The following is a 144179-nucleotide window of genomic DNA, read 5'->3' as shown; positions in this document are numbered from 1 at the left end:
ATTTTTTGATAACAGAGACTGAGAGTCCATTGCTTTTATTGTTTTTGGTTGTTTTGTTCATTTATCGCGGATATTTAAAATGTTTTCCGTTTTTAGTGTTAAATAGTCTTTAGAAATAAAATTTTATTGATCTTTGAAAAGGTGTACAGGTCTGCATTATTATGCCAAAATAAAAGAAAATAATAAGTGGTTTATATGATATATAACCTCTTTTTTTGTGACTTATTGCTCTTAAATGGTCAAACACTCAAAATGATGTCAGAATGCCAGTATTGGTGAGTATTCCGGTGAACACAGTCAGTTTTGAAATGTAGTTGAAAAACAAATCGCATGTGGTGTAACAGTATATAGGATCTGTTCATAAGCTCTTAAAGTGACAGCAGCCTAATAAACTTTGACTCATGCTAATCAAAGAACAAAATCACTCACTGCTCTTGAATTAATAACTTTTGTAACTTTAATTGTAAGCATTATTCTTTTTTTACAACAAAGACTATCCAGTGTAATTTTATATTTGATTAACTGATTAATTTCTGTACTATTTCTTACTTGAATACTGCTGTTAGACCCACCTTAAAAAAATTAAGCCATGTTTATTTCATTTGTTTCGTATATTTTATCTCTTTATTCTAAAAATTATTTATTTGTGCTATCATTTGCAATTTGTTCATTTATTTTATTTTATTTTATTATGGTTTACTTTAGTTCAAAGTTTCAAATAAATCCTTCCTGTTGTTAGCTATTGCAACAAAATTACCCAAAATATCAAATAATTATTAGATAATAATGAAAATATCCAAATGTTAGTTTCCCCTGTGGTATTGAATATAATTTTTTTCAAGGTATCATATCGAAGTTGGAAATTCCAGTATCGTGACAACACATCAAGTTTAACTGAAGAATTTTGTTTATGAAAATTGCATAAAACTACTATAGACACAATTTTTTTTTCACCATTCTTGAAAATGTAATTTGGAGTGATTTATTATTTTTTATAAATGCGCCATTATCAGTTAAGGTTTCTTTATCAGTAATTTTGGGAGCTAAATCTGTCAATACTGAACATGAAAAAAGTGGTTGATATCAATGTCAAAAGAGCAGAGTTGCAGATGGCTGATATAATGTAATAAACCGACGAAGTGAAACAAACTCTTATTTTACACAATAAATGAAATGTTTATTCAAACAAGTGGACATGGTTACCAGCCAGTGCTAATAATTTGTAAATGGCCAAATAATGGCCAAGTTAATTATGTGGCCAGTCAGTGACATTGATTTCATTTCTTTTGGAGCTGTAAATCCATGTGCAAATGCATGTGTAAATATGATATTACTTCGTCAGGTTAGTCAAAGTCTGTCAATTCTGTTTGAAAAAGAAGTGCATGCATTGTCATTGACTCATTCTTTATATATCTGATGATTTTTCTGCTTTAGCACACATTGTACTGTAGGTGGCAGTAATGGTCATGTGATGTTAAACGTCTCTCGCAAAAGCGCAGTACAAGAAAGCCTTTTCCTGCGCTTTCCGGAAATGGACTGAGAAATATGGCGTCGCACAGGGGTGACAGAACGAGAAACCCTACATCAAATGCTGGAGATGTTTCCAAAATCGACCTTCTGCTTCACCCAGAGCTCCTTTCTCAAGAGTTCATTCAGCTCATGCTACATGAGGTGAGACTCGGAGCCACATGAAACCAGTCGGGTTACTGTAGGCCATAACCTGCTTGTTCCTTATATGACAATAATAGTAATTAATATAATAATTAGAGATTGGTTATTTTTGTTCCTTGCGTCTTTTCTTTATAGAATACATTTATCAGACAGTAAATATACCTGAAATCTGCCGAATGAATACATCAACAGTCATTGAACGGCAGCAAACGAGTCATGCCTGCGTTGTGTTTTAGAGGAAGATAGCAGTGGGTGATCATGGGGACCGCGACCGGCTGACAGGTCTGTACCTGCGACATGTGCTTCCTCTCCCGCAGAGAGATCTGCCCAGCAGCCGCTGGGGGAGAAGGATGGAGAGGAGCAGAGCGCACAGGTACTGTAGCCTACTCTCTCTCAAGCACACAGGTTATGATGCGTTCACTTTGAAGAGTGCCACTCCAGTGTGTGCGCGCTTCAGATGATCAATACAATCAACCACAGTTCTAATCGCAAAGCGTGTCATAATGACGATTCCCAAAATTTAAAGGGTTAGTTCATAGAAAAATTTAAATTCTGTCTCCATTTACTCACTCTCATGTTTGCCTGCGTCACGCACGCATTTTAACGTCCGTGTTTAAACTTTATGCAGTATGTATACAGTAGTGGTGTATCGTAAACCATCGTGTCTCTTCAGAAGATTTGGATTTGACCAGTTGATTATTTTTTACAATATCTTTGACAATTTGTGTCTTTTAAGTTTTATAGGAATCGACTTTAAATGGAGCAACAGAAATGTCCTAGGTTTCATAAATATCTTCATTTGTGTGTTGAAGATTAACGACAATCTTATTGGTTTGTAACGACTAGAGAGGGAGTATGATGACCTAATTTACATTTTTGTGTGAACTGTACCTTTTAAATTATACAGTTACCTGAGCCTTGGTTAAAACTAACTCTATATCCTGACTAATATCGTTTACACCACCGATAGCCTAGGCTACATATCGTCACATTTTGATATCACTTTATAACAATTTATCGTTACACGGTTCCTCCCGGAAATTAGTTTTTGCAGGGTGGGATGTCTGTTATTATGTAGTATTGTTATCAGCATCATCACTGATTATCATGTTAGTTGTACAGAAGGAACACAAGCAGTTTCACAGATGATTGATACAGTGTTGCCCTAGACAACAATTATTATTCCAAAAATATTTGACTGAAGTTTCACAGAGCGCTTTGTAATAATTACTTGTACTCTTCCCCTTTGCTTAAATTCTCCATGAAATCAAAATGGTCAATTCTTTTTTTTTAATTGAAGTTTGCAGTATTTATTATAAGCAATTTAGCCATCTACATCGTTATTGATTTATTTGTTTTTATTCTTGTGCCCTCGTAATCTTTAATCAAAGATTTAATAATTTTCTGATGATGTGTTTATTGGCGTGAGGGCGGGATCAACCTGTCACTCTCATGACATCACAGCAATTGCAAACCACAACCATTCAATCAATTCCCCATGAACGAAATTAAAGTCCCGCCCTAAAGTTTTTGTTGCTCGAGAAGCCGTTTCAAACGGATATACGTTACAAAAAGGAAGAAAAGACTCACAACTTCGGTTTCATGTTGACTTTAAACTTGCTTCACATCTGTTTTGATGACCTTTGATGGCAAAACTCATTTACATGTATTTTAACTAATCTTAATACAAACTATAATGAAAATGTACACTAAAGGAAAAAATTATTTGAGAGGACCAGCAGCGAAAGTTTCTTTTTTTGTGTGAATACTAAACAACGTGTTTTTTTTGTTTTTTTTTCACAGAAAGTAGAAATACGGCTGTTACGTGTATGTTACTGCATGAATATGTCCAACGTGTTTTCTCTTATATTATAACTGTTTTGTTTCAGTTCAAGCACTGATAGTGGCAGGAAGAGGCCGTTGATTGTGTTTGACGGCAGCTCTACTAACACTGGCGTTGTGAAGCTGAAGAAAGCTGATACTTCAGCAGCACCTGTCACCACAGACCGAATAAAGCCCCCGGTTTCCAGCATCAGTCTCACAAACCCCATACGCAAGCTCACTGGGACCTCTACAAACTGCTCTTCCTCAAATTCCTCTAACAGGACGCCAGTGTCATCGCCGGGGGCCAGTCCCAAAAGCCCCGTTAACCACTCAAACACTGCCAACCTCTCGCTACATTCAAACAACACCACGTCTAAACTAAAGCGCTCGTCCCCCAGCGACGGAGAACATGACACTGCTGTGAGTATGACACTAACACCATGGAAATCTGTGATATAGGTGTAAGAGTGAGATTTAGTTGTGAATTGTCCTAACAGTAAGTGTGAATTTAAGTTTTCTGATTTATTTTTTATTTTTATTTGCTTGTGGCAGAAGGACATCAAGTCACCCGATGCAAAGAAAAAGATACAACATGTCACATGGCCTTAATCTCTGGTGTCATCAAGGACAGATGGTTCGTCTGACATCGACTGACATCGTCTGCTGGGTCTCTTTGTTGGCCAAGAGAGACACTCATGATGGGACACATGAATTTGAAAGATGGGTTCTTGTCACACACCTCACGTTGTCGCTCTTTACTTATCAGCCTCAGGAAAAGTGACTTGTGCAATGTGACCCTCCGTTTCATTTCACACCAGGAAATGCTTTGGCTTTCGACTGTATGTAGTGGTGAAGGACCTGACACATTCCCAGCAGTTTTATGTTGGACTGCTCAGATTTTCCCTTTAGAAATCTTTCTTGCAATTAATAAACTTTTCATTGCACGTGAATCATGTTGACAAATCAAACCCACCTAGAGGAAATAGATGGACATGCTCTGTGTTTTAGAGATGTCTGCTGTGTTTTACTGACATAGGAATATAATGAGTAACTTTGAAGAAATCGCTCTTTTCTCCAATAAGATGTTTTACAAGTTGATCTGTGATTCAGTTCGGAATAGGCCCATCCAAGTTTGACCAATATCAAATAAATCCCTTGATAGTATTTATAGCCTCCATAGGGTCAAAATGCAGTTGTGATGCGTGTTGCATCATGCATTGATGTATTTAAGTGAGGAAGCGAAATGAAGTGTGTTTCACATGTCAGTGTTTCAGTGAAGGTTTTCCTAGGCATTATGAATTGAGTTTTTTATTGAACTGCATGGAAAGTTCCTCACTGACAACAAGGCTGATGAAATAAACGGCTGAGAGTGTTGATCATTGTGTTAGTGTGTTTTTTTGTTTTTGTTTTACTAACACTTCAGTTAATCCTAAGTGCACTGCCAAAGTCCATATAATAAAAGTTCATTAAACATTAATGGTGTTTGAATTCCATTACATTCATAGTTCTGCTTTGTTACAGGGACAGTACTATTGAAAAGTTTATATATATATATTTATCAATTTAAAGAACTTTATATTTTTGTGGAAACCATGATACATTTTTTTCAGGATTTTTTGTATGAAGAGAAAGTTTAAAATAACAGCCTTTATTTAAAATTTAAATCTTTTGTAATATTATAAATGTCTGTACTGTCACTTTGATCAATGTAATGCATCCTTGCTAAATGTTTTAATTTCTTTAAAATACTACTATAAACTATTAATATAAAAAGTCTTAATTACTATTAATATAAAAATATTACCAAACTTTTGAACCATAGTGTAAATTCAAATGACATATATATATATTTTATTAAATTTTTTTGCATTTTTTAAATAAAATGTGACCTATTATGCAATATTGACTTTAACATGGTTTTTAAACAAATATGTCAGCAGTGTGTGTACAAATCCACCCACTCCTTTTTTAATCCCCATAAATGATTTAGTTTTTGGCAGAGTATCCGAGGCACCGGCTGTAAAGGCTCAGCCCTCTTCTGGAAAGCCAGCAGCTCATTTGCATGGAAAGATACATGCACAAACACAGCATGCTTTTCCTTCCACTCAAAAATGGGCATTTACAACATGGTATAATACATATTTTGAGGGGTATTTTGAGCTGAAACTTCACAGACATATTCTGGGAACACCTTAGTCTAATATTATATCTTGTAAGTGTAAGTGGCATAATAGGTCCCCTTTAATATAAACGTGAACAATGATGGAGACAGCAATGGTTATAATTAGGTTAATGACCTTTTCACCATTGTCTCGTTCTTTGTAGTTTATATCCAGTTAGAGATCAGAGAACTTCTTTCGCTCTTGTCAGCTCACACTCTCTCACTCTTACCTCTTCTATTAAACTTTCAAACACCCCACTGCCTCTTATTTGAGATGCTAATTTTCCACGCAGTTGCATCTCAGGTTTTTGTCCCATTGGAGTCATTGAAATCCCAGAGCTTATAGCTTCCTCTCCTTCCCCACTGTTTGATAGTTTTCCCGAATTCATATAAACAAATCCCACCATTACAAAATGCACTATACCTGTCAAAAATTTGGACACGTCTACTTATATTTTTACTTTTATTCTAAAATATTGAAAATAGTAGTCATCTGGACTATAAAATAATACAAATGTGTGAATTAATAGTTCCCTTTCGTTGCCACTCCGAGTTACGTCGGATGACGACGAATGGGGTTTCACTTAGAACACCTATCGACTTCGAGTATTACAAAACGAGCCAAAGGCAAAGAAATGCCATGGGTCTGCGGAATTTGCATAGCGTATCTCCGCCTTACCTCGTGGGTATAAAAGGAGGACGCCGGCAACATGGAGATATGTTTAGCGCTTCGGAGCCAAGAGTATTTCTTCACTCCACAGTCATCTCTGACTTCGCTCTACGAGACGAGATTCTGTCTCCGGTGTTGGTGTGACGGCGATCTGCAGCGAGCTCACAGTGCCTGCTGATCTGTGCAGTGATCTGCCAGTGTGTGTGTGTCTCCCTGTGCGCTTCAACATCGCTGAGTTTTTTCTCCTCTAATAAAAGATCTCGCATGCGGCACATCTTTTTAAAGACGGCTCGCCCGTGCATTTCTGGTTGCAGCGGACTGGTATCGGACTCTGATGGGCACGAGCGCTGTCTAGAGTGTTTGGGCTTTGATCATGCTTGAACAGCGCTCGTGGATGACTCATGTTCTCTCTGGTCATCGCGTCATATATAGGTCGAGACTCGGTGAACTCGCAAGAGTGAGAGTCCCCTCATCCACCACCCAATCTTCGGCTGGTGGCCAGGGTGACCTGAGGGTGTTGGTCTGGAACAAGGCGCCGACTCTGTGTCCACGCCCCAGCCCCCCTCTTTAATGACGGTGCCCGCTAGCGAACTGATGATTCCACGAGTCTACCCTCGGGTGGCCCGTGTGTTTTCATTTGAAGCTACAGAGGATGATGCTGTGTCTGTAGCAGCATCACTAGGTGGGCTTGATTCTTTTGGAAATGATGACTCGTCAGAGCTGCCACCTTCTGGTGTGCATACGGCTGTGCCTGAGTCTGATCCGGAGATGACGGCCATGCTTTCCCAGGACGATTGGTTTTTGGGTGAGGCCGCCGACCCGCGTCCACGGCAAACCCCAATATCTTTCCTCCCGGACGTGCATGATAAGATCACGGGTCCGCTCGTTGGTCTCATCCGCCTTTCCTCCCCTCAGGGGCCGCTGCCCATGGGTACACTGGGGTCCCCCCGGTTGAACGCTCTGTTGCCACGCTACTGTGTCCTCAGAGTCCTTCCCGGTGCAATCCTAAGCACCCGTCCAAAGCCTGTAGTTCTTTTCGTCTACACTAATCTGTGGCGAAATCCTATTGTGCCACAGGACAGGCAGCCGCCTCACTGCATCCCATGACCGTTCTGCTGGTATACCTGACCCAGATGCTCATGGACATGCAGGAGGGCGGGACTGACCCGAGGCTCTTCAGTGAGCTGCGCGCAGCCACTGACCTTGCTCTCCGAGCGATGAAAGTGGCCGTACGCTCTCAGAGTCAGGTGATGTTCACCAGTCTGGGGCTGACCGGTCTGATGTGCATGATGTCGGGCGGAGCCGTTTGCTCGACACCCCCATCTCCCAGGTCGGCCTCTTCGGCGGTGCGGCTTCTGCCCAACAGTTCTCAACCGCCCGTGAGCAAATTGAGGTTATTCTGCCCGACGGCCCCGCCGTCCGCTCAGATCCCTCAGTCTGCCTACCGCCGAAGGTGCCCTCCCACGGTTCCAACCCCGCCCGTTCACCCGGGCCTGGCTCTGAAAGAACGTAGGGGGGATGCCTCAGCCCTCTCCAGCCCCGCCCCCCGACTAAACGCCGGGTTAAGCGGCACTTTTGAGATGGGCTGCTCAGAGATGAGACTCAGTTCTTTCCAGGAGTTGGTAGCAGGGCCACTCCTTTCCCCGGTGGAGGGCTGGGGAAGAATCCTTATTCAGAAAGAGCTGACTCTCTCGTCTCTCAGCATACAGAGTTCTCGGATGACACAGAGCGCCGCCCACAAGCCGTGCTCTCCTCGTCCCCCTCTGTCCCAGAGGCGGTTGACACGGCGTGCCGTCCACGGACCGCTTCGCCCCTGTCCCCCTCTGTCGCCAGACCCCTGACAGAGCAGGCCCCCGTGGAACGCTGGTCCTTCCCTGGCCTCCTCTGTCAGGGTGCGGTTATGACCTTGCCCCCACACCGAGCCGCTATGCCGTCCACGTCGGGGCCGGTCATTCCGCTTCGCTGCACCTCCGGGGGGACGTCTGTGGTTCTTGACGCCGCTGGCACAGTTGGGAGCCTGCCTAGAGCTTCCCTATCTGCTCTGCTGGGTCGCGCGAACCATTGGCTCGTATTGCGATTCAGTTCGCACGGTCTCCTCCCTGCTTCAGGGGAGTCCGCTCCACTTTGGTCGTTGGCTATGCCCCATCATGAGAGTGGAGGTTGCTACCCTACTGGCGAAGGGTGCGATTGAGACTGTCCCTCCAGCCAAAATGAGGTCTGGGTTTACAGCCCCTACCTCATTGTCCCGGAGAAGTCTGGTGGGTTACGGCCAATCCTGGACCTACGCATCTGAACCGCTCCCTTCACAGGCTGCCGTTCAAGATGCTCCTGGCCAAACGCATTTCTGGATGTGGGCGGCCACAGGATTGGTTTGCAGCGATCGACCTGAAGGACGCCTACTTTTATGTCTCCGTTCTCCTTCGACTCAGACCATACCTATGGTCTGCTGTCAGGGCGCGCATATCAGTACGCTATTCTCCCATTCGGGCTAGCCCTGTCTCCTCGCGCCTTCACAAGGTTGTTGAGGTAGCCCTTGTTCCTCCATGGGAACACGGGGTTCGCATCCTGAACTATCTCGGTGACTGGCTGTCTGACGCTCACTCCTGAGACCAGGTTGCGAATACAGGAACCCAGTGCTCCGGCACCTAGCTCGTCTGGGCCTTCGGGTCAACTGGGAAAGGAGTAAACTTTGCCCTGTGCAAAGGAGCTCTTTTCTCGGACTTGGTCGCCTTCTCCACTCAGCCATTGCTGACTTGCCTGAGACTTATCAAGCGCAAGAGTGCGGTTCCACTGAAGTTTTTTCAGAGGCTCCTGGGGCATATGGCATCTGCAACCGCGGTACGCCGCTCAGATTGCTTCATATGAGACCGCTTCAGCTTTGGGTTCGCGACCGAGTCCCGAGGTGGGCATGGCAACACGGCACCCTCCGAGTACCAGTTACTCAGACCTGCCGTCAGTACTCACCCCATGGTCGAACCTCAGTTTTCTACGGGTCCGAGTGCCCCTGGAACGAGCTTCCCGGCATGTTGTTGTCTCAACAGATGCCTCCACGGGCTGGGGCGCCATGTGCAATGGACATGCTGTCACACTTGAGCAGAAATTCTCCTGAAAAATTCAGTGAGATTTATCACACCCAGGTGTTGAGCAGAAATGCTCCTGAAGTTCAGTGAATTTCTTCACACTTAGGTGTTGAGCAAGGTTGCTCCTGAAGCTCAGTGATTCTCGCATGTAGTGTTGAGCAGTATGGCATGTCTATTGCCTCGAGTTGCTGGCAGTACGCCTTGCCCTGCACCGCTTCCGGGCATTGCTCAGGGGTCAACACGTACTAGTCCGATCAGACAATACCGCCACAGTAGCGTACATCAAAAGTCAAGGTGGTCTACGCTCGCCCCGTATGTCGCAACTCGCCCGCCACCTCCTCTTATGGAGTCAGAAGCATCTGAGGTCGCTTCGAGCCATTTTCATTCCCGGAGTCCTGAACTGTGCAGCCGACGAGCTTTCACGGCTTCAGTCGGTTCAGCTGATTTGGGACCAGTTCGGGGACGCACAGATAGATCTGTTTGCGTCTCACGACTCGACCCATTGCGACCTGTATTATTCCCTGACCGAGGGCACGCTCGGCACGGATGCACTGGCGCACAGCTGGGTGCGGGGCCGCTAATATGTGTTCCCCCAGTGAGCCTTCTTGCGCAGGTTTTGCGCAAAGTCAAGGAGGTCGAGGAGCAGGTCCTTCTGGTTGCGCCCTACTGGCCCACCCGGACCTGGTTCTCTGAACTCATACTCCTCGCGACAGCACCTCCTTGGCCCATTCCTCTGAGGAAGGACCTTCTTTCTCAGGGACGGGGCACCCTGTGGCACCCTCGTCCCGATCTTTGGAGCCTCCACGTGTGGCTCCTGGGCGGGAACCAGGCAGGTTTGAGTACCCTACCACCTGCGGTGGTAGCTACCATCACTTCCGCTAGAGCGTCGTCCTCGAGACACGTCTACGCGTTGAAGTGGAACCTCTTCATCAGCTGGTGCTCTTCTCGCCGAGAAGACCCCCGGAGATGCTCGGTCGGTGTCGTGCTTTCCTTCCTTCAAGAAGGGTTGGAGCGAAGGCTGTATCCCTCCACCCTCAAAGTCTATGTTGCCGCTATTGCCGCACTCCATGACTTGGTAGAAGGTAAGTCCTTGGGGAAGCACGACCTGATCATCAGGTTCCTGAGAGGAGCAAGGAGACTGAATCCTCCTCGCCCTCCTCTCGTTCCCTCTTGGGACCTCGCGGTGGTTCTAACTGCCCTGCAGAGTGCTCCCTTTGAGCCATTGCAATCAGTGGAGCTTAAGCTCCTGTCGATGAAGACAGCGCTCCTGGTTGCACTGGCCTCTATCAAGAGGGTAGGGGACCTTAACGCATTCTCCGTTGACGAAGCGTGCCTGGAGTTCGGGCCGGCTTACTCTAACGCGATCCTGAAACCCCGGCCTGGATATGTGCCCAAGGTTCCTACCACTCCTTTCCGGGACCAGGTGGTGAACCTGCAAGCGCTGCCCTCGGAGGAGGCAGACCCAGCCTTGGCACTGCTCTGTACAGTATGTGCTCTCCGCACCTATGTAGACAGAACGCAGTGTTTCAGGACCTCAGACCAGCTCTTGTCTGTTATGGTGGGAAGCTGAAGGGAAAGGCTCTCTCCAAGCAGAGGTTGTCTCACTGGATAGTGTACACCAATGCTTTTGGCATACCAGCAGCAAGGTCGACCGTGCCCCCTTGGTGTGACTGCCCACTCCAGCCGGAGTGTGGCGTCCTCTTGGGCTCTAGCGCATGGCGCCTCGCTAACAGACATCTGCAGAGCTGCAGGCTGGGCGACACCTAACACATTCGCCAGATTCTACAATCTCCGAGTGGAGCCAGTGTCCTCTCATGTACTCGCTTCAACCAGCTAGTACTGGACCCACTCAGGTGTCTTCGCTTGCTCGCTATTCCACACCACGGACTGGATATGTGCGATATTCTCCTCAGGTGAGCTTCTCCGAAAGCCCTGAGTTCCTCCAGCACTCCTGACGTCAGCGCCAGTGTCTATTGCCTGCGCGTCGGCTAGGTGCCTCCTGTGTGCATGGTCCCATCTCTGAGTGACCCCCACATGTGTATTTCCACTGTAAGCCTCTCTGAGCATGTGTCTTTCCCTTGGCAAGCCACCTTGTCACCCCTGGGGTTGAAATTTTGCAACTGCGGCTGGACACCCCAGTGTTCTTCATATGCATCCTTCGGGTCATATGTGTATTCTCTAAGTCCCCGCCGTTTGGGCTGGCAATATTTGCATATTTCTTCTAAACTATGGGATATGCTTCCCAGCGTACCTTGGTATTCCTGTGTTAAATAGGAGTCCTTGCTAGTCTTACGACAGGGATCTCAGATTTACGCAGGGCACTGGAAGACAGCTCTTAAAGGGTTAGTTTGCCCATTTAAGACATCCTTACCAGCACTATAGTGTATACACACTGACCCACTCTGTTGTCACCCCCCTGGTCCGAGTTCTGACCGCTGGAAGTTTTTGAATGAAGTAATCCCGGCTACTTTCCGGGGCCACAAGACTGTGCGTTTTTACGTGAAAAAAAGATTTGCGTTTCAAAGCTTGATTAATTTAACACAAAAAAAACACGCCGGGCAAAATTCATACCTCAGTTTTAATGCGGCACTATTTTCCTTCCGTTTCTATCAATCCGCGCTGCTGTCAATGTCAACAGTGCGCACGTGACGATTAGCTGTTGATAGCGCGACTCGCCGACAACATGTCCGACTACGAAACTTCAGATGATGAAACTAATTTTAGCACAGTGTCAGACGGATCAGATGAAGACAGTAATTTTAACTCAACGACAAAGGGATATCTTTATGAACCGGAGTATACCGATGCCGAACTTGAGCAGATGGACAAAGAACGGGAAGAGAGAGAGCATGAGGACAGAGAAGTTGTCCAATCTGATGCTGGGCCCACCACAGCTGTAGCAAGAGGCAGGATGAATGACAAATGGTGTGTTCAATCAAATATTTTTCACAGCAAATTGTAACAATATATATATATTTTTTTTTTTACACATCTTTTCACGTGTTTTATAATGGAGTCTAAACATCATCTTGTTTACCGTACAGTCCCAGATAGCAAAAAATATCGGCACGGCTTCTTTTTGCCGCCGGCCCCAAACTGTCGGCTATAGGTGCGCCCCGCTGGCGGAGATGAAACGTTTGCCGCCGAATATGTCACTCCCATTTCTTGCGAGATGCCGCCGGCGAACAGCCGCCGGGCCGCCGACTTCATTCTCTCTGGCGGTTGCCGCCGTCTAAATGAACCGCGGCCGGCTGGCGGCAAGCCGCTTTGAAATCGACCAGCCATGTCATTGGCATGAGTGGAACTGACAGCATTTTAACTTTCACATTTAAAGCGATTATAATTATTATGTGAATTATATCAAATTTTGTTGTTGTTGTTGCTCCAAAGTCATTAGGGTTTATAACAGATTTGACTCAGTCTGATTCCATGATAAGGTTTAGGAAAATACATTTAAATTACGTTGAAACTCTGAAGCGATTCAGTGATATGCCTATGTAAAATATATAGAATTATTTTAGTCACTTAAGGTGACAATTCTTTACATTTCTTTGATTTATGCACAATTGAGATGCACAAATAGTCCAAAAAGAATTCCTTTTGTAAAACTTACTTGGCAATAAATATCTTTCTGATTAGGTTTTAAAATAAATATTTCATTCATGGTATGAACAATTTAGCAGAATAAATGGATGAAGTTAGACTTTTCACCAATGCCTGAAATCAGTGAACAGTGAAAGACATCTGCAACTTGGCCAAAAGCTTGGGTATGCTTTAGATTTTTTTTATTAATTTGCAACCATGGTAATATTTATAATAAACATGAAAATCCCTGTTTTGACCTGAAAGATAAAGTGAAATATTTAGAAATATTTTGTCTCTCTGTCACCCCAGTAAATTTCGTTTATGTCTTTGATTTTTTTACAAGCTCGATTTTTTTATTTATTTGACCTTTTACCGGTATAAGGGATTAATTTGCAATTGAGAGTTTTGCAATCTGTACAAATGTTTAAGAAAGTATTAAAGCACAAACAGAGAAGTACCTCCACCGGCCGAGAGGGGCAGTACCTAAAAAACGGAAGCAGATTTACCAACACAACAGTGGCCACTCGTCACACGATTTCAGTATTTGGAGAGGATATCCTATCTAGTCATTGACTACGATCTTTAAAGTAAGTACATTTTTCCTTTTTGTGTAACGCAATATTATGTTCATTTTTTACATTTTTAGTTCATCTTTTTCAAATATGTTCTTGCCTTACTAGTCAAGCTAGTAAGTTAGCCTTGTTTACAAAGTTTCCGTCATGTTTCTGACATGGCTAACGTTAGTTAGGCTAACGTTACTTAGTTTCTTCCTGGCGTTAGTTTTTTCTTTTCTTCTTTTAACTATATTTACGTATGTTTATGTCAGTGTGAGTACTACAGTATGTGGTTTAAGATAGTATTGGTCAGTCGAATAATTAACTAACTTACGTAACCAAATCCTGAAGGACAATTCTCCCGCCCACGTGGGAATGGTAACGTTAGCAAAATCTTTACGACAAGAAAGACTGATCAGTATAACTTGTGTTGTTTTCTAACTAAACATAATGATGTTTTGTTTGATTCGACAACCATGCTGCTAGTCTAGTTTAACTTACAGTGTTAGCTAACACATGCTGCTTCGCCTTTTTTACTCACTGAATTCAAGCATGTTCGACATGTTGAAATGTATCTAGCTACAGTAAATCGCCAATGCTTTACATCTAGAAAGAAAGCTTTACGTCTAGAAAGTTTAACTTTTGGTGTTTATATATATATATATATATATATATATATATATATATGTGTGTGTATATATATATATATATATATATATATGTGTGTGTATATATATATATATATATATATATATATATGTGTGTGTGTGTGTATATATATATAGGCTATATATATATATGTGTGTGTATATATATATGTGTGTGTGTGTATATATATATATATATATATATGTGTGTGTGTGTATATATATATATATATATATATATATATATATATATGTGTGTGTGTATATATATATATATATATATATATATATATATATGTGTGTGTATATGTATGTATATATATATATATATATATATATAATGTGTGTATATATGTGTTTATATGTATATATGTGTGTGTATATGTATATGATTGTGTTTGTCTGAACATGGTTTTCTGTTGATCCACTTGTGAAAATGACTCGTTTTTTTTGAAGGGGTGAGCATTTTAATGTTATTGATTTTGCCTGGAAATTAATCAAAAAGTATACTTTATGCAAAATGTTCTTCTATTTTAGATGGTTCACATTGTTCAGTTTATCAACGAGGAGGATCTGCCATTTGCAGTGGTTCCGCAAGAGTGGCTCAGCGAGAGCATGTGCCATTGGCCCCCATTTAACCTCAGCAAAAAGACGAAGGCAACAATTTAGCCATCCTCTGCACACCTCCACACAGCACCTGGGAGAAACATCATTTTAAGTTCATGAAGGGAGCAGGTAAATGGGTCTGACTTGTGTATTTGATTTTCCTGTATTTCATCTGTGTAATTTATTTTCTGTTTATTGTGGATAACTGACTCTTTCATTCGTTATTCCCTACTCTAGAATCTTGGAAGTCTCAAGAAAAAAAAAACTCTAGAAAGATGCATCGATTCCAGAAAATCAGAAAAATGCTGAACTGGTATGTAAAATCTATTGCTGTGATGCTGGATTTGTGATCCTGCCACTAAACTATACCATTTGTTAGATTTTCAAATTTCTGTTTCCTCTTTCTCGCAACCAGGTTTCTCCCCAGTAATCCAGACTCCACTTCACAGAGCCAAGAGTTTGAGTACAAGTAAGTGATGTTATTTGTGAAGTTTTTTTGTCTTGGAAACTATTGCTTCTATTTGATGTCGGCATGAACCGGAAGTTACAAACGACTTTTCTCCAGTGTTGTGACGTATTTAAAAGTGAAACGGTATATTGAACGGAGGGCAGGGTTTTACTCTAGCGCTCCTCTTCTCCATCTCTGCTCATAGCACGGTTTGAGGGGAGTTGCCACGCCCTCGCACCATAGCACATGACCGGAAGAGAAGAGAAGTCGTTTCGAGGGGGGAGGGAAGGGTAACGTATTTGATTAAAGATTATAAGGCTACATGAATTTTAAAAGAATAATGAAGTGCACAGATAAATCATTTATAATAAACACTACAATATTACATATAAAAATACGAATTGTAAAATCTTACTTCAAGAGCAGGTGAAACAAGTTCAACAAACAATGTTGAAGACGTTTGCTTGCACTGAGCAATTAGGCACAACTTGCAAACAGCACCTGTGGTTGTCGGTTTAATTCCCACTGGGGCTACCTGTACATGTAGTAGACCTAGATATAAAGTAAAATTTAAGATTGTATACTGCATATATTACAGTCTGAATCCTTAGCCTTTCACATTTTTTATTTATTTATGAGAAGCTTCAGAGAAATGTAATTTGTAACACTTTTTTGGATTTTCAGCTTGGTGTAGGGGATAAAGCATGTTTTAGAGACATGTTCCTGAAGACCATTGTTCAAAGTAAGTTGGATATTTTTTTTAGATTTAAGTAGATGTGTATGTCCTATTGTCCTCATGCAATTCAAATTAAATGACAGATCTGTATTTTCTATATTAGCCATCCGGAAGGACCCGGCAACCCAGGATGCACTGATGAGGCGGTCCAGGTTAACGTTACGCGTTACCTGAAAGGAGCATCTGACCGTGAAGGCAGAAAAAGGCGCCGCACAGCTGAGAGGGACCCACAGCCGACCACTTAAAACTAGACTGACTACTGACACCCCAGAATCACTGACAACTGGAATCCTTTCTTTATCTTGCAGTCAGTAGAATCAAGACCCCTAAAGAAGTCAGAAGTATCAGACTACACTCACTCACTGTGGAAATTACTTTCTTTTTTTCTTTTTCAAATAAAGCTTGTAAATCCTTGTGCCACAGGTCAGCATTGCCGTTATAATGGCCTATTCTACTCCAGAGCTTTACTATAAATTACTACCACTTATCATATTGTTAGAAATGGCTTGTAAATGTAGTTATACTTTTATTTATTTGGTATCTTGCACATTATTTGGTATCAAATATCCTCTTTACTTGTCATAATGTTTACTGGTAATTTTTTACCCTAGAGCTGTCCTTTTTATATGAACACTTATTGTAAGTGTTGTAATTTGCTTGTAAGGCTGTTTAACCAAAATTGAATTGGAAACCTGCATGTTAGTATATTGATTTATTTATTTTTCTGTTATGTTTCAGTGATCTGAAATATCTTGTTTAAATGACAGTTACTGTACTTTGAAATGTGGAATAAAAATGCCAATTGTAAATTTGTCTGGTTTGACCAATCATTATTCTTGCTAAACTGCATGCTATAAATAAAATATATATATATATAGCCAGAATAAGCGGCGGCAGAGCGCTCGAAAATAGCGTTTGCCTCCGGCGGGCCGCGGAAGGACGGCCTTCAATATAAAGGCGGCGGAACGGCGGTTGGCCCGCGGGCCGGCCGCTTAACGAAGGCGGTATGAAGCCGGCGGTGCGCCGTCCAACGTGTTTGCGATGTCGCCATTCTGACGCTTCTACTGCCGCCGGAGGACCGACGGTGGTCCGGGATCATAAAGTTAGTAAATAGAGCTTACCCGTGGTACTGGTACAGCAAAACTCTTTAAAATCATGTTTTTTCCTTTTCCTCCTTGGTTGGAGATGTAATCGTCTTCGCTGAAGTGAGCACTACACACACGAAAATCCTTTATTCGAGATAATTTAGCTCCCGCTGAGTAGCCGATGGCAACCAGCCAAAGCTGTCTCATATTCATATTTGATACAAGAAAACGATGAAATTTGAACTTTGATCCCGGCACATCCTTGTTGTCACAGCCTGGGAATTTACAAGTTCGCACCATTGTTAATTTAATATTTTTTACCTTGTTGTCGATCGATTGTGTAAACACTATGGAAGAGCTGATCGTCACGTGCGCACTGTTGACATTGACAGCAGCGCGGATTGATAGAAACGGAAGGAAAATAGTGCCGCATTAAAACTGAGGTATGAATTTTGCCCGGCGTGTTTTTTTTGTGTTAAATTAATCAAGCTTTGAAACGCAAATCTTTTTTTCACGTAAAAACGCACAGTTTTGTGGCCCCGGAAAGTAGCCGGGATTACTTCATTCAAAAACTTCCAGCGGTCAGAACTCGGACCAGGGGGGTGACAACAGAGTGGGTCAGTGTGTATACACTATAGTGCTGGTAATGATTGCATACAACTTCATGTCTTAAATGGGCGAACTAACCCTTTAAGGTGGCGTGATTAGACTTGTAATCCCATTCGTCGTCATCCGACGTAACTCGGAGTGACAACGAAAGGGAACGTCTCGGTTACGTATGTAACCCTCGTTCCCTACTCAGGGACGTCTCCTGCCACTTTCCGCTGTGCCACGGGGATCGCCTGAGTTCAGTCTCGGCTCCTCAGCGAAGAAACATATCTGAATGTTGCCGGCGTCCTCCTTTTATACCCACGAGGTAAGGCGGAGATACGCTATGCAAATTCCGCAGACCCATTGGCTCGTTTTGTAATACTCAAAGTCGATAGGTGTTCTAAGCGAAACCCCATTTGTCGTCATCCGACGTAACGTCTCCGTTCCCTACTCAGGGAACGAGGGTTACATACGTAACCGAGACGTATCTGGGTCACCCTTTTCTAGATTCCAGAACCAGCTCTACTCTTACTCAGCCCACCTCATGAGGTGCATCCTCGGATGCTTTTACATTGGAAATTAAAGGAGTTTCCATATACTGGACACTTTTTGACTGCATTTCCTTCAATATCAACTCAAACTCCAAGAAATTCATACCTAGGCATAATTTGTGTTTGTCTGCAAAACTAATTTCAAGCATTTAATCATAAACCTTTACTTCAAAAGCTTCATATCACGACTGACCAGAACTGATTTTTGCATATGTCCTGATAAGAGAGTGCATGTTGTTTTGAATGGTCATTGTTAAACACTAGGTGGCCCTATTGTTTTATATTATTACTGAGTGCTTGCTAGTGCAATAGTCTTCATTCATGAGAAAAACACAACACATTTTTTGTAAGCTTTATTGATTTTGCATTACTATTTCATGTATAACTGTTAGATACACAAAAGAAACAACTTTTTTTATTTATTTTTTTGCAAGTTAAGACATGGGTTATGCAACACATCCGAGAGCCTGTCAGACATTTTAAAGAGATAATAATGCATATTATTTTTATAATTCAGTTCAATCTTTAGAACCAATTCTTTCTTCTGTCTTCAAGTTAAAGCAAGCTCAAATAACTCTCTTGAAATAAAGACAATCTGTCTCTTGTTATTCTATTATAATCTTTGCTTGTTTCCATGGAGTACCTAAATCTATTCATTGTTTCATTTTAAGCGTTGTGGATGCTTGGTTGTTTTCTCCATGCACGCTTTCAGATGTCTTTGCCACACTCGGGACACAGGATGTCATCTCTCTCGGTGAGGAAACCTCTGCCCACCAGAGACACTGAGCACTTTTTGCAGTTGAAACAGTCGTTGTGCCACTGGCGTTCCTCAAAGGAGATGTACTTGCTTCCCCCAAGTCCTGCGTTTGATGACAAACATGTTATGACTACTAGTAACAAGCAGATGTAGCTGTGTTCCAGAGAAGTTCATGGAAAACCGGTAGATTTGAGCTCTTTGAAACAGGGTTGAGCAAAATTCAGAATTTAAGAAGTGCTTCCAGTTCAGTTTTTTTTAGAATTTGAATTGGCCATGTGCCACATGATGTCGAATTGGAATAACAAGGTGAGGAATTTATGGTGAGTTTTGCAACTTTGGGGAACATTCTGGTTCAGTTAATTTATTGAATAGGATCAAAATGCAGTGTTGCATCATGCATAGATGTATTTAAGTGAGAAAGCAAAATGAAGTTTGTTTCAAATGTCAGTGGGTTTTTCTAGGCTTTATGAATTGAGTTTTTTATTGAACTGCATGGGATGTTGCTCACTGACAACAAGCCTGATTAAATAAACAGCTGAGAGTGTTGATCATTGTACTTTTTTGAAAGTTTATTTTTTGATAAGTCAAGGATGAGGCATGATGAAATGATTTTAGTACTATAAAAGTACTAAATTTATATATACTCTACATAAATCATATAAATTAAGCATTTGATGGCACTTCAAAATCATCAATGTTTCTGGAAATACCACATTTGTTTTATGGTGACATATTTTTGAGTAATTTAGAAAGAAAATTAAGTTTGTTATTAAAAATAACAATGAATAAGAATAATTAAACATTTTAATTCAATTTGTTTTACATTTCTACATCCTGTATGTTACACCAGTATTATTTTAGTATTACTTAATATTATATTATTTATTTATATTTTACTAGCTTTTTTTTTATGAGTTTTCAGTTTTTCATTTCATTTTTAGTTTAAGTTTTAATAATGTAATGTGCTTTTGTCATTTTTTTCATTTATTTAAATAGTTCTATTTAGCTTTCATTTAATTTCAGTTTAATCTTAGAATTTCAGCTCAAACTTATTTTATTTCAATTATTTATCAAAGAAACATTTTAAAAAAAATTAAAGGGATCATGACATGAGAAATCAAATCTGCCTTGATCTTTTAAAATATAAGAAGCCTTTTTAACATTAAAACATCCTGTAAGTTTCATAGCTTAAAACCTCATTATATATATAAAAAAAAGCTATTTAATCAAGCTCCAAAAATGGCTGATTTGGATATTGTGGGATCTGTTGCATCACATGTATGCCTGTGTCCGAAACCACACACTGTCTGAGTAGGTACTACATTTGAATTTGAATTTACTTTGTGACCATTAACAAAGTATTTTATATATAGTATGTATATGGGCAGAATGAAGGAAATTCAAGCGCACTACATCTGCCGTATTGTTACTGTCACATGACTCGCTTAACTTTTATTAAAAATCCTCTCCTGTGGCCTCATGGAATAGTAAAGTGTCTATCGTATGCACACTTCAGAATCTCAACGGAAGTAGTAGGTCATCCGTGTACTTTTACGCCTGGTGTTTTTCAAATATGTATTCGGACATACTACACTTTTGGCCTACTGTTTTTCGCATACTATACAGTAGAGAATTATTCGATTTCAGACACAGCGTATTTGTACATACCACTGATGGGGGTGGTGCAGGAGGCACATTTCTTGGCATACAAGTTGCAGAAGCAGTTGAGGCAGTAGGCAAAGTCGTCACGAGAGGTGAAGCGCTGGCCAGACAGCTGTTGCTTACAGCCAGTGCACAAGAAACAGTCCTTATGCCAGGGCTGGTCATGGTACGTCACACCGCCAGTGGTGATGGGCTAGACAGAGATGGAAGAGATTAAATGTGATCAGACTACCATGTTTAATTTCTGCAGTATACAGTATGCAGATTGCCTGCACTCTAAAAAATGCTGGGTAGTTTCAACCCATGTCTGGGTCAAATATGGACAAACCCAACTCAAAAACCACCCGCTGGGTTTATCCATATTTGACCCAAATATAGGTTGAAACAACCCAGCATATTTTAGAGTGCATGCATAGAATAAATGGATTTCTCAAAACGTGCAACACTGCATGGGTCAACTTACAGAATGTAGTGCACATGTATTCAGTAAGAAGTTCTGAGCAGGACTTTATGAGTTTCTGGAGTCTTAAAAAGTTTCATGTAAATGTACTTGGTGTAGCCTAGTAAAACATTAAAAAGTTTGTTTTAGTTTCCTTCAGCTGTGGAATCTACCTTCTTGCAGTGAATACACTGCATGGCAAACTGCTTTTCGTAGCAGGGCACGCAGTAGTTATAGTTGTCTTTGGGGATGAAGCTCTTGGTGCCAATTGGCTGTTGGCAGCGCTGGCAGGTGAAGCAGGTCTCATGCCAGCTGTTTCCTTTATGCTCCATCTTCCTCGAGCCTGAGGGAGAAGAAGAGAGCCATCTTATCCCAAATAAAACAACATTCTGTTCATGAAAAGATGATGGAGGGCGTTTGTGCAGTAGGTATAAGTTCTTGTCCAAAATATCAAGTCATGTTAGATAATCAGATACTTTATATGCTCTAATTATATACAATTATAATATCTAGCCCAGATATTTTGTAAAGTACACTACAGTTTAATTGTTTGGGGTTTGATTGGGCTGTGTTTAATTGTGTCAAAAATAAGTAGTAAAAACAGTAAAATTGTAAATTCTGTAAAGCAGAATTTCCAGCATCATACTACAGTCTTCAGTGTCACGTGATCCTTCAGAAATCATCCTAATATGCTGAGTGTGCGCTCAAGAAACATTTATTATTATTAGAAATGTTGAGCTGCTTAATGTTTTTCTAATCTTTTGAAACCATTTATTTGAAATGTATATATTTTTGTAACATTATAAATGTCTTTACTGTAATTTTTGGTCATTTACTTAATCTTCTTGAATTAAATGATGAATTTATTTAAAAATAACGTTGAATGGTAGTGTATGTGTAGACAAACATAAGTTTGATTAATTTTATATAATTGAATGTACTGTAAATGAGTATTTATGCATTCATACAAATATGCATGTGGACTTAATATCAATTTTTTAATTTGCTTAGTTATTTTTTCTGTATCTATTCTGCTTGTTTGCATAAGTGGGCATTTAGTCACATTCAAATGGCTTAGTAGCCTATTTTTATATAAAATATTTTCATGAATACAGTAAAATTACAAATATGAAAAAAGAAGAGTTGATGCCAAATTCTACAACACATTCTATATACAGTGAATAATCTTTACAGGATAACATGTAAGATATACAGAGAGTTGTCTATTATTATCAGATTCAGATATCAAGCACAGATGATATTGAATTACTATCATCAGGATTACAGTACTACATTCATATCAACTGTAACGTAACAGCAAAGTTGAGCTGTTAAACAGGCATAATTCTCTTTCAACACATTTCGATGAAAGTTCAATAAACACCAGCAGTGCAGTGTAAACAGACACAGGACAGAGTTTCATAAGACACGTATCTTTTAAGTCCATGTGTTGACATTTTAGAGTTAATGAGAGTCCAACACTTTCACATGGTCATGAGGACCTGTCTTTAAGGATTTATGAATTCATATTTATTACCAGTGTGCAGATCACTTAATCTACTGCTTTGACGTCATTATGGGCCAGTAATATATCGTTATAATGACAGTTATTCTTTCATCACAAGATCTGGGCAAAGATCGACCCTGTGTGAAAGGAAGCAGTTCTAATTTGCTTTAATGGAAAGAATGTGGTGCTGAATGAATTATGATTTTATGGCAGTGCTGAGTATTAAAGAAAACATCTACTGATATGAGGTAACTGTTAAACGTTCCTCCCATGGTGAAGAATCTCTTACCAGGCATAATGGTCTTCTTGCAGTCATGGCATTTGGAGGAGTACTCATTAGAATAGCACTCGGTGCACAGCAGCTGCTCATCTTTAGTGGAGAAGGGCTTGTCCACCAGTGAGCGTTTGCACTGGAAGCAGTGGAAACAGTCCTCATGCCAGTGACGGTCCTTGTAGGACAGATCCTAAAGCAGCAAAAGACGACATATCTGGTTGAATTTTATTCATTTTGAGAAATACTAAAACTGTTTCTTTGCAAGTGAGATGAGTAAATGCATGCTCACGTCTAGAACTACAATAACCATCATGTTTACGCAGTGCACACAACTCCTTTACACTTACTCCAATTTGTCCGATAAATAGGAGAACAAAACAACTTGCATTGCTTATTTGAAAAAGTGACTCATATATTATTTTGTTGTATATGTAAAAGTATTGTGTTACTATACTAGTTACTTGAAAAAGTAATCTGATTACATAACTTGTAATGCGTTTTCCCCAACAATGGGTAGTAGCTATATGGTGCATTTGATCACAAAACTGAAAAACACTTCCTCGATCTGCAAGCTCTAAACTGATTGGCTGGTGTTTTGCAACTTCATACATGGTACTATAACTAATGTTACCCTGCAGTTGCAGCCGATGGGTTTCTTGCACTCCTCACAGGTATTGGAGTAAAGGCTCTCGTAGCACTTCACGCAGTATGGGTTTTCCTCACGAAGAACATACTTCTTCCCAAACAGAGACTCCTTACAGTAGTGGCAGTCATAACGCTCTGTCATCTTTACTTCAGACTTTCAGTCCTGTGATGGAGAGAGGTTGAGGAGATTTGAGAAAATGCTAGGCATTCTGATAAGATGATTGTAATATGTGTTGATATAGTATTTCTTTAGCTCCAACCATAGTAACAACATTGCTGTGAGATATTCAGAGATAATATACAGTGGTGACCAGAAGTCTGAGACCACCTTGAAAATGGAATTTTTATATATTTACAACAAATAAGTATTATGACTAAGACATATACAAGATTCTGCACTATTTTTAGGTGACCAATAAGTAAACTTGTGAAATCATTTCCAGATGTTCTTGCTTCCACTGAAGCACGAGATGCTTTTTGGATCATTCTCAAATCATGCTGGAGAACAGGATCATCAGAATTTACTTGTGGAATTCATGAAACATTAAAGCAGTGTTATTTTAGTCTCGCATAGTCACACTTTGTATTATGGGACTTTAACTACTATGTAGGCACTTACATTAAAATAATAATAATAATAATAATAACTATAGGTACAATGTATTTATTGTGTTCATGTTGTATTGCAAAACACTTTTGCTGGTATTGAGGTTGGTGGTATGGGTAGGTTTAAGGGGGTTAAGGTGTAAGAGAAGGGTCAACAGTCCAATTATAGATATAATTAATTACATCAGTAAATCAAATTTATTGATGGAACATTTTTACACTTAAAATATTGGGTACATTTTATAGCAGGGAAATCAATTAAATATAGGCTACGTTATGAGTTAAGTAAAGGAAAAAAAAAACGTAGATCTGAGTAATTTGGTACCATAACAAATAAAACTGAGTAAACCCAACGAGTTAAGGTAACTCACATTTGTAGGGAAAAAAAATTTGGAATGAAGAAAGAAAGAAAGAAAGAAAGAAAGAAAGAAAGAAAGAAAGAAAGAAAGAAAGAAAGAAAAAGTATTAAGAGTAAAGTATAACTTTAGGAGATGTAGGTATCTTGTTTGAGAAGACATCAGATGTTGTTAACCATGAGTTCAAACCACAAGCATCAGTCAAGTTCACTCACTGTATGGGCAACAGTGAGGCATCAGTCTGGAATTCCACGGTGTACTACATCATACCATCATAACCAGCCTGTTATCTCACATCATACCATCATAACCAGCCTGATATCTCACATCATACCATCATAACCAGCCTGATATCTCACATCATACTATCATAACCACTAACCAGCCTGATTTCTCACATCATACCATCATAACCACTAACCAGCCTGATTTCTCACATCATACCATCGTAACCAGCCTGATATCTCACATCATACCATTATAACCAGCCTGATATCTCACATCATACCATCATAACCAGCCTGTTATCTCACATCATACCATCATAACCAGCCTGTTATCTCACATCATACCATCATAACCAGCCTGATATCTCACATCATACCATCATAACCAGCCTGATATCTCACATCATACCATCATAACCAGCCTGTTATCTCACATCATACCATCATAACCAGCCTGTTCCCTTTCGAGAGGTCTCTCCTATTGCGTAAGTAGCTTACGCTATGGGAAAACTCCTTTTCTCGAGAATATTGAAGTCTTTATGTAAAACGCATTGCAGCTGCACAGCTGACAGCAATGAACGAAGGCAGCTCGGTCATTGGCTGTGCTGCGGCAACTTGCTCGAACCAATGACGGGGCGACTCTGAATGCGCGACCAATGAGCGCGCTTCGCGCCCGCGCGCGTCAGAGCCCGCCAAGATGGGCGTGGCCAAGAGCTATATATTGGGCGCCCCGTCATGAGAGTTCTTTAGATTTAATCTCCTTCAGCGAACACCTTCTTCGCTGGATCCTCCGGATTATTGAAGCTTCGCCGTCGAAAAGCATACCAGCGGGATTTGCTACGAGGACGTCGGCACCTTCAGCCGCCTTCTAACGCGATCCTACTGAGCCATCCGGCGTACTGCTCACGCAAGTATTTACATCTGTTCGCTCTGCGACACTTGTAAAAGAGCAAATTTTCCAAGGCGTTGTTTCAAATGCCTTCCTGCGCGTCGTGCAGAGACCTTCTCCCGGACGGGGATCGTCACATCATCTGCGCTCGCTGCCTGGGCCGGGACCACGCAGAAGCTGCTTTGACCAAGGGCGGATGCCCCGAATGTGACGACCTGGGTCTCTCCGCACTGCGGGCTCGCCTCGCCGCTTTCGCCGTGAGCGAGCCCATCGCCGCCATCCCTCTGTTCGAGCCGCGCACTAAGAAAAAGCGCCGCTCACAGAGGCTTCCTGAACCTGAGCTCAGTGACGTCACGCCGAGCCAGTCTCCGCGTGCTTCACCGCCGCTCTTGCCTTCCCCACCGCCGGTTCAGTTCACCCAGCCGGACCCACACCCCTCTAGCAGAGCGGTGGGCCTTGTGACTTTCGGCGCGTCCGAGGACGACGGGGGAATGGATGACAGCTTGTCAATCGACGCTGCATCGGACGACTGGCCGGGCTCCACTCTCGACCCCGCCCCGTCGACGCTAGCTAGCGCGAGCGGGGGCTCCACCATGGATAGCGAGATTATCCGCGTTCTCTCTAAGGCCGTGGAAGACCTCGGGCTCGATTGGTCTTCTCCCGAAGAACCAACCCGGAGCCGACTGGATGAGTGGTTTCTGCAGGGGCGCCAGCAAGCCCCTCGGCAAAGGCCTTCTCCCTTCTTCCCGGAAGTTCACGACGAACTCACCAAGTCGTGGAAAGCCCCCCACTCTGCGCGCCTAAAGCCTTCTTTTTCTTCCTCGCTCTCCTCTGTGGACGGCGCGAAGGAAAGAGGCTACGAGGGAACACCGCCCCTCGAGGAGGCCGTGGCCAATCATCTCTGCCCGCCCTCCACCACCGGATGGAAAGCCAAAGCTTCCCACCCCTCGAAGCCCTGCCGCACTACTTCAGCTCTCGCCGGTCGCGCCTACGCCGCCGCCGGCCAAGCTGCATCAGCGCTTCACTCTATGGCGGTACTTCAAGTGTTCCAAGCCAAGCTTCTCCGCTCTATGGACGAGTCTGGCCCCGAACCCGAAGCCTTTAAGGACCTACGCAGCGCGACTGACATAGCCCTGCGAGCCACGAAGGCCACCGCCCAGTCTATCGGCCGTGCCATGGCTAATTTGACTGTTCTCGAGCGCCATCTGTGGTTGACTCTGACTGAGATGAAGGACGCGGATAAGGCGCCATTTCTCGACGCGCCTATCTCCACCAGCGGGCTGTTTGGACCGGCGGTTAAGGGTTTCGCCGAACGCTTCACTGAGGCCCAGAATGCTTCACAAGCTATGCGGCATTTCCTGCCCAAGCGCTCCAGCTCATCGCAGAGCAGACAGAGGCCGCCGCAGCCGCAGCGGGCTAGAACAGCCCCCACCGCCTCTCAGCCCGCGCCTCAGGCTGACGCTCGACGCCGCTCGCGCTCTCACAACCGCAAGCCGCCTTCTGAGCGACGGGGTCCTCGGCCCAAGATTGTGCTAAACCTTGAGCCTCGAAAGCCGTCCTAGCCACAAGAATGAAAAGAGAGAGTGCGTGTCTCGCAAAAGCCGGACCACTCTCTCTGCAAAAGCTCAAGCATTACCCAGTCCCCTTACAGGCGGCTGGATATGTTCATACAGCAGTCAATGGGCCAGTCACAGAGCTCGCTCACCTGCAAACAAACGCCGTTTTTACGGCGACGCACAGAAAACACAAAAAGAGTCTTTTTCTGCCTGTGTCACTAAGGGTTCACATGTCCACAAGGTGTGCATTCCCAGATACTGTCAAAACAGTGCCAAATTCATTCCCAGCTCAAGCTGCGCACCCCATGAATGTAGATCACGTGCCTACGGTCATGTACGCACCACTACACACAAGCACTGTTCACACAGTTATAAATTCATCCCCAGTAAAAGCGGGAAACATTATAAAAGTGACGCGTGTGCCTACCACTGTTTATGCACCCCCACTTATAAACACTGTCCTTACAGTGTCAAACACAACCCCAGCCCAGGCTGCGAGTTTTACAGACACAGCGCGCGCTGCTGTAATCACACACGCGCCCATTCACTCAGCTGCTCAGCGCGCGCCCGCGCCTCTGAGAGCTATGAGCTCAGGCGATTCGCTGGCCGGGTCCCTGCGTCACAGCGGCCCGCCCCTAGCCTGTATTCAGCCCATATCTGTACACGCAGCGGCATGGGAAAATATTCCAGATATGCCGAAATGGGTATTGAATATAGTAAAGCACGGATACTCGCTCCAGTTCGCTCGCAGACCACCACGTTTTACGACTGTGGTCGAGACGAAAGTGAGAAAAGAGTGCTCACATGTTCTACGCACCGAGGTGCGCAAACTAATAGAAAAGGGCGCTGTGGAAACTGTTCCCCCCTCTCTGAGCGAGGCAGGTTTTTACAGCCGCTATTTTCTCGTCCCGAAAAAGGATGGCGGTCTCCGCCCCATCCTAGATCTCAGACACCTGAACAAAGCACTAATGATTCGCTCGTTCAGAATGTTAACAACCAAGCATATCCTCGCGCAAGTACGCCCAGGAGATTGGTTTCTCTCAGTGGATCTGAAAGATGCTTACTTTCACATTCCAATAGCGCCTCATCACAGGCCGTTTCTGAGATTCGCTTTCGAGGGACAGTCGTACCAGTACACAGTACTTCCGTTCGGCCTGTCCCTGGCTCCCCGTACATTCACGAAATGTATGGATGCAGCACTTTCCCCCCTAAGGCGAAGGGGAGTGCGAATACTGAATTATCTCGACGATTGGCTGATTCTAGCACAATCAGAGAGTCAGTTAATAACACACAGATCTTGGATTATCAGCCATTTAGAATGCCTGGGTCTAAGAATCAATTTTGCAAAAAGCATACTATCTCCCAGCCAGAGGATTTCTTTCCTGGGAATAGTTCTAGACTCGATGCAAATGACAGCGCGTCTCTCATCAGAGCGCGCGCTCACCATCCGGCGCCTTGCAACATCATTCAGGGCGGGCGCGCTCGCCCCCGTCAAGCGGTTTCAGAGGATGCTCGGTCTCATGGCCTCAGCATCGGCCGTACTCCAGCTAGGATTGTTGCATATGCGCCCTCTCCAACGCTGGCTCAAGAGCCGCGTCCCTACTCACGCGTGGCGTTCGGGCCACCTTTTAATCAGAGCGAACCACAGCTGTATAAAAGCCCTGACGCACTGGAAAGCCGCCGACTGGTACCAGTCAGGCGTGAGTCTGGGTGTGAACACAAGGAGAAAGATGATAACGACAGATGCCTCCAAAATAGGTTGGGGGGCCCTTTACGAGGGCAGGCCTGTCTCCGGCTTTTGGTCAAACCCGGAGAAGCGCCTACACATAAACTGTCTGGAAATGAAAGCGGTCGCTTTGGCTCTCAGAGCCCTGCTCCCACAGCTGAGAAACGAACACGTCTTGGTCCGAACGGACAACATGACGGTAGTATCGTACATAAATCGCCAGGGTGGACTCAGGTCGAGCTCCATGCATTCAATGGCCAGGAGACTCATTTTATGGTCCCAGCACAACTTGCGCTCGCTGAGAGCAGCGCATGTGCCAGGTGCCCTGAACCAGGGGGCGGACATGCTATCCAGAGACAAAATTCTCCCAGGAGAATGGGCTCTCAACCCGCTGACGATTCACTGGTTATGGAAAACCTTTGGCAAAGCGGAGATCGACCTCTTCGCCTCCAAGGAGAACGCGCACTGCCCTCTTTTCTTCACGAAAAGCATGGATGCGCTCGCCCAGAGCTGGCCGAGCCGTCCCTTATATGCCTTTCCCCCGATCGCGATGCTACCGCAGGTCATCAGTCGGGTCAGAGAGGAGAAAGACGCAGTGCTGCTGATAGCCCCACTCTGGAAGAACCAAACATGGTTTCCAGATCTGATGCAAATGCAATCTGCACCACGGCCGATTCCACTGAGGCCAGACCTCCTCAGTCAGGCCAACGGGATGATATTTCATCCCCGCCCCGATCTGTGGGCCCTTCATGCATGGCCCCTCAACGGGTTCCCAGGAACCTCACGAGCGGAGCACTAAAAACCATCGCTGAGGCGCGGGCGCCCTCCACGAGACGCTTATATGCCCAGAAATGGAAAGTGTTCAGTGTCTGGTGTAATGCCAAGGGCCTGAACCCTGAAACATGCGAGATTACGAACGTACTCGCTTTTCTACAAGGGCTTCTGGAGGCGGGCCGCGCCCCCTCCACGCTCAAAGTATATGTGGCGGCCATCACAGCATCACACGACCCTGTAATGGAACGTCCATTGGGAAGAAACGACCTAATTATTCGTTTCCTAAGGGGCGCTAGGAGGATGAACCCTTCACGCCCCCCCTCAGTGCCGATCTGGGACCTAGCTACTGTCCTAGACGCTCTTAAAGGGCCTCCGTTCGAACCACTCCGAACCGTGCACCTTAAACAGCTCTCGCTCAAGACTGCGCTCTTGCTGGCACTCGCCTCGGTCAAGAGAGTGGGCGACCTGCACGCGCTTTCGACAAGCGCTGCCTGCCTAGAATTCGGACCTAACGACTGCAGGGTCGTCCTTAGACCGAAACATGGGTATATTCCTAAAGTGCTCACCACTCCCTTCAGAGCACAGGTTATCTCCCTAACTGCGCTATCGTCCCCAGCAGACGAACACGACGCTAATCTACTCTGCCCCGTTAGGGCTCTCAGAGTGTATTTGGAGCGTTCTGCCCTATTCAGACAGACAGAACAACTGTTTGTATGCTTTGGCGGCCGTACGAAAGGTTCCGCCGTTTCAAAGCAGAGAATCTCTCACTGGATAGTTGAAGCTATAGCGCTGGCTTATGAAGCTAAGGGACTTCAATGCCCCTGGGGAGTCAAAGCACACTCCACCAGGAGTGTGGCTTCTTCCTGGGCATGGTCGAGCGGGATACCGATCGAGGATATTTGTGCGGCGGCAGGCTGGGCCTCACCGTCCACATTTATCAGGTTCTACAACCTACAGGTCCCGACACTGCATTCCAATGTACTATCAGCATGATGCTAGTTGAACTACGAGTTCGTATCTAGATTATGTATGTGCTTGTGTCACACTGAGCGCCTTCTAGCCTCTCTGTATTCTTCCCACATATAAAGCTCGCCTCTGCCGGCTAGTTGGATGATAACTTTGCTTTTTTAGCTCAGGCACCTGCCTCTGGCTATCATAAGGCGAAGTTCAGCACGCACGGCGTTTTGCATGGTGTTCCCATAGCGTAAGCTACTTACGCAATAGGAGAGACCTCTCGAAAGGGAACGACTCGGTTACTAACGTAACCTCGGTTCCCTGAGAGGAGGGAACGAGTATTGCGTAAGCTGCCGTGCTTGTGCTTGGTTAGTTCGCTTCAGTCGTTTTAACCTAAAGAACTCTCATGACGGGGCGCCCAATATATAGCTCTTGGCCACGCCCATCTTGGCGGGCTCTGACGCGCGCGGGCGCGAAGCGCGCTCATTGGTCGCGCATTCAGAGTCGCCCCGTCATTGGTTCGAGCAAGTTGCCGCAGCACAGCCAATGACCGAGCTGCCTTCGTTCATTGCTGTCAGCTGTGCAGCTGCAATGCGTTTTACATAAAGACTTTAATATTCTCGAGAAAAGGAGTTTTCCCATAGCGTAAGCTACTTACGCAATACTCGTTCCCTCCTCTCAGGGAACCGAGGTTACGTTAGTAACCGAGTCGTTATCTCACATCATACCATCATAACCAGCCTGTTATCTCACATCATACCATCATAACCAGCCTGTTATCTCACATCATACCATCATTACCAGCCTGTTATCTCACATCATACCATCATTACCAGCCTGATATCTCACATCATACCATCATAACCAGCCTGTTATCTCACATCATACCATCATAACCAGCCTGATTTCTCACATCATACCATCATTACCAGCCTGACATCTCACATCATACCATCATAACCAGCCTGATTTCTCACATCATACCATCATAACCAGCCTGATATCTCACATCATACCATCATAACCAGCCTTTTATCTCACATCATACCATCATAACCAGCCTGATATCTCACATCATACCATCATAACCACTAACCAGCCTGATTTCTCACATCATACCATCATTACCAGCCTGACATCTCACATCATACCATCATAACCAGCCTGATTTCTCACATCATACCATCATAACCAGCCTGATATCTCACATCATACCATCATAACCAGCCTGTTATCTCACATCATACCATCATAACCAGTCTGATATCTCACATCATACCATTATAACCAGCCTGATATCTCACATCATACCATCATAACCAGCCTGATATCTCACATCATACCATCATAACCAGCCTGACATCTCACAAAATACCATCATAACCAGCCTGTTATCTCAGATCATACCATCATTACCAGCCTGATATCTCACATCTTACCATCATAACCAGCCTGACATCTCACAAAATACCATCATAACCAGCCTGATATCTCACATCATACCATCATAACCAGCCTGTTATCTCACAAAATACCATCATAACCAGCCTGACATCTCACAAAATACCATCATAACCATCCTGTTATCTCACATCATACCATCATAACCAGCCTGATATCTCACATCATACCATCATAACCAGCCTGACATCTCACAAAATACCATCATAACCAGCCTGACATCTCACAAAATACCATCATAACCATCCTGTTATCTCACATCATACCATCATAATCAGCCTGATATCTCACATCATAGCATTATAACCAGCCTGTTATCTCACATCATACCATCATAACCAGTCTGATATCTCACATCATACCATCATTACCAGCCTGTTATCTCACATCATACCATCATAATCAGCCTGATATCTCACATCATAGCATTATAACCAGCCTGTTATCTCACATCATACCATCATAACCAGTCTGTTATCTCACCTTCAGCTTACAGCGATTATATTGTGTGTCAGCATGTGTTATTGTGTCTGTGCATTTTTGTGATTATCTATAAACATCATATCAATGGACTTTTTTCTGAGAATAATCCATCTGTCCTGTAATAGGCCAGATAAGTCTGATTCTAAAACTCTTCTGAAATATCTCTGAATAGTTCTTGACAGAGAGATTGTGATTCGGACCACATTATCCTTAATGTCAGAATGCCATCTACTCACGCAGCTGTCTGAGTCCTGGACCTGTTAAGCCCCTCTGCGTATTGTTCCCATGAGCCCGCCTCAGGGGTCCCCAGTGTCCCGCACACACTGTCTCCCTGCTATCCCGTTGTGAGTGTGTTTAACTGAGCCTGGGCTTCACTACTACACCAAATCCCCCTCCGCAGTTTTACCATAAAAGGTAGCAGATGAAAACCAGGAGAAGCACGCTCTCTTGCTTAAAATCCTTCTAAGAAAATTCTTTGACTTGCACACAGTCAGTCCTACACTCCCCCCTCCTCTGCTTCCTGTTTGTCTTGCCCTTTTCTGCTGTCTCACTTCTTCAGGCTTTCTCCCGTTCTCCATCCAACTGGCAAGCCCTCTCAATCCTTTCCATTAAGTTCCTTCTATGTCTTTTCACACTATCATCAAAATAGCACGCAGGTTTTCTGGGCATATTTTCTTGAGGAAGTAAGTTGTCCGAGGCTCTAAACACAAGCCTGACAGTGATGGGTCAAGACATTTTTACTAAATGTCACTAAATATTTTATATACCTTCATATTGAACCAGATAAAGTATCGCTTTGCTTTTGGTAGGTAGGTGAACTAAAATATCACTGTTTTATAGTGTTTAGTTGTTGTTAGTTTTGTTGAAATGCTATTTTCTATCATTCTCTAGCCCTAGTTTTGTTTTGCAAACTTAAAGTAACTCAAATAATTAAATAAAAACAAAATAATTAGGAGATGAATGTTCTTCAGGGTTCCCACTTTTTTTTTAAACCAATGGATTGAGATGACTCGTCCAGTTCCTCATAATTTACTGGCTACGGTTTTTATAGTCAGCATGAAACAGAAGTAGCGATAGCGACTGTGTGATGATACAACATCTGTGAAAACTGAACCCTTCCAAACTCCAAAACGTAACAAAATATGCTTTATTTAAATGTATTCTTCTGGAATTTTTTTCTCTAATATTAGGAGAGATTTATATCATCGCAACAGGTGGAGATCCATCCGTGTTAGATATTGATCCGGTCGCAAAAGACCCAAATATGTAAACATTGTTTTTTTAAAGAAATATTGTTAAAAAAATATTGGCGAAACATTCATGCACTTAAGGGTTATCATCGGAGAAGAGAAGAGATGTTGATGCAAGCGGGAGGGGAAGAGATTTTGATCTGATTTGTGATTTTTTCACAAAAAATTGTGCATGGATAAATCATTTATAATACATTTTACAATATTCCATAAAAAAATAATCATTAATTTCATTCCAATTAATTTCATGGTGACTTTAAGGGATATTTTTTAACTTTATACATATATAATTATATCATTATATAATATATAATTAAAAATGTTAGAGCTTGGAATAACTATAAAGGTAATGCTCATTATAAAAATACCAGAGGTGTTAATATTTCCAGTTCTACAAATCACACTTTTAAAATAAGGCTACCTCATAGAAGTTTTCCAAGACTGTGAACTGTGAACTCTAGTTCTTATTTTCATTTCAATAAATGATTTCAAGTCATCTTAAGGCACTTCTGTTAGCTGTCTAATCCAGGGCTGTTTTGGAAATGTGCTGACACTATTTCCTTAGACTTATCTACTGTAAAATGTAGGGTAACACTTTTATTTCAATGGTCCACTTTAGACATTATTCTAAAGGTGATGATACACAGGGTAACTTTTTGAGCACTGTTGCTGGGCAATCTTGCTGAGCGATTGTTGCTTGGGCACTTTCCCATTGAAAATGGACAATACATTTCTATCTGGATAATTGAGATCGGTCGTGGTCCCCGCGTGACTATAAGCAACTTTGTAGTAGTTAGTAAGACTTAGTAAGAGCAACTAAGTAAGAGTTAATTGACATCTAGTTGCAAATTAATTAGAGTTAGTTGACATAGTTGCAAAGTTACTTATAATAAATGGGATGTCTAAAGTGGACCATCAAAATAAAGAGTTACCAAATGGATGAATCAAAAAGGATGTCTAACAACCAAAAAGGGTATAGACTCGAGATAATAAAAACAAGATAAGGTTTATGGGATTGAACAATTCTTGATTTGGAATATCACAATACCACTAATGTGCAACAACAGTGATGCGCTAAGTCCAACTAAAGAAAACATTTGTTGGTGAGAAAGCTTTTTTTTAAAATTCATTTATTATCATGCATTAGATCTAAATATAAGAGTTTCAACTGCATCATTTTTGATAGATCATAAAACCCTCTTTTATAAGCTAAGCTTTTGTTTTTTGAAATTTTGTCACCAGCACACTTGAAACTGATCTCCTCTAACAAGTTCTCCTCTCTTGGGCATGATATGGTATTTGTCTTTCCTTTTATAATCCTCAGCTGTGTTAGGAGACATTTGCAAGTGCCATGACAAAAACATATCACACAATGCTAATTAAAAGTATAGCGGAGGTCTGAAAGATAGATGGAATGCTTTCAGACGGCACTGAAAAGAGATTGCAGACAGGTGGATGGAAGACTAACCCTCCTGAGATTAAGACCTTGTTTTTACGCCCCACACTCACAACCTTCACAGCCCCATTCCTGCTCCAGCACAATCCATATCCATGACAAGAGTCTGACCACCCATCATGACTCTATAAATGCCCTTTATCTTCTCTATAAATGCTTTAAGAGGGACTTATAGCTGTCATAGATTTTAGGGTGTCATATACAAGCGCTATGGTAACCTGTTGGTAACCACAATACCAAGCCACTGAGATTAATTCTTTAATGTTACAGAAGTTTGTTAGTAGATTAAAAATGTTGGGCTGAGTATATTATTATTATTATTATTTGAAAGAAGTTAATACTTTTATTCATCAAGGATGCATTAAATTGATGAAAAGGGACGGTGAATACATTTATAATGTTTCAAAAGATTTCAATTTTAAATAAATGCTGTTCTTTTGAACTTTCTATTCTTCAAAGAATCTTTAAACAAAAAATATTAAGCAGTTAAACTTTTTCAATCATGTGACTCTGAAGACTGGAGTAATGGCTGCTGAAGTTTAGCTTTGCCATCACAGGAATAAATTACATTTAAAATATATTCAAATTGTAAACAGACATTTTGAATTGTAATAATATTTCACAATATTGCTGTTTTTACTGTATTTTTAATTAAATAAATGCAGGCTTGGTGAGCAGAAGAGAAAGGTAACACTTTATTTTAAAATGCCCATGTTACATGTACTGTAGTGACTATAGTAAAAACTATCAACAATGCAAAACTACATGCGACTAAACCAAACCCTAATCCTAACCCAATAGTAATATCCTAGTAATACCCTAATATTAATACATGTAGTTACTAGTTAGTTACAATTCGCAATACTTAAATGTATAATTAATACTCAGTAAATACTCAGTACTTAAATGTATAATTACACTGTAACAAAAACACCTTAAAATAAAGGGTTATTTAAAGGTGTCAGCATTACAGTGTAATTATACATTTAAGTACTGAGTAATAATAATTAACTACATGTACATACCATAGGGTTAGGGTTAGGATGAGGGTTTGGTTTAGGGTTAATTGCATGTAATTATGCATAGTTTTTAGTTATTACTACAGTAACTACATGTAACACATGTAACAATGACAATGTAAAATAAAGTGTTACCAAATAAAGTGTAGCCAAATCTTACAGACCGCAAACATTTCAACAGTAGTTTATGACTTTACATAGTAGATGTTTTCACACAATGAAGGCTGATTTCAATTTAATTAAAATGCAACATATGCACAAGAAGTATATTTCAAACGTAAAATGACGATGTAATGGCAAATAAAAATGATCATATTTCAAAGCATTTGAAAACGTACATTTATGAGAATAAATCTTTAATCTTTCGAACATAACTCTTTGTGCATTTTAGAAATAATGCTTCAAAACTTTATTTTGAAGACAACAAACGCATATTTTAGTCTAGGAGCAACATATTTGCTTAACTGTTACAAAAATCATTAAGAAAAAGACATGATCGCAGACACAACAATATGTTAGTATATATTATTTGGTTACACTTTATTTGGTCCACTTTAGACATTTTACTAACTATGAGTAACTTGTCAACTACATGTCAACTAACTCACAGTAGAGTATTAGTAGACTGTGGTGTGTTAGGTTAGGGTGCTAGAGTTAGGGGATGTATAAGTTGACGTGTAGTTAGTAGAATGTCTGTTGGAGGAGCATCACGATAAAGAGTTAGCAGATATTAAGCAGACAGTCTACTAACACTCTAATGAGAGTTAGTTGACATGTAGTTGCAAAGTTGCTTAATGTTAGCGGAATGTCTAAAGTTGAAATAAAGTGTTACCATTATTTGTGTAATTTTGAGAACACAGGATGGTAGAGTAGCAGTGAGGTTTGGTGTTAGTCGTCTACCTGTATAGAAGTGCCTGCGGCTCTTACCTCAAGAGAAACGCTGTCTGTGTGTGTGAAGAGTCTGGCCAGACTGAGCTCAGTGGCCCTCGACTGGGGCTGCATGTTCTATTAAATTACTCCACCTATTGGGTGACTAATTGGAGTGGTAGGGTTTGGGCAGGCTTTTTCTATCAAGAAGAGCTATAAATACAACACAGCAATGCCAAATGCACCACTACAGAAGATAAAACCAACCCACACACACACACGCACACACATTCCCTCTTAACTCTTCAGTCCTATGTCCTTTTAAGGCCTCATATTGCTTTGTTATGATAACATTCATGTTAAATATTAACAAATAATTTGTATTTTTGTCTTGTTTTCCAGAATGTTTAAAAAAATCTATCCGTGAAGCATGGTTGAAAACAGCCAGTTTTTAATTTTTATGTATCAGAGTATTCAGTCTCACATTATAAGGGCCATTGTCATATATTTTATGACAACAAAATTCTAGCATGGACAGAAAAGTGAACGCAAAAGCATATTATATAAGATTTTCTGTCTCATAGATATAACTCTTTCCCTTCATCATCTGCCTGTTATTCCCCCGCTTCATTTCTTCCCCTCAAGCGTTTGTGAGAGAAAAGGGAGCCAGAGCAAACAAACATCTTGGAGAATGTTTACAGACCTCCTCTCTTGCACTAGCCTTTATTCTGCTATTGTTACTGAAACTGTTTTCGTGGGACAAAAACACATTCTTATGTGTTTTAGTTGCTTTAAGGTAACACTTTATTTTGATGGTCCATTTTAGACATTCTACCACTAACTATAAGTAACTTTAGAATGTGGACATCGAAATAAAGTGGAATTGTCTTGGATTATGATTCTTTAAATCAGATTTTAAAAGAAGTCTGATGGATTTTTTTATGCACATGTTTATTGGAATGTATTTGACTTAAATCTGGTCTCTTATCAAATGCAAATAAATTTGTGACTGGACATTTAAACTCATTTGTACAAGGACTTTTTTTCTCCTGACTTGCTTACAATGAATCACAAGATGCTCTTTAGTACAGTACATTCTTAAATCTTATTAGGACTTAATGGATCTTGTGAAGTTCATGTCAGCTTAAGTTCATTGTTGTTTTTTTTTTCTTTTGTGGGGGTGGGTGGAGGGGTAATAAAAAATAATGGACGATGCAATTTCTTTGCCTATAGTGCTCTTAGACTTTAGGATATAACTACACATATACAGTTTCCCCCCAAAGTATTTGGACACTATGTCACAGTCATTTCATGTTTAATTTCTAGTCAATAATCCTTCCAAGTACATTTAAGCTCTCAGTTTTCCTCAGTTCACGTTAACGTTTGGTAAATGTGTAATGTTCTCGCTCTCACTCTCTCACAGTGTCTTAGTTGGATTAACTACATGCTAACCACGAAACACTAAGTCAAACTAAAAAGGATAATTCACTTAAAAAATGAAGTTCCAAACCTAATTGAGTTTTTATTCTACAAATTTTAATAATAATAAAATACAAAGTTCTGTCATGAAACGATAGATGGCGCAGGCTGATATAGGTCCTCAGTCTGCTTGCAAGCACATCATTTTCTATAGGGCACAGTTCATTGACGCTTTCAGAAACCCTCCACCTGCCCTAGCTCCACCTGTATAGATTTGCTATGGGTAATTCATGTACAGTATATATTGTACAGCAGCAGCATGTTTTGCTTGCTCACAGCAGTGTGTCGTGTGTATGTTGCAGTAGCAAGTCCCATAATAATAATAACCAACAGCAGCAGTGTAGCAGATCTATTCCACTAAAGACCAAACATATCAACATTGTCATATCCATTACAATGCAACACATTCAGAGAGTTGTCATGACAGAACTTTGGTAATTAAACAATTTTGGTTACCACTGACTTCCACTTGGAAGTGGACAACTATCCCTTTAAAAAAATGTATGATCAGCACAATCACTTTTCAAATAAACTTCACAATAAAAAAAAAATATCATTTAAAAAAAAACAAATAAAAAATCATGACAAATTACAATTTGAGTAAAAAACATTAAAAAACCCTAAAAAAACAAGCAATTGTTTTGAAATGTATCATTCGATATTGTTAAAGAAAGTATTTGGGCACTTTCTGATTCTCAGACGTCTGTGGATCATGTTCCGAGGTAAAGCGATGAACTACACCTGTGGTTATACTCTAAACTTATGGGGAACTGACTTCATGCATCCCACTGAATTAGCATGGTTAGATGCAATTGCAAAGAAAATAAAGTTAGTTGAGAAATCAGTATTTGTTTGCATATTCCACTTCCTCTGATGCAATGCCATTTATATGTATTTATGAGTGGCTTTTTGAGACCCCTCTATAAATTCAATAGAAAGTATTCTTTCGAGATTATCTCTCTCTCCACCAAATACCATACACTTTCACTCTAAATCTTGCCCTCAGCCCGTCTCCGTCTCTCTGTCGCTTTAGGGGATTGTGTTCAGGATGTTTTCCATGAGTCCTGATAACAGACCCTCTGTTTGGTTTCTAAGAATGTTGTAGAGCTATTTTCTGCACCTTTCCATCTCTCACTCTTCACCTCTCTCCTTTCTAATCATACATCCCCCACCTCTTACCCCAATCCCATCCCACCCCCTCCTTATCTTTCTCTTTCAGTTATGGAGTGATCCTGATCCATGGAACTTTGGACCCCTTCCAGCTCTGCTACTGAAAATGATTTGAGAAATGTATACGTCTGATTTGTCAAACACCCTGTTGTGATGATTTATTAGATAGTGAAATTTAACACTGATAAAATATAAGATACATGAGTTGGGGATTCCCTCTCTTGTAGAAAGAATATGATTGTGGATGATATTCAATAGGATGCAAGTGTGGAGTTTGGGAAGTCATCTCATCACACAGCAACAGATGGACTAATGACGGCAAACACCCTACACATCTGTCATCTCAAAGCTTAAGCTTTTACCAGCCATCCAGCTTGTGTTTCATATGCAGAGTGGATATATTCACTGCCATCAATGTTTAACATTCATATTTTCAAATAAGCTGGTTCTATAACCTTAAATGTGGATGGTGGAAAAATCTGGGGGTGATATTTGAAGCAAATTTAACATTTGATCCTCATGTCTAGAATAATGCTTAAAAAATGTTTTTGTTTGTATTTCCCTGTATTCGTTATTGCAATGGTCTACTTGCTAGCTAGTCTCTAGTTAGTCTCTAGTCTCTAAATAAACCCTAAATATATTGCAGTATACAGTATGTGCAAAGCTCAGCTGCCAGAATCCTGACAAGGACCAGGACAAGTGAGTATATCCCTCCTCTCCTGCAGTCCTAGGACTGGCTCACTGTCAGCTTCTGGTTTTAAAATTCTCATGTTTACCTACAACGCTTTGCATGGTTGTGCGTCACAATATTTGTCTGAACGTTTAACCCTCTATACCCCCAAGGCGTGATTCTGGCTTTTTAACTGTTCCTCCTACTCTTTTTTCAGCCTAGATTATTTGTGATTATTTTTCAGTTGTTTTATTTCATATACATTTTTTCTTAAATGGTTTTGATATATGTTTTCATTTTGAAACAAGTTTTGTATTTTTGTTTTATCTTTGTTGATTGCTTTGAGATGTGCTTTAAAAAATAAAGTTTACTATTATTAATATTAATATTATTATTAGATGTGTATTTCTACCATACTGGTATCATTCAGACCCAAAATGACATCCGATGTGTTCAGATAATGAAAAAAAAAGCATATTAGAACTATCTGAAATGAATGTTGTTGTTAAAAAAATAGTTTTTATTTTCAAAATAAAAGGAAAACTCAGGACTTAAATACACAAGAGAGCGTTAGTGGACGTTATCGGGTAAACTCATTTAATCCCACAATAACAAGTGTGCGACTGATGTACGTTCAAAGGCTAGAGAATACCCACAATGCACCGTGAGAGTCGAGCCCCAAATGATGTCACGTATCAGACCAGAAGATGGAGCCCGCAGATGAATCATCGATCCATTTTCCAAACCACTGGTCCAATGTGGCTACATATAAATTCTTATTTAATTGATTACTAAGTTGTTTAATTAAAGTTTATACATAGTTTCCATGACAGAGTTCAAGATAAATATTTTCATCTTACTACTGGAGCTGCCAGTTTGGTTTAAGTTTCAAATGATTATTACACAGCAAGCACAAATCATACAAAACCGTCAGCCCTTCCCGCACACTCAGTGTCCAAATTCACTCACTTATTTCTTTCACTCCCTCAAGTGAATTATATTAGTGGACTAATATAGGGAATAGTGAAATGGGGCGATTTCAGACACAGCCTAGAACCTAGAACTATAGATAGCTAGATTCTGTAAGGATCCACTGGAGGCAAGTTACCGAGAGAACCCAAGTGCAGTTTATTTCGAAGATCAAACATGAAACAAAAACATGGCGTGGCATGAAAAACTCAAAATCAAGACGTGAACGTAGACTTACAAACTGTGGACAACAGGAAACAATACTTGACTAAGACACATGGCAAACATGAGGGCTTACAGTAAATACACAGACTAATGACAAGACAAGGGACGCCTGTGAACAATGAACAGACGATTAACCAATGACAAGACACATGGCTGGATCATATGACAAACAGGGAATCACATGACAGACATGGAACATGACATGAACAAACCAAAACGTGACATAGACAAGACCAAATCGTGACAGATAGATAGATAGATAGATAGATAGATAGATAGATAGATAGATAGATAGATAGATAGATAGATAGATAGATAGATAGATAGATAGATAGATAGATGGATGGATGGATGGATGGATGGATGGATGGATGGATGGATGGATGGTTCCGTTCCGTCCGTCCGTCCATCCATCCGTCCATCCATCCATCCATGATGTTTGTGTAGATAGATGTTTGTGTAAATGATTTCAAGGAAGATATGATTTGAGGAGAGGCTCTGTAAGGTAACCAGATCACACTGAACTTTTTGAAAGGGCAGGAAATTTAAGTCAGATGGTTGTCCTTAATTCAGCATTCTTCTCTAGGTTGTTTCATAGACTGAGTAGGAAAAGCGAATCCTGTGTTTCTCTGATCTAATTTACTTTTCTTTTACCCTTTCTTTTTCTTCCCATGCTAAAACCTTTGAAGAAGGAAGCCATATTTGACCCAAATCAAGTTTTATCTTGAAGGAACAATGGTATCAAACACACTACCACCTTGTACTTGTAGTTGTGCAGAGCTGAGACTTTTTTTAGGGTGCATTTCAAAAGTAGTTTTACCCTGGATTAATCGGTTAAATCAGGTAGAAATAGTTGTTTGTTAACAATTGGAGGCTGCCACTTTTGTTTTACTGTATTTTTCAATTTCATATTATGAAGAGTGTATTGTCTTTGAAATTGTAAGTGCAGATGGTAAGCTTAAATGGAATCCATACTGGTTTGTTGTTTCTCTTCCTAATCATATCATATTTCCGACCTCATCAATAAATCTAGCATACCAGAGCCACTGAATCAACAAGCCATGCTCTAATGACATCCCTTTCCATTAGGCAAACCCTTCTACATTTCATTCCTTACAAACACATATTTCATATAAACCTCCTCTGCATAACAAGAGATCAACAACCCTTTGAGTCTCCTCCAGACCGGGCCTCACTCAATCTCCCAATCTTGCCTCCAGTACTGATGAGTCTATTCATAGAGATTCATTCCATGGAAGGTTTAAGAAAGGCTTACCAGCCTAATGGTAACATTACAAAAGACTGCTCCCCTCCTCAGTGTACCAGCACAAACAGACCCAATAAAGCAAAATCTTAGCTTTAAATAGTTACACCTACTCACAATTTACCATGAAACTGTTGCTCATTGGAACCTCAAACCAACCAGGCTTGTATTGAGGCATTTTCTCTGTCAAAAATATATGCAAATGTAGTATGTAAATACAAATTCAGCAACATTGTGCCATGTGTAAAGATGACAGGATTACTATAAGGACTTGAAGAAATTTTTTTTTTTTACAAGAAGTGATGGTACAATGGCAGATCGTGTAATGAATCAATTGAGTGAATGATTCAATGACTCGCCCAAAGGCAGTCACTTGTATTGTTTCTGAATGAATCCGTTTTTTGCAGGAATCAGTTGAGTAAATGACTCAATGTAATTTTTTTGAGGGCTACATTTATTTCTTTGTTTTGTGGGATGTCAAAGATCTAGCTCTAGAGATATTAGCATAAAATAAATGATCATGAATACAGTCATCAGCTGATTTTTGTCATATAAATGAAGATGTATAATCATCATGGCCGGACTTACCATTGGGCTTGACTGGGCTGCAGCTTCAATTAGGTTTGTAGTCCAAAAGAGAGCACATTTAAAAAAATCTTGATAAATTCTCATGTTCACGTCTCATTGCTTTACAGAGAATTATAATTTATATTAATTTTTTCACTAAATGATGTACTCTGGAGTTTTGAGCGCTTTTGGTCTTTTTTTAAAAAAAATTTAAACACGTTTCCATTTTACAAAAGTAATGAGTTACTTAAGACGTGTCTTACCAAATGAAATGGCTTGCTGAATGTGATTTTCTTTCCTGTGTGGGCTTCGTGTTGAAACAGGAATTCAGGGATGAGGATGAATAAACAATTCTGTCAATTCAACACTCAGCTAGGCTGCCATTGATACAATCAATTATTATTTATAAAATCTACATGTACTTTTGATACTCAAGTATAGTTTTAAAACTACCACTACTAGATACTTTAAAACATTGACTTAAGTATTTTTTGAAAGGCTAATTTACCTTTACTTGAGTCAATTTCCATAAAGGTTGTTTTTTTTTTTTTTTTTTTTTTTTTTTTACTTTAAGTATGGCATTTGGGTACTTTATAATACTTTTTTAGTTGTTGTTGTTGTTAGTAAAATAATAGAGTCTGCTGTCCTGATCCATTTAGAGCCTAGTTGTTCAGTGCATGCGTTATTCTGAAATGAAATTTGGAAGGTGCTGTTCTTTATCAGCCTAATGTAATAAACTGTTCTGTACAATATTCAGCATCACTAAAGTATGACTATATTTTATTTTATCTCTGTAATTGAATTAATTAAATTTGCATTTAGCTGTTAATACTGCAGACAATGTAGCTCTGATCTTAGTGGGTTTCCAAAAGGGCACTGAATTTTATAAGTTTGTAAAATTCAGTTCACTTTGCGTGACCATGCAGAAGCTCATGTTTCTTCACTTGGACGAAAGTAAAATCTGGATTCCCTTGGCCATGCATTGTGCCCAGGCCTCTAAAGCCCAGTGGATATTTGCTGCATGTTTGTGCTGCCTGGTATCCTAGCAGAGATGGTTATTTTAGGGAGTAGGCAAGGAGAAACTTTCACTCCAGGCTCTTCTCCAGGGTTCCATAGTTCACTTCATCCATGGAAATGTCCAGGATGTTTTTGTGTCAAATGAACAATGACCTTGATATTATTTTAAGATTTAATCGTAAGAGTTAGTTGTAAGTTAGCAACAAATGGCCAGTTGTGATGCTGTCTCAGAAGGCTGCATATCTAGGCAGGAGACGGTCATTTTTGGAACAAAGCTGTGTTCTTTCCAGCAGTCTCACCGGAGTGATTTGATCTTCTTTATTAATAGTGCAGGGGGATTAGTCTGTCTCTCTAGTGTTTATCTAGCAAATCTAGCACTGTTGAAGTGAAGACAGCTGGGGCCGAGCATTTAAACACAAAGGGGCCTGGACCATGGACACAGATCCCCGCAAAATCCTCCACGGTTAGTGACTGAGGGTTATCAAAAGAATTCATTGCTCTGCCGTTCCTGACAAACTCACCCATGCACCAGCTCTATCATTAAAACTAGCGGCTGCTGGACGGCATTCAAAAATGCTGACTTTGTGGAAAAAGGATTTATATAATTACTCATCGTTTCTGCTGATGCTGTGATTTTTTTACTACTTGTACTATAATGACATTTTAGGACTTTATTGGCACTCTGTTATTATTATTATTACATTTTAAATGTATTTAATAAAACCGTTATAGACGACTGTGACTACTCTATTATTATTATTATGATTATTATTTAATTTAGAACTGTACCACTGTTAGAATGTCAGCATACCAGTTTACACGTTTTGAATTACTTTAGGCTCTAATTCTGGAGAAGTATTTTGGCAGAGATATTTACCCTTTGTCATCATCTTGACTTGATGTTTTTGAAATGCATCATCCATCGTATCATCATCAGCAGCACCAACGTCATCATCATAATTACTGTTACAATATGAAACCACTGCCTTTACACACGACCCACGGGGAGTATCAGTAATGTACTAGTAACTGTACCACTGCAGAGTCCATAAATACTTTGACAAACCTTGAGGGAACAATTATGCTATTTTTATTTTCATAATTTCATTATGTGACAAAAAAAGACATTTAATAATAGCAAATATACACATTGCATTGTGTGTGTTTGTTTGATAAAGCTTCACAGCATGTTTGGACTTTCAGATGTACACTCTAATTGTATAGACTGACTGGTGACTGAGTAACTGATCTCATACCTCAAACCAATCTCATAAATTGAATGATTGCAGATGGTGATTACCATTCTTTTCAGCATCTGCTCTCACTATTTTAATTAATGTATTCAATGAATACTGAATGAACACTTTTCTATTTTACAGAAGAGATATGCAGAAAGATTACATGGGCTATTCAATTAATTTGTCAGATAACACTTTACAATAAGGTCTTATTTGTTAACATTAGTTAATGCTTTAGAAAATCTGCTATTTGTTAGAAGTTCCAAGGTAATCAAGGCAATATGTGTTAACACAATTGTGTTTAATATGTGGAAGGCCTGACCTTCTATACATAGGATTGAGGGCAGGGCTGGCATGTCTTCCCTATGGACCCCCATTTACAATAATCCAGAGATTACGCCTAGCCTTTCAGATTCCGGTTTTGGTTTGGCACACTCATGTGTTATGTAGACTAAGTAATTTGTTTAATGGAGGTTCCATATTATCTTTTGAAGGCTTGGTCATAAAATACAAGCTGCCCAGACCCACGTTTTTCAGATTTCTCCAAAGCAGGGATTATATTTTTTAAAATACTGTCCTTGTCAGTAACCCCTCCATGTTGGCTACTGAGATTATTTTAAATCGCCAGTTGAGTGAGCAGATCTCTTCATTTTTAACACCCTTTGCGTATGAAGTGGCGAACACGCAAGGACTTAGAAGATTATGAGGGTGAGTCACAATTGACTATAACAGATGAGGATTTGGAGCAGGTCTGGAGTCAGGCGAATAAGATCTCTATTTGCAACAGGGCCAGATTGCACATCACTCCGCTCCTTAGAAGTAAATTTGACAATTCTTTTGACAATTCAATTTGCAATTCTTCACTTTGTCTTAAATGTAAGGTGGAAGTGGGAGTATAAATTCATTGCATTTGGGACTGTTCTGTAATTAGAACTTACTGGTCAAAAGTTGTTCAATATATAAGTCGAATGTTTGGATTAGAGTTACAGTTGGACCCCTTGTCTTTGATTTTAGGTTTTCCAAATAGACATTTGCCAAACAGACAAATATTTGACATCCTAGCCTTTGCTAGGGAAATATTGTCATCCTGGATCAGTGATAACTGAGTCGGGAAACTTTTGCTGAGAAAATCAAAAGGATGTGATGGTTACGTGGTTATGATACACAAAAGTAATGTTTTTACAATATTCAGGAAAATGCAGAAAGAGTAGGCCTGTGTCATACAAAGAAAGGTGATTAAACTATATCTCACAGCCATATTTGTCTATAGTCTCACTGTTAAACTCTCCCAGCCTAGAGTTGGGTGAGGGTAACAGGATTAAATTAAATCAAAATGGAAAAATGTAAACATGGAGGATTCCCCTCAGTCCTCTACCCCAGAAATGTGAGCCAACCACTTGATGCAAAATAAAGTTATTTTATTTTAGTTAAATAAAGCAAATGGAGGCAATCAATCTTCAGGAGAAGGTCTAGCCAAAAAAAACAACAACAAATGGGTTACTTAAATAAACAACCTTCTCTCCACTCCCTGACTACCAAAAACAGGGGTAGGCCTAAAAGTAGGCTATTACAAAAGAAAAAGTGACACTCTTTCCCTATGACTTACCATAACATAAAAATAGTTAATATTAATCCTGTTACATATGACACCGAAGCTTCAATGTATCGAGTTTGCAGCACAATTTCTAAAGAAGCTCCATGCCGGAGCGTAGGCCGATGTCTTTATAAAGTATATTATTATTAAACTGTCTGTACACTTACAAAGTTCTCAGTGCTTCGGTTTGTATGTAGAGACCCTCATTAAGCTACCGTGTTAGTGTGGGGCTATTTTGAGCCTTGTTAGTGGTATTAACTAGCGATCTCTTTTTACTTATTATATGCCCCATATACTAGCGTTATAAGCTAAACAGTTTTTAGAGATAAAACTCTTTACACTCGATTATCATGAAAACAAATCCCAGAGAACAGTCGACTCGGTAGGCTACCAATGTGTTATCACACCCCAGGTTCGTTTTGCGCCAGAGTTCTACTTTAATATAAGATAGATACAATACCTTTTAATAACGAAACAATGTTAGAAAGAAAAGGGAAAAAGAAAAATCACTAACTGATAGCAAAAGGACTATGTAGCAATGTTCAGGGAAGAAGGAGGCGGGAACCGGCGAACATTCAAATAAACTTTATTAAAATAAAACCAAACAAACTAAAATAACGCCAGCAGCCCCTCGCGTACGACTGCAGGCTAAAATAAAACACAAATACAAAAAACAAAACTCAACCAAAATACAGGCCTGTTCCTCTCTCGATCATCAACGTCGTCGCTCCTCCTTTATGCTTCCGCTCCTCCGTGAGAGATGCGAGACCGGTGTGCTTCACAGGTGTTGCTCATTAGCAATCGTACCACCGGCCTCGCGCCGTTCTCTCACGTCCCTCGGCCGTCCTGTTCGCCACAGACTATTATGTTGTTTTGACATCCAGAGCACACACAAACCACAAGATGTGTAAATTAACTGCAACACACAAGGCCAACACACCAGTTTTACACTCAATTGAAAGTGAACCTCTCTCAAACAGTGTTCACTCAGCTCTCTTATAGCGGCAGCTCTGCAACACTTCTTACAAGCATCAGGTGTGGCTAATCAACTACAAGGCAAGCAAAGTGAGGGAGAGGGACAGTAACAATACTCAACACAAGAGTTAAATACATATCAAAAACCCTTTATACAAACGTAACACGTTTATATTTTTTATAATCAATCAACAGTGTGACCTCATCTATCGACATGATGTAATTGCAGAGCTGGTGCAAACATCCACATCTCTATGATCAGATGCTTTCTGAACTGTTTATTTCTCACCGCTATTATTGTTTGTTTGTTTTTGAGAGAAAAAATTCGCACAGCACATATTTTACTTACATATTCATCTAAAAAACGCTCTTAGCAGCATGGACGGCATTGGGACGTTTGTCAACATTATCCCTGCAAAGGTATTTTAAAGTTCTTTTTACTTCTAAGCAAAGAACGAAAAATAACTTTTCTATGAATATATCAGGGCTTTGAATCAGTCTCTTGTACATTACATGTGCCCCTTTTTAAAATATTTAATAGGTATAAGTCTCAGTTGTCCCCAGAATGTGTCTGTGAAGATTCAGCTCAAAATACCCCACAGATAATTTATGTTGTAAATGCCCATTTTTGAGTGGAAGCAAAAACATACGTTTTTTTTCCGCATGTGTCTTTAAATGCAAATGAGCTGCTGCCTCCCACCTCACTTTCCAGAAAAGGGCTGAGCCTTTACAGCTCGTGCCTCTGATACTCTGCCAAAAGCTAAACATCTGTTTGGTTTTGATTATTATCTCTATCTTGATTATTTCTCTATCGCGGTCACGCTCAGGTGACATTGTGTTTTTTTTAATCTGCACGTGTTTTAAAGCCATTTCATTCTTAACTTCTGATATATGGTTGTCTGAGTGCACACATCCGAAGCACGCACACAGAAAGCTGGATGTCAGACGGCGTGTCCTGTGAGTATTAAACGAAGTTCTCTTTCACGTCTTATTGCGCTGAAACTTGTGTCAAAAACACACAAAGTTCACAAACAAAAGTTCACAGTCGGTTAAGTCTGTGAACGTAAACTACAGGTAAAGCAATAACATGTGTATATTAGATTTGTGTATTAAATTGAAAGCAGTGTAATATACAGTACCTACTGCTATGCTGTTAATATGACAGAAAATCACTTACTGTTCTTGATTGAATAACTTTAGTTCCTTTAATACAGGCTTCGTACGGACTCTGTGAAATTAAATTCCAGGACTTTTCAAGCACTACTTTTTTGGATTTCAAGGACCTCAATCGGCACTTATCAAACAATGTCTTTATTATTATTTTTATTTATTTCATTTTATTTTTTTACTCAAATTAAACATAAGGTATCTGATGTTTCTCAGACGGGCTGCAGTGTTGATTTAGCGTGAAAATTTTATTTTTTCAACAAAAAAACACCACAATATTTTGAATTAGGGATGCACAGATAACACTTTTTGCAGAACGAGATACCGATACCGTAATCGATCCCTGAATTTTCACTGCATTTGTAATTTTTAAATGTATTAGTAGATAAACCAAGAGAATATAAATCATATTAGTTGGCTTCATTTGTTCATCAAACATATATTTCTTTCAATTATTTTCATGCTTAATTAAGCCTGCTAAAATATATTGTATGAGCTTCAGTTACTGTACATTCTATTGCTCTATCATATTGTATCTTTCATTGAATAGCACAGCACATATTTACACTAGAGCAGCTCCAGCAGGGTCAGTGCTGAGGATTGGGTCAGTGAAATATCAATTATTTAATCCAATTTTGATACTTCAACAAAAACTTCCTGCCTAATTAATGTGAATTTAAAACATTATTAAAGGTAAGCAGTCAGCAACAATATAAGAACGAATAATCAACTTACAAATAAATACGATAGAACAAAGAAAGGCTACAAATGAAATAAACAGTGTTTTTAGAGTTTTTCGGGTAGATTTAACAGGTACAGAAATTTGAATAAAGTAATAAAATGTGAAAAAATTGCATATTCATTACTGGATAAATTAAATATAGATGGATCTTTTTGTAAAGTTGAAAAGTGTAGCCTATTTAGTCAAGAGCAGTGAGTAATTTAGTTGTCCATTCATTGTTTGATTAACATTAAAACAGGTTTGTTAAACTGCCCCTTTAAGACCGAACGCACGGACGCATTTGAACATAGCTACTTCACTTGAGATATAACTGACATTCGTCCGTAGTACAAGCGCAAGACGTTCAGTATTCGCCGGTTTGCGGGGCGCGCGCTTATGTTTGCGTTCATGGAACTTCTTGACTGCAAACGTCCAGTAATAATGTAGGGAATCAATCGTTATACATAAATCAGGTAACAGTTCATGTTTTACTTTACTTACATATATGATTAAGTTTTCATCCAAATTATACGTGCTGAGTGAACGATCAGCAATCAAGAGCAATCAAGAGCATTCAACAGAACTGCGCTCTCTCTCTCTCTCTCTCTCTCTCGTCAGTTAACGTTAATAATAAGCTACATGCCTCGTTTTATTGTCTTTGCCATTGACGTCCGACTGAACTACAAACCTTCCACTGATTTCCTTCAAAACTTCCTTCTGTTTAAAGGGATGCGCTCGACCAGCTCGCGCGTCTGTGCCGCTGCGCGCTCAATCCACTGCGCGGTTTCCTCTGATCAGCGAGCGCACCACAGCTGTGTGTTACTATACACACGCTGCCTGGGAGGCCTATCGGTTGTTGGTATCGGAGCATTTTTACATGAGCTCGGTATCGGTGCATCCCTATTTTTAATAATTCAAGCACTTTTCAAGTACCTCTTCAAAAATATGGCTGTTTTCAAGGGTTTTCCAGGACTTAAATTTCAAAAAGTCAAATTCAAGTACTTCAAGCACTTTAAGCACCTTGTACGAACCCTGTTTAATAAGAATACATTTCTTACTCGAATCCTGCTGTTAAATGCTCTGGCAAAGTGATAAACATGGCGGACTGTGTACAGCTCACTGAGGGCGAGGTTTATGCTAAGGAAGAGTCTGTCATGAGTTGTGGGCGGGGCTATAAGCATTTGTGACATCACGATATCTAAAATCTGCAAACGGCTTGTTCTGAGACACTGCTTATAATTTATGGGGATTAAAAAAAGAGGAATGAGTGGATTTTTACCATCATACACTCAGAAAAGAAGGTACAAAAGCTGTCACTCTGGCGGTACCTTTTCAAAAGGTACAGCTTTGTACCAAAAATGTACATATTAGTACCTACATTGTACATATTAGTAGAACCCTTTTGAAGGGTACTGTCCCAGTGACAGCTTTTACCTTTTTGTACCCTGAGAGTGTAGGGTGGTTGTGTATACACACACTGCTGACACACATTTATATTTAAATGTAAAAGTGAATTTTGCATAATTGGTCCCCTTTAACGGCCACCAGTGTCGCGTATAAGGGTTTCTGAAATCTGCATACAGACCATTTAACATAATACTGAATGTTTCATGCTGTTTTAGAGGCCTTTTAAAGTCACGTCCACTCAAATTTATTCAGCATTTTTATGTTTAATCTCCTATTCCTCTATTTTATAGTACTCCACAAGTAGTAATTGTACAATTAAAGTCATTTTTTTTTTTTGCACAGATGCTTTTACTACTTTAATGATGCATCCGCTGGCTTGAAACAATAGTTTGCTCTTTTAGTTTTGTCTCATAGTCTTAACAAAGGGACTGCCATGGAGACTGACATTCACTTTTCTGTGTCTGGGCTTTGTTGAACAACCCCATTCAGCTGTCTCCCATCAGGGTGCAAAGAGTCCCCATTTTTTCTATTCCTTTTTCTATCCCCTTTCCCCATAAATGCAGCACTCTTCCATGTGAAAGCAGAAAGAAACAGGTGGATCCCAGTACAAAAACAGTTTCTTCACTGGTAGGTTAAGCAAGTCTCTTAAGAAATATGTGACACCATATCCTCCCAGTCCTTACCGACAATGTGAGGAAAAAATCAGGTACGTGAATCATGAATGGTGTTCTGGTGATTAAAGGATAACAATGGTGCTCTCTCTTTATGAATCCTTCTGATTCTCTTTTACCATTTTTAGAGAACAATTTAAGGCATTCAAAGAGGTATATTTATGCCGTAGCTGATTTTGAAATTATAATAAAGTTCACAAGAATAGGCATTGGCTCAGGTCCATCTGGGAAAAGAAACTTTGGGACAAAAAAATACAGGCCAGGCAATCAGCACAAAAGAACAGTAAAGAGTAACTGACCAAAAGAAGACCAAAATACTAGACAACAACACTTTGTTCTCAACATAATTTTCTTATATCAGAATGTGCCACCGTCAATAGTGTTACTGTTCATGTTCGGGGGTCTGGAAAAGGAAAGTAGCCTACCTAAACTGTTTCTTATCAATACTTTGTGATCTTACCCCAGGATAACAAGAAGCATCTGAGTTCATGAATTAAAAACACTTACACTGGCGTAAGGAAATCAAATTTGTGGCCTTTAATTCTTCATTATTATGTTCTAAAACACACAATTTGATTCTATGTCTTTGTCCAAACTGGATAGGAACACAGTCTTTACTCGTTATCAACTGTTACAGTCAAGGCCAGTTTTGTTGTAGGCCTATAGCTAGAGCTCTTGTCTATTTAATAGACTGCAGCACAGCTTAAACAAATCTCACACAACAAAGACACATTACCTGCCATTAAGCAGATAAAATAAAGAATATTTGCCCCTCCGAATAGTAGGCTAAATGTGCAAATATGCAGAGGTGTCAAGTCCAGGTTCAGAAAGTAAAATTCTTCCTCAGTATTTTGTTCCAATCACCTGGATTTGCTAATTAGCACAGTTTTTCAGCCAGGAGATTAATTAGTGAAATCAGCTGGCTCAGTTAATGGGTGGAATAAACATATGGCAGGACTTTTACTTTCTGACCCCTGGAATTGACACCTCTGCAAATATGTAGAAACGTTTCAAAACAGTGTCTGTGGTCACAACTGAAAGCTTCCTCTATTGGTGCAATTGCACGCTGTAAAACCATCGTCAATCACTTGGGGGCGCTAAAATATCACAAAATATCGCTCATGTTATATCAATACGTCGATATTTTTCAGCAAGTTGTATCTTTTTATTTCCTTGCTCATTTAACCAAATGAAAGTTGTAGCTTTCAACAACCTGAAAATCTCATCTCTAGTCTAATTCTCCATGATAGTGTTTGGCTTGTTGACTTTTCACAGTTAATGTTGAATGTACTCCAATCGCCTTTCAAATTCTCCTCAATTCCCATAATCCCCTTCTGCCTAAGAGCTTTTTCACACCGAGTTCATGAATGGAAACACTCGTTATGATGCTAGTGTACATAATCCTGTCACCTTTCCTTTCCATGAATAGGGATGTTCTGAATTTTGTAGAAGACCTCCACTTCTGCTTAAAAAGACAGTATAGGCTAGCCTCTACCACCCATGTTAACAAACGAAATTAACCACTAGCCAAACATTTAAAGATAAATTAATTCGAAACTATTAACCATGACTGCATTTAATGGGTCTTAATTGTGAGAAATGCGCTCTTTCCGAATCTACAAATGATCTCATTAATCAGTCAACTTTGTCACTTGAATTACTTTGCTTCTGTGCACAGCCCAACAATTCATCACACAGAGAAAACACTGGATAATTGACCTCAATTACTTTGTTGTCTTCCCATTAGAGGAATGACAACATCCAAACCACTTCTATTATTGAAATTGATTTTCTATTTGAGGTCGAGTCATTGTCATTCTTTGTTGGTAAACTTAGGCTGTCACACTATCATTAAAATGGGCAACACTGCAGAGTAGGCTATACTCATATATATGTGTGTGTGTGTGTGTGTGTGTGTGTGTGTGTGTGTGTGTGTGTGTGTGTGTGTGTGTGTGTCTCAGTAAAATCGAGTAGTTATTATATACAGCTTGCCATTAGTGTTCTTATAGGCTCACCAGTGTTTGCAAATAGCCTATAGTAACCTGTTTATGCAGGCTAGTTTGATAAATACGCCTAGCAAAGCTGTAGATGCAGCTGTGCCTTGCTGATGAAGCAGGGTGATATTCAAAGCCTGGGTTCAGAATGGAATATTAGCTTACTGAATACTGCATACTATTTTTTCATACTATCATGATGAAGAGTTCAAGGTGTTACCCTGGCCTCCAAATTCCCCAGATCTTTATCAAACTGAGCATCTGGGATGTGCTGGACCAAGAAGGTTGAGCCACGGTGGCTTTACCTCGCAACAGCACTTGAAGGATCTGCTGATTATGTCTTGGTGCCAGATCCCACAGGACACCCTTCAGGGGTCTTGTAGAGTCCATGCCTCAGTGGGTCGCGGTGTTTTGGCAGCACATAGAGGACCAACAGAATATTAGGCATATATTTACACCAACATTTAAGATTATGTATTTGAATGGCACAGTTTTAACATAAACAAACTGGTCACACTTTATATTAGGTGACCTTAACTACTATGTACTTATACATCAAGAAATTAGTGCAATGTACTTATTGTGCGCATGTTGTATTGCAAAACATGGTAACACTTTATTTTATAGTCCTGTTCCCCGTGTACATATAGTATACTATGTACTTATTATAATAATTGCAAGAACTGGGTAATAATAGACTAACCCTGAACCTAACCCTAAACCTAACCTTAACCCATGTAGTTACTGCATATTACCCAGTACTTTATTAGGTAAGTACATTGTAAGTAAACGTATTTGCACATTCTGTAAAATAAAGTGCAACCACTTTTGCTGTTATTGAGCCATACGGGTAAGGTTAAGAATAGGTTTGGTCGTATGGGTAAGTTTAAGGTGTTAGGGAAGGCTTCCCAATGTAATTATAGATGTAATTACAGCAATTATTTACAGCTGTAATTATATGCACATTTTTTTTAAATGTAAGTGCAATGTAAAAACATGTACACAATAAGTGCATTGTATCAAATGGTTAATTTAAATGTTGGTAAAAGTTAAAAACACCTACAGTAATATAAAGTGGGACCAACAAACTAATGAATATAATGTAATGCATATTGCTATGTCAGACATAAATGAAACATGTAAAAACAGGTAAGATTTACTAAAAAACGGAATATGATTTACATACACAATTACCAGGTTTATATATTTATCATCAATAATTCCAAATTGTTGGGATCTCATACATTTTAAGTTACTGAACATTGGTTGTTCCACAGCCATAATAAATAAGCCATAATTTAACCATGTTCCTGTTTGTTAACTGACCATATTTACCCTTATTCCAAGCAATTTGAATAAATGCATTTTGTAAAAATAAAATGTATTTAATGTATTTAAATAAAATAAGGTAAATGCAAATTTGTAAAATCTATGCCACAATTTTTTTGAATAGAGAAATCTTACCCGTTTCATTTATGTTTTTTATCTTATGTATATTCAATTTATGTGACACATATGCATCACATTCAATTTATTAGTTTATGCTAAAACAAACTTAAATTTTAAATGTATGCTTAAATATTTTTTGAATGCAGCTTTGCCATGTGAAATCATAACATGCCAGGCACAAATCCATGATTGGAATGTTTCGGTTTCCATGTTTTCAGTCGGTAACACGCAGAGGATCACAATGATGTTCTTCAAACACAGGACTAGGCGTGATGCCCAGTTGTGAGAATTTAAAACCCAGCAGATTGGCTCAGCCATGCGGGAGAGTCACATATGCTGTATACATTGGTTTAGATAATCCATATTGTGTTTTGTAGACATGTCCAGTGATTTCTCTATGTTGGCATCTGCTTAATTTGACTCGATTCTACTAAGTAGAAGGTCATTTCGCATAAGTGACTCATATTTTGGGTCACAACCCAACAGAACCAGCCTTATAAGTGACATTTTTTGACTTTAGAGTATTAGTTCCAGGATATTACATTCATAGTTCCCTAAACTGACCTTTCTTTGCACCGTTTATCTTGTTAACCATCATTAATATTACAGCTCCAGTTCAAAATGTGATGAACTTTGTCCTTCTCAGACAATGTCTTGCATTTTCACAATAAACACTTGTTTTATGCATGATTTAATCAAACTAAAGGGAAGAAGCATGATTAAACTGCCACAGAAAACTACTCAGACGAAAGCACTTTCGGTCATTGCATTGGAGTCCATTATTGAGCCAGTAAAACATCGTTCTCCAGCCTGAGGGAAACTCTCATCAAAATCCAATAAATATGTGTGTTTTTTTCCCCCCATCTCCTGAAACTATAAAAATCTCTGTGGTGAATCAGACTTACTCACTCTTTCATGAGACAACGATGGGGTTATATTTTACTACGGTGTAGTCTGCAGTTCCAGTCAAGTTTTGGCAGCAGACACAGTAGTTCTATGAATAAAAATGTTCAGTGCAATGATACATTGCTGAAAACATTTACAGCTTTATCTAAAAGCTTGAAGGGAAATAGTAGAAGGATATAGCCTGTCATGACATCCCATTTTGTGTCATGAAGGACTTTAAAAGCCTGTGAAGCATCCATGTATAATTTGCTCTCTGTTTTGGTGGTATACACTCTTAAAAATAATGGTATGTTGTATCATGAAGAAATTTGAACACTCTTGGAATCTTTCCTTTGCACACAAAGGTTATTCATAGTGGAAAGTCTGGAAGTGTTTTTTTTTTTTTTTTTTTAGATGATTAAAAAAGGTATTTTAAGAAATGTCCACTGAAACTGAAAAGGTTCTTTCACAGAATGGTTCTTCTGGCATCACTGCGAAAAACCCCAGGGTTAAAGGCGCACATGGGTAAAGGGCACATTTGACGTTATTCTCTTTTAAACCACAAAAATTCAGCCCAGCACAGGGATAGTGATTTTTTTCATCACTTACTCTCCCTGAAGTACCAAACTGAGTTTCTTTCTTCTGCTGAACACATATGAAGATTTTTTTAAGGTGGTAACCAGAGAATTGATGGGCCCCATTGACTTCCATTGTATTTTTCCAGACTGTCAACTGACTGGTTACCAACATTTTTCAAAATATCTTATTTTGTGTTCAGCAGAAGAAAGAAACTCAGACAGGTTTGGAACAACTTGAGGGTGACTAAATTATGACACAATTTTCGGTTTGCAGTGAACTGTTTTTAATGATGGACATGATAATTTGTCCTTGGCGATTTCCGACAGCAACACATTGATTCTGCGCTAATGATCTCATTAATGTTTTTTTTTTCAAATGTTGTAGATTTAGTAGCAAATGAGAATCGATAAAATGGAAAGGTCTTGTTAATGATTTTCAGTTTTGTACAAGGATATTAAAGCAACAGTTTTTCAATAACGGAAGAATATAAAAGTATGTTTTTGGGGGGTAAAAGGCACCCCTGATGTTGGGGCTCAATTATTAACATGATAATAAACAGCTGGCTGACTTTTCCATTTGCTGACATGACATGGTTAGTTTCACATGGTAAATAGGCTATAATATATTAAGTTGGGTGTCCACCTTAATATATGGTGCACTTTAATCACCATATTTATAATGAAACCATCATATTTAAAAATATGATTTTAATCATATCATATAATAAATTGTCATATTTATACCTTACTGGTCACCGTGATTTTGCCAAGTGAGACATTCCTGTCCCAAATCCCTTACCCTATCCCTACCCCTAAACCTAACCCTACCATTAACTTTTCCCTAAAATCAGAGGGAGATGATAGGTGAATAACACTGATGTAGTAGCACCTTACCTTGGTTCTAAGCCTAAACTTGACATAAACTGTAAACTTGTCCCTCAAATCTCATTGGTTTAATCTGAAAGTTGTTCCAGGATCTACAAAGATGTTGATCCAGGAACATGTGGTACTTGGTGAAATCACGCTCACCATTTGGGTCTACTGTAAAACTGTATTCAATTATAATGGGATCTCTCATTTAATGTTTTCAGAATCTTTACTTTTTAAAATATTGATGTTTCTGTATTTTTAAAATTATACAGAAATCTATAAAATCTAAAGTAGCCTATTTGTATAAATAGTGTGTGCCTTTTTTCCACATGCAAGGTTTTACTCTGTGAGTGGGGTAAAGGCACACCTTGCCACCTCATACAGTTATGGCCTTAGATTTTTAAACAAACAAACAAACAAACCACTTTTATGAATTACTGTCAGATAAAAATCTGTTGCTTCTTCAATGTTCAGTAAACATTATTTTTTTTCTGCACGGTGTGCCTTTAGCCCCGTTGTACTCATAGGCTCTCATGTGAAATCTTATCTAATGTAAAACCATACTGCATGCAGCAATAGGCTACCATATTTTTGTAAATGCTTTTTTTTTCTGGTGCAGGAAAATGGAAATATCACATTTAAAATCCTAAAATGTAAAAGATACCGGGAAACTATAATTTTTTTTAAAAATAACTAATACATTTTTTAAATGATAATGTTCAAATCTTTTAAAATCTTTTAGTTAAAATAATGTAAGTCATACAATTAGACAGTTTAACCTTCAACTACATTACGGATCATTTATTTATTTATTTGAAAATATAATTGTAGGCTAGTAGGCACATGCATCTTTCACTTTCATTTTAAATGGACAGGCTATTGCAATGTATTATATGAGGGGAACTGCTCTCATTCATGTATTAACTTCCACATGCTTGTAAACTTTACCATACTTCATTAGTATTTAATATACTGTAATTGTTTCAATAATATTTGAGCAGCCCCTCCATCATCATCAGCACCCCCAGAGCTCTCGCGCCTCCCTCCTCGCGCGCGCTGTGCCATGGCAGCGGTGACGTCACCCGTGCATTGACTCGCGCTGCTGGCCGAGAGAGCGAGAGGTGATTGTGTGAATTTAGGGGGGGAAGTCAATACGCTACTGGAGTTGTTTCTGCTGTTTCGTGTTAAAGACAAACTTTAGAAAGCAAAACAGTCCGAGGAGAGGAAAACCACACATACTGCTCGAGGTTCTCTGTATTCCCGCACTGACTGAAGGAGTTTGAATCGTAGGCGGTAGGATTTGATTTGAATTTGGCGGATTGCATAAACTGTTCATTGAATGTAGCAACATGGCTTCTACATCAGGAGGAAATAGTGGTAATGATGAGATGGAGTGGATGATTTCAAGATCATCACGAATGAAAAGAATGATGAGGAAGAGACAAGAAAGGGCAAAAAGTTGGTCGGAAGAGAGCGAGACAAGAGCAGAAGTTAGCAAAAGGACAAAAACAAACGAACGGGCGAGTTCACGAGAAAAGGATGACTTAAACATGGAAGAGGAATATAAATTAATGGTGGAATTTAAAGAGGAGGGTGGATTTATTCACCCGATAAAGCTGACTAAAGCAATAGAGGAAGAAATAGGGAAAATCAAAATGGCTAGAATTATGAACAACAGAAAAGTGCTAATTCATGCTGTCAGTGAATCACAACAACAGAAGATACTCAAAATGAAAACCTTGATGGGGGAAAGGATTAAAGCATATGTTCCAGGAGCTATAGCAAGGTTGAGGGGAGTAATATCAGGAGTTCCAATTGAAATGACAATGGAGGATGTGAAAAAAGAAATTAGAGGAGGGAAAATAACAGACGCCATCAGGATTAAAAGTAAAAGAGATGGGGAACTTAAAGATACAATGGCAGTGATTCTTCAATTTGAAAATACCATGCCAGAAAATATCCAGCTAGGATATATGAATTACAGAGTCAGAGACTACATCCCTAAACCCCTCAGATGTTTTACTTGCCAAAGAATGGGACACATTGCAAAGGAATGTAAAGGCAAAGCTAGATGTGCACGATGCGGAGGACCGCATGAATTTGGTAAATGTGATAAAGATGCTAAGGTTAAGTGTTGTAATTGCGGAGGTGAACACAGCGCAGCATATGGTGGATGTGTTGTACAAAGGGAAGCCAGAGAAGCGCAAAGAATCAAAATAACAGAAAGAGTTTCATATGCTGAAGCTTTAAAAAGAGTGAGGAAAGATAGCACAGGAGGAATGAGGTTGGGAGAAGCAGGTCAAAGAAACTCGGCTGGGAATACAAAGCAAAGGCAGATTTATCAAAGACAAACCTTGGTACCAACAACAAATAGTCAAAACACATGTTTGCATAAATGTAAAGTGGATGAAAATACAATGGTGGTGAAAAAAGAAAACTTTGTAGCATTCATGTGTCATATTGTTAATATCACAGTACAAATGAAGAAGAAAAGTGACAAAATCAAAGCAGTTGTAACAGCAGCTGGAAGGTTTTTAGATATGAAAGAAATTCAAGCAGAACAGATCCATTCCATTCTGAGTACCACTGAAACAATAGAGAATGTTCAGGATTAGGATCATAGCTGTTATCATGGTTTTACACATACTTCAATGGAATGCCAGAAGTTTAATTGCCAATGGACAAGAATTTAAAAAGTTTGTTTATGAATTAGAAATAATTCCAGATATAATATGCGTTCAAGAAACATGGTTAAAACCTAATTTAGAATTTAAGATTCCTGGATATAGCGTAGAAAGACAGGATAGAAGTAATGGTAGTGGAGGAGGATGTGCTATTTTTATTAAAGATGGAATAGCTTATGAGAAAAATCTCATGAATAAAGAATTAGAATGTGTTATTATAGAAATATTTAATGTAAGAAAATATGGAAATTTTAAAATTATTAATTATTATAATCCATGTAAAAATCTTGAAAGTGATATATTTAGGGAGATGGCGGGGAAAATACATAGAAGAGAAATATGGTGTGGTGATTTTAATGCCCACAATAGTCTTTGGGGTAGCAGGAAGACAGATCATAATGGTAGCATAGTGGAAGAAATAATGGATGAAAGGTCATTAGTTTGTCTTAATAATGGAAAAGGTACAAGAGTAAATATACATAAAAATACAGTTTCATGTCTTGATATCACATTAATATCTGATTGTCTGGTTAGTTCATGTAAATGGGATGTCAACTGGGAGTCTACAATAGGAAGTGATCATTTTCCAGTAAGTACAATAATTGATGACAATATAAACAGGCAAGAAGATTTTATATTAACAAGATGGTGCTTTAATAAAGCTAATTGGCAAAAATTTAAAATTAAATGTGAGGAAACCAGTCATATGGTTACCTTAAAAGGCAACATTGAAGAGTGTGCAAGGGAGATAACAGAACATATTTTAAATGCAGCAAGTTATAGCATACCAAGGAAAAAAATCATAAAAGGTAAGAAAAAGGTAGTGCCTTGGTGGAATGATGAATGTAGCAAAGTGGTTAAGGAGCGTAATAAGGCATTTAAAATATTACAGAAAAATTTAACAACCGAAAATCTTATTGAATATAAAAGGAAAAGAGCAATGGTTCGTAAAACTATTAAGGAAGCAAAAAAGAAAACATGGAGAGAGTATTGTTCCTCAATAGGTTCAGAAATAAAATTAAAGAATGTTTGGTCAATGTTTAGGAAAATGACGGGGAAAAGGGATGATGTTAAAATACCAGCTTTAGCTAGAGAACAGGAGATAGTAGTTTTAAATAAAGAAAAGGCAGATTTATTAGGCGAGACATTTGCTGCAGTTCATAATGGTGATCATCTAACAGACATTCATAGAAGGCAGAAGCTACAAAAACTTGGAAAGCATAAAAATATATTGGGAAAATGTAAAAAATGTACATCAACATTAGACATGAATATAACTGTGAAAGAAATTAAAACAGTATTGAAAGGGACAGGATATTCAGCTCCAGGGGAGGACCAATTATGCTATGCTATGTTTCGGCAGATACCGGAAGTTACATTGGAATTAATATTAAAATTATTCAATAAAATATGGAAAGAAGGTACAATACCAAATAGTTGGAAAAGGGCAACAATTTTACCATTTAATAAACCAGGGAAAGATCCAATCAGTCCAAATAATTACAGACCAATAGCTTTAACTTCTCATTTAAGTAAATGGATGGAGAAAATAGTGGTCAGTAGATTAGGGTTTGTTCTTGAACATAAGAAATTAATTAATGGATACCAGTGTGGATTTAGAATAGGGAGATCAACAATGGATGCATTAATTAGAGTCAGTAATGATATAGAGAAAGCGTTAAAAATGAAGGAGATAATGGTTGTAGTATTTTTTGATATAGAAAAAGCATATGATTCATTATGGAGAGAAGGGTTACTTATAAAAATAAAGCAGATGGGAATAGGTGGGAAGATGTATAATTGGATAGCAAATTTTTTGATGGATAGGAAAATAAGGGTGAAGATGGGGAACGATTATTCAAAAGAATTCAATGTGGAAAATGGAATACCTCAAGGTAGTGTAATAAGCCCAATTTTATTTAATATCATGATTAATGACATCTTTTCAGATACTGACAAATGTATTAAATCTGCATTATTTGCAGATGATGGGGCCATATGGATGAGAGGAAAGAATATAAAACATGTAGTAGGAAATATTAAGAAAGCAATTAATAAAGTAGAAAAATGGTCTTATGAATGGGGTTTTAAATTATCAGCAAACAAGTCTTGTTTTATGGTATTCACAAATAAGAGAAATATTGATATAGGAACAATGACATTATATGGACAGACGTTGGAAAGGGTTACAGAATTTAAATACCTAGGACTATGGTTAGATAGCTCTTATACATGGAAAACACATATAGATAACTTGGAAACTAAATGTAAGAAAGTTATAAATCTCTTAAAGGCTGTGGCTGGAAATAACTGGGGTGCAGATAGACAGTCATTATTAAACATATACAGGGCTCTTATGAGATCAATAATAGATTATGGCAGTTTTATTTATGGAGCAGCAGCTAAAACAACACTACAAAGGATAGATAGATTACAGAGTAGAGCTTTACGTATATGTACAGGAGCAGTGAAAACAACACCTATCAATGCTCTTTTAGTAGAGACTGGAGAAACTCCACTGGAAATGAGAAGAATGAAATTAGGTTTAGTATATTGGATGAAAATTAAAAGTAGTATGGATGAAAATGTAACTTCAACAATTCTAAAAACTTGTTGGGAATATTCAAAGTTCCATGGTAATGGATTTGGATGGGTTATAAGCAAATTGATTAAAGAGTTTGGATTAGAGGATAAGGAAATAGCACAATGTAATCCAATTAGTGTTGTTCCTCCATGGTTATTTCCTGAGATAAATGTAGACATGAGACTTCTTAAAATGAAAAATGAATGGAATTTAAACGAAATAGGGATACAGACTGATATATATTTAAGAAACTCTTATTATAATTACCTTAAAATATATTCAGATGGGTCTAAGAATTTAAAAGGGTGTGTGGGAATGGGAATATATATTCCTGAGTTCAAAATACATATTTCTAAAAGAATGTCAGATCAAATATCAGTTTTCACAGCAGAGATGGTGGCAGTGATATTGAGTTTACAATGGGTTGAGGAGGTTAGACCAGATAGGGTGGTGATATGCACGGATTCCAAAGCAGCTTTAGAAAGTATTCAGGGAGAAGGAAATAATAGGAAAGATTTAGTATTAGAAATTCAGCACAGTTTATTTAGATTATACAGGGGTGGCATTGATATTTGGTTTTGTTGGGTACCAGCACATGAAGGGGTAAAAGGAAATGAAAAGGCAGACAAATTAGCAAAAAGGGCTTTAGAGGAGGCAATAGCAATTACAATTCCTTTAGGGAAAGGGGAAGGAAAATCATTTATTAAGAGGAAAGAAATTGAAAATTGGCAAAAAAGGTGGAATGAAGATAAAAAAGGAAGAAGATTATATAAAGTACAAAAGTCAGTAGTAAAGAGAAATATTAATGAGAGAAACCGAAGGGAAGAAATAATAATGATCAGATTAAGAGTAGGTCATACTTATTTAAATGACAATTTATATTTAATAGGGAGGAAAAATAATGATAAATGTGAAGGATGTAGAGAGATAGAAAATATAGAACATGTATTGATGAACTGTAAAACATATGAACCTGAAAGGGAGAAATTGAGAAGAGTAGTTGAAAGGACAGGCCAAGAATGGAGTCTTAAAGGATTATTGGGAAATAAAGGAAATATAAAAGATATTTATAGATTAAGGAAAGCATTATTTATTTATCTTCAGAATACAAAATTAAAAAATAGAATTTAATAGATGTAAAACAATGTTGCTACACACTCATGAACAGTAGGTGGCGGTATGCACCTTAAGTTGCTTGCAATCCGCCATGATAGAAAAGAAGAAGAAGAAGAAGAAGAGAGCGAGAGGTTGAACACAGACCGAGGGTTAGAGAGAGAGATAGAGAGAGCAGCAGCCTGGGCCCACGGACAAAAACTCACCGAAACGGATTTACATTCTCCACGCATCGTCTTACCAACCCAAGTGTGCAAAGAGAGCGTGTTTTCTGCGTGTCCTAAAGCCCGATCTATCAGGAGTTACTGCAAGGTAAGAAAAAGAACACTAACATGTCAACTAGAGTAATAAAGACTCGCTTAAAGTTGCCTTGGTGTGCTTTCCTGGCAAAAACTGCGTTCAGTAACGCGTCTACGTGAATATTGCTTCTAAATCGAGAGGATCGGTGTATATATGTTGCAATGCAAAATGAGAAAGAAACAGGAGCACTTTGAGTGACTGTCTCTCTCGCGCTCGTCTTTTGTCTCTACCAGCTCTGTTGCCACAATAGAGATCCCAACCGCCTCCTCAAAGTTGCTGGATTTGACACATCCGTGTAACACTGAGGGTCATCTGTTGATTGATAGTACAGTTTAAATGCCGCTTTTGGTTTGTTTTTGTTTTGAGACATCATATTAGAGAAAGAATGAAATGATGGCTGCTGAGAATGTCCATTGTCATTTTCTACAATGTTGTGTGCTCGCGCCATTGAGTCATTCCACATTGTAAAACAACAGCTTTCCCTGACATAAATATCCAGTGCCTTAAGGGATAATTATCTATATTGTTGTTTATTGTTTATATATATAAATGTAATTCACTGAGGTGAGAGTGCTTTGAATGAATTAGCATGGCAAGAAGTGCACATTAGGCTGCTTCTCTGGAAGTGAATGAAACTTGGACCTTGATGTGAAAAGTGTGATTGTTTTCAATGGAATTTAAAGGTTTATTCACCCTTTGAAAATGAAAAGTGTGTCATTAATTACTCAACCTCATGTCGTTCCAACCCCGTAAGACTTTCATTGTTCATTTTCGGAACACAAATGAAGATCTTTGTGGTGAAATCTGAGAGCTTTCTGTCCCTCCATAGACTGCTAAGCAACTATCACTTTAACGAATGAAAAAGTTAATAAACAGATCGTAAAACTAATCCATATGTATTGAGCGGTTTAGTCCAAATTGTCTGAAAAGACATAATCGCTTTATAACGATTAACAAATTTAATTTAGGCTTTTATTCACATAAACATTCAACTTACACATCAGTTGTGGTAAACGGAAGCTCAGGCATGTTTCCTTGACGTGCGAGAACCAATGAGGTTCATTCTCGTGTTACGCAGCACGTTTGAGCTTCAGCTAGAACCAATGAGGTTCATTCTTGTGCGTCAAGCAGGTTCGGTTGAGCTTCTATATTCGCTGATTAGTGTTAATATGTGAATTAAAGCCTAAATTAAATCTGTTCGTTATATAAATTGATCAAGTCTCTTCAGAAAATTTGGATGACTCTTCGTGACTTTTCCTCCTAATCTTATGAGAACTGTAAACAAAAATACAACTTTATGGCATGCTTTTAAACCTCCTCAATGTAAAATTTGACCTTGTTTCATGTTTTCTATCAGGATTTCTGCCATAGAAATCTCGTTTTATTGAAATTGTATGTTTCAATAAACAATGTTACTAAATTCAATAACAGTCACATTCTACTTTGTGATATAGCAGAGGGGTTAAAGTTTAGTGATATCTGCCTATTGGGTTTTGATGAAGAAGCCTATGAAGCGGATCCTCATGTAGGCTACAGCAAAATACACACAGTCTCAACCGAGGACATCGCTTAAAAAACTATGATGGCATATAAAGAACTAAACATCGCTTAAAGAACTATTGATTTTACGACATAGTCAAAGATCATTTGAGAAGTTGGGCCCCCAAATTAAATATTTAGTTAATTTAATACACTGTCTGATTGCTGGAGTTTGTTTAAAATAGTTTCTTTCATGCACAAAGTAAACATGAAGCGTCATGTGATTTAGAGTTGTTGTGGATTTTTGGTCATTTATGGTCAGGTTCTTGACACTGTATTCCTTTCCATCTCCCTTTCACAGACTCTCTGTACTTGCATACTTACCAGCATTATGATAATTGAATTTTACACCAGTCAGGATTTCTCCTGCTCGGCTTACTGAGTAAGTGGCTCAAATACTGGGCTACTTTGAAGACAATAATCCTATTTTTATAGTTTCTCAAGAAACATCCTTAGAGGATTGAAAAAGCTTACATGCTTATACATACTACACAGCGCTGGTACGTGCTAATATATTCCCATCACATTCACAAAAATTCCAAAATATGCGTTTCAACATTTGTTGTATTTCTTGTCTGAGTAACATATCAGAATTTTAGTTTCGATGCCAGGTTCAAAGTTTCGCTATGATCACACCCACTACTGACGTTTCTTTCACGAGTCGTGATCTGTAGTGTGTTGCCTTGCAGTGACAGGTATGTGGAATCTTAGGCATGACGACTGAACAAGGTTACAAATCTGGTTGCATTTTCTTTTATAAAACTGATGTAGGTGTCACGTAGTGTCTGTCATTGTGCAACGAAAGACAACATAATTGAGCTTACGCAATGCACCAGGAACATAAACAGGGTCCCAAAGTGTTAGGACATTTTTGGAACTGTAATTTTCAGGAATGGAAAAATGTATAGATAAAAAATTATATGATTAATATGTTATGTGACAACGTTTTTACATCGCTTTAACTCATCAAAATAAGTTAAGCAATTTTCAACTGTTTTTTCATAAGTTCTGTAAGGTTCAACTAATTTTTTAAAGTCAGTTTAATGTAATTTAGGTTGAAATGACTTAAAGTTTAAGGCAGCAACATTTTTTTTTACAGTGTAAAAATAATTAATTAAATGATTTTTAACCATTTAGTATTTACTAAACAAGTGTAAAAGGCTTAGAAAATCATTGCGTATACAGCTTGGGAGCTTTTCTATTTAAAAATCGAATACAATACTGTCATCACACGATCACAGTGTTCTCCTTTTGTGACCAAAGGAGGGAATCTGAATAGTCTTTTAGTGCTGAAATGGTCTAAAAATACCCCAAGCACTCTTTTTTACTGATCTCATTTACAAATGTGCTGTTTTCTGGGCCGAGGCTCTGGAATGTGCTGTGCACACGGTACTCTCTCAGTACCAGCCACCAGTCTCCAAACAAAAGACTGTTTAGTCAAAGCATTTCCCTCCATCTGAGCTTTGACATTTATTTAGTATGTGGGCATAGCTTTCGGTGTTCATTGATGTGTATGTCCACCGTCTCCGAATTATGGAGCGCACCATCATTTCTGCTGTTTTTTTTTTTTTTTTTGCATGTTATTAAGTTACAGCCTGTAAAGGCAAGATATATCAATCTATTATTGCTGTCAGCCCTTGTTCAGAAATGATGTACTTGTGATTTACAGATGAATCAGTCAATTAGAGACAAGCTTGGTTTTGGAGTTCCAGACATGATTTGTTTGAAATTATAGTTTGTGCTTGTTGGTAATTGCGTCCGGCTTAGAAATCTTGCAAGGCAAGTGTTTTCTGCGTCTCTCAGCTGGTTTACGCCAACGTCTCCGCAACTGGCTCCCTCAGAACTTTGACCTAAATGTACTTTAACGTTTTTTATAAAAGGCTGAAATTATAGTGTTTATAGATTTGGCAGAGTCTTGCAAGTATTCAGCGTGGCCGCAGATAGTTTGTGGCTCAGTATTTTGTAAATGTATTGATTTATCACATACTGGTGGCTACCCGTTTTCCCTTGCTGGGTGGATGTCCGCTAAAATGTTGTCAGTTTGTATTGTAAATGTTCATGGCGCAGACATTTTTTGTGTGAAATTGTGACCCTATTTAAACCCTCTATCTAAAGCTGTTGAATGGATCTGGATGAATAAAAAAATCCCACGTGTCATCGTCTCCATAAATTTAGATTGTGGAAATCGTGTTGGGAGGGAAAGGCTCGCATCTGCAACATCACGTCACAGCAGAGTTTGTGGTTTGGAGCTGGAAATTGCTTTTTTTGTAACGTCCTGTTCTACGGCAAATTTTAATCTTTCCCAAAATAAGAGCCTTCAATAAAGAGAGAGAAGGCCCAGATTGCCAGCTCTGGAGACAGACATCCCGTCTAATAGAGCGCACAGATGACGGTTAAAGGTCAGGCAGGAGTTTTGTTATTTTTACCATAATCATTTGTAATCTCAAGCGGGCATTATGCATGCAGCTGATTTAGCAATGATGGAACTGAATTGGTCAGCGTGCCTCTGGTAACAAAGAGGATTTAGGGTATCCTGCGCATCACAAACGCTCCTACAGTGAGTCATTCCTCTGGTTGAATGGGATTGAAAGGCTGTGTATGATATTTTTTCTCTTCAGCACTGGTTTTTATAGGTCATATGTGTAGGCTAAAGAGATTTGACTGTGAAAACGATCATCCACCACTATTCCAGACTGTTCCTCTAAATCTGCAAAAAAAACCTCCCTTTTTTCCACATGGAATATTCAGTGCATGCAAAGCAAATATGAAAGATGACAGTTTGTGAAGATCTCGACTAGGGATGAATTTTCAACAATCTCTCAGGTAAACATAAATATTTTACGAGGTGGCGATTTCATATGAATTTGTACATTGAAAACCGTACGAAAACATACGATTTTTAGGAAAAAAACATGAAGGGTTACCCCTAAACGTAACCGTCACTGAGTCATAGGCGAATCGCATGAATAAGATTGTACAAATTCATTCGAATTGGCCACCAATTCGCCAAAATGTAAAATAGTTATTTTACGAATTGCCTTTAGATTGTGTTGGATGATTTTAGAGCATTTAAACTGTGTTTGCTGGCATGCAAGATTTTTAAATGTGACAAAAGTCTCAACAAAAGACAAATGTGATCGCTCATGATCTTCAGGCGTTTTGTGCGTTTGCACAAAAGCCTCATTTAGCTTTGTTTTCCAGGCAGACTGTCGGTTGCAATCGGGGTGTTCAGTGCTGTTGCGGTGGCATCCAATTAGAAAGGGCAATTTATTTAACGAGGGCATTGTTTGGTTAATTGTGTTTTCATTAAGGGATCGAGGTTTGTTGACCATGGGGAACGTTCTTATGAGTAACTATTAGCAGTTAGGGAGATTTTTACTGAGAAGCTGTAGCTACATCGTGTGAAAACTCACTGGAAAATTTAACTAGACTTTGTCCCTTGGCTGAACCTCTTCCTTTCACAAGCTTTCCAGGGACAGACTTGTATAGCGGCATAGAGCATCTTTCTCTTTATGGCTTTGTTCTGTCTTTGCTGGATTGCATTCCTGGCTGCTTCTTCCATCCATCCTCGTATCACTTTTTTTCTGTCAGACCTCCTGTAGACAGAATTATGACTTCCTAGTTGGGGTGTAACGATACCCTCATGTGACGATTCGATACATATCACGATACTGAAATCACGATATAATTGCAATACTCCAAGACTGTGATAAAAGGTTAACAAAAAATATTCTGTTGATTAAAATGCTAAATCTGGTTTTACATTGTGGGTGTAAATGAATAGGCTTGGACTTGGTGCAGATAACACAATGCACAGTGACACCAGAATAAAAATATTCATGATTCTTAAGCTGAAAATACAGAATTATTTTAGACGAATATGCTGGCACTCTAACACTTACTAGATATATACTAGATACACTTTTTACTGGGAACATTAGACATTTGGCATTATAAGGGCCCGCAAATATTCCCCATTGCATATTATACATTATATTCAACATTATATATAGTAGTTTAATGTAGTACTGACACTAAAACTCTGTAATAAACTAATTAAAAAAGTAAAAAATTTTTGGGTGAACTATACACAGTACATATTGTCACTATCCATGATACATATTGTTGTATTTTTGTATTGCGATATATTGTGACACGATGTATTGTTGTTACACCCCTTTTATTTGACTGACATGTAAAGCAGCCAAGCACTGTTCGTTTTAGCATCGATGTCGCGATGTGTGCATCCGCGATAGTTACATCTGCAGGATGTATGATGTACAAAGTATTGATCGTGTATAATCTGTGATCCGGACGGACTGGCAACATGTTTTGAAACACACATGATTCACGGATTAATTGCGAAGTTTATAATTTGGAAGTGTTTTAGGTCCTGTCAGTTTAAACATTCAAGCAATTTTAAAAAATTTGAGCTCAAGAAGACGCGAAAGAGAACACAATTTGGAACGCGCACACTGTTTTCTGTGCACACACATAGAGCTGCAAACTTCTCTTCCATGTCTATTTGTGCTTTAACGAAAACATGCATGCAAAGTTGTCAAAATGTCCGTCTTGGCGAGTATCCTACTTGTAAACACAGTAGCTTATGACTTACATGAATGTAAACAATTGAGAAAGAAAACGGATGCGTTTCATTCTATTGGATCAGTGCATTAGCTCTTAAAGTGACAGCAGCCTAATATACCCTCTGCTGTCAGTGTCATGTTAATCAAACAAAAAAATACAAAGAGAAAAATCTCTTTTGTAGCTGTAACAAAGATACATTTTATTTATATATTTATGTTTATTTAGCAACCGAAGATATTTAGTCCGCTCAGCGGTGTTATCTCCTTTTGTCTTTTCTCCGTTTTATTTTCAATTTTTCTTTCCTCAGCAGCATCCCAGTCATCTAAGTTGTCAAATTCTCCAAAAAGGTTAAAAGAAATAACGATGTCGCTCATTGTTGTATTAGTAGGCTATGTATAACGGCTAACTAGATGTTTGTTTTGCTACAGTTAATTGTAAACGGATACTTTGACTGCCTGTTGCTGTGGTTACTCACAGCTGATGTAGCCAGCACATTTATTTATTAATTTTGAACGGTACTAAACAGTCAGTTTCACCAGAACTCCTTTACTAGGTGTCCTCTATCACTTTTTAATGGACACCCTGCAGCCAATCAGAATCGAGTATTCACCCAGACCATGGTATAAGATATTTTAAATAACTTACCTTGACACACAGTCAAGGTCTGTGATATCGTTTCCTGTATTTTTTGTATGTTGATTATACCACATGACTTTGATTTAATAGTTTTTAAATATTTGTAGTATTTTTTTTTTTTACAAAAATACTTCATTGCTTACTTTTACTTTGAGAAATAATTAAGTGTAATGCCAAACTACTTAATTACTACTTTTGTTTTTAATGAGGATGTGTTCTTTCTTTGTGATATCACAACAGTTGAATAACCCTGACATATTTAATATTATATCCCAAAAAATAATTATTTCAGAAATTAAAATATACAAATCATAGAATAGGTATATTCAAATAATTGTAGTAATTAATTAATACAATTAATTTTTAAAAGTATTTACAAAATCAGCATCATATCAATGACACAGTTTTGTTACCTTCAAGATTGAAAAACCTCTCGGCCAACCTGGTTAGATCTTGCAATCTCTGTAAGGGCTTTCCAGTAGGTTGGAAGTCTGTGGGCATAGAGATGCACCTTTATCATGTCACTCCATCAGCTGCTCCATCAGGTGATTGTGTTTTCTTGTAGCAGATATCAGACCTAATCTTGCTTATGAAAGGTTCTGTCATCTCTCTGTGTAATATAAACGCTCTCTCTCTTACTCGCATACATCTTCTTGAAAGTGCACAGATGCATCCCTTCTGAACATGATCAGACACAACAGATTCAGCCCTTCTCTTTCAGCACCCTATTGCCATGCACACTGAACTGATCATTAATTCATTTTCCAGTCATAAACACCCTGTGAAGGGCTTCTTGGGCTGTAATTAAGGGTCGCCTGCTCTTAACTGCATGGCTGGTTTTGAATTTCCTCAGTGAAATGGCCATTCTGGACTGGACAGGACTGGAGTGTGAAATTCAACACCGCCTCTAAGTGCTTCATTGCAGTTGGGAGTGAGCAGCAGATTTGGGCCCTGCTTGCCCCTCTCCCCTGCTGATTCAGAGCCTTCTCCAGCCGTCCGCCTCGCTCAGACAGGACAGGGCAGAACACAGGCTCAGGTGTAGCTCAAACAGTAGAGCGTTGGCGCTTGCAACGCCAAGGTTATGGGTTTGATTCCCAGGGAAAGCAAGAACTGATAAGAATGTAGAAATGTGTACCTTGAAATGCAATGTAAGTCACTTTGGATAAAAGCGTCTGCCAAATGCATAAATGCTCGAAGTCATGGGAATTTGAAGAAGATGGCTCTTGGGTAACTGCATGCATTTAAAAGAATAGTTTACAAACATGACAATTCTATTATCATGTGTTCATGTTGTTCCAAACCTGAATGATTTTCTTTCCTCTGTTGAAACACAGTATTTTGAAGAAACTTTCAGCTGTTTTTCTCCATACAGTAAAATTCAATGGTACTCTCCAAAAGTTTCAAGCCCCACAAAGGTGAGTAAAAGTAATCCAATCAAATTTAGTTCTTCTGAAACCACTAAAACATTGATCAATTCATGTATACACAATGCCAAAATCGGCAAAATTTCAGCAATATCAAACCTCATTCGGTTCCTGTGTGTCATGTAACTTAGTGTCATAAAGACAACTTGCAAGAAGATGTCATTCATTGGACTTACATTTGCGATCGTGGCCACTTGAGAGCGAGTGTATGCGACAGGAAGTAAGTGTGCTACTGTTCCAGGTCTAAAAAAATCCCAACGCTCACTGGCCTTAATGAACATTACAGTAAATCCACACTATCAATGGCTTTGGAGCATTATTTATAATTTTGTGTATGATAAATTATCCATAATTTATGATTTTACTGGTGCAGAGATTAATACGTGTTGTGTATTTAGTAAAATACTGCTTTTTGGAGTAATGAACAGACAACAGACAATATGATGTATTAGATTTTAAATAACTTGGGTTATTTATACGTTTATAAATATATATTTTTATCTGAGGGCCTAGATGGCCCTGATGGTTCCCCTCTGTGCATTCTTCAAAATGTACCTATTTGTGTTTTCATGTTGTATTCTTGTGCAATAAACTCATATGAATTTTGTTAATGATTACAGAATTCACATTTTTGGCTGAACTATCTCTTTAACATTTCAATCAATAGGTTAAGCAGCAGAAATTCCTGTATATTAAGTGTTTTAGCAGCTAGAACATGGGTAGATGTGTTGAAATAAAGTGTTGACCATTACCAGATGTTGGATACAGTGAAGTTAATTGTCTGTGAGTAGGTGACCAGACACTGTGTGTGAATATCTGTGACTGCTTCAGCGCTCCTCAGCCCAAGGCCTGACCATTCACTGTCAGCCTCTCAGATAAAGGTCGTGACAACAGATTTGTGCTGTCAGCCACATAGAAGAAGAGACAGGAGATTAAGATAGAGGGAGGGTGAGAGATAGAAGGAAAGGAAGAAGAAAGAGAGAGGAAGAACAGAGGAGTTCACATGAGAAATTCACAACCAAAACAAAGATGCCATGTACCAGTGGGAAGTTGAGCTTTATGTGCTTTCACTGTCAAGGCCGATTTTGCTTGTGCAGTGTACTTGCCTCTTTGTTTTGTCAGAGGGTTTGTTTGGTGCAGCATTGGTGGCTGTTGCTCCAGTTAATTTAATTAACCTGGTTTTCTGCTTGCTTGAGTCTAGTTGTGTCTAACACCGTGTCCTAACTGCACAGTTTTTGTTTTCGTCCTAACCAGCCACGATGGCGACACGCGACAATTCTATTTTAGAAACGGTTTCTATTTTTCTGCGACATCGCGCTGGAACAACTACACAAAGTGTGGCAATGATAATCTCAGGTACTGTTTATGTGCTTTATTTAATGTTAAAAGCGTGTAATGTGACTTTGAATATCATTTAGTGCTCCCAGCTTTGTAGCTGTAAAAGCAACAATGGATAATTCACCTCTCAGATCTTGAAATGAAACAAATGAAAACAAGAAAGTTCAAACTGTAAACAAACAATTGTATTCTTTGACAAAGATTGTTTTAGTAACTCAGTAACCTATGTATTTTTAATAATGTTTAAATTGTGGAATATTTGTGAATATGATTATGTACTTATCCATTTTCTTGCGAGTGCTGTCAAGATTACTCTCTGGTGCTGTGCACTTGCCGCGAGAGCCCGACCACATGCTGTTCTGATTGGCTGTGGGTTTTGATTGATTTTGACGCATCTCGCGGTCGCGTCACGTCTAGTGTGGACAGGCAAATTATTTGTCGCTGGAATCTTATCGCATCGCGTCTGGTTAGGGCACGGTGTAAGTGTTTGGTATCTCTTTGGTAGGGGTGGTGATGACGCAGTGGATAAGACACATGTCTGTGGTGTGAGAGACCCGGGTTCGAATCCACTGTGAGACACCAATGTGTCCCTGAGCAAGACACTTAACCCCTAGTTGCTCCAGAGGCGTGCGACCTCTGAAATATAGCAATTGTAAGTCGCTTTGGATAAAAGCGTCAGCTAAATGTAAATGTAAATGTAAATCTCTAAATAAACAGTTGTGCTTTTCACTGTGTTTATTGCTTAGGCCCATGACCCGATGTGAGATCCACCAATCAGCGAGTTTCCCAAATCTCAATCTAATGTTTGATTGGTTAAAATTAATGAAGAGTATCTCACGTTTTTCCTCGGATGCTCGACCAATGAGCGACTATTACATGATCCATCAGAAATCATTCTAACATGCTGATTTTCTGCAAACATTTCTTATTATCAATGTAGAAAAGAGTTAATATTTTCTTGGAAACCCTGATACATTTTTCAGGCTTTGGTTTAAATAAAAAGTTCAAAAGAAAATCATCTGCTTAAAAGTGAAGACTTTTGTAACATTATAAATACCTTTACTGTTACTTTTGATTAATTTAATGCATCCTTACTGAATAAAAGTATTAATTTATTAAAGACAATCTTACTGACCACACATTTTCTCTTGTTTTCTTTTTTTGGTTAAACATTTTAAAACATGTAAAATGCCACATTGAACTTCCACGAAGCTTATTGAATCATGAGACATCTTTAAAACAGACAGTCTATTAATTTCCAGAAATGGAAAGAAAAATATTTCATTTATAGCACTTCCATCCTCATAAATTATGAGAGAAGGAGCAGGTATGGAACTGGCCCATTCACACAGGTTTTAGAACAAACATTATCAATAATGACCAAATAAAAAGCTTTTTAAAAATCATTACAATGATGTTTAACTTGTATTGTTAGTAAATGTCTAATATCTTGCTCGGCCCTGTTCCCTATACGCACTAAAACGCACTCATGCATATTAAAAAAGCTGTAGCAAAAATTTTGAGGATAACTGAATCCCTTCTCGGAAGGCAGAGTACGTATATACACCATAATGTGAATTTGATACCCGGAGTCTTTCCTCATCTCCCCTTTTCTCTCAGTTCAGGGAACGGATAGAGTAGGACGTGTTAAGCTGTGTTTACATCAAGAGTTACGTGATCATACCTATTCTCCATCTCAGGACATGTTCTCTCTCATAAGTGAACTTTGAACATGGGTGAGGTTTCTGTGTAATTTCTCCTCTAGTAGTTCTTTTGTAAGACAATACAGCTTGAACTCTTACCCAATTTCTTAGAAACTGTGAAGGGGCCTTATGGACAATCCTATTATCTCTTCTTTTATCTTACTTTCTCTCTTCTTTTCCCCCTCAGGGTTTTTTTTCTCTCTCCACAGTTCCCCCCTTTTACCATTGTACCTCTATTTCTTCTCTGAGTCTGTCATAATCTTTGAGGTCACTCATGGTAGGAGACGGTGCTTTTTAAACCTTGACATTGTGACTCCAGCAGTAGAATAGATGTACTTTTTCAATTTTCTAGATTATTTTCAATGCCTCTGATCCTCTATTTGGTTTGGTTGACTGCTTTTAGCTTATCAGCTTGTTCCCAAAATTTTGGTGCATGACCCGTGTAGTCAGGTTTTGATTATTTGCATCTACTTTCCCGTCTACTTTGCAGCTTATTCTGCAAAATCATCAAGTTAGACTCAAACCACAGCTGCCTTTGACTTCATGCTCTTAATGGGGCAGGAAAATCTGCACTGTTAAAAATGATCATAATTTTAATGTTCAATTCAATTCAAATTTATTTCTTTAGCGCTTTTCACAATACATATTGTTTCAAAGCAGCTTTACAGAAAGTGCATTTCAGAAATGTACATAGAAAAAATACAGTTAGTTAATCATGTAGTAATTTAGGGCATAACATATCGCCGGCGTTGAGTCGTCTCTTCCAAGTGTTAAACACAATGTTAAAAGACTTTAAAAAATGCTACAGTAAAAACCTATTAATTGGTGAACATTAAGTTTACTTACTATATACAGTGAAAAACTATAATGAACCTAACAGGACATTTCAAGTAATTTTACAGTAAAAGACGTTTTACTGTAAACAGTTTTTGTAAATGAAAATCTTCGTCTCAAAATTTCTTCACATTTTATGTGTTTTTTTTTTTCATTTAAATAATTGCATCATCTTAGTATTTTCTTAACACTTATTTAAATTAGGTGTTTATCTTACATCTTATGTTATTAAATTAATGTTTATTGCATTATTTTAGTGTTATGTGTAGGAATGCATCAATATGAAAATGGTCAGATATGATAATTCTTTATATTTGAAAGCCAATAAACGATATATTGGCCGATCAATCTAAATCCAAAGTTTTGAGAGCCTGATTACAAAAACAAGTCTCATTATTAAAAGCCACATCACACACATAATGTTCTTATTATAATTTTATGCAGCCTATATTAACTGTTGCACTTAACTGTATTTTCCTTTTTCTGAAGTGATTCCAATCATATTTCAATCAATTCAAATAGTGCGCACCTGAAGTGTCAGCTGAAGGAAATTATCCATTATTTATCAGCTTTAATATATCGGCCAAATTTTCTTATCGGGCCGATAACAATATGGTGGCTGATATATTGTGCATCCTTAGTGTATGACTGTTTTGTATTTGTGTGCATCTTCTATATTTTAGTATTTACATCAGATTGTTGAAAAGCTACTTGTGATAAACTTTGTGTGGCTTTCTTGTTACCACCTGTTTTTATTGTGGTTGTCAGTATATTATATAGGCCTATATAAATTCACTTAAAACCTAAATTGCTACATCCACAGGTGCCTTTTTTACCGTACATTTCAGAGATTTTTCAAGCAAATTCTGCATATTATAGATGGACTGTGTGCGGGTCCGTAAGAATGTCTGGTGATAATCTGTGTCTGATCCAAGTTAAACTGTTAAGACTGTTCTTCTTTGTCTATGTCCCAGTAGTGGATCCCATCAGCCCAACGCTTTGTGCAAGTACCCCTGTATTGTGTCCACTGGCTTTGCTCTGGTTGTGCCGCATTGTGAATTGCATGTTGGCTGAGTGTGCAAAACGCTCCTCCTTTATTCACGAAGGGGAGAGATAGTCCTAAAGAGAACACACACGCTTTCCCTCTCACGGCCCTCTTTGGTGGAAGCACGTGAAAGTATTTGCTGATGAAGGTATGGTGTGTGTTTGTTGGACGGATGCAACGGGTGCTTGGGCCAATGACTCTAGGCATGGGTCAGTCGACTAGTCGTCGTCTATCAACCGGTCGACTAAGAGTATAAAATAGATTTGTGTCTTTTCGTTTTTAGACCTTTAGCATGGTATAAAAACTCTGAAAGCCATCAAAGGACCACTTTTGTAACCGTTTCACCGAAATAAAACTGTTTCAATTGATATCATAGAGAGGATCCCTGCAGAGTGCAGATTCTATTGAAGTCTCTTAAAATATCAGGTAATTTGACAGCTAGATGATTTCAGGTTCTTAACAGTGCCGGCTGCTGGTCTTTCAAAGAGGGGAAGCTGTATTAATGAATGAATGAACAAACGATCTAAAAAAAAGAAATTAAACTCGACGGAGGAAATGTGTGAATTAGGTTGAACTGAAACAAGGTATGTGGTGTATAATTGTGTAAAATGTATGATGAAAATTGGCTAGCAAATTTCGCCAAGCAAATACAAAGAAATACAGTGATGTGAATAAGTTAGGACACCCATGCTAAAGTTGCCTAAAAAGAGGAATAAAAAAATCATCTTTTGGAAATTGATCTTAATGCCTTAATTAGAAAAATGAGGAAAAATCCAACATTTAAGGACACTAATTTTCTTTGTGTATGAATAATGTATCATAAATAAATAAATGTTCTTCCTTAAAATACAGGTTGCATAAGTCAGGACACCCCATGTTAAATTCCCATAGAGGAAGGCAGATTTTTATTTTTAAAGGCCAGTTGTTTCATGGATCCAGGATACTATGCATCCTGATAAAGTTCCCTTTGCCTTTGGAATTAAAAAAGTCCCACATCATCACATTCCCTTCACCATACCTAGAGATTGTCCATTTCCATAAGATCATCTTTCAATGCAAATCAAACCAGCTATTAGTCTAACTGAAATAAAACCATGCCAATCTCTAGGTATGGTGAAGCGTATGTGATGATGTGGGGATATTTTAATTCCACAGGCCAAGGGAACTTTATCAGGATGTACTCTCCTATGAATTATATTCATTCTACTATTCTTTTTATGTTTGTAATTGTATCTATTGCTTGTGCTATTTTTATAATGTTGTATTACCTTTGCTCTGATTACTATGTCCTGTTCAGCACTTTGGTCAACCATGGGTTGTTTTTAAATGTACTTTACAAATAAAGAAAGAAAGAAAGAAAGAAAGAAAGGATTCATATTATCCTGGATCCATGAAATAACTGGCCTTTAAAAATAAAAATCTGCCTGACTCTATGGGAATTTAACATAGGGGTGTACTGACTTATGCAACCTGTATTTTAACCCTCTGAGGTCGGCTATCGTGCGGGCGCGACAGTCTCGCTTTTTTTCTTATCAGTGCAAAAGAAACTCAAAATACTCTGTTGATTTTGATCTTACATATTAAGTGTTGTACATCATTAGATCCTGATAAGTGTCTATTTTTTTTGTGGATACTCACAATAAAAATAAAGTGTTGTCGCCAAATAAAGAAAAACAAACATGATGCGCGTTCTGCCTTCTCTCTGTCAGTTAAGTCCATTCTGAAACACGTCCGAAAATTAACTGTAATTCCGCAAATACTTGTCATACAGGCACGAGTGTTTTCCATAATGAAGCTTGAACTCTCTTCTTTTAAATGAATTATTTATATAAAAAAACAAATATTCTCAGTTTATGTAATCTGTATGACAAGAGAGAGATGTCAGTCTCTTTCTTTCCAGCTCATTATACCTGATTACGTGTTAATGTGCCACGCCCACGGAGAGTGCGCGGTATTCAAACGCAAATGATCTAAGGCAAGCCATTCAAACATGCAAACTCCCACCAGCTGGATTATAAAACACATCGTGTTCAGTAAGTATCTTACTAGAGCTGTGTACACAGTGTATCCCTACGGTGTGAGGGATAATACTATCTAATAACCCTGGAAAATCTACCAGAAGTGCTGGTAATTTCATTTCGCGGAGCAACGGATCCAGCTGATGTAGTAAGTCATTTATTCTTAAGTGCTTTGTTCTATTCGCGATATTGAATAGTGTCTGACTGTAAACCGCAAAAAGACTGTTTAAATATGAATTGCGTGTCTGTGTGTAGGCTAAATGATGAATGAACGGCACAGGCGCGCGCACACTTTGTTTACTACAGTTATACAGCGCGTGTCTGTGTCGTTCATACACTCTCGCACCTACATTAGTAAACGTTATGTTTACATGAACACATCCAAACTATATTGCTATAGCCTACTAAAGATGAGTAAAAATAGACGGATATATGTTGAAATAAAATGTCTGTATAAGCAACAAACTGCAAATTCACATGTATATGCTAATATATCATACACAATATCTTACAAATATTGTAACAAAGACTAAATATGAATGGTTAGACAAGATTTTGTGATTAGTTTTGGATAGATTATAAAGTTTTGTCTGTAAAAAAAGACTACTGTCACATTAAATAGGTACGCTTTTGTTCACCAATTTCTGCTCATAGTTAAATATACTATAGTATGGGATGTTTTGTCAAAAATAAAGTAGGTATATTGAATTATCAACTAAGATGTTATTATAGTGTTTGTTCCAATATTCAAACTAATGAATCCTTACCTTTTTTAATACGTATGATAAAATGTATACTTTTTACAAAGAAATACACTTGAAATATTGTTAAAATTGTAATTGTTGTTGTAATTGTAACCTATTTGTAATTGGTTACAATTTCTAATTGTAAAATATGTATATATAGATAATTTCTTTTGTCCTTGCATTCTTTGGGACCCAGTGACACACCTGTGTGAAAGGGCTAATTAATATGCAGCTCATTATGTTTGTGGCACATTATCCGGCCTTTGTCTTCTCAGGTGTGAACACGCCTCCACGCATATTGTCTTTCCAAACAAAAGGTGTCTTATAAAATTTGAATCAATGTATTGTTTTGTGTAAATGATTAGGCAGGATGATTTTCAGATCATTTTGAAGCAAAAATTCTGGGCAACAACACACTCATTAGTCAAAAGTCTTGTGGACACATATTTAGTATGTGTTTTGTGGCCTTATTTCAGACACTCTAAGTTTTAGTTTTTTCAATAACCACGCATAAAAATTATTCTCTAAAAAATACAAACATGTACATACATGTTGCTAACATATTACGGTAGCCCCATTTGTGCTATATAGAGTGAATTTACACCTTTCCCATTAACATTTTTATAAATAACTGAAAAAAGCACAAATGTCAGAGCATGTCAGAACACCTCAAGGACCCCAAAAACCCCTTAGACCTCAGAGGGTTAAGGAAGAACATTTATTTATTTATGATACATTATTCATTCACAAAGAAAATTGGTGTCCTTAAATGTTGGATTTTTCCTCGTTTTTTTAAATTAAGGCATTAAGATCAATTTCCAAAAGATGATTTTTTATTCTTATTTTTAGGCAACTTTAGCATGGGTGTCCTAACTTATTCACATCACTGTAGGTTGCAGCAGTTTGTCTTTCGACTACACTTGCAAAATCCACAATAGGACTGAGCTCGAACAGCTTCAGCGTCAGCGACTTTTTATAGTAAAAAATTGCTGTCAATCAAAAATAGATGCAGTCTTTGGACAGACCTTCCAATCATCACGCAAAAGCAGGGAGTCCAGGCTTTTGCTCCAGGCCATGGACGCTCAGCTTCTCTGGGGTGAATGGAGAAGTGGGCGGGCCTGGACTCCACAGACATAATCACAGATTTATCCATAACGTCTAGTTTCGAAGCACTGAAAACAACTTTTCAAAGCTGACCCATTGAAGTCAATGGATGCTAGGCTTCAACAGGGAAATGCACTGTGACGCTACGGGAATGTATGAGAAGGAAATCGAGTCAGCCGATCTGCTATATGTAGCTGATTCTGAACGAACTCGTCTTCGAGATGAACGTGTTCTAATGCATTTTTAGTCAATAAAATGTTAACACAATAGTACATATTTGACCATTGATTTTTTTAACATTATAGGGGAAGCCGAGCTTCCCTTGCAGTCTTAAAGAAATCCCCACTGGTTGTTAAGTGTCATGTGGTGCAACTTCTAAAAATGTAATAAATGTAATTTGTAAATACTTTTTACCTGTAAAATTATACAATACCATTCAACAGTTTGTGGTTAGTAAATAAATTAGTACATTTATTCAGCAGGGACAAATGAAATTAAATAGAAATAAAGACTGCAGTCAATCGATTAGGCCTAACTATTTTCACATTTTTCTGTAATTAATCATGAATAATCGCACCTAACATTAAAGTTTTTTATATTTGTAATTTCACATTTAATTTCAAAATGAATGTAGAAACAACATAAAGACACTTTATATTTAATAAATGTTTTTTTGAGCACCAAATCAGCATGTTAAATTAATTTCAGAAGGACCGTGTGACACTGAAGACTGGAGTAATGATGCAGAAAATTTTGCTTTGCCATCACAGGAATCAATTATAGTTTAAAATATATTAAATTAGAAAACAGTTATTTATATTCTAGCATTATTTCACAATATTAATATTTTATTGTATTTTTGATCAAATAAATGCAGCTTTGGTAAACACTAGAGATTTCATTCAAAAACATTTAAAAAAATGTTTAAATCTGCACACTCACATTTAATCAAGATATAAGGAAACGATCTTGTTACTTTTTACTTAATGTTTCACCACATTACACTTTCACAGTAACTTTTTAATGTTATAAAAGTTTTTAAAAACCATATGAACCCATATGAATGCAAAGAGTTTAATTTAAAACGTGTTTTAAATTAAATGTTTTATTAAAAAAATCATTTTCTTTATCATGTATCCTCATGTATGTTATTGACCGTGCGGTTTTGCACATCCATAATTGCCTCAGACTCTGGCCTTGCCTTCTGCCTCAAATGGAGAATCCAGCTTGTGTCGTTGTTGGTGGGAATTTTCCTTGATTTTCTACAAGGGGAAAAAGGCATGCATCAGTGCTTTTTTTTTAGATTTATGATGAGAAGTTTTCCTGTGGTGTTTTTAGATGTGTTTTCAGACAGCTTTGAATCGCAGTTCTAGCCTTGGAGATTAAACACCACAGCATCAGTTGGCAAAACCTGGAACTGTTCAGCTGTGAATGTGAGTATGGGCCACAGCTTTGATGGATGTAACAGATTGGATGCCGAGGGGGTTAATCTCTGTAAACCTCAGTAAGTATAAATGAGAATGGAAAAAATGAGTATGAATGGCAGAGAGACAAGCGACAGGAACGACCTGACCTGAACCTTCACTGCGGAGACGAGATTCTTGGGCTGCTGCCATCTCTCCTGTTTGTTTTTTATGACTGGAGCCTGAGCGGTGTGGTATGTTAGCATATTATTTATTTGTACGTATGCTCACACATACTCGGTTACAAACTTAAGAGCTTAACAAAACAAACTCAGTCAAATTATTTCCTCATAACTAGAGGTCGACCGATTAATCGGTTTTGAGGTCAGGCTCGATATCGCCGGCGTCGGCGGAAGTACCGCCCCATTGTTTACAAAGCGACCAATAAAATTTGAACCATCCTCCTTCGCACAGTCAAGCACGGTACTTCCGCCGACGCCGGCGATATCGAGCCTGACCTTTCAACGTGATGACGTAGTTCCCGGCGCGTTGCAGATCAGCTCAATCCGAACAATTGTAGTTAAAAAGTATATATATATATATATATATTTTTTTAAATGACCTATCGTTTCGCTAGATTAGACCCTCCTCAGCTGCAATCGTGCACAGTCCGCTAAAGCACTTCAAAGACCTTTGAAACTGCATTGATTTGGACTTCAAAACGTTGGTTGTCATTGGTTGGCCCATGCACACTCAGTCATAATGGCATTATTAATAATCTGTGTGGTTAAAATGCTTTGGCTTTTGTATTAGATTTTTAGTTTTAAGAGACCTTTTCTAATCTGACTTTTCAGACATTCAGGCAGTCGATACAATTAACCCTGATAATGCATTTTTTGTGCCTTCTACAGAAAATGTTTACAACATTCATGCGTACCATTGCATATTCATGCAAAATAGGTTACATTATTTCCAGGCCTTTTTGATGAGTTTGGGTACCTGGACTGTCGACTAGTCAATAGTCAACCATATTTTGTCTTCTTTTATTCCGTGAAGTTTATAAAACATTATTTCTAGTGTGCCTGCCATCCAGTAATTGCAATAAGGTTTCGACATCATTACTTTTGATATGAAACAGTTTCAGCTTTCAAATTCTGTCAGTTTTATCGTGAAATTCAAGCAATGAATGTTGTTTTCACACACTTTAATGTGGCTTGACAGATACACGTTCATGTGATCTATTTACTGCAAGTTATAGGAAGAAATAAACATGAATGAACATCACAAGGTACGTTGAAAGAAACACTACCGAAAATGTCTCATGTCTCATAATTAGGACTGGGTTAAAAATATCAAATTCTCGATTTTAATCAATTCTCATTTTGAAGAATCGATATTGATTCTTAAATCCCAAGATTTCTTACTGAAATGTCTCATGTCTCATAATTAGGACTGGGTTAAAAATATCAAATTCTCGATTTTAATCAATTCTCATTTTGAAGAATCGATATTGATTCTTAAATCCCAAGATTCTGATATAAAACAAAGTATCAGCTTTCGAATTCTGTCAATTTTATTAGGAAATTCAAACAATAAATACCGTTTTGGCGCTGTTTAATGTGGCTTGACAGATCGCTGTAGCGCCTAGTTCAAGAGAAGTGTAGGCGCAGTATATTCTTTCTATTTTTTTTTTTTTACTTAACCTGTTAGTCACGTATTTATTATTTAATGTGTGTTTGAATAAATCTGTCATGGAAACAAGATTTTAGTACAGACATAATTTAAATGATTTAGTTTCAACAACATATGGGAGTTGAAACATCATTAAGATGATAATAACTGCCTAATTGGCAATTAACATTTGTGTAACTATTTTTTTTTTTTTTGTGTAAGTATTTATAAAAAATATTAATTAATTGATCATTAAATGAACTTAAATTTTTTTTGGCTAAATGAAAACTGAAAAAGGTTTGTATTATTATTATTAATTTATGAGAAAACTCTTGTCATCAGCGTAGGTCCACACCATATCTATAAATGTACCAAAGTATAGTTGAAAACAAAAATGTCAATTTGGTGAGGAAGATGTTGTGATTTCCAATACATTCTGTGTGCAAAATCATATAATTAATATTTCCATGATGCAGCTGGTTTCTTGAGGCTGCAGTAATACCATCCCAAATAACAGAAACCATTAATATCAAATTGCATAAGTCCCAGGTCTTACTCCATGAACTGTCAATTAAGAAAAGCTTATAATATTTAATCTTATAATTTTGAAGACCTTTTGTTTATTTTTAGTGAAGACTTGAAGCGGATGAAGAGCCAGTTTGGTTTGCATTTCACAAACCTTATTTTTATTCAAGTGCTGTCCATCTATTCTGTCAGCCATTTCTGAATGGCACCCCTCTGTTTACAGAGGAAATGATGTGCACTCTGACCCGACCATTTCCTGTTCAAGAGCATGTTTGTCCAATTGGTTGAGTGTCACATTCCTGTGCTGGATTTGGCAGTGTGAGTATGTGCTGTTATTATTTCTCCAGCTCTTTATTCTTTTTTGTTGTTAATTTTTTTAATTTTTTGCATTATATTGCGAATGCAAATAAATGCTTTGTCAGGTAAATTAAATAAGAGAGAACTTTATTAGGAAGTGCAACGTAATTCATATTTTACATGGAACTGTAAAAATGATAGTCTGATCCTCAAGCAATTCAAAGACATACAACCATCTACTAAAAAGCATCTGTTATCTTTTAACAGAGAGACTGAGACTAGACTGAGACCAAATGATGCTATGACACGGTGAGCACCAATTTTTGGCACACATATACAAGGAAAAAAAGACAAAATATTTAAATTGTCAAAAAATACTAGAATATGGTACACTACGTAATCGCAAATCTGAATTTTCAGCAGCCATTACTTAAGTCTTCAGTAGCGGTTTCAATCTACCTATTTGTATGCGCATTTTGAAATATCACATTAAAAAACGCTGGATGGAAACACCCATATTTGCATAAATTCTAAAAATGTGCAAAAACAAACCCCGTATTCGCTCACTTGAGGTGAGTTTATGTGTATAAATTATGAGGGAAACACATTTACAGAATGAATCCCTCGATGCGCAAATAAAAAAAAGAAAACCTTGTGGCTTTGCCTCAACAGTTGGATGTGATTGGATAACTGGACTGTTATTTTCATTAATTTCATTGCACAGCATCTGAAATGTTGTTTTAGTTATTCTGAAATGCCTCAAAGTCTGTCATCTGAATGATTTGGTTTAATTCCCTCCCAGAAGCGTCTCACAAACACCAGAATCTTTTATGATGTAGAACAAAAAAGAGCCACAGTGGCTTCCCTGATTGCAGGAACTTACATTGTTATTACAGATATTTTGCGACAGTTTCTCAGGAATTGACGATTTTGTTCTTTTGGATTTTGCGCATACGTTTTGCGCATACGTTACATTCGCTACTTTGATTGGAAACACAGAATGTGTCACATGATCCTTTAAAAATCAATCTACTATACTGATTTGCTGCTCAAGAAACATTTTTACTATAGTATATATATCAGTGCTATATCAGTGTTGAAAACGGTTGTGCTGCCTACTATTTTTATGGAATTGGTAATACATTTCTTTCATGAATCTTAGATGAACAGAAATGACAAAATTTGCATGTCTTTACTGGCCAGTCACATTTCCTAATTCACTCAGTATACAGTAGAGGCAAAAAGCTTTTGGGTGCTAATTGTAGTGATTTAAAACTGAAGGGTGGTTTTAGCTTTATTGAAAGCTCTCTGAAAAGAGTGTTTTGTGTTAGATTAATAAACTGAAACGCATACATTAAGTTTTAGGCTAACTAAGCTTGCAAATGTAGAGCGTCACCTGGGTTTGAGTCATCTGCATGCTAACAATGTTGGGCTCTTTACGGATCTCCTGGTGGGCTAATTGGATGACACATTAATTGCTTGGGCCGGTACTCAGTGAAGTGGAATGGTAATTATTGGGTGCTGCTTCTAATAAAAAGACTCCCTCATCCATCACAGACATTTGGTTGGCAAAGAGTTTTTCTATGTAGAGATTTTTGCATTACTGGCTTATTAGGCAATGGGAATAAAGCCTGTGACAGCTGCAATGCGCCCCCAAGCTGAGCGAGAACATTTTGAAGAGGGCACAGCAAACTATCACGGAGAGAGTGTCCTCTCTGCCCTGAAACCTCTCTAGCCAAACCAGATGAGTGTGTAATTGAAGTTCTGTTTCATTGCCTAAGCCATCTCTGTGTTGAGTTGATGTCAACAGAAGTGGACATGCAGTGAACAGAGGGATGTGTGAATACATGTTAGTGCTCCCTGCTCCAAAATCCCACAATCCTGTCCCTTGCCAGCCCTTGTTATGTTGGCACATGGCTTTACAATGACATCATTTGCGGGAAGATAAAGATGGAAATTGAGACCCAGAAGGAGAGTCAACATAAGCCAAGGACAGTCTCTCAGTCTGAGATAGCGAGGGATGAGGTTGGATGAATGTCTCCGCTGGGCTCTAGACTGCAACTAGACAACGGAAATGGTTGCAAAAGCCCCAAAAGACAGTGACAACCATTTAAAAATGAGTCACTATTGATTACTGATGCGTGATATATCAGTATATCATAGGATATACACTGATATAAGATATTTTTATTTATTTATTGCAATCATTTCCTCTATTTTTACATTTAGATTATCTTTTACTGTCTTCAATCACATGTAAAGTTAATCTTTTAAGCACTATTAATTTAATAACACTGTTAAATGTAAGCAAATTTTTCATACTGTACTTTATAAATCTTGTAATGCCAAAATTCATTTGTAGCATTTAAAATGTTTGATTTTAGTTGAGGGTTTTATTTTTAGTTATAGACAATGATATTTATTGGTTATAAACCAGGACATAATGTAATTGTCATCTTATTGGTATAGGCCAGAATGTTAATATTGGTGCATGTATATGTACAACTTTTTCTGAGGTTGTGCTAGAAGTTATTTAGTTGCACTAGTTGATCTTTGTTTCCTTCACCACTATTCTGGTCATTGAACACAATGTTAGTCATTTGATTTGCAAACAAATGACTCTTATGAAACATTCAGAGCTGTTACCGAGTTCACACCTGTCTGAACCATGAGTAATTTTCCCGGTATGTTCACTTTAGAAAATAAAGCAACTGCAAGACATATTATACCTAATATTTAAGGCTGATTATTTTTCAATCGGTTAATCTATCGATTTTCTTTGGTTATTCTATCTTTTTTTTTCTTGTGGAAAATCTAGTAATTATTTGCTGATTAGTCAATTAATCCTTTGGTTAACTTACCAATATATAATAACCATGACTTGCTGCAATTAATCTTTTAACGTTTTAACAGTACATAAATCAACATATTTGTGTAATCAGTGTCATCGATTATGTTGTTGCATTGTTCCACCCTATATATTAGAAAACCAGATAACTCGAAAAACAGTTTGTCGTTTATAAAATTTCCATTGTAGTCTGTATCTTGTATTTAATTGCTCCTTCATCGCAGCAACAGTGACTGTTATTAAATGATTGAATGAGGAGATTTGCACTTTCCCCCATTGATTTTTGCTTTGGGGGGTCTGCTAAAACTCAATGGGATCAGCGGAGGCAAGAGAGACGCGCCGTCCCGCTGTAACTTTCAATGTGGCTTCGCTGTTGGACAGTGTTACTTTAGAAAATCATGTGATTTATACACTTTTAATGTCACATTTGTAATATTTGCGTTATTTTATTTGTGTTATATGGATTATTTTCTCATCCCCTGCCTCCACGGAGGAAACTACCATGACTGAAGCACTTCCGAAGAGCCAACTTTATCGAGAGATTATACTAGCAGATAAAAAAAGTTGCATTGTAGAAGCTGATGGCTCCCTAGTCATTTATTTTAGTTTGCACCCCTGTTCTGGTTATGTTTTTGAGTGATGGAAGAAAAGGTAGATGGATAGGTGGAGGTAGAGAGAGGTGAAGGATACGTTTTTGCTGTCTCAGCCGTAAGTGCTGTTTTGACTCGGCATGACATACGCTGTGCATTGACCCGCTGCCAGGCTCTGCCCTTCAGGAGCCCAGAACACGATCTGCTCTAGCGGGACGCTTCCTGTCTTTCCTCTGGACCCTAACCTAGATTTCCAGAACCGCCTGCTCTGTCACGATAACGCCATAGGGGTTACATAATGACCCACCACCCACTAAGCTCGTCCCCCGTCAGGCAGCATGGAAGGGCCAGAGTGACACAAACGCACTGTTGCATTGTGGGATGCGGTAGTCCCCTGCCAGATTTTGTGACTTAGCCTTTTCTCTGCCACTGCGCCAAATGCATGGTCAATGCGCTGACCTTCAAGCATCTGCTTGGCGACATCGTTAACCTTTGCCCTTCGCCATAAAAGCCCCATCACTTTCCTGACTGCTCATATTCTGCCTGAGGAGGGGACATTTACTAAAAATGGATCTTCCCAAACATGACTCTCATGTGATCTCAAAACTGTAGTGGTCTGTAGGGGCCGGAATAGTTAACAGTGTGAACAATAAAACAAACAATACTTAGCCTACAAAAACAAACAATACTTTTAGTTGAATAGTTATTGGATGGTGGCTGTTTAAGTTAAAAAATGACAAAAAGCACCATAAAAGTAGTTTGGCTCGAGGTGTATTTGTGTTTTTAAGTTATGTAATACTGTAGTGGGCTAATTGTATTTAAATATTTTTCTCTAATATACTTTAAAAAATATCGTAATTTTAATGGTAAAAACCTGTTTTAATTAGTTAATGGTGTTTCCTTACTATACAAGGTGAAAAGGTGTAATAGATCCAATTAAACGTTTCATGTAATTTTACATTAAAATACTGTTAAATGTACAGTTTTTGAAGATGAAAAAGAACAAATAATTTATAGTGAGAAAAAAATATATAAATTGACATTCCCAGAATTTCCTGTGATACATTAGATTTTACCGTACATTTAAGTTAGTCCATATATTTTTTTACAGTAAAGTTCTGGCAAACACAGTTGCACCCCCCCCCCCCCTTCTTTTATAGTGCAGATCTTTTAACACATGCCTAATAAAACCTTGAGCTCAAAGCAAAAGCTGAATAGTTGGATATAATACAATACAAAACAATACAATTCATTTAATTAATTAAATTACATATAAGAAAATGTGTGCAAAAAAGGTAATGCAATATTACACAAAATTATACAGTCTGCAAAACAGGAGAAATCTGTGCACTAGTTAAAATATTGAAAATAGACTATGATGATACTTATGTGCATGTAAACATGGGCCTTAAAGTGCAGCTGAGGTGTAATATGGTTACCCTACAGATGTTTATTGAGCAGCCTGACAGCTGTTAGAAAGAAACCGTTCTTTAATCAGGAGGTTTTAGATGTTAGTGATCCCAGGTGTCTGCCTGAGGAGAGCAGCTGAAACCAGTTATGTGCTGGGTGAGATGGTTCCTCAGTGATCTGCTGAGTGTGTGTGATAGTGAGTTGGATGAGAGAGATGTTTTAAGGCCCCGCAAAAAAGAAGTTTGAAATGCATGACCAGCAGTATACAGTTAGCAAACATTCCAACAACAAAATAAACGCACAACAAAAATTACAGCACTGAGAAAACAGCAGATAAGAAAGCATCTTATCGACGTTGACACCAAATCTGCAATGCACACTCAGTCAATTCATGTCACTTGTATATATACAATCTATTGCTTTAAAGCAAGCAGCTTTACAGTATTAAACAATGTCAGTGTCTTTTCATTTGAATTACAACGTCATTTTCTACTATAAAGCAGTGTTTTCGTGTTTTTACTCATGTCTAGGGGTGGAAAGGATCGCAGTTGATCCGTGACCGTGATCCGTACTGATCAGGCCCCACGGTTCGGCACGCATATGATTCGCGGATTAACTGCTAAATTTACCCATCATAGAGGGAAAGTTTATAATTTTTACGTGTTTTGTCTTGCAAATTTACACATTCAAACAATTTAAAGGCAGAAAGAAGAGGCGAAAATCGGGACTCGCGCGTTATCTGTGCCTACAGCTGCAAGCACCTAGAGAGAGAGAGAGAGAGAGAGTGAGAGTGTGGCGTGTTTCAGAGAGTGCTCGAAGACAGAATTGATTTACATTTAGGCTTTAAGGACAATTCCGGCCAAAAATGAACCTAGGGGTAAATAACACATGGGTACCGATTCGACCGTTCTCTGGGATGTGTTTTCATGATAATCGAATGTACCCAGCTTTAGTTTTTAGTTTTAGTTTTACCACAGATGAGCTTATAACGCTAGTATTTAGGGCATAGAATAAGACAGTACACTTCGCGTATATAGGCAGGAGCCATCTTTGGAAAACAGTCTCGACCAGTCGAACCACGAACGCTGTGTTACGTCGAGACTGTTTTCCAAAGATGGCTCCTGCGTATATACGTGAAGTGTACTGTTTACTGTTTTTCAAGCTGTTTCAAACTCCCAAAATGAACTCCAAATGAAATTTTGTTTTTGGCTTATTTTGTTCAAAATGATGTCTTCCCAGTTAGTTTGATTTTGCTTGAAGAATATCGGGGCCTTAACACTTAAATGCATGAATGTTACGCCAATCAATATTATATATTTGGGTCTTTAGCGACCCGGATCTATATCGAACAAGGATTTGATCTCTACCTGTCGCAAAATTATAAAACTCTCCTGTTAAATAAATAAAGCATATTTTGTTACCTTTAGGAGTTTGGAGGGGTTCAGCTTGAGCAGAAGTTTCATATCATCATCACTGTCCTCATCAGAGCTCATTTCCCAGTACATTCAGCATCTGGATCATATTCACGTTCTTTGCATATTGCGTTCAGTATTTGCTCTGCAGTAAATCCCTGACCATTTCAAGTTTTGCTGATGATACTTCCTATTCTTTTGTTTTCTGCCTGCGGTAACTATGAGTGAAACTCACTTCATCATTGTGTAACAGTCATTGCCACCTTGTGGAATAAATCTAATTTGCACTCATTCAGTCATCAAAGACTCAATTATTGTTGTGCAGAAAACAAAAATACTTTAGCGACCCTATACAATTTTTACCAAAAATGAATGAGAAAACAGGCATTCTTTTATAACTGTGTTTTTCTTTTCATGTTATATGGTTTATAATGAATTGATTGAGGAATACTAAGAAGGTTGATGTCTAACTTAAAAAAAATAATGAGAATGAGGGTAATGAATGGCGTCCTAATAATCATTAGTTGAGATTCTTATCAGAATAGCACTTGTTAGTTGCAGCCGTAGTCGTTTGTAGTTACATTTTATCATCTGAACTTTGGCTCTCAACCAAGTGATGTCTATATATACTTGGACAGACACACGCTGCATCTGTCTCCATGAATGCTTCTCACTGATAGCTACAGGGTAAGTGCGTAATATTCTCTTAACGGCATCTCTTCTCTGACAAGTGCACATATCTCAGCTGCGCTTTTTGAAGTCCTATCTTCATTGTCACAGCGGAGCTTAGAAACCGGTTTTATTTGAGACTGTTTATCTCTGTGATAACTTCACAGTGCTTTGGTTTCTAAATATACCACTGCGTTCTTTAATTTGGTTCAGTCTTTAAACATGTCTTTAAGCGCACCTTCTCTTGTTTTAGATCTAATTGCCTCGCTCCCGTTGCAGCGTGCTGTCATCCTAGTTCTTGTACAATTGTTCTATTTTTGGATGAGGGTCGTATAGTAGTGGAGGTGGCTGAGAAGACATACGTCGAGCAGAGGAGTGGTTCGCTTTTAAGAGGCTTGTGGATGCAGTCACTTGTTCACGAGTTGCAGTTTCACAGGGTGAGTGAGTTATCAGTCTCTGCCTACTTCCCTTGTGATTTGATCAATCAAGGGGAAAAACTCTGTTCCGTTCAAATTGGAGCTGTCATGTAGCTGATGTGTTAATGGAGGACTATATATGCCTGGATTTCTGTGAATCTAGGCTTTTTGAGGACACTACACTTTCACATCATTTGTGTAGATGTTCAGCTAGTGCCACTGCATACTTGGACATTTCGAGCAATTTTAGCTTTTTTTTTCTCTCTCTATAATATGATTATTACTATTATTTCCGCACAACGTCAAAAGCGCGTCATGAAATAATCACCCTTCCATCATGATAACATTTGCATGACTATTTGCATGATGCTTGTGTTGAAATGTTTGGGTAGAGCCCTGAAGTCATGTGAAAAGCACTTGACGGCATAGTTCAGTCAAAAACAAAAATTCCGTCATCTTACTCACCTCAATGTTATCTAAACCCATGACTTTCTTTCTTACTTGGAACACAAAATGAGATGTTTAGCTGAGTGACAGCCTTAGTCACCGTTCGCTTTCATTATACTGATAAAAGATGAAATGAAACTGAAGGTCACTGAGGCTGTCAGTTTAAACCCTTATTACACAAAAGAAAAAAGTCATACTCTTTTTGAAAAATAAGGGATAGGTTATTGGCAACTTAACTTAACAGAACCACTCATGCTATTGGTTAATGACTGATTTGGATACTCGAACAAACAGTGTTTACACTTTGAGGAAATTAACCCACAAATGGCTTACTTTAACCCTCTATGGGACATCATCATTTATTAATGATGCAAATAAATTTGCATTTAAAATACAATAATAATATTCAACCAAAAAAAAAATGTTTTTAGTATTTTCATATGACATCCCCTTCAGCCAATAAAATTAAAGTCTATGTGCCATGTGCTTGACATTTTTGACAACAAGGAAGTGAAAGAGACAAAAGCTCAAGGCTCCATTGTGAGTTCATTTTAGACTAGAATTTAAATAAATTCAATAAAAAAAACAAAAAATAAAAAAAACATCATTGTATATCCAAATAAGTTTTTGGTCATTTTAAAGCACATTTTGTAAAATCAATGACTCAAAAAGATCACAAAATCTGTGTGTTATGCATAAATGACAAAGTCATTTTAGGGGATACATATTTTCTGTGGCTGGCACTATTGTTCAGTACTGGCAGGTATATATAGCCTTTTATAATAGTATAATAGCCTTTTTGCCTGTGTTTTAGGTTGACGTTAGACATTTTTATAGAAGACAGAGCAAAAGCTGTACCTTTTCCAGAAAGTGTTGATAATAGTGATTGCAGTGCATCAGAAATTAAGGTCGTAGTAAGGAAGGATAAAGTTGAAGATCAAGTAGGATAGAAGCAGTGAGGGTAGAGATGAAGAATATAAGTCATAGATTGTTGTGGAAGTTAGCCATTTGAGTACATTATGCCAGTTTGGAAGATGTGCTCCATAACACAACCAGAGGTCAGGAAAGATGCCACTGCCTATTGGCCCTCACTGACAAGCAGGAATTCTCCAAAAATAATGGCTAAACAGGTTAAAGTCCCCCTGTGGTCAATTAATTTATCCCTTAAAACTCACCTTTGTTCATCAAAATGACATTTAGGCCTAACATTTTTTTTACTTGAAAATGTTTTCTTCATGCCTTAAAATAGTTGGAATGTATCTCTACCACCTTGCTTCATTTAGTATATGTGGTTCTATGAATATGCAAATTAGCCCCGCCTCCACTCACACCAGCTCAGAGACCGACTCGTTGATGATCACACGTTGATCTGATTGGTTACAAGGCAGTTTATGATGTTAGGAACTGTGTTTTTTGAGACTTTCTTTGGTTCACTGCAGTTTTAAAGAGAAAATACTAAACAATGGTGCTGTCTTTGTACATGGTTTGTCTTAAAGCACATTAAAAACATCACATAGACATATAAACTACATTAAAAGCTTGAATTAAAATCAACTTTAAAATCAAGTTACATGTGGAAAGTGTTGGCTACACTGAAAAAGAAGAGTCTTTTTGTTAAAGATTGTTTTAATATTTTTTGAAACCCTTAGATGTGGCTTCACGACTTTCCAGTTAATGAAATTGCTTCTGAATTCGTCAAGTTTCAGACAATTTGCCAAAAATAATTAGCCAAAATCAGTTTTAAATGGCGTCAAAGGTCAGATATAGAAAACTAATTTTGGAGAATGATTTTAATCTTAAATATATGTAAATATAAAGTAATTTATTCTTATTTTCTAACTGTGATTTCATAATTAGTCCCATAGAGGTTTAATTGACTCTGCACATCAAACTGGGGGAAAGTATTATAAAGGGACATGTTCAACCAAGTTTTGTCCGCATTTACTGTATACTCCCTCATGTTGTAAAGCTATTTGCTAATCTCTTGTGATTTTTAGAAAGCGCACAGGAGATGAATAAAAAAAAAAAAACACATCGGAAATGCACTTGAAGGCTTGATAAACATTATTCACGGAAAGTAATCACTGATGTGAACACATGATTCAAAGATGCAGACCCTGAGGTCTGACTGTGAAAAGGGAAGAATGGGCCGTGGCAGGCCTGCAAACTCTGTGTGTGTGTGTGTGTGTGTGTGTGTGTGTGTGTGTGTGTGTGTGTGTGTGTGTGTGTGTGTGTGTGTGTGTGTGTGTGTGTGTGTGTGTGTGTGTTTAGGTGCATCAAAGGGAATAATTCAGCAGTGAGCTGAGAGAGAACTCTATAGTACAAAGGGAAGGTGAAGGACACACTCAGTGTGAGTAAACAGCAGTTCTCATCGGACGTCTCATTAATGTCTGCTCCATATGCACATCTGTAGAGAGCTGTGTTTGCATAAAAGAGCCTTACACTATTGACAGTTTACTGTATCTACAAGAACAGTCCCGTGGTTATCTACGGTTACTCTTTTTGAGATGTTGACATCTTCCATCTGTGAAGGTTTTTTTTTCAGCATACAAATCAACTTTTACTTTTAAAATTACTTTGTTCATCAAGTGAAAAAGTATTGGAAAGCAGTTACTTGTTAGTGCATCTACAATACCATTTAAAGTTTGGATAATTATTATTATTATTTTTTAAAGAAAAATTAATGTTTCAGCACCGACACATTAATCAAAAGTGACGTTTCAAAAGTTTGACGTTTCTATTTCCATTACAGGAATAAATTACATTTTAAAATATAGGCTATATAATTTATTTTAAACTATACTAATATTTACTGTATTTTTCATCAAATAATTGTAGCCTTTTTGAACATAAGATACTTCTTTCAAAAACATTTATTGAACAATTAAATTATTTAACAATACAAAATACAAGTAAATACAAGGACATGTCTTTTATGTTCAGAAGCATGCCAGATAATAATACATAGATATATATTTGAAGTATCAGCTTGGTACCAAAGGGCCAGTTTTATGAGCAGAACATATACATTTATGAGCAAGATAGACACCAGAGAGGCCCGAAACCCCCTGGGAACATACATCGCTTACATTTACATTGCATGCATTTTTTCTAGCCAATAACCCGCCTTAAAGTGATCGCATTAATAAATTATAGAGTGATTTGATTAATTCTTCCCATCCGGTTATTAGGGAAACATGAATATTCCATCGTCCTCTGGTTCAGTCTCTAATATGCATACTGATGATATTTGAGGGTTATTGTGTAAGCTCTCGCTGGATTACCCGATGAGAGAGAGGGAGATGTAGAACCCAGGCTAACCTATTAAAGAAAATACCCACGTGTCTGATCATGGGATTATGCCCGACACACTCCAACCGGGGCGTGCTGTACATGGAGTAATGAGGAAGAGAGGAAGACTGCGAGAGACCCTCCATATGGACGTCTCAGACGGACTGTGATGGAATGAAATGAGCAGATGTGTACTGCTGTCCGTACCATGCCATGAGAGACCTGCATATAAAGATGAAGAGAGAGCCAAACGCACCAGTTGAAGGGGGTTTATGGTAACACTGATCATATCACACAGCGGTTTAATTGGGCAGAGGCCAAACAGAGCAGCTGCGGTACACCACATGCGAGTCATCAGAAAGCTCACGCCTCACTGCTTTATCGTGGATGTTGGCGATATGAATCTGTTTTCTCAACGCCTCTAGTATTCTTGTTAAGCTTTATTTACTCTTGAGCTTAATAGGTTTTCAGAAGGGTGGGCGGTAGTAACTGTGTTTATGAACAGGTATCAATTCGTTATTCAAAAAGGTAAAGCGAAACTAGGACTGCAGATATACAAAGCTGTATTTTCTTACCATTTTCAGTACCAATCACGTTCTTCATTCCAGACGGTTCATGTCGGGAAAATATTCGCACGGTGGAATGCACAGGTAAGATTACGTGAAATAAGAACAGCCTTTTGTCTGTGAGTCATGACATCTTTGCTCGCTTTCATCACTTTCACTTTTATTCCCGTTCACCTTACTCGTTTGCTAAAACTGAACAGCCAATCAGGGGCTGGTTTCCCAAAAGCATTGATTGGCCAACTATGGTCACAAGTTTCGTCATTATCAGCATATAGTTCAACGAGTCTGTGTTTCTCTAAACCATCATTCTAATGAACATTCACAAACAGCATCGCAAAGTTGATTGGTTGGAATGACAGATCTCGACCTGTGATTAGAAGAATAGTTTCTTGTTTGCACGGCATGTGGAGTCAATTAATCCTTATTTTGAGCCAAATAAGCAAGCTGACATACAGTACAATCTATCTTTTGTTTAGAATACATACAAATGTAATTTAAGTCTTTAAGTTTGTCTTTAAGTTTAATTTGATCTCAAACAGATTCATTAAAGGGAGTTATTACTCCACTACCTGCGTGACATCATTAACCAACGTGCCTGAATGACCGATTTGCGACTGGTTTCGGAAACAGTCGTGATAGCTACTTAATTTCTTCAACGATGCATCACACTATGGTAGTTAAGCAGCGAGTTATGTCGTTGTCCCCCTCCCCCCCATGAGAGTGATCTCTCTAACTGACGGCCCGACACCGATTCGACAGCCGATCGTCACATCACAGGTGTGTCACAGCCCTAATATTCAGATTTTGGTGCTCAAGAAACATTTATTGTCATTGTCAATGTTGAAAACGGTTGTGCTGCTTAATATTTGTGTGAAAACAACATTTTTCAAAAGAAAGCTTTATTATCTTTTGTAACATTCCACCAGTGGACTTTATGCCTGGTTCAGATTACACGATTTTTTTTGTCTGTTACGATAGTCACTGTGTCAGATTAAGCGATTTTGACTCCTAAAATCTTGTCGTGTGGTGGACAAGAAACATGTCAGACTACACGTTGCTTCCTGACCAGTCATCCTGTGCCGTCTTTAACGACGCGCGTGATGTCATTGAGAAGGCGAAACTAGTAGCGAGTGACTTCCGGAAACGAACGTAAACAAACATTGGATGAAGCGGTGAGTGTTGTATTGGCTGTCCTGTGTTCAGAATGGACATGTTCCTGGATTGCTCGAAGAGGACAGTATGGGCTGTCAATCCTCCAAAGAGAACTTGAGGTAAAATATTGTTTTCTTACGAACCTTTCCTCCATGTCATAACTCCACCTAGTAGCACCATCGTCTCTCTTTCGTTTCGCTATTTTTGAAAGTTGTGTATGGAAAAGCTTCTGTGCTCCTATTGGTCAACCTCATACATGTGACGGAACCCGTCGTGGGCGACCGTTAAAAAATTTAAACATGCTAGTCTTTTTGTCTTGATGTCGTGAAGCATCGCAGACGCGACGTAGGTTGTCGCCCACTATGACACACTATACAAGATGATAAGATCGAATCTTGCGTCCCGACGCCCGTTGTCGTTTACGAATCCCCACGACACCCTACGTCAAACGGATCGTGCCAAAATCGGGCTAAAATCGTGTAATCTGAACCAGGCATTACAGTCATTTTTAATCAAGTGATGTGATTTCTCTTTCATTTTAAAACATTGGTTCGGTTTGCCCATGTCTTGCTTCCCCAATAGTCACAGTATAGCGTAATATAGATGTAAGTGTGTGTGTGTGTAGCGCTGCTGTTAGACATAGATTGAGATTTATGGCTGTAGGCCTATTACAGCACCGCCATGATCACGCCAGGCTCTGTAAAACATCCTCTCCTCTCTCATTCCTGACAGGCCCCTTTCTCCCAGCAAGAAGACTCTTTTCACAAGCCCTTTTTCATTACCTTAGTCAGAGAGAGATATGCCTTCAATCTTCGTGAATGAATTCTTCTCCGGCTCTCACAGCGGGCTCACGTATGTCTCCATCCGCAGAGCATGTGCTCGTAATCTTGCGTTCGATTTGAAACCCCATGTTTGATCACGGCTGTCTGTTTAGCTGCCATCTCCCCGCTCGTATCTTACACACACAGAGAAACCCGACGGGATCTAGGCATGTGTCGCTTTGGATGTTTGTTCATGCTTCGGCTTTGGACCGCAGGTATCCTATTTTCTATGTACTCATGTACGTATAATAGACCACTGGCTTTTTACTGTAAGTGTGTGGGAAGATGCGTGTCTGTTCTGATTTAGAGCTGTAGAGATACATGTTTGTTTTAGCGTGTGTGTGTGTGTGGGAACATCCGTGAGAGCTGTATGTAAGCATGCAGTGGATACATCGCCGCTGGGGCACAGAGTGAGTCATTAGTTGTCCCAGTGGAAGCAGCTGGATCTCACACACACACACACACACACACACACACACACACACACACACACACACACACACACACACACACACACACACTCTCAGAGAACCTGAAGTATATGTTCAGGCCAGTCTTGTTAGGGCCGCCATCCGGTTGGATTCATTAGCATCTCATTTGTGTCTTTAGATGTCTTATTTTGGAACTTGTACCTGTAATCCCGAGATCATTGCGGCCTAGGGCTAAAGGTTGTGAGGGAAATCTGGGATTGGTGGTTTCTAAAGCTTCAGAGAAAAACACTCCTCCAATGAGCACTATGACAGCCCATTTCTGGTGCTTATTACGTCACATATTAGGGGTGGGAATTTCAGGCACCTCATGATTTGATTTGAGTTTGTTTCATGAAATTGATTAGTGGCCGACCATTATAGGATTTTTAATGGCCGACACTAATATCGATGTGTAGAGAACATGGTGACTGATTCATGAAACTTTTTGATAAACAGCTATCTATTGATAAAGCTTTTAGTAGATGTTGGAACTGATCGAACATAGAATGCCCTGTGGATATTGTCTTTAACTTAAACCGAAACTAAAAATAAAAAATAAATAAAAAATGCATAACTTGAAATAAAATAAACATTAACTGAAATAGAGTGTTTTTTTTAAAGTTCATTTTATTACAGCTAGTTACCAAGGCAGCATTTCTCTTTGTCATTTAGTTTGTTGAAGCATTAAAAGAACTAAAACTAAATTATTTAAAACCAAAATTTAAATCATATTTAAGACATATTTAAAAAAAAGTCAAAAACACTCAACAAAATTACTAAAACTTTAACTATGAATATTATTAACAAAACTTAAATATTAAATGTGAATATACTTTTACAATTACAAAACTGTAATATTATGTCAATGATGCTAACATAACACAAATGACTACTTCTGTAGTTATTGGCCAATGCTAATAATCTCAAAATGGCCAAATGCAGTCAGATCAGTAGCCATGATCTCAGAATAATTCTCAATGATTCATGATAGTCATTTTTTGTGTAAACATTTTGCTTTAGTGTGACACATACAGTGATAGTATAAGTGAACACACCCGTGCTAAAGTTGACTAAAAAGAGGAATAAAAAATCATCTTTTGGAAATTGATCTTAATGCCTTAATTAAAAAAATAGGAAAAATCCAACCTTTAAGGATACCAATTTTCTTTGTGAATGAATAATGTATCGCAAATAAATAAATGTTCTTCCTTAAAATACAGGTTGCGTTAGTCAGGACACCCCTATGTTAAATTCCCATAAAGGCAGGCATATTTTTATTTTTAAAGGCCAGTTATTTCATGGATCCAGGAAAATATGCATCCTGATAAAGTTCCCTTTGCCTTTGGAATTAAAAAAGTCCCACATCATCACATTCCCTTCACCATACCTAGAGATTGGCATGGTTTTATTTCAGTTAGGCTAATAGCTGGTATGATTTGCATTGAGAGATGATCTTATGGAAAGTGCCCCATGCCAATCTTTAGATATGGTGAAGAGTATGTGATGATGTGGGGATATTTTAATTCCAAAGGCCAAGGGAACTTTATCAGGATACATATTATCCTGGATCCATGAAACAACTGGTCTTTAAAAATAAAATCTGCCTTCCTCTATGGGAATTTAACATAGGGGTGTCCTGACTTATGCAACCTGTATTTTAAGGAAGAACATTTATTTATTTATGATACATTATTCATTCACAATTTTTCACAGATTTTTCCTCATTTTTTAAAATTAAGGCATTAAGATCAATTTCCAAAGGATGATTTTTTTTATTACTCTTTTTAGTCAACTTTAGCATGGGTGTGTTCACTTATGCTAGGCACTGTATGTTGTTTAATGTTTGCCATGCAGTTTAAGTTTAAATTAATAATTGCACTCCACTGTACACATATTTTAATATATGCAATCTGTTCCTCATAAAGCTGTTGTATAGCTTCAGAATACTTTAAATATAGTGCATATGTCATATGAACCACATGTATGGTACTTTTATGGGGCTTTTTGGTCAATTTGGAGCTTGACAGCACCCATTGACTTCAATTTTATGTAAGATTGCAGAGTCATTTGAAAAAGCCATACAATTCATCTGTGAATCAATTCAGCTCCAATTCAGATTTTACTAAATACAGTACCTTATCATAATTGCTTGTACGCAGAACACCATGAACAGGTAAAGCCAAGCCGAGCGTTTGTGAGGGGTAAAGTGGGCTAATTTTGCGGGCAGGCTTGGATTGTCTCGTAAAAGAATTCATTGTGAGGTTTGACTGAGATCTCTTCTGGTTTGACTCAGCGGACATGTGTGCCGGGCATGTTTGTTTTGACAGGTGCTGAAGCCCTTCTGTAGCGCTGCATTTGTGCTCAGTGTAACTGTAGCTGAGAGCCATGCGGGTTAGTGAACGCTGGTTAGCCTCGGTTTGCCTCTGGCGCTGTGGAAGTCATGAAGAGCGCTTGTCAGAGGCTTGCCCTGTAGCGGAGGCAAGGTCAAACCCTTGCACAAGGGAGATGAGCAGGTAATGAGACACCAGAAACCTGTGACATCCTACCCTTTCTATAAATGGCTCTCATTGCTGAAGGGCCTTTTGTATTTTTGTCCATACCTATTTTATGATGACACTATGGGTGAGTTATTGTAAGTTTTTCACATATATGTTTAACATGACTGTTTATTATGCATATGCGGTGCTTCAGGGCATTGCAGGCATGCTTGGTTCCCCATACATTCTTTTGATCACAGCAGGAATATGTGAGTACTTGTATCATGAAGATTTGCAGCTCTTCAGTTTGGTACGATCTGATTTACTGCAGGCCTAAGGTGAACGGAAGACCTCCCTGACTGTTACTGCTGAAGGATGTGTTCATTCTCTGAATTAATCCATCAACCCAAGTCTTGCATGTTATTGTTACACACTAGAAAGAAACTCATATCGAGCATTTTACCGTTGAAGGATGTATAAGATTTGTTTTGTTTTGATGTGGAAGGACGGGAAAACGGCAAACAAGTGACCTACATCTAAATCATAAATGTATGCCTAAAGGGGTAATTCATTACTGGCAAAATGGGCTTTTAATAAAACTTGGTTGTCTATGCTGTAGAAATGCTGTAAAAAAATTAAATTGGTGCTACGTGATTGGAGAAAAGGGATGTGGCATTCTCTTATGCTAACAACTTCAAAATAAACTTTTGATTTTTTTTTTTTTTGATTAAAATTGATTTTGATATTTATGTAGGGACCAATATGTAAAATAAAAATTGTAACTGAGAAGACTTCTGCAGACCCTCTTAACTGTGTCAAGGCTGTTTTGGACAGACTCAAGTGTGTGGAGTATGTCAGAAACTGCATCTGTATAATGTGTCCGGTGTACACAGCGTCAGATATTTTAATGAGCTATATTTTGCTTTCGCCGCATAGCGATGCTCAGTGTAGGCCAATGTCAGCTGTTAAGCGACTGAATGACAGTGGAAGGGGCATTGTGCGATGATGTATATCAATTTGTTGAAGTCTTGCACTGGAGGCAGTCATATGCAAATTTATTTGACTGTGTGACATCACAGATTACGCAATATCAAAAATAAGCCATTTTTGGATCTAGATTAAATAAATGTTTTGTTAATGAGGGTGACATTTTAAAGCTATGAAACTTGCAGAATGTACAAATACCTCTTTTATGTCAAAAGATCAAGGCAAATTAGATTTTTCACATCATGACCCCAAAAATGTCTTCCTCAGTGTCATTTTCACACCATCCCCTTTTAAATCAATGGATTCTCAGCGTTCTTTGAAGTGTGAACTAGTGTGTAGACCCTTAGCTTTGAAAGTAATATTTTTTTTTTAAATGGCAGCATGTTGTTTCTTAAACTTTAAGTTATGTCTGCGTTCTACCTCGTCTTTGTCTAAGGCAACAGTTGTACTCAGACTGATGGATTCCATTCAGACTCACATTGAAAACACCCTGGGGCGATGCATCGGGATGATTTGATTAGCGACTTTAAACTACTAAGGAAATAAACACCACAGGGAGGGAAGGAGTTGAATTTGCAATACATGCCAACTGCTCTACTAAAAGCATGTTTAATGTAGCTTGAGCGCAGTTGATTTTCTACATTGAACAAAGTTATAAACGCAAAACTTTTGTTTTTGCCCCCATTTTTCATGAGCTGAACTCAAAGATCTGAGGCTTTTTCTTAGTACACAAAAGGCCAATTTCTCTCGAATATTGTTCACAAATCTGTCTAAATCTGTGTTAGTGAGCACTTCTCCTTTGCCGAGATAATCCATCCACCTCACTGGTGTGGCATATCAAGATGCTGATTAAACAGCATGATTATTGCACAGGTGTGCCTTAGGCTAGCCACAATAAAAGGCCACTCTAAAATGTGCAGTATTATCACAAAGCACCCTCTCGTATGGTGTCGTGTGGGTGAGCAGTTTGCTGATGTCAACGTTGTGGATCGAGTGGCCCATGGTGGCGGTGGGGATATGGTATGGACAGGCGTATGTTATGGACAACAAACACAGGTGCATTTTATTGATGGCATTTTGAATGCAAAGAAATACCCTGATGAGATCCTGAGGGCCATTGTTGTGCCATTCATCCACAACCATCACCTCAGGTTGCAGCATGATAATGACCAGCCCCATGATCCTTGGATCTGTACACAATTCCTGGAAGCTGAAAACATCCCAGTTCTTGCATGGCCAGCATACTCACCGGACATGTCACCCATTGAGCATCTTTGGGATGCTCTGGATTGGCGTATACGACAGCGTGTTTCAGTTCCTGCCAATATCCAGCAACTTCGTACAGCCATTGAAGAGGAGTGGACCAACATTCCACAGGCCACAATCAACAACCTGATCAACTCCATGCGAAGGAGATATTTTGCACTGCGTGAGGCAAATGTTAATACTTAATGTTTTTCTGAGTGGCCTTTTACTTTGGCCAGACTAAGGCACACCTGTGCATAAACATGCGGTCTATCAGCATCTTGATATGTCACACCTGTGAGGTGGATGGATTATCTCGGCAAAGGAGAAGTGCTCACTAACACAGATTTAGACAGATTTATGAACAATATTTGAGAGAAATAGGCCTTTTGTGTACATAGAAAAAGTCTTAGATATTTGAGTTCAGCTCATGAAAAATGGGGGCAAAAACAAAAGTGTTGCGTTCATAATTTTGTTCAGTGTAGATCGGTTGAAGTCGCCAGAAGCATTTGTGGACTGTTTTCTGAACTATGCAGTGTTTAATTGTAACGGATAAGGAATCACTTGCAATGCATGTCAGCGCTGGGTTGTAGAACAGGATGGGCTTGTCGACCTTAGACAATATCCTGCCTGTTGTGTGTGATATGTGACCCCAATAGAGCTGAAAGAGATAACATGCCATAGAGCAAGTGTTCCCACAAATGTGGGCTTTGACCTCTATGTGACATATTCTTTGAATAAACCATACAATATTGTTTCTATATAGGGAGAAGACCGACATCATAAGTGGGTAACACTTCAAAGCTTTTGTTCTGTGTGTATCTCTTCTTTCCGGTATGTTAGTGCGTGCAGTGGGAATATTGTTGAGCTCACTAACAGGAAAATAAAATAAATAACCTCATTCTGAGGAGCAACCAACCAAACAAGCAGCATGAGAGGGAATTATGAGTTGTTTGAAGGAAGTGTAGGAATCTCAGAAGAGGAAAACCAAGAGAAACAAGAAGTTGAATAAGGGAAAGAGAGTGTCATCTTGTTGTCTTGTTTTAAAGCATGGTATGATATCCTATACACTATAGTTCAAAGGTATGGACATTTCATAATGGACATTTCATATGGACATTTTATAATGTTACAAAAGATTTGTATTTCAAATAAATGCTGTTCTTTTGAATGTTCTATTTATTGAAAAAACTTGGGAAAAAGGGTAATGGTTTCCACAAAAATATTAAGCATCACAACTGTTTAACATTAATATAATGATAAGAAATGGACAAAATCAGCATATTAGATCATAGGATTTCTGGAAGATCATGTGATACTGAAGACTTGAATAATGATGGTGAAAAATAAGCTTTGCAATTACTGTAAAAGAATTACATTTTAAAATAAATCCGGAAAGTGTTATTTTAAAATGTAATAATATTTCACAATATTGTTGTTTGAATGTAATCTTGGTCAAATAAATGCAGCCCTGATGAGCATAAGGTACTTCTTTCAAAAACATTCAAATATTCTTACTGATGATGACAAACTTTTGAACGGTAGTATATTTTTTCCCATTGAATTTCCAGCAAAATTAACTATACTGTGATATATCCTGCCATAACTGTCATTTTAAAATACTCATATAATTATATATGCTTATAGCGCCCACCCCTAAAAGCACTGATAAGAAAATAAATGATTAACCGTTTTCCTGATTTTTAGAGAGCGAGCAAGCATTTTGGAAAAGGAATCCAAACTATGCGATTTGCCAATCAGGACCACCTGTTCAGTGCATCTCTGGTGTGCTGGGCATGGCAAACCCTTTTGTTTCAGTTTGTGTGGGCTTCAGTCTCCTCTCTCTGTTCAGCTCCAGACACCCGTCCGCCTGTCTGTCCCTTGCTACAGTGAGGGTTTGGCCACTGCAACCATAGAAACCTGCAAACAATGGCCCATACTCTTATGAAGGAGAGGAGAAAGAAAGGAAAAGGCTGAGTGAGAATGCTTAGCACGGGAAAGGAGATCTGTGTTGTACGGTAATCTGTCCTGGGCAGATGAGCGTGAGAGCTGTCAGACCTATGACATACATGGAGGTTACCCACATTCCTGTGTAGCGTAAGGAATGGCAGTGTATGTGTATCCCAGGAAACAAGTGTCTGATGTTTAATTGTCATTTTAATCTGTGGTCACATTTACAGTTTTGCTGTGAATTTTTACTGACAAAATACAGCCATTTCAATGAATTAACGCGATTTGAAACGTGAGGGCGAAAGATTTTTCCAAACAGATTTTGCTACGGGTTCAACTCAAGATTGTCATGCTAATTTGTCGTGTTGACCAACCAAAAACTGCTCGGTTTGAAAGTGGCTTCTGTGTGAGATGTGGAGCCTTTATACAGTATGTTTTTGTTTCATAGTCCTACATTTGTAGTCGTATAAATTGTCCTACATATCCAACGAATTTGGATAAACTGAGAATCACACTTTTTTTTTTTTTTTTTTTTAAATAGAGATCACGATTCTCCTACGATTCTGATCAGACAACAAAACAATATGTAATTTACTAGGGGTTCTGACAAAAAAAACTAAAAAACGGTTTGAATGAGTGATGTATGACTCGCTAATAAACACTTTGCTTGTTTTATTACTGGATGAATCAGCTTTCTGAACGATTCTCTTGAATGCATGATTCAGTGACAACTTTTATCCAGTACTTCTGTGATCATTAATATATTTGTAACCTGTGAATGTGATTTTGTCAAAGGTTTAAAAGATATGGCCGTTGTCGTTGAGGAATGAGATCATGTGGGTGTTTGAATCAAGATCGGGATCTTTTAAAGTTTAATCGTACGGCTCTAGTTTGACATTTAAAAAAAAACGTCTGTCGAAACATCCTGCATTCTGTTCCTTTCCGTTTCACCCCATCCTGCTGTGCTGAAAAACACCTTCTAAGAAGTTTGTCTCATCTGGGTCAGGTGAAATCGAAACCAGCCTAATTGTTCGGTTTCTTTTTAGTCAGTGTTTCTCAATCGTGAGTTGGGTCGCATGACACTTACACTATATGTGTAATCACGGAGTGTGCAGTCAAAGAAACAAAAAAAAAACATTTTTAATTCCAAAATATTTATTCATAGATTTTGAATATATTAGATGATCTTTGATTGTTTTTAGAAAGTATTCAAGTGAAAGTCAAGATTTTCTTATGACTGGTGAATATTTGTGTGGGTTTTTTCTTTAGGCTATAGGGTCAGGGTTCAGGGGTCATTTCAGGATCAGCGGGTTCTTTAGATTATGACTCTGAGGTCTGAGATGCATGTTAAACAATGAAAAGATTGTTTGCTGAACAATGCCGAATTCATTTGTGGAAAAAGCATTGATAGAACAAAGTAGAGGGATGACATCAAAGACAAACAATGCCTTTTCATTGCACTCAGAGTCTTATTTCAGATCCTTCTCTTTATGTAAAGCGATGACAGAAACCTTCCTGATTTGGTTGTGACACAAACAAGGTTGCTATGTTTTTAGTGTAAGCTATACATGAAGTGTAGCATGCAATCACATCACCCTGGGACCGGCTGAAAATCATGTGCTGTATTTCTTTCTAAGGTTTTGCTTAGTAATTTGGTTTAATCGGTCACTGAAAATATTGTTTCATTTTTTTTTTTTCTCTTGTGATCTAATGTTTGTAAGGAGAGTGGGACCTCAGTGGAAACCTGTTCACCATTAGCCATATGCTTTTGCGTGAAAGCTTCTATGATGTCACCAAGCAGTCAAACAGACATTCATTTTCTTTTTATTGCTCACTGAAGAAGAGCAACCGCTAACCCCATCAGAGACATTACAGCGTGCGTCACCGCAAGCACAGCCCACTCTATTGGAGTTTGGACTTTAGGATGCTTTTTATGTGCATTGGATATTAGCCGAAACAATAAATGTGACATATTTAACATAACAGAACTGGTGAGTCTGTTATTAGTGGTGCACCAATCAACATTTTAGATTAATATCAATAAAAGGTATTTTAACTTTAATTTGCTGATGATGATAATACACAAACTCATGGCAATTTGTAACCATTTTATAGTTTGTAGAATTAGTTGTGAATTCCAATGACTTTGTATGTTTTTGTTAGCCTGGGAGGCCCTGGAGCGGAGGCCCTCCTACGTACTTCCGCTCAATTTTCATTTTCCTTCAGTACTAGGTCTGGGTTTGTGCTGTGGTCTTTGGTTTTCTCTGATCAATTTTTTACTTGGCCAATCAGCGAACAGAGGGAGTGGCTAAGCACGATGACGTTGATGTCGTGCGTTATTTTGAGTTGTAGTTCAGTAATGGCAATGGAGAAAGATGCGAGCGAAGCCAATCGGTCCGTTGTGGCAACGCTGCCGAATATTAAGAAGTTAAAGCCGGAGCAAGAACAATCTTTGCTTAGTTTTATTGGTGGCCATGATGTTGTGGCCCTCCTCCCCACGGAGTTCGGGAAAAGTTTGATTTCCCAGCTCGCTCTGTTAGTGGTGAATGAGTTGTCTAAGGCGAACGCTGGGTATACGTCAGGACCAAACGTTAGCGATTGGTTATGGCAAATCCAGAGTGACTCTGGGCAGATCCAATAGTTTTAGACTTCAATAGAGTACCCGCCTACAAGGAAGTTATCGCTTTCCAATGGAGCGGTGCCAGACTCTATGTATAAATGAAATGTACGAGAGTCTGGTGGGACCAGGCTATGTTTTTGTAGGATCTGCTTACAAACTGTTAGTACTGATGTTGTCATGTTATGTGGTTTGTCACTAGTTTTGATGAGCAAGATGAAGAGTACAAATTGGCGTTTTATTATGCAAATGTATTAACTTCTGCTAAAAGATATAGAAATGCATTATTGTAGATGGTGTTTAGGGACATACACTGTAATTCCGGTACATTTTAAATGTGTATCTTAGCAGAATTGGAACACTGCATCAATCAATGAGCATCCATGATTATAACTAACTGCTTTAAAAATATTTAATTTTATAAATTGTATAGTTCTCATAGCGTACCATGTAAATCTCACAAATATTAGACATTTTCACCTTTATTTTGAAAACAGATTCAAGTAGTTACTTTGTCCATATGAAAACATCACAAGTTAAGTCATACTTGAGCATAACTGCTGTTGACAGTCTACTGCTGTTTCATCATTTTCCTAGTCTCTCATTTTCACAAATAACTGGTTTAAAACTGGTCTCGCCATGTCGCTGTCAAACTTGATTCCTTCTTACCACTTTCTATTTTAAGCTGCTCATCCGTTTCTCACTGTCGTATGATGTAATATCTTGTGTTTTCGAGATCACCCAGTTGGTATGTGTGTGTGTGAAAGTTCATTCCCTGGTAGAAGTGTGTGTTGAGTTTACTGCTGGTTCTGACTAATCATTAACACCAGCAATGGAAAAACGAATGTATCTGCCTTTTAAAGGTCCTGACCTGATTTCTCTACCGGGACAAATGTACTTGGTCCCCTTAATTCTTGAGCCTGTTGGGATGGTTCTGAATGTGTCTGTGTTAGTGCCAGAGATGTTTGCTGGAGGGAGATGAATGTGCCAGTTGCTACAGACATGACAGGAATCCAAAAGAGGCCAGCAAAGCGTAAAATAGATGATTGGTAGATTCATTCTTAAGCTCTGTACTGAAGAATCCAGCGGGCCTTCTTTTTGTTATCTCTCTCTTTACTTGTGCTCCCTTTTTTCCCCTTTTCCCAGTGTTTTTGTGCTGTGTATAAAGCTCGAGAGAGTCTCTGTAGAGTGCTGATTCAGCCGGACAGAACCCTTTCTTTAAATCCCACTCAAAATTCCCACTTGAGGGGAAAAAGCCAGGCCAGCTGGATTTTGGGAAAGTAACAACGTCCTCTTTCTTGATTTCTCTTGTGCTCTCTTTCTCCTTGATCTTTTTCTTTCTTTCTTTCTTTCTTTCTTTCTTTCTTTCTTTCTTTCTTCTTTCTTTCTTTCTTTCTTTCTTTCTTTTTCTTTTCTCCCCAGGATACTGAAGCAACGTTTTCCATATGTTCACCATTTTGTGTCATCTTATCCCTTTCTAGTACAAACAATTGAGATATTAGAGAGAATGACTTGACTTTGACTTTCATTTATTTGTAATAGCATGATTAGATTTCAGCACAATAAAACCCTAACAACAGCATTAATGGTGACACATACACACACACACACACACACACACACACACACATATTAAATACAAAATTGTTCTGTTTGCTGTGGAGTCAAGAAATATGTAAATATGATTAACAAATGATTATGAAGCAAAAGTACAGAATGTTACTTTATTATTGGCTGTTTCAACACATTTCAACACATTCAGCATATTTAGAGTTCCATCCCTCTATCTAAAGAGGTTCTTTTGGGAACCCAAAATGGTTCTTCAATGGCATTGCTGCAAAAACACCTTTTAGGAAGCTTTATTTAAAAAAAAAAGGCAGTGAATATATTTTAGCCATATATTTGACATCTGCTTTGCGTGTGAGAGATGTTTAGTTGGGTTAAGCGGATGTTAGCTGGACTTTTGCCTAGCGGATGTATTAGTCGTATTAAATGCTTTTTCTCCCTCGAGAGCGGGGCTCAGAGTGCTAAGTGCTTCTGGACTATGGGAACTCATCTTGGCTGAGGATAGATCAATTCAAGGTCAGAGAATGGCTTCCTCATCTTCTTGTCTTCACATGCATTGCACACTAAGACATCATGGGCCCTATCTTGCACCCTGCGCAAATGACTTTGTACACTGACGCATGTATCATTCCTATTTTGCACCCGCGTAAAGCGGACTTTTCCCTCCACAGACACACGTCGGTTAACTAAGAAATAGACTTGCGCTCCCCGGGGCGGTTCAGCGCAAAGAGGAGGCGTGTTCCGGGACAAACTTTCCCTCATGCTATTTTGCTGTTCTATTAAACAATTGCGCCACTGACCAGAAAAAAAATAGTCTAAAGTCAATGGCGCGTTGCGCGTACATTCAGATGCTATTTTAAGCGCGCATGCTTGGCCATAATACAGAGTGTGAACAACGCGCATACACTGTAGATGATTCTCTCATCTACACAGATGCATTTAACTTTTTGCAAATGATACATTATTATAAGGAAAAATATTAAAACACGAGGGAAAGCATTGTTGTGTCCATGACGATGGGGAAAATAGGCATAAAGCTTACACATTTACCCAAATTATTATATGCATGTTTAACCAAAGCTAATTTGGGTGGGTTTGTCCCAACCCCAATGTCACTTCTCTTTCTTTTACGGCCCTGATGAGAACATCGATCTCCTCAGCTGTGAACCGATTCTGAAGCGCGCCTGGTAAATGCGCCGTTATAATAGTATTGCGCCATGGAACAAGCGCACCTCGTTCATCATGCTCTTAAAGGGAATATTTCCCGTTACGCCCAAACCACACCTATGAATAATGAAGCTACTTGAGACCAACCCCTTTTAGATTTGCACCAGGCGCAAGAGACATTTATCCCGCCGGGAAAATAGCAACAGCGCCGGGATCCGCCCACAAAGTTACTTGCGCTTTGACACTTGCGTTACAGATCGTTAAAATAGGGCCCCATGGCTGCCGGACGTAAGATCTGAAGTGGAGTATGAGTGATTTTCTGCTTGTAGTGAGAAATCTTTATAACCCGGCTAATTTCCTCTTTTTAGTTAAAAGGCTTCTCCCATGCGTATGTGTAAGTGAGCATAAGCTGACATTGAGCCGGGAAAGATTGATCATTACCAAACAGCTTTCCGGCATCTGAGTGAACGCCAAGCCTTGAGGATTGATCTGCTTTCCCGCGGCAAAGCCATCGCTCTTCTTAACAGCCTTGATTATGAAGGAGGTGGGCTAAGCTTTGTGGATATTACAGGGGGCGGGGCTCCGATTAGCCAAATTAGTGTCATCTATCACAGCGCTGCCAGGGCAGAGACTGAAGAGGAGAGAGGGGAAAGAGATGGACGGGCGACCTTTAACAGCGTCCTCCGACACAACGACCATGATTCGGTCCTGATTTGTAGGAAACGATGAGTGATGATAGAAATGCAGTGTTTAGTTGATGTGTGATTATAACAGAAGCTGGTATCCATAAATCTGTCACACATTTCTTTTTCTACAAACAAAGTTTTTTTTCAGATGGTGTTGATTTTAGCTCAGCAGATGGTAGACAAAACATTATGTGTAAATGTGAAAGTTTCTCACTGCACCAGAATATTCTGCATGCAATGTCATTTATTCTTGCGCATTTACTAGAACTTTGTAAATGCTGGTATCTGACATGGATGATAATGTGCTACTGTTCGGCACAGCTGGCATTTCACGCATAAAGTTGTAAAGAGGGTTTTCTGAACCCTTAAATATTTTCAACACATAAATAACTTATTCTGTGTCTTTATCTATCACTCAAATTCAGATGAGATGTTTAACAAAATCAGTCGACTAGTCTTAAGTCAGCCCTGTATAATAATTAGTCTGTCCACATGACTCTGATCAGAAGTGTTTCTTAGGCATTTGAGATGAATTTGTACTGTATATGTCTGTAGCAGCAGTGCTTTAGTTGAGATTATTTAAGACTGTACAATAGCTGCACACTCTATGAGAAGTTACATATCTCAATCATTTTATTAGTGTCTCGCATTAAATTAGAGCTTCTCAATCTTTTAACTTGAAGGCCAACATAATATTCTATTGTAATTATGACAGATCCAATTGTTTTCATACAAAAACTGGAAATGTTGATACATTCATTTATAAATTCACCGTTTATTTATGTATGCATGCATGCATGTATGTATTTATTGTGTGTGTGTGCGTGCGTGCGTGCGTGTGTCTGTTTTAATTATTTCTTTTTAAATATAATTTTAAGTCATCGTTTGCCGAGACCCCCTGATTGAGAACTTCAAATTTACATTGCACCACCACCAAAAATGTTAGAAATTAACTTACTAAGCAAATTGCTGGATGATTAGCTGATTAGGTAACCGTTTCGGCCCATCCCTTACATAAAATTTTGTATTTCTTTTCTCCCTAAAGAGTAACTGAATGCTTTATGCATTTAAAATTATGATTAGTGGTAGGGGTGGGAATCTCTAGGCACCTCACGATTCGATTACGATTCAGAGGGCTGCGATTCAATGCTAAAGCGATTATCGACTATCTGAATCTGTGTGTGTGTGTGTGCGTGTGTGAGAGAATATAAATACTTTGCTTTAAAAGTACAAAGTAATGACCCATAAAGAATTAACGTACAATATATTTTATTAACATTGCAAAGAACCAACAAGAAAATAAATGTGTGCCTGAACTAGCAGCATACTTGTAGTAAATTAATAATATAACAACGACCTGTACAGCCGAGTGTTTTTCCTCCTCTGGGTGGAAACGTGTCATATGGCTTCTCATATTTGTTGTGTTTCCGAAATATTTTAGTTTTATTCTACAAAGCTTACAACTAGTGTGGCTCTTGTCCAGCTCCTTTCCCCCTTCAACTTCATAGAAGCCAAAATTTTTCCACACGTCAGCTTTTAACGAGGAGGGTGTTTGGATTTTGCACTCAGCCATCGCGTCTCTGTTATGTGCGCACGCCAAAGACGGTCCGGGCACTGAACTTCCGCGCTTCAGAGTTCCGTTTTTCGCGTTCCGTCAATATTACGTTATTATAAATATATATCTAAAAAAAAAAGTATTTTTTTTTGAAAATCGATTTTTGACATTCGTGAATCAATATAGAATCGTCCACGTCCGCATCGCGATGCATCTAAGAATCGATGTTTCCCCCCACCCCTAATTAGTGGTCGGACCAATATATATTACCATTGCCGATAGCAATTCTATCATTGCCATTTCTAATATTCTAATCAATTCTAATATTTCCATTTTTAAAAGATCATCATCAGCGTCTTTATTTGAATATGGCTGAATATGATTCCCTCTGCATTTACTAGATTGAGTGCACTGGTGGTTACAGTAATTACTTCCTTTTTTGTCATCTTTTTATTTTCATGTATTTATATTTTCCAAAATGTCTTTATTTTGGAAAATGCTATAATAAGATCACAGAATCAAGAAGTTTATATCTAATTTTAAATGTTTATTTTACTTTTTTTTTTTTAAATCAGAATAATTTTTTTAACTGTACTAATTATTATTTTTTTATTTCCAGTTATTTTTGTAAATAGATACTCATTTTTGCATTGATCCATCCCTATTGCCATGTCAATTCCATCTTTCCATCTCTTACCTGTTTGCATTCTTTGACAGTGTTCAGTGACAAGCTTTGGCCTGCTCTTCCCACCTTTATCTCCAGTCCTCCCCTTTGTTTGCCGGATAGAAAATCCCGTTTAGCAGCTCCTTGTTCCCCGTGGCTCTCTTTCCCACCCTGTTCTGAATCATAGCGAGTGAGGTCACACACTTCTGGTAACCTTCTGAACCTGAAGCTCGCAGCCAGCAGAGTGGAATGACTGATTTAAAGCATGGGGACATTTCTATCCAGCTGTTGCGCTGTCTTGGCCAGCCTCTTTCCTAATTGAACTGTCATTTAACAACCACTTTTAGAGAAAACGAGCTCTGCCTTTGAGCTCCCTTATTAGCATTTATGAAATACAGCCCAGCATGGATAGATACTCATCTCACCAGAGGTAATGAAATCCTTTATGTGGTGTAATTGTGTGCGGAAGGCATCTCCTGAGTTATGCTGCAGTGCGATGGGTGTTAATATTAGAATTGCCGCCTCATTAAAGAAATAAAAATAAGCTAAAATAGTGCCTATTTTTTATAAACTAAATCAGTTTATAAATGTATCAAATTAAGGCATAAAAGATTAACAATTTAATAATTGTATTATTATTATTACTTTGACAAGTACATTCTACTATACAATAGTATTTCTGTCACAATTTCTTCAAGTTAAACCTAAATTTTTATTTTGACGAGTTGTAGTGAAGACCTTTAAGTTTCTGTATGTAGATGATATGGTGATAGTCTTTATCAAATGAAAAGGTGAAATGCTTGTGAAGTAAATCTCAAAACTGTGGTGTGTTTATTTGCGTTTTAGTTTTAATAATCCATAATTCATGGCTCAAATTAGTCTTGTGTAGCCAGACTTGGGCATAAGGTCTCGTCCACATTGCAGCTTGTTCTGGCTAAGAATCTCCCATTTAGATAGAAAGAAACCATCTGAACCACAGTGTGTCTTGTTTTTACTTGCAGTTGTATTTGTTTTATTTGCCAGTTTTATGTGCAATGTGCATCAGACGGTCAGTGGACGTTCTGTGGGCGTTCAGCTGGTGTGCTGCCTGAGGCTGAGCTACGCCTTCGCTTTGTCAAAGCAAATTAAATACTGTAGCAACCTTCCGAGGACAGTTACATGGAGATCATGCAGGACCTGAAGTCCTTTGCTGACACACACTACAGCCAATATTTATTTTAAGGGAAGGTCGGTTTATTCTATAGTCTAGGCCGGGTCTTATTGCTATCATGAAGACCCTGTATACCGGGAGAAAAATGTAGCTAGACAATAGAAATAGACTCAACAGCATTCAGAAACCTGAAAGCTTTGCATATGGGATCTGCATCACTTGAGTGTTTTAGGCAAAGCGTGAAATGAAAGCTGTTGCTCACACATATACACCCACATGCACATACACATACACTCTTAGGCTCACTAGATCTGCCCTTTCCTTCTAATGGCTGTGCATCTGACTTAGTACCCGTGCCTGAAGCCACTCTCAGCAGGAGCACATAGCTTTAAGTGTGCTTGCCTGAAACACCATCAATACTTAATCAGTCCATTACTATTCAGTGCATATTTAATCCTTCGGCAACTCTCTCTCACGTCTCAGGCAAGCCGTTTAAAATTGGCCATGCCAATAAACCCGCCTACTTATTCATTTATGGATTTAGCAATTGCCTAGTATCATTTCTGTCATTTTGCTCAAAGGAACAAGAACACTTCATGTATTTTGAAAACTTCTGCTCAGCCTTTGACAGTCTCAGTCATTTTTAATGGCTTTTCTGTTCGAAGGTTTAGCTCTTTATTTAATGAGACCAATGGCATGGATTAAGTGGCTTAACCTTCGCGACTCTGGGTGAAAACACTTTTCTGCCTATATCGTTTTCCCTTTATCACTTGCATTGTATTACTCATACTCTCTTTATAAGTCTTAAGATTCATTGTTTGCTCTGTTTTTTAGGCTTGTTAGTGCTGTTGTCAGCTATATATATATGTAAACAGACCTTAAACAGACCCGAGAAGTGTTTATCCTAAAAAATTCCAAAAAGAAAAAGTGTACTTCAAATACCCGGATGATGCACCTAATTAATGTGGAATGTTGGACACTTCATGTACTGTTGCAGATTTCTTGCGTACTCTAGAAGGAAAGGTTACATAGAGTACAAAAATGCATAGTGTATAATTTGGGACAATCTATCTTTTTTTTTTATTAGCCTTTCAGACAAGACATAGTGAGACTTAGCCTTATAGATATTATTATTGAATATACTAATAATCACATGTAAAAACCCAGAGTTAAAGAGAATAGAATATAAACTAGGTCATTCTACAGAATGAAAGATATGGACAATAAGATAATGAAAGAAGTGAACATGGTTTGAACAGATGGTTCAAAGTTGCTACAATTTCAAGAAACGGTTGTGACTAGCTAGTTCATTTCTCCAACAATTAATTATACTATGGTTGCCAGTGAGTTACATCTCTGTGTTTGGGAAACGCTGGCTGGGATTCTCAAATGAACAGAGCAATGTTTTGATAGCACCAAATAGCTGAAGTGTTTACACTTTTCAGAGAAATTAAACTGTAAATGACTTACTATTTGTATCATCTTTAACCTGTTGAACTAAAGTATTACTGTATCCTACAAAGTCCCTTTTGTTTCTTGACTCCTCCGGTTTGTCTTGTCTTCTCTCCCTCGCTCTGGTGTATTGGTTGGGTGGAGGGAGTGTGAGCTCACCTGCCGATTAAGATGTGTTAAATAGAGCATATGTAATCATGTCTGTCTCTTGTCTGAGTCATGCATTTGTCATAGAGGGTTTGACTTACTGTCTTACTGCAAAGATATTGTCCAGACCTTTGTAAGGATTTTCAATCTTACCTGTACTCTTAACTGTACATTACAATCCTTGGCACTTAATGATTGTAATAGTTGGTCAGGTAATGGAGTTAGCTCTTCTACCTTAATTGATTTCTTTCTCTTTCTCTCTTTTGGTAGTGGGACTCGATGAAAGATGACAGAGGAGGTGACTGTTATAGCCAAGTGGGACTACACGGCTCAGCAAGACCAGGAACTGGACATCCGGAAGAATGAGCGCCTGTGGTTGCTGGATGATTCCAAGACCTGGTGGAGAGTCCGCAACGCATCCAACCGCACCGGCTACGTCCCCTCTAATTACGTGGAGCGAAAGAACAGTCTGAAGAAAACCTCACTTGTGAAGAACCTGAAGGATACTCTTGGTAAGACATCTCACAGTTCAGTGAAGCATTTCACCAGTTCACAGTCCTGCCGAACTCGCATAGTCCCTTCAGGGCAAGTTGGTTCATTCTGCTGCCATCTTGGCAACACCCTCAGGAAGCTATTTTTTATTAAGGCAAGTAGAATATCTACTCAAGTAGTGAGAAAAAAGAAATCTCCAGAACCCAAGTTTATATGTCCATAGCACATTGCACAAATCAGCGAAATCTGTCAACAATTGAAAGGCTTGCTTTCCCTTCTTTTGGTTCAGTGTTGAATTTGACAACAGGCATTTTCATGACTAAATCTCCTTAGTTTTTGCAAAGGAGACCAGCCAGATTTAAGGCTCTGCTCATTAGCTAATAGTGTTGTTTGAATCTAAATGTCATTCTGAAGAGCTTGTGCAGGTCTAGAGCTTGTATTCCTTCAGTAGGAGATGACGTGTATGAAACACCCTCACAGTTGCCATGCCCTACTTCCCCCATACGCCTCCAGAGCTTCATGCCTTTAATGCTCAATCTGTTATCTCAAGGCACTAAGGAGGACTCTTGGGACTGTTGTTTTTTGCAGTGAGTTGTGCACAAGCCAACAACAGAAAACAAACACTGGGATTTATTAAGCAACTGAACCAGTGGAGTGCCTTTGATTGCATGTGCTATGCTTTAGAAAAATGCGGGGCCGGCCTTCATTCATTCTAATAAAACGTCTTAATGATATCATATGTATCACAACACCGAGAGCAAGGAAAGCATCTAACAATCACTTGCATTAAGTTTTTGATGATTTGTTATGGTTTGTTAATATAGGAGCAATAAAAATATTTTAAAATTGTCACCGTTTAAAAATGTATCTCATTTTCAAGATCAGCATGCCCCTTGGTGCTGACACTGGAAGTCAGGAGCCCCCTGCTGTCCATTACCAAAATCCTCAATACTCTATTACACTATACAGTTTAAACCTCAATGTAAACATTGATATATTGTACTTTATATTTGGAAATATTCAAAAATGCTTTTAAATATTTTGTGTTCTCTTGCTTAGTTTTTTGGGGTTTTTTGGATCTGTTATGTGCCGAATCATATTTTCCATAAATGGCCAATATTTTTTTTACATGTGCAAGTTAACCATCAGTTCTCCTATGGGCCGCATCAGGACCTACATTTAGGTAAGACAATACAGGTGTGGAGGATTAATGGATGTCTAGCTCCAGTGCATCCCAATTTCTAGGACAGAGCCGAGCGTTTCCATTTTCATGTGCTGCAGATGGAGAAAATAATTCATGGGTTCTAGTTGAGAATGTAACCTGGAAAGTTTGGAAAGAGAATTTGGAAATCCATCCTCACTGCACTGACCATGCAAAACATTTGAGCATGCTTATCCCAGTCTATGCTTTTGTTTGTCCCATATGTGATTACCAAGAGTTAATGAGCTCTGAATAACATTTTGTTATTTTGATAATGAGTTCTGAACAACGGGAAGCAGGGAATCGATAATGCCTCCTTTGCTGCGGGGGGTAGAGACGCAGAGAGGTTTAATAGCTACTGAAGTTGTTAAATGCAATGCATTTTGTCTGTGACAGCAAATGAAATTGGAGTAGGCTACCATTCAGCTTTCATGAAAACAGTGTTACATTTTACCTGCTTCCTTTCCATTGTGTTGCATTGTATGTGAGTGAATGTGTGTGAATTCCAGGCAGGTTCAGTGGAGAACTGTTAAAGCAGGTTAGGCAAGTGTTGAAATGAGACTCCTCATTCAGATTCAATCTGTTCATCCACAGCAAAACGTTCAGCTTGGGATAATGAACAGTAGAGACGGATCAGCGTAGTGGGAGTGACTTGTTCTTAATTTGTGAAATTATTTGGGGTTATGATTACATTAGTATTCCTCCATAATTTGTGAAACAAAGATTACAGGGGACCGGTTACTTGTATACCAAGAGGAAGGTCATGAATATGCGGCAGTGACCTTCTAAGTTAATTCTGCATTGGGAATTAATTCCCACTGAAAGGCCACAGGGGGCGTCTGATTGGTGGTTGTCACGGATACCTGCACTCAAACCCTTCCTCCATCCTGTTGAGCTCAAAACCTGTCACTCTTTGAAGATCAGAGGATCTCACAAAAGAACTGTCAGCGTAGTGAGCGTACCCTCACACACACTTCCTCTTGGCACCTCTGAGTTCCAGAACTCACACCTACCATCATTCCACTTGCATCTCACGAGAGCTGTGCTTTGAATTGGCATTTCCTAATAAACCATTCCATCAAGAGAACAAAAAAGTGCAAAGAATGTAGCTCTGTTGTGCTAATAGCTCTATTTGTTTTTGGTATCCCAAACCAGCCCAATGCAGCAACATTAGCTTGACAGAAAAGGCCTATCCTATTAACCCTCTGAGGTCTAAGGGGTTTTTGGGGTCCTTGAGGTGTTCTGACATGCTCTGAGATTTGTGCTTTTTTCAACATTAGCAACATTAGCTTGACAGAAAAGGCCTATCCTATTAACCCTCTGAGGTCTAAGGGGTTTTTGGGGTCCTTGAGGTGTTCTGACATGCTCTGAGATTTGTGCTTTTTTCAGTTATTTATAAACATGTTAATGGCAAAGGTGTAAATTCACTCTATATAGCACAAACGGGGCTACCGTAATATGTGAGCAACATGTATGTACATATTTGTATTTTTTAGAGAATATTGTTTATGCGTGGTTATTAAAAAAACTGAAACTTAAAGTGTCTGAAATAAGGCCACAAAACACATACTAAATATGTGTCCACAAGACTTTTGACTAATGAGTGTGTTGTTGCCCAGAATTATTGCTTCAAAATGATCTGAAAATCATCCTGCCTAATCATTTACACAAAACAATGCATTGATTTAAATTTTATAAGACACCTTTTGTTTGGAAAGACAATATGCGTGGAGGCGTGTTCACACCTGAGAAGAAAAAGGCCGGATAATGTGCCACATACATAATGAGCTGCATATTAATTAGCCCTTTCACACAGGTGTGTCACTGGGTCCCAAAGAATGCAAGGACAAAAGAAATTATCTATATATACATATTTTACAATTAGAAATTGTAACCAATTACAAATAGGTTACAATTACAACAACAATTACAATTTTAACAATATTTCAAGTGTATTTCTTTGTAAAAAGTATACATTTTATCATACGTATTAAAAAAGGTAAGGATTCATTAGTTTGAATATTGGAACAAACACTATAATAACATCTTAGTTGATAATTCAATATACCTACTTTATTTTTGACAAAACATCCCATACTATAGTATATTTAACTATGAGCAGAAATTGGTGAACAAAAGCGTACCTATTTAATGTGACAGTAGTCTTTTTTTACAGTCAAAACTTTATAATCTATCCAAAACTAATCACAAAATCTTGTCTAAACATTCATTTTTAGTCTTTGTTACAATATTTGTAACATATTGCGTATGATATATTAGCAGATACATGTGAATTTGCAGTTTGATGCTTATACAGACATTTTATTTCAACATATATCCGTCTATTTTTACTCATCTTTAGTAGGCTATAGCAATATAGTTTGGATGTGTTCATGTAAACATAACGTTTACTAATGTAGGTGCGAGAGTGTATGAACGACACAGACACGCGCTGTATAACTGTAGTAAACAATAGCCGACCTCAGAGGGTTAATGGAAGTTGATTGGTTGGTGCATTGTTACATTTAAATGGCTGTCAATGGAGAATGATGCTTTGATACATGTACCCATATTGGTGCAGTTAAACGTGACTTTAGTTGGTTAGTGTCTTTCGTTATTGGCTTTTGCTCTGTCTGCTGTGGATTCCACAAAAGGATGCATAGTGACCTCAATTAGGTTCATGAGAAGCTTTATGAATCATAAAATGACAAATGGGACACCCTAGAATCTCATGGACTTCAAATAGTAAAGTTCAGCATTTGAACAACCAACTGTGTTTACATTAAAACCACATTAAGACATTTTGACCAAGAAATGCATTATATTGTTCACAAGCACATTATTGCACAGCATGGACACTCTTCACAGAGCATGCATGCACATTTTTCCTAACTTTATTATTGACTTGTTACTAAAGTACTAGTGCTTTTGACATAAGGCTTGCCGTTTTTATTTTCCTTTAATTACTACAGCTAATTCCTTTGTCTAATCTTGTTGGGGGTTCTATCCACTTATCTATATAGGTAAATGGTTTGCTCATGACATCATAAAAAGTGAAGCAAACGCGCCACCATATTGGTATTCCCTAGTATTGCCTCACATTCTATGGAGTTAATAGGAAATCATCTGATTCTAATGAGACAACATTACCTAACGAGTCAGCGTTTTTATATCTGAAGGAAGGCTATACATTCTTACAAGGCAAGATTCTTAAACGTTTAAAGTCTGGAATTTCCCCTGCTTATTTAAAGTTACGTTCATCTTCATTATACAGTAGTGAATATCAGATCAGCTGACGGACAGGACACCTCAACGTTTGTATTACAAATGTCGATATGATTCTGTGATTCTATTCATTGTGGTTATATAAATATGCTATATAATTTGATCTTATTCGTACAGTAACTTTAAATGATTCAATGGTGTTTATGTATTTAAGGACATTTCCAAACATTTGTACTGTTGTGAATACAATTCAGTGCAATACTGTATAGTAATAGGGAATTGTATTAAATATTTTGAATATTTAATTCAAATCAATTTCTGCTAATAATCCCAGATTTGTTCATGCTTAATATTTCCAGTATAATTACGTTCATAAAGAAATCTATTTCAGTTACCTGTGTCAGCAGTATGCAGTAGACACACCCATCTTATCGATTTCTATATATTGCTAATCCTGCCCGAAAATACCATAAACATTACAGATAATGTTCGAAGTATCAATTAATGTGCATTAGAGGTCGACCGATAGTGGATTTTACCGATACTGATATTTATGTTTGACCGTACGTGCCGATGACCGATTATTCACCGATATTTTTTTAAATGGATACTGGATAAAAAATAAAAAAAACATAACACTCCAAATAAAACACTGCTGAACTGAAATTTGCTAAATGAATATAAATATATTTTTGTATTCATACCGTTTCACTGCCTGTGTTTTAAATGCGCATCTGAAGTGTTAGCGCTCTCTGTGCAGCTTGTGATCTCCATGCTGCGTGCAGCCCCACATGTTAACGTAAACAACTCAGCCAGTGATAGTTTGTTATTTGGCCTCTAGAGGCAGCTCTCGCTTTGTATAATGCGAGCAGTCTCTTCTCAGCGCTCTCACTCTGTGTAATGACAGCACACTCTTCTCAGCCGCTCCAGCAATGGACGCAACCTGGAAAAACTATCGGTGTGGATTTTTACCTATATCAATAGTTACACCAATCACATATCGGTACCGATATATCGCAAAACCGATGAATTGGTCGACCTCTAATGTGCATACATATCTTAAAAACTATTCATGTGTGACTGATCCGCTAAAAATGGGGTTATTTTTGCTCAATGTTTTTGTCAATGTCAAAGATGCCTTCTGTCGGTAGTGAATAGTAAGATGGGTGCTCGCACTCTTCTGGTGGCTTCACCACCTGCTGGCAGTTTAGAATGGGCAATGAGCAATCCAGTCATTTATATAGATCAGCGGTTCTATCACCTTCTAAAATATCAACACTGGATTATGTGGGTGTGGTGCTACGATAGGAAGAGTCTCCCTGTCTTAAACATTCTTAATGTGCAACATTGTATTTCCTTAATAGAGGCAGGACTCAATGAATGGCAAATGGAGCCTGCAGGTTTACTGTGGGGTAAGTTCCAAGCTAATCACATAGATGGGGAGTTAATTGAATGAAGAGATATTTGGGTAATATTGTGGTATGGAGCTTAATGCACAGCATAATGGAAGGGGGAGCACCATTATTGCAGCTTTGATGGTTGGATGATTTTGCCTCTCAAGAAGTCATTTTTATATTGGACTGAAGGTTAAGTAGTAAGTGGTGATTGTTTTCTGGAAATGTGAGTTGATGGACGGTTATTTTGCCAAATTGTAAAAAGCAGAAATTAGGGCTTTGTGAGTACACAGTTGTGTGAGTGGCTTTGTGGAATGGTGTCAGAATACTGTCTCGGTGTTAAAATTAATGTGTTGGAATGGCCATGAGGGAGTTTTTGTTATTGCATTACTTGCAGTAGTATGGTGTGCCATGTTTTGTCACTTGAGATGGACAGAATCAGCTTTTTAAATCTCTACTCAAATCAACAGCTTCATACTTCTTCAGGACTTTTGAAAAGAGGTTTCACATTGCTTCACCTCAAAGACTACTTGCACTCAGTTTTCATAGATTTTTTCTGTCTTCATTCTCCTCCTTTTTTTAAGCCTTCTCAGGCGTTCCTCTCACGTATTTGTCACTGGTGGTGGGACGTGCTTCTATTTCTAGATTTCCCAAAAGGTCTCTGTTCTGTTTGTGTTGCAGTGTTCATTCCATGTCAGCCAGAGCCTCAGAAGTGCACAGCACTATCAGCTAACACAGTCTCAGAGTTCCAGCATAGGGGGAAGTTTCTGCTCTCTTTGAACTGGAAGATTGACTTTTAACTGTTCTTGCTTGCAGTCCAGGTCACTCCCCCATCGTAGAGATTTGAATCCTGTTACTGCTCCAGACTGCAAGTCACTGTTTAGAGCACTGATGCTAACTGACACTTTCCTAGGCCCCACGTTAAAAATGTTACTGACCAATCCTATCTTAGCAACTATTCCTATCCATTATATTATCAGACAAGCTTTTGCTTAAGATCTAAGGATCTGAACGTTCGGATAGTTTAAAGTTTAAACAGACTTTTCCTGAAATGATCTACAAATATTGTCATTGCCAGGCATGTATACAATGTATGCAAGGAACTGAGTTCTGTGTAACCCTTATTCCAAAATGAACATGTATAGCAAGAGCATCAATAAGAACAAATACATTTGCTTAAATGTTAATTCATGTTAATAACTTTGTATCATGATTGATCATTGTTCTTACTTCAGTGTAGTCAAGTGTAGTCTACCTTCTAGACTGCAAAGGGTTGATATATCTTACTTTAAAGTCCTGTTAGTTCTTACCTCAGAATTGACAGAGGTATTTCCAGGTTAATGTGCAGTGTGGTGTGAGACTGACATTCCTAGGGGAATTACCTGTTAAGTGTACTTCAGTGGTCAAGGACCCAGGAGTTGAGGACTAATGGAAAATGGGCTTCTTTTTTGTCTTCACACATATCTGTTAGTGCCTAGGCATGCGACTCACGTGCAAGAGATGTTTGTGTGTATGTGTATGTGCAGGCACGCATGAATGCATTTGTGAAACCTTTGCAGTTCATTTGATAGGCTCCTAGAGAATTGTGGCAGACATCAAATGTTCTCTGTTATTCTGTGCATCATTACTTGCCAAACTGACTCATTCTCCTGTCAACTCACATCAGGATAAGTTTCTTTAGAGATTTTTCTCATCCTCCCCTTGCACCTTTCCCAGTCTTATCAGTATGAAGCAGCTCCAGCATACTGCCCCTGTTGCCTGGGAGGCCCATTCCGCTTTAGTTGCTCACAGACAGCTGGGATTTAGACTGTGCAAGGAGTTACCAGGCCTCAGCTCAGTACACTATGTACTAGGGATGCTAACCGATGACCGTTTGACCGATGGTTGACCATCTCAACGTTAACCGATCAAAGTTGTCGGTAGTCGGTTAAAAAAAAAAAGTGATCTCTAAATTAGGCTATTATAGACAGTGGACTAAACGCTACTACAGTTAGCCATCTCATTCCAAGATATTTTTGTGTGAAGTGAACAAATCCCTCACACTCAATTTTTCATAACTCGCCTGTTTGTACTTAATAAACCAATAAAAACATTTGGCGCGAGGTCACAGCGTTTGGGTTTGCGCGCTCACAAGGTTTGCGAAAAGTAAAGGCTACAGGCTAAATCACTCGAGGTTAGAGCAGGGCAGACCACAGGATGAAGCGTGCAAAGAAACGTAGTGTGTGGGACCATTTCACCAAAAAGAATGACACAGTAAGTTGCAACTTGTGTGATACAGTGCTTAGATACAGTAGTAATACTGTAGAAATACATTACATCTACATTTCAGTGGTAACAGATAAGGTGATGATGATCATCATCTTTCTTTATTATTGTTAGCAGTAACGTTGCCTCAAACTAAAGCGGAGTCTCTTCAGAGCTGTCATTTTCTTAAATGAGCCGCTGCAATGTTTCAAATGAGCTTCTAACGCTAGACTAACGCCTTTATTTTCAACGCGATTACCTTGTACCCAAACCATTTCGAAACTAAGGAGCCATTTGTCCTCCGATTACATACAAGCTCCTCGGCCCCGCGTTTGCGGGACTCATGTTTCGCGCTGTAGGGGATTTTAAAAAAGTGACGTGAGTGGAAGCGCGGCGCCGGGGCAGTGTGTGTGTGTGTGTGTGTGTGTGTGTGTGTGTGAGCGGGAGGCAGAGAGAGATGCGACAGAGTTGCGAAATTGCAGGCGCGGCTCGAAATGGCTGTTATTTCAAATAGCGTGGCATATTTTAAACTAATCGGTTAACCGGTTTCAACCGGCTAACGAGGCTCGGTGGTCGGTCAAGAAAATTTTTAGTTTTCGCCATCCCTACTATTAGTGCTGCACGATTAATCATATCGCAATCGTAATCGCGATGTCAAGCCTATGCGATTATAAAACGCAAAATGACGCGATTTTATATGAAATAAACAAATTAGGGCTGTTAATGCAGTTAACTCAGCATCTCTTATTTTTTGTCATCCTTTGGCTAGTGTTACATTATCCCGCTCTTATTCGTGCGAATGCCTTTAAACCATTCTTTCACGGCAAGTCAAAAGAGAGCGCGCTGCCTGTGAATGTCCTGACTCTGACTCACAGAAAGACGTGCGCAAGATTCATGCGCATGCACAGACCGTGCGCCAGAATACAGTTCTCTTTCAAGCTTGAACGAACAATAACACAATCAATTATGCCAAAATGGCGTTTTGTTGAGTATTTTCATAACATAAGAGCAGTCTTATGATGGACGTGAAGAGTTGAGAGAATGAGGCGCGTGTGAGATCCGCGGCTCTGTCAACAGTGGCTGCTCTTAAAGGGCCAACAGCAAGCTTTCTGTCAGTAAAGTCATTTTTATCCAGACATCTATGGTTTATTGATCATTATAGGTATTATCAATCATTTAGTTGTTTAGTTGAGAAATACACATTAATACACAGAATTATCACTAATCTGTGTGTGCATTTTGCTTTAGAACCAAGCAAGTTGACTAATGAAACCATTTGTTTATTATATCGCAATCGCATATCGCAATCGCATTATTGACCTCAATAATCGCAATATGACATTTTCCCCAAATCGTGCAGCCCTACCTACTATGTACTTGTGTTGTCAAAAATATTGATACTTTGATATGTATCGATACTGAAATATCTTAAACTATTACAATACTCCTTTTCTGCAGTATCGATACAGCTTGCGAGTACCTAATTTACTTATTTTCGTGGCTTGTTGCATTTAAATGGTCAAATACATACAAAATTGTCAAAATGTCTGTCTTGCCGAATATTCAGGTAAATATAGTCAGTTTTGGAACGTAAATATTTGAGAGAAAACACATGTGGAGTAACTTTACAGAATTTCCAACTTCAATACGATACATTGAAAAAATATCGATATTTGATACCATTTTCGATACCACTGGGAAAACTGCCATATATAGCACCATACAGATTACTTGTTATCATCTCATAATTTTTTGATAACTTTGGAAATTTTATAGCTTACACACAGAAGAGGGAGCCTTTATTTGAATCGTTGAACTAAATCTACCAACAAACAAAAAAAGTCAGTAATAAAATGAGAACACAAACAAATTGCAAACGATAGCTCAAAGAAATACAATATAATAAAAATATACGTGAAATAAACATGGCTTTAAGTTTTTCAGGTGTTAAGAAATAGGCCTTCTACTGAAATGAAAGTAATTCATGTGAAATAACAATGGATAGATTAATGCTTAAAACAGGGTTCCCACACCTTGGTTAACTTCAAATTCAAGGACCTTTCAAGGACTTTCCAAGTCCAATACCCTCAAATTCAAGGACTTAATGTGGGGACACATTTCAAGTGAGAGCAAGGTTACATTGTGTTACCTTGTAAGATACATTATTACAGTTTTCATGTCAAACAACTATGCAAAAAAGCTTCTTTTTTTTTTGCATTTATTTTTGGCCATATGACAGAGATCTGATATTCTATTTATCTAATTGTCCTTTGTCGTATTTCTGTTTTGCATAAAACTGAAGAATATTTGGTACAAACTGTATTCTAAAATTATCTGATATTAACTTTTGCATGGATTTTATTGAAAAGAGCTTAAGCTCATGTAACCAGAAGTTTAGATATATGAATATGCTTTTAAGTTTTTCTTGCCTAATGGGTTTACATTATCTTAACAAGCATTCTTTGTAATCTTCTTTGATGAGCCAAATATCTTGAAGCTTGCATTTTCCAGGCATCAAGTTTCAGCGGTTTCAGCCTATTTTTGCAATGTTTCAGTGTATCTGTGAAACATTGAGGTACCATCATAGTAGTTTCGTGCGCACGTAAATGTCATGGCAACGTACAAAACAAAGTACCTCACACAGGAAACACTTAAAGGAGTAGTCCACTTTAAAATTAAAATTAGCCCATGATTTACTCACCGTCAAGGTGATACATCCCAGGTGTATATGACTTTCTTCTTTCAGACGAATACAATCTGAGTCATTTTAATAAACACCCTGATGCTTCCAAGCTTTATAATGGCAGTGAATGGGAGCCCAAAATTTAAAACTTTATAAAGTAAAATAACTAGCTTCTGGCCAAAAGAACTTAAGTGTAACAGACATACCAGGTTCAATCAGCAGCCAATCACAAAGAGCGCCATCTCCAGAGTACTGATCACGCACACCTGTTTCCAGTCAAGTCATTCATCAACAACAGCATTTAAGCACACGCCTTGAGCTTCATTATTGTCTGGTCTCGTTTTGAGTAAAGACTACTTTCCTGTTTTACAGCCTATCAGTCTGAAGTTATATCGCTTACCTACGTTCCTGCTCTCCTGCGTCTCCCCAGTCATCTCCCGGTGTGTTTCCTGTGTCTATGAGTGCTATCCCGACCAACCCAGAGCGTGTGCACTCCACTTCCACTCCATCTATCATCAACTACTTCACGTCTGTTAAGGATTATTATTCCATCTTCATCCTTCTTTCCATTTGCCAGCAGTGTTCCAATAAATCACTATATACCACTTTAATCATCTGTATGTGTCATTCCATAACAATAAGGATTCGACTTAAGTCTAAAGCGCAACTTATTTGAGTAATGCGACAAAGCTGATATTTACGCCACGCTATGACACACTACGCTACTTTGATGTCAAAAGTTGTGCAACTTGCGCATTAGGCTTAAGAAGACTGCTTATGTTCGCTTGGCCGGAAGTTAGAATTGTACATTGTAGCGTGTTATATATGAATATTTATCTTACACAAACTCATCGCTTTGCTTCAGAAGGTCTTTATTAACCCCTGGAGCCGTGTGGAGCACTTTTATGATGGATAGATACACTTTTTTTATGAGCTTCAATTTGATGGTTGCAATTCGCTGCCATTATAAAGCTCGGAAGAGCCAGGACATTTTTTAATATAACTCCGATTGTATTCGTCTGAAAGAAGAATGTCATATACACGTAGGATGGCTTGAGGGTGACTACATCATAGGCCAATTTTCATTTTAAAGTGAACTACTCCTTTAACGTAACGCATAACCAACGTAAATCAAGCAAGCTAGGCCACAAAGTGTTGGCGAAATAACAGCGGACCAGAGGGAATAATATGGACAAAATAAATTCAAGCACTTTCAAGAACCTGTATCTATTATGTTTATTTTCAAAAACTTTCCAGGAACTTGACTTTTTTTTTCAGATTCACAAACTTTCAAGGATTTCAAGGACCCATGGGAACCCTGTTACAATTATAGTTACTAGGGGTGTAACGATATTCAAACCGAACCGAAAAACCGCGATACAGAACCCACGATACGTATCGCGATTCTCTCATGGCATACCGTACCGAACACGACCCGCCCACTGCTACCCCGGCCCAGCCCTGGCTCACTGGACCTCATGTCTTATGTGTACACAACAAATTCAGTTTTGTAGCCTAACCACCATTAACACCATATAATAGCAAGCTCCTTGTTTTGTTACTTTAAATAATAAGCAAGGTGTAATCATTCAAATTATGTCTATTTGATCACGAAATCCAAACAATAAATGCCGTTTTAGCGCCCTTTGCTTTGGCGTGACAGATCGCTGTACTAGCTCCTCATTTCAAGCGGCAGCGCGAGCGCGACTAAACGCAATAATCTCTTCCTCAGTTACAGAATAGGCTAAACATGAATGGACACCTGAAGGTATGTTGAAAGATACAGAATAAATACTAAAAGGCATCAAAACTCGTATAATCGCTCAATCAGTGTTTCAGCAGTGGAAAGACGTCAATAAAGCAGCTTAGTTTGTCACATTGGATTATTTTTACCTCAGCAGGCAAGTCATCCAGTTCCTAGAGAAATGCAAAACTCTTGCACTAAATAAATGCACTTATTTTACTTAACCTGTTAATGATATCTTGATTATTTAATGTATGTTTAAAATATCTTTCATGAAAATGACAGCAACTGTGTAAATTATTATATTTCAATAACGAATTAGAGTAAAAACACAAGTTAATGCAAAAACTGCCTTATGTTCTGTTTAAAAATAAAAATAAATAGCATCTGAATTTAGGCTAAAAGTCTAGGCTCTGTTGTTAACTTTTTTTTAAGGGGCTCCTTATATAGTTTAAGGCATTAGCAGATCTTTTTTTTGTAATCCTTGCGAAACGTTTAATTATAATTGAATTAATTTAAAGACAAAGACACCTTTTTTTCATTAAAACACTGTTTAAAAAAACAACAAAAAGCAATTTTAGCTTTTTAAACCCCACCCCACCGAACCGAACCGAGACGTCACAACCTTGGGAAGAACCAAACCGTCAGTTTTGTGTATCGTTACACACCTAATAGTTACAAAAGGTATTCAGTCAAGAGCAGCGAGTGATTTTCTCAGTCTTTTGTTCTTTGATTAACATGACAGACAACAGCAGGTTTATTAGGCTGCTGTCACTTTAAGAGTGTATGAACGTATCTTTTTAAAAGTTGGAAATGTACTCTGCCTGCAGTGACAGCACACTGAACGTGCACAAGCACACACATGAAGCTTTTGATTATGTGTTGTATGTGTCTACATGGGATCAGTAGAGGAGATAGTGGCAGATCTCCTCTGTTACCTGGGAACATGTAGGAGGGCTTATTTTTGGCTGCCTGTCAAGACACTCAGATGCAAACCGGGGTCCTTCTTAAGATACGGCAGGGTCCCTGTTTATTTCACTGGCATTTAGAGAATTAATGTATTGACATTGTACAAAATGCTCATTATAAAAACCAAACAATAACATTTTTTTAAATGATAATGCTTTTTCTTGTTTTGTCACCAAAACATGCACAAGTAATTGAAAATGCAGCCAGAATGCTGGTAAACGTGTTTATATGCAGAGGAAAATTGGAAAATGGGCAAATACCTGTGTGAGCTGATCTGATTTTGTTAAAACAGTTTTTGACCTGTATCATATAAAAGAACACTAGATTTTAACCTTACACATAACTGGGTTATTAATAGGGACGAGTCACTGGTTTGACTCTAAACAACGATAAAATTCCCGACATTTAGTATTACCATTTTTATATTTTAATTGTCATGAAAACCGTCTTTGGTATGTGTGCCAGTGTGTGTATGAGTACTTTTTGTATATTTCCAGCACATTTTAACAATAACATGATAGTATTGATAACCGTGATGATTTCGGTCACTATAATTGTGATTTGAAATTGGCATACCTTCTCATCTCTAGTTATTAAGCCTTATCTGTACAAGATTTTTTTCTTTTTTGTGATAGTGATGAACGTGTATGTTTTTAGGATCTGTGCTCAAACCATTGTCTGTTATAGGTTACCTGTTCCTTTGTTAGATAATCAGATCATAGTAATCCCATTTCTCTATTTCAATCCTTAATCTCTCTTTTCTTCCATGGTTCCCGATGCACCCCCAGGACTCAAGGGTTTACATTCCTCCTTGGCATTTAACACAGTTGACTCTGTCAGATCACTAGTCCTGAGTAGATCAGCTTCTATCAGTGGGGGAAATGACTATAATTTCTTATAGTTGGAGAAAATGTAATGCTTCAGACATCAGGGAACTTCAGGGTACTTTGCAGTCTGTGGTTGGAGAGTAGGAATGGGAATTGTAAGGAATTTAAATGAGAAGTCTGGGATATCTGCACCAGTCGTATCACCAACAGATTGGCAAATACGTTTTGTCACATTTGGCATTAAAGGTACAGTAAGTGATTTTTGAAAAATGCTGTTGAATGTAGATCATACCAAGCACCACAACAAGCTTGTAGCCAATAAATAGAAGAGGGCATGTCCACTCAGGATGGGAGAGGAGAGAGAGTGAGCCAAACAGCAGAAGGGGGCATGTCCACTCAGGATGGGGAAGGAGAGTGAGCCAATCAGCAGAAGGGGGCATGTCCACTCAGGATGGGGAAGGAGAGTGAGCCAATCAGCAGAAGGGGGCATGTCCACTCAGGATGGGAGAGGAGAGTGAGCCAATCAGCAGAAGGGGGCATGTCCACTCAGGATGGGGAAGGAGAGTGAGCCAATCAGCAGAAGGGGGCATGTCCACTCAGGATGGGAGAGGAGAGAGAGTGAGCCAATCAGCAGAAGGGGGCATGTCCACTCAGTATGGGGAAGGAGAGTGAGCTAATAAAGTGGGAGATTTGAAGAAAAGAGAGATGGCTGAGAGAGAGACATTACAAAAGAGAAAAGCTCAGAGTAATATCACTGTAAAAAGGAGGGGATATGATCAGGCAATGATTTAAAATATCAACAGTCTTCAACAACGATTTTGAAAAATCACATTCTTTACCTTTAAATTAATACATTTTCTGTCTTTGTGACCGATTCATTCGAAAGAACAATTCAATATGTCTTTCTGGTCAATAAATCCAAGTACATTGCAATAAAATGGCATATCGTATGTTTATCGTCAAATCAGTGATCTGTATAGACTTAAATGAATCAGTAGTTGTTGTTTTTTTAGATTCTCACTTCCTTACTTTTCTGCCTCTTTCTATTCCTCTCAGGACTGGGGAAAACGAAAAGGAAGACCAGTGCTCGTGATCCATCTCCCACACCCAGCACAGAGGCAGAATACCCATCCAATGGCAGCACAGGAGGGGGTGGAGGGGGCGGGGCCGAGCGGATCTATGACCTGAACATTCCCGCACTGGTAAAGTTCTCTTACGCAGCTGAGCGTGAAGACGAACTCAACCTTGTTAAAGGGGAGAGGGTGGTGGTCATGGAGAAGTGCAGTGACGGATGGTGGAGGGGTAGTTATGCCGGCCGTGTTGGTTGGTTTCCATCCAACTATGTCCAAGAGGAGGTGGGATACGCAGACAATGACGGGGTCTTTGGGGACACTTTGGGGAGCTTCCGGTCTTTGAAGGTTGGGCAAGGTGTGGCAATGGCCAACGGCCGGCCAGGAGGCTCCGGGAGCTCTGTTCTGCATGTGGTCCAAACTCTGTACCCCTTCAGCTCAGTTACAGAGGAGGAACTGAACTTTGAGAAGGGCGAGACTATGGAGGTTATGGAAAAGCCAGAGAATGACCCAGAATGGTGGAGGTGTAAAAACAGCCGCGGCGTGGTCGGCCTTGTGCCCAAGAACTATGTGGTAGTGCTCAATGATGGGCCAGCGAAGGGCTTAGGGTCAAGTCACGGCTCGCCTCACATCAGTCACACGGTGCCCTCACGTACAGGCAAATTTGCTGGAAAGGATTGGTATTATGGTAACGTTACACGGCATCAAGCAGAGTGTGCGCTTAATGAGAGAGGAGCGGAAGGGGACTTTCTGATACGGGACAGTGAGTCATCGGTAAGTTTAACTGATTTTGAACAGTTCGCTTACATCTACTGTATATGCCAAACTACCTGTTGCAAACAACCTTTCACGTAGTAATGCAGTCTTATTTCGGTATGTTAATTATGGGAAACCAAAGTGGGGGAAAAACGGCACTAGCCAACTGAACCGCACAGTTTTAGCCAATTATTTGTGCGATCCCCAGGATAGTGGATCTGTTTATTTGCACAACCCACTGACTGTGTTGTGTGATGACAGATCTATTTGGACAGTGCTGAATAAACCATGAAACTAGGACAACTTATTTGAATTCCACTGAGACTTTGACTTCTCATAGTCGAATTGTGTAGGGGTGGACAGTATGACCAAAATCTTACACCTAACCTCCAATCGCTCCCCAGGCGCCACAGTGAATGGCTGCCCACTGCTCTGTGTGTGTGTGTGTGTGTGTGTGTGTGTGTGTGTGTGTGTGTGTGTGTGTGTGTGTGTGTGTGTGTGTGTGTGTGTGTACGTGTGTGTGTGTGTGTGTGTGTGTGTGTGTGTGTGTGTGTGTGTGTGTGTGTACGTGTGTGTGTGTGTGTGTGTGTGTGTGTGTGTGTGTGTTCACTACTCAATGCTCCCAATTTGTGCACTAACTTGAATGGGCTGAATGCAGAGGACAAATTCCGAGTTTGGATGACCATACTTGGCCTTCACGTAATGTCACAATACATATACAAACCTGTGGCCACATGTCATTTGAATTCTATAGTAATGCACCAAATTGCAAATCTTGGCAACCATAAGTCTACACCAGATGTGAGTGGATCGTAGCAACATGAAAATCTAAATCAATCAAATTATAAATAACAAAGCTGTCTGAACGGTCCTTTACTGCAACACATTTTCAATATATGCCACAGTTTTCTGCATGTGACATTTTAAAAACCATGCCATGGTATATAAATACAGTATAGCAAAATATCCACTGTTTGACCTCATGTCCCTCAGTTATTATTATTTTTTTTATTTGATCAATTTTGTTACTTTGTGCTCTCAAAAAATAATTTGTAAATGATTATTGTGCATATAATGTGTCATTTTGGAACAGTTATTAGAAAGAAAGATAGAGAATCGAATTTCACATTAAAAAAACTAGCCTTCAGCTTTTTTCAGTGATCCGTGATTTAGGAAGGAACGAACTTAGAAATCACAAAGAATAATTCAAAGATGGTTTTATTAATATTAATTTCATTAAATAAATCTTGGATCAAATTCTGGTGCCCATCCCAAGAATGCTACATTCTATTTTGGCTGTAATGTGGCCTTATTTAAATCGATGCTGCCATCTGGTGTTAGGCATGTAGAAGCAGCGGCAACAATGTCCCATTAATATCTCTCCCCCTATCTCTGCCTGTTGTTTTCCAGCCCAGTGATTTCTCCATTTCTCTGAAGGCTGTGGGGAAGAACAAGCACTTCAAGGTGCAGCTTCAGGATGGAGTGTACTGCATCGGCCAGCGGCGTTTTAGCAGTATGGAAGAGCTCGTAGAGCACTACAAGAAAGCACCCATCTTCACCAGTGAGCAAGGAGACAAACTCTACCTTGTCAAGCCCCTTGCCTGAATCTGGCACTTTTTAAACAGGCGTTACCTCTTCCCCCGTGCACCTCTGTTTCCTCCTTCTCTATCTTTTCGTTTCTCTTCCTGCACACTCCTCTGACTTTACTGAACCCTCGACTGAGGGGAAGAAGATATGCTCCTTTCTAACCAACTTCAAGGACTTCTGACTCTACATCGCCTCCACGCTAATAGGGAGCAGTAGCAACTTTATCCTTCTTTTAAAAAACAGATGTCCATCCTCGATATATGCCTCCTGTTTAGTTTTTTTAAAGTGATTTACAGCCACCCTGGCGATTTTAGTAAAGACATCCTCACTAAGTGACATCTGTAGAACTCTCTTTGGACAGCTGTTCTTTTGCTCTTCCTGTTGCTGGTAGAATCCACAACCTCAACCCACATTATATTGGTTTACATTTCTCTGCCTGAAAGAGCGTTACAGTTGTAGCTCTTGTACGGAATTATCAGAGGAGAATAGATTCATGTGCATGTCTTAACCTTGATCCTTCAGAGCAGGTGGCCATGTGAAGAATGAGGGGTGCTATTTGGTTCCTAACTGAAGATTTGTCTCCATTCATAGAGCTCATACGAAGACCACGCAACATTTCTGTGCGTTCACACTGGTTGAATACAAATCCGATCCAATAGTTGGAATGACAGTCCGATTTCGCCCTGAAATAAAGCGGTGCTGTCCCATCCTCTGAGCCTTTACAGACACTGTTTCTGCATCTACAGTCCGTCCAGCATTCATGAAGGCAGTGTTTGGACGTCTCTGCTCTTACAATGCGAACATACACAGCTTTCCAGGTATTCCTCTTGGATCCGAGTCACTTCAGGGTTTCCTCAGAATCAGGGTACTTCATAAAGGGAGATAAATGCCGCAGTTACGACAGGCGTTAAAAGAGACTGGGATGAAACAAGATTGTAGCTTCTGAGAGAGAGCAGTTTGAGTTTTTGAATGTGTGTCCTTTCAACCAAATGTGCCACCCACTTCCGGTTCTGCTACTGTTGATGTCTTATTGCACCTCACCAACACGTCTTCTCTGCTCTCAGTAACACATAGTTGATTGTGAACACTAATTCAAGAGTGATAAAACAAAAAATATGTTTTTATTTCTGTACTTTTGTCAATTACTATGTCTGTTTACCAATAAGCGTGTTGGTCAAGGGGTTTTCAGATTTTTAAAAAAAAATCTATTTGTCTGAATGTTATTGAGCAATGTTATTTAATTCATCTTTCCACTGTATGTACATATATATATATTGAAAAAATGATATGAATCGTTTAGATCCAGCATTATGGTACTGTATTGAGGACAGTGTGGTGAGAATTAAAATACTTTTGTTCAATAAAAGTTTTGCAAAATAACGTAAAAGGACCTTCGTCGATGTTGCCTGTGCTTTCTTTTCTCATTTTTCCAGCAATTTTGATTTCTGTGGTGCAGAGAATGAATATATCAGTGCATCACAACACCTGCTGATTGACATACAAAAAATACCATAGTTTAAAAATCTGCATGTGTGCAGTTCACCAGTAGATGTCATTATTCGACAGCTCTAGAGTAAAGCAGAAAATAAAACAAACAATGTACTGTACCTTCCCAGTCTTTTCAGACTGTATATCCTTTTAGACCCATTTCCTCTATCTTTGATAATAATGTCAAGCACCTTCATTTCTAAGCATTGTGACATCCATTATCATTACCTAACTGTGATAAACAAATACACCTTGTGGAATATTTATTCATTTTTGTGTCAGAAATTTTGAGAGAAATTATTATCAGAATGATTGCAGCTTATGGTATGTACTGACGTACTGGAGGTCTAACTACTGTTAAACTTGATGATATGTGACGGGCCACTTGTGCTTTTAGGTGGCATGTATAGTTCACCTAAAAAGGAAAATACTTTCATCATTGACATTTACACCATCATGTTATTCCAAATATGACTTTCTTCTGTTAAACAAAAGAAGATATTTTGAGAAAGGTCTAATTTCGTTATTTATTTATTTATTTATTTATTCTATGTCTATGGGCGCCGAAATTGTTTGGTTACCAACAATCTTCAAAATATCTTATGCTCAACAGAAGAAAGAAACTCATACAGGTTTGGAACAACATGAGGGTGAGTAAATGATGACAATAAGTGTGTGAACTATCCCTTTAACCGATTTTTCTGAAATCTCTACACGTGAACTAAAATGTTTCATTTGTTTTTTTGACAAGTCATCTTATATTGTAGTGTGGTAATGAGCAGTGATGACATCACACACTTGTAATATCTAGGTACATTTCTGCATCTGTAAACTCTACACATATGATATAAATTGATAAAAAAAATAATAATAATAATTTACTGCATAATCTTTCAGGTGGGCCTAACACAAATCTACAGAAAATGTATTTATCTGTAGTAATATCATGAATGCTCAATTTATAAAAGCAAAACTAAACCATTTATATTACATGTTATTCTGTAGCTATCCGTTCTCTGATAGTGGACTCTTTGCAAATATCTGGCATCACATGAATGCACAAAACAGAAATTAATAATTATAAGCTAGTGACCGGAGATTGAGTACCATTAGTACAGTGATGGCATCTGATGGTAATACTATGGTAAATCTAGCCTGATCATGGAATTCATGTATCGTACATGATACTCTGATTTATGTCCAAAACACCAAGGTAATAATACCATGGTACACTTTGGTACTTTTATGTTTATGACAAGGTGTATAATGTGAAGTGTAAAGGGTGCAGGTGAATCTATATTTTTGGAAACGCACACGATAATAACAAATAAATAAATAAATGTTAATTGCAGTTGCCGCCTTGGTGAATTTAAAAAACACACACATAAAGATGTACAAAATTAAACTGACATTGTATATTTTGCATGACTTCCCAACTGCAAGCGCTCATGAATGCTCCATATTTATAGCCAATTCCAGTGACGTCACACTAACAAATGTCTAAATATTCATGATATCACATATAAAACGGAATTCTGAGTTTCCCTTAACTCCAAATTAGTTCAGATATAGGAGGGATTTTGAATATTGTCTCCAAAATGTATAATGTCTCTAGGACCACTGCTCTAGAGGAATCACTGTAGATCTCCGGCATCACATAAATGCACAAAACTTACATACTAAAATATAAATATATACTAATATAAATATAAGCTACAGTAACCAGAGATTGAGTACCAAAGAGTGATGGTATCATATGGTAATACTGGCTTGATCATGGAATTTTGAGTCGTTTGCAAAACACTATGGTAATACCATTGCACTTTTTGGTACTTGTACTGTATGTATAGGTTAATGAAAATGTGTATAATGTGAAGAGTTAAAGAGTGCAGGTGAGTCTATTTTTTTTTTTTAAACACACAGTAGCCTACTTTTTTTTTTTTTTTTTTTGCCATTGCTAAATCAGATAGTCCTATATGTAGGCTACAATATATTTGTACAAAAATAATTTTCGGAAAAAAATAACATTACGATGTCCAGAAATCAATTTCAATAGAACATTGGGTTTAATTTGTCGTTTAATGAGATCTACTATTGTTAGTGCTGAGAATATTTTACGTGAATAAATCCATAGACCCACGTAGTTTGTTTGTGCAATTTAATGGTCTTGTGAGAGCTTTTGCCAAGTGTGTCAGATAGTAGCCTATTCTGGGTTCTAGTCCGCAATCGTAATTTTTTTTTTAAACCGAATATGTTTATCAGTGGTTGTATATCAAGCAGAGACACGTTTGTGAGGACTTTGTTTTGTGTTTTCACCGGAACGAATAGAGAGTCTCCGCAATGGCGATAGATAGAAGCGCGCGTCCGAGGGAAGACTTTGCGCGAGTCACAAGAGAACACTGTATCCATCAATAGTATCCATGATAGCAGTGGCAACGACCAGCTTGATTTAAAAAACAACACATTTCAGCGCTAGAACGTGACCATATTATTGATCATTTAGGCTATTATGATAATCTTTCTAAACCATTGGTTAATTAAAAATATTACAATAAATAAAAAAAAGATGTACAACATTAAACACAAAAATAAAGAGGTAGGGTACAACGGGGCTAAAGGCACATCTTAAGGAAAAATTGCTTTTCACTGCTCCCATAATGCATGATTATAGGCTATATATATATATATATATATATATATATTTATATATTTATATATAGGCTATATAACATATATATATATATAGCCTATATATATATATATATAGCCTATATATATATATATATATATATAGCCTATACATATATATATATATATATATATATATATAGCCTATATATATATATATGTGTGTCTTTGTATTGACCATTGATGGAGCATCAGATTTTGTGTGAAAATAAATATTATAAATTAATAAATCCACACACGGGGTTAAACTGGCATGGGACAAAACGCACAAATCATTTATACAAATACTTTAGCAAAAATAATATGTTTTTAATGATCTCTACGTTAATATTGTTCAAAACAATCACTTGAGCAAAGTTTGTACTATGTTCTGTTTATTTTGATAAATAAAATCATATGTTTTTGTTCAATAAATATACTGTCATTAAAATATAAAATGTGTTCTTTCTATCCTCTTGTGTTACATGGATATATTCTGTAGTGAAAATCTCTTTTAGGCCACTGATAACCACTCGATGCCCTGAATTTGGCTTACTGTACTACCGTCCTGTAATAGAACAACAATTTTGTGAAGAAAAAAACCCCAACATCTGCTAATACAGGACAGTTTTCAAACCATAAGATGTCATCTAACATTATGAATATTCTTTTGTTTTCTTTTAGATTTTCATGGTTGGATCATTCACCATATTAAAAAAAAACGTTCCACAATCCTCATTCACATGCACTGTTTGTACAGATGTGTGATTGGCGAGGTTTTCTCTTTGGGTGATTTTGTCAGACAGGATGATCGTTGTGCTGATGAATGAAGGGAAGATGTGACTCTTTGTCTGTGCTGATGACATATGAGGTTTCACTACCACACCTGAAATCTGTCATGTAAATACAATCTTGTATAAACATGAATGACATTGTGACCATTAAATGTACCACTGATCCTTTTTTCTTCTACTTCTGCATGGCTGTTTGTTCTGTCGGTGCAATCAAAAAACAGTTCTCACCGCTGAAGTAACAAGGATATGTTGTGTCTGGCTTGGAAGAAGAATGGTGTCTTTTCTTGCTGTTATTTGCTGTTCAGTAGCAGAACCCTGATTTGAGAAGGACAGACACAAACTCAGTCATTAGAGTTTGGACTCACTCGTACAGGTCTTTCTCTGCTTCATGCTTAGGTAAGTTTCCTCTCATGGTTCTGACGGCATTATTTTGAAAACTATTTCTATTCTGCAAGATTGATAAAAAAAAATGACACTAAAGATGTTAATAATCACTTCTATAGTTCAAATAAATGTTGTATTATTTAACTGAAAAAAAGTTATGCATTCTAGAGTTCACTTTTTATTATGTTTCTGCTGAATGTCACATTCACACTTAAACAGTTCGATGAAGCTCCCAGATGAGTCTCGTAAACTCGATATTGTCTTGATTAGATCCTTTTAGCTTTCTTCTTTAAAGAAAGGAACTGAATTTAGCCTTTACTTGTCAAAAGAATAATAGACCGGAGACCTTACAAAAAGTAGTATTGAAAAGTTTTTTTTTTTTGGGAAACCAAAATTGGACTTAGAAATAGGAATACTTCAGGAAATTGCAGTTTATTGCTATTTTCACTCTTTGTTAGAACAAAAATGTACTATGCGTATATTTTAAAATCGCACTTAGAATGATTTTGTGACACAATTTGCAATGAGTAATGACTGCGAAAAATGGAGCTTTCACTTTTTTTGGACTATTTTTCAACTGAAAACTTTACGTTTCTTCAGAAACTTGAATTCCAAACTTCTAAATGACAGTGTATTAAATTAACACAGAGCTGCATTAAGCCTATTGACTGATAAGAGCTTATTAATTTCATTAAGTGATATCATAAACCTAATGAAGTAGCACTTTTGCAATCATTCTCTCCCATGATCTGTTCAGCAGCACACAGGGGGACGTGATGTCTCATATCCGTATATTTGTGCTCCTCTGCACCTTCCTGATGATTTTCTTCTGTGCAGCAGGTAAGATCTCACTTCTGCCATCTGCTGATGTGATTAACCATTCTTAAGTATTTATTTGATTTATTACTTATTTAGTCTGTTCCAGCTTTAGCCAGATCCGTTAACACCACCGGACTAAGCAGTCCAAACTTTTGGCCAGCAATTCTGGCTCAAAGCATTATATGAGCTAATTACACAGGCCTTTTGCCAATAAAAAGTTTAAAACTAACTGAAGTAACTAAATGTTATGTAAGAGTGCTATATCAGTCGAATCAGCACATATTGTACTTCACTATGTTGAAATGACTGGTCAGTTGAAGGTTATTCCTTTGGAATTGCTTGATTGGCTTTGCAGCAGTCTTAACTATTTGAGATTCTGTGTGTGTGTGTGTGTGTGTGTGTGTGTGTGTGTGTGTGTGTGTGTGTGTGTGTGTGTGTGTGTGTGTGTGTGTGTGTGTGTGTGTGTGTGTGTGTGTGTGTGTGTGTGTGTGTGTGTGTGTGTGTGTGTTGAGAGCTATAAAAGAAACATACAGTATTTTGTATTGTATACACATTGTATATTGTATACAGTATTGTATACACAAGCAACTTTAAGCCCTGTGGACTTAATAATAAATAATACATAAAAAAAGCATTTTTTGGTACAGAATAATTTGCTGACGCCACAACCGAGGAACAGTTGTTTGTGTAAAATTGATAGGAATAATTTTCACGCACTAAATAATGAAATAGTTTGTTTCACTTAAAGGTGCATTGTGTAATATTTCTGAGGATCTATTGACAGAAATGCAATATAAGATCCATAACTATGTTTTCACTGGTGTATAAAGACCTTGCATAATGAACCGTTATGTTTTTATTACCTTAGAATGAGACATTTATATCTCTAGAACCGCAGGCACCCCCTTCTATGGAGGTCGACATATTGTGTCGTCATGTTTCTACCGTAGCCGACAGAGAACAAACAGCGCTAGAGAGCGCGTTTCGTCACAACCTTGAAAAAAAAGTTTTCAGTGGTGTATAAAGACCTTAATTAATGAACCGTTATATTTGTGTTACCTTAGAATGAGCAGTTTCTATCTACATACACCACGGGTTCGCTTACATTGAAATGCGGCAACATGTTTCTACAGTAGCCCAAAATGGACAAACGCGTTTCGTTACTATGTTGCTCTTCGTGCAAGGAAGCAAGCTTAGTTCAGCGAATAAAAGACTGACACAATGAGGAACAAGTAACAATAATATTCGCAATTACATATAGTTTTACTAAATAAATAAGTAAACATAATTTCTTAATTTATCCTTGTAAAGAAACCTCATTGCTGAACTGGCTACTCGCTGCTGTCTCAGACAATGACATATTTTCCTGTCGGCCACCGTAACTTTTGTTGGTTGCAATTCGTAACCTCACCACTAGATGCCGCTAAAAATCACACACTTCACCTTTAAATTTCTATTATTTAACAAAAAAATATATAATAATATTAGTTTTCACTTTATTTTGATAGTCCCTTTAACACATTCTGTTGCTGTAACCTTGTACCTACATATAACTCTAATTAGAGTGTTAGTAGAGTATTAGGCAAAATCCACACAAAGCCAGAGCTTTCCCTATCCAATCTTTTTTTTTCCTCGTTGTATTTTTTTTTCGTAAACACGGCGTCGTCTCAAGAAATATATGCGTACACACGAAACCACTGAAACCGACTTAAAACGATGTGGTATACATGCCAGACCAGTATGTGCCGCTGGAATTCTGCCACAGAGATGCACTAAACAAGGAGAAGAAGATTTGGATCATTCGCATAACCTTGCGCGCTAATACGAACCCAACACGACAGCAAGGTGAAGACGAAGATTGCTCACCGTAGTTGCATAGCACCAGAAGATTTTGCTTTAGCAAAGCTAATAGGCTCAGTAGCTTCTGCAGCACGATCACAAGCATATAATCCGCCATTGTTGTTGCTGTTACGTGTGACGTAGCGGTGTGTGACACTAATGCTGACACGTGGTGTGATGACGTCATCGTTTCACAAAATGTTCGGATTGGCCGTACACACGAAAACGCAAAGGTGTCGGTTTCAGATTTATCAACTCTGGGATCCGGTTTCAAAAAATAGCAGTTCCAGTGTCCCAAAACGCCAGATCCGTCTGGACGAAACGCCAATACGATACAAAATTTGTACGTATGCAGCTAAATGCGCCTCTGTGTGGACAGGGCCTTAGTTGACTGGTAGAGTTAGGATTAGAATAAGTTGACATGTACTTGCAAATTTACTTCTAGTTAGAATAATGTCTGTTGGAGGAGCATCAAAATCAAGAGTTAGCAGATATTAAGCAGACAGTCTACTAATACCATGAGAGTTAGTTGACATGTAGTTGCACAGTTACAGTCAACAGAATGTTCAAAATGGACCATCAGTGTTATCTAATATTTTTATGATGGACTTTCATGTCCCATGTCTGGGGCTAAAACATTTTGAAAAATAAAAAATGAACATA

At 38.4% G+C, this 144179-nt stretch overlaps 3 protein-coding genes across 4 annotated transcripts; 2 read left to right on the top strand and 1 right to left on the bottom strand.

Annotated features, from left to right (window-relative positions):
- Positions 1-1507: 1507 nt before the first annotated feature.
- cunh2orf49 (chromosome unknown C2orf49 homolog) lies at positions 1508-4869 on the top strand. The gene is made up of 4 exons (XM_077215199.1): positions 1508-1671; positions 1908-2044; positions 3561-3915; positions 4048-4869. Exons 1-4 carry the CDS (start codon positions 1546-1548, stop codon positions 4102-4104), a joined length of 675 nt encoding a protein of 224 aa, XP_077071314.1. The 5' UTR covers positions 1508-1545; the 3' UTR covers positions 4105-4869.
- Positions 4870-18747: 13878 nt separating this feature from the next.
- Positions 18748-37348, bottom strand: fhl2a (four and a half LIM domains 2a). 2 transcript variants are annotated; one of them, XM_077216987.1, is made up of 6 exons: positions 37178-37348; positions 23480-23656; positions 22864-23038; positions 21241-21410; positions 20635-20821; positions 18748-19069 (listed from the first exon to the last, which is right to left on the bottom strand). In XM_077216987.1, exons 2-6 carry the CDS (start codon positions 23633-23635, stop codon positions 18918-18920), a joined length of 840 nt encoding a protein of 279 aa, XP_077073102.1. In that variant the 5' UTR covers positions 23636-23656; positions 37178-37348; the 3' UTR covers positions 18748-18917. The 2 variants fall into 2 exon arrangements, with proteins under 2 accessions (XP_077073102.1, XP_077073101.1); XM_077216986.1 differs by lacking the exon at positions 37178-37348 and adding an exon at positions 32762-33037.
- A 22353-nt stretch (positions 37349-59701) lies between these two features.
- nck2a (NCK adaptor protein 2a) lies at positions 59702-136912 on the top strand. The gene is made up of 4 exons (XM_077215287.1): positions 59702-64720; positions 117604-117845; positions 133169-133956; positions 135349-136912. The coding sequence occupies exons 2-4, from the start codon at positions 117620-117622 to the stop codon at positions 135541-135543; spliced, it is 1209 nt and encodes a 402-aa protein (XP_077071402.1). The 5' UTR covers positions 59702-64720; positions 117604-117619; the 3' UTR covers positions 135544-136912.
- The last annotated feature ends 7267 nt before the right edge of the window (positions 136913-144179 follow it).

This window comes from Siphateles boraxobius, unplaced genomic scaffold, assembly GCF_051911475.1.
Source record: "Siphateles boraxobius isolate OS27281-9 unplaced genomic scaffold, OSU_SipBor_1 7, whole genome shotgun sequence".
In the NCBI taxonomy this organism is placed as follows: Eukaryota; Metazoa; Chordata; class Actinopteri; order Cypriniformes; family Leuciscidae; genus Siphateles; species Siphateles boraxobius.
Note: the sequence above shows the minus strand (reverse complement) of the source record. Positions and strands in the feature narration are given on the sequence as shown.

Excerpts from the sequence above, each read along its gene's own strand:
- fhl2a (XM_077216987.1), bottom strand. The coding sequence starts at position 23,635 with ATGACAGAGCGTTATGACTGCCACTACTGTAAGGAGTCTCTGTTTGGG. Across the intron at positions 23,039-23,479 it reads CCATCGGCTGCAACTGCAGG|GATCTGTCCTACAAGGACCG; the intron begins GTAACATTAGTT and ends TTGCTGCTTTAG. Across the intron at positions 21,411-22,863 it reads CAAGAAGACCATTATGCCTG|GCTCGAGGAAGATGGAGCAT; the intron begins GTAAGAGATTCT and ends CTTCTCCCTCAG.
- nck2a (XM_077215287.1), top strand. The coding sequence starts at position 117,620 with ATGACAGAGGAGGTGACTGTTATAGCCAAGTGGGACTACACGGCTCAG. Across the intron at positions 117,846-133,168 it reads GAACCTGAAGGATACTCTTG|GACTGGGGAAAACGAAAAGG; the intron begins GTAAGACATCTC and ends TATTCCTCTCAG. Across the intron at positions 133,957-135,348 it reads TACGGGACAGTGAGTCATCG|CCCAGTGATTTCTCCATTTC; the intron begins GTAAGTTTAACT and ends GTTGTTTTCCAG.
- cunh2orf49 (XM_077215199.1), top strand. The coding sequence starts at position 1,546 with ATGGCGTCGCACAGGGGTGACAGAACGAGAAACCCTACATCAAATGCT. Across the intron at positions 1,672-1,907 it reads TTCAGCTCATGCTACATGAG|AGGAAGATAGCAGTGGGTGA; the intron begins GTGAGACTCGGA and ends GTTGTGTTTTAG. Across the intron at positions 3,916-4,047 it reads ACGGAGAACATGACACTGCT|AAGGACATCAAGTCACCCGA; the intron begins GTGAGTATGACA and ends TGCTTGTGGCAG.